Below are 144,179 nucleotides of genomic sequence, written 5' to 3'. Positions count from 1 at the left end.
ATCCTACTTATTGCCCGAAGAGAAAGTTTTAAAAGTCATAATAAGAGGCTTATACCCATCACCACAGATCCCCAAACCATCACTCAAGAATTACTTGACAAAGGATTCAAGGTTAACTTTATTACATTATTAAGAAACAGAAGAGAAAATAAGCCAATGCCGCTATTCTTAGTACGCATACCAAAATCAAAAGAAAATGAGGAAGTATTCAAAATCAAACGCATAGGTTATATGAACGTATCAATAGAATCATTACGCAAGAAACCCGACCCTCCACAATCTGCTCTGCACCAGAGACTGGATATGCGTCCGTTGTGAAGGCGATGATAAACCTATAGAATGCACCTATAGCCGCCACCAGCCAACCATATGTTATCACTGCAAAGGTTCTCACCCAGCCAAATTCTCAAATTATCCGGCCAGACCAAAAAACAAATAAGTTTAATTCCAACCCAGCCCTCCACCAGCAATCCCTGGACTAACAGAAGACAAGACTTTCCTCCGCTGACATCAAACAGCAACGAAAATCTCGCTCAAACCTCCATTCAAAAAGAAAAATCCAACAGAAGAAACTACCAACACCGCAGAATCCTCCCTGTCAGACATCTTCGACTTCTCTTCGCTAAAGACAGTCTGGACAATAGTGATGCGAGGACTCGAAAACATTAAAACCAAGAAATCACCTCTTAACAAAATAATCGCAGTAGTCGAAATCATTGAAAAAATAGGAAATCATCTTTAATTCCAATAAATTCAAGAACAAGTGCAGCATAAAAATCCTTGGAACGCAAACGGTCTTTACCATAAAAAAGATGAATTGTCCAACCTCTATTGAAATTGAACCTGATGTAATACTCATACAAGAGACTCACCTTAGACCAGCATTCAAAGTACTATATGCTAATTATAACACCTACCGTACGGATCGGGAGACGGGAAGAGGCGGCGGCATTATCACATTTGTTAAAAGGAGCATAAAATACTCTCAAATTCCAAATCTTAACACCACTTTCGAGAGTAACAGTATAGAAATTGCAACAGAACAGAAAAAATTCAAAATTTCTAATATATACATCCCACCAAATAATAATCCCAGCGCACAAGAATTGATTCACCTCCTAATACTTCTACCATTGTCGGAGGGAACTTTAACGCCAAACACCCCTGCTGGAACCGAAGACCTGCAAACAAGAAAGGAAATGACATATTTAAACTCATTCAATCAAACAATTATAACATTCATGCCCCAGACGAGCCCACACATTACAGTACAATAGCGCCACCCCAATTGACTTCATCTCAAATAACATTACTAACAGATGCAATATCTCTGTAATTCCACCCCTCTCTTCCGAACACAACCCCATTAATAAATACCTCCCCTAACTTGATAGAAATATAGGAGTTACAAATTGGATCAAATACTCCGAAATTCAGAATAACTCCATACAAGGAAACCCATGCATCAACAACAGAGAAGATTTAGAAAAGAAGTCTCAAAATTTACCAACTGCATCAATTCTGCTTTAAAGAAACCCACCAATACTTTTCATGTGAACAAGCCTTTCCTCCCCCCTACCTACCGATATAAGAAATAGTATTAAAGAGAAAAACCGAATCCATAAAAGATGGCAAACCACCAGGGATCCACAACTCAAACGCGAACTTAACTCTATGCAAAAAGAAATCAACAGAAGAATCAAGAACTTCAAAAACCAAAAATGGACGAATTTCCTAAATAACATGGCTGTAGAGGACAATTCCCTATTTGACATTTCCCGCAAATTCAAGAAACATTATAAACCTATCCCACCTATCCATGGACCTAGTGGAATTTCATATACAAGAAGAAGAGAAAGCTAAATCTTTTGCGGACTATATGGAAGATACATTCACTCTTAATCCCACTCCGTACGACAAACGGTCAACGGGTCAGCCTGGTGGTCAATAACTTCCTTAATACCCCTGCTCCGTACAATTTCACTTTCCTGATAGCCCCAACAATCGTAGCCAATACCATCAGCTTCTTACAGACGAAGAAAGCCCCAGGGCACGACGGCATCTCGACCAAAGCATTGAAACATCTTCCGATGAACGCTCTTACCTGCCTAACTAAGAATTTATCGGTTCAACAAAGGATAGATTTTGTAAAATCTAATCGTTACTGTTTTAATTGTTTATCTAATATGCACTTGCTCAAAAAATGCAAGAGTTTAAATACATGTCAACATTGCTTTAAGAAGCATCACAGTATTTTGCACATTGTATATAATTCAAAGAATAAAACTCAGTTAAACAGTATATCTCCGCCTACGCAATCTATCCCTAAAAGAGATGAATTAACGAGTCCTAAGGACGTTTCAGCCACAGTTTGTGCCTCTCATTAAGATTCGAATGCAAAAGGTAATCAAACCAGTCACATTTTATTGTGTACTGCTTTAATAAAAGTTCAAAATTCTGAACAACAGTTTGTGAAGTGTAGATGTTTATGTGACACTGGATCTCAGAGATCATTTATTTCAAGGGATTGTGTGAAGAAATTAGGATTACGAGTGAAAGATAATTCCATTTCTGTATCATGTCTAGGAGAATTTAATACTATAAGTAACGGGGAAGTCGATTTAGTATTCACTTCTCATTTTAAAAGTGATATTCGTGTATCAACATCAGCATTTGTACTGGACAAGGTGACAGATAACATTCCCTATGTATCTTTGCCATCAATCATCTTCGATAACTTCAGTGATTTACAGTTAGCTGATCCATTATTTTACAAGTCACAACCAGTTGACATTTTATTTGGAGTAAATGTATTTCTGCATTTAATGACGGGAGAAATTGTCAAACGTGGTCCTGATCTACCATTTGCTCTAAATTCGAGGTTGGTATGGATAATTTCGGGTACTACAAATTTTGAATCTACAAATTTTGAGCCAGTATATGTAAAACATTTGAATACAAACACAGATGAGTTAGTAAATTCTTTCTGGGAGTTAGAAAAGTTTCCAAATGTACAACCTTTAACAAAAGAAGAAAAACTATGTGAAGAACATTTTAAAAACTCGCATTTTAGAGACACATCAGGTCGTTATTCAGTTGCATTACCATTCAAACATAATAGAGATATTCTAGGTGACTCCCGTGAAATGGCGTACAGAAGATTTCAATACTTGGAGAAGAGACTGTTATCTATGAAAGAAATTTACAACCAGTATATTCAGTTTATGAAAGAGTACTTTTCACTAGAACACGTAGAATTAGTGCCAGACACAGATTATGAATTAGAGAAAAAACACTATTATATCCCACATCACTTCGTGTTGAAGGACTCTAGCTTAACAACAAAATTGAGAGTTGTTTTCGATGCGAGCGCTAAAACAACCACACGTGATTCTTTAAATGATACACTAATGATAGGCCCAAAAATACAAGATGACTTAATTTGTATTTTACTAAGATTTAGACTTCATAACATTGCAATAACCGCTGATATTAAAATGATGTACAGACAGATAAAGGTTCATGAAAAAGATAGAGATTTTCAGAGAATATTATGGAGAGATAGCCCGTATAAGCAAATACAAGTTTGTCGTTTGAAAACAGTTACATATGGAACTGCAGCTGCTCCATATCTTGCAACCAAAGTTTTGAGTCAGTTAGCGATTGATGAAGGATTGAACTTTTCAAAGGCAAAGAATATAGTTTTAAGAGATTTTTATGTTGATGATATGTTAACTGGTGTAAAAGATAGTTCGGAAGGTATTGCATTGATAGACGAATTGCAACATCTGCTAAAACGTGGTGGCTTTGAGCTTCACAATGGTCGACAAGTGAACCGTCGTTGTTAAAAACCTCTGGCTTAACAAACACAGATAGTGACAATATTCATCGTGTAATAGAAGACAAACCATTAAAAGTTATAGGATTGGAATGGCATCCGGACAATGATGAATTCAAATGTAATGTCGGTGTAATAGAGTATCAAAGTGTTTCGACTAAAAGAATTATTTTGTCATTCGTAGTAAAACTATTCGATCCATTGGGGTGGATAGCTCCGTTTGTAATTCTCGCTAAAATGATCCTTGAGCAATTGTGGAAATTACAGTTATCATGGGATGATCCTGTAACAGAAGAGATTGATCGAAATTGGAGAAATCTATGTAGAGAAGTTAAACTTTTGAATTCTATAAATATACCTAGGAAAATTCTACTACCTGATTATTTTCGATGTGAACTTCACGGATTTTGTGATGCGTCTGAAAGAGGTTATGCAGCAGTTATTTATATCAAAACTTGCAATAACTCTGACATTAATGTTAAACTCGTAACAGCTAAAACTCGTGTAGCACCATTAAAATCTATTACGATTCCAAGACGAATTATGTGCAGCAGTGTTATTGGCACGCTTGATTCAGTCTGTAAAAGCTGCATTAGTTATAAATTTTGATTTAGTGCAAGCTTGGAGTGATTCACAAATCGTGTTGTCATGGCTAAGGTCAGATCCTAAAAAATGGCAAGTATTCGTATCCAATAGAGTTTCTGAAATACAATCCATCTTACCACCTGAGAACTGGAGTCATGTTGATGGAAAGGAAAATCCAGCTGATTGTGCTTCACGTGGATTATTTCCTGCAGAACTATTATCTCATCAATTGTGGTGGAATGGTCCTTCTTGGTTAAAGTGCAGTGAGATTGCCTTGTCTAAAAATATTCTTATAGATGAAGAGGCATTACCAGATGCACGTAAAACAGTCTCATTTGTAGTTTCTGAACCTGTACAGGAACTTGCTATTATATCAAATATCTCTTCATTTCCAAAGTTACAACGCATATTTGCTTGGATATTAAGATTCATATCGAATTCTAAAGTAGCATATCTAGAAAGAAATACGTCTTTTTTATCTAGTAATGAAATTCGAGCTGCAACTTTCTGTATTGTCTGAAAAATACAGCGATTTCACTTTTTTAAAGAAATTCAATGTTTGGAGTTGGGAAAGGACTTACCTACAAACAGCAACCTCCTTAGCTTGTGTCCAATTTTAGATGACAACAAAGTGTTACGTGTAGGAGGAAGACTGAAAAATGCGCAACTGTCAGAAAATGAAAAACATCCAATCTTATTACCTTCAAAACACAATCTGACAGAAATCATAATTAGACACTTTCATGTCAAATATCTGCATGCAGCACCGGAACTTCTTCTATCTTTAATTAGACAGCAATTTTGGATCATAGCTGCTAGATCTGCTATCCGAAAAGTAGTAAAATCTTGTATCACGTGTTGCAAACTTAGAGCTAAAACTGCAAGTCAAATAATGGCTGATCGACCGGAACTAGAGTAACACAATCGCGACCATTTCATCGAACTGGAATAGATTTTTCTGGACCGTTCATGATTAAACATCGTGCAGGACGTGGACAAAAATCATTTAAATATTACGTATGCTTATTTGTGTGTTTTGTAATCAAGGCAGTACATCTTGAAGTGGTAGAAGATTTGTCAACAAAGGCATTTTTAAGTGCATTGAAACGATTTATTGCAAGAAGAGGGAAACCATTTGAGATTTATAGTGACTGCGGTACTAACTTTAAAGGTGCAGACAAAGAAATCAGAAAATGTTTTTTGCAATGTAAGCAAAATCAAGAAATTCACAAATTTTTGTCTTTAGAGGAAATAAAATGGATATTCAACCCGCCATCATCTCCCCATTTTGGTGGACTATGGGAATCGGCAGTAAAGTCAATGAAATTACATCTAAAAAGGACTGTTGGTGATACTGCGTTGACCTATCCGGAATTTCAGACCTTGATAGCGCAGGTTGAGGCTTGTCTCAACTCTAGGCCATTGTGTCCAACTTCGGCTGATCCAAATGATTTAACTGCATTAACACCTGGTCATTTCCTAATAGTAACGTCTTTAACTGCCATACCTGAACCAGACCTAAATTATAGTTCCTTCAATCACACTGATAGATGGCATGTGAGACAGTTTATTTTTCAGCACTTCTGGAAAAGATGGAGTCGAGAATACCTATCTCAGCTTCAACAAAGACCTAAATGGCAAAAATGTCAAAACAATTTAGAGGTCAATGACTTAGTCCTCATCAAAGAAGACAATCTTCCGCCTCTTAAATGGAGGTTAGGGAGAATAATTGCTGTTCATCCGGGCTCAGATCAAAGAGTCAGAGTTGCTAGTATTAAAACTGGTCATGGTGTCATTAAACGACCAGTCGTGAAATTGTGTCCTCTTCCTATTCAGACTAAAAAACTATGAACTGCTTCGCATATAATATTTTGTATTATTTTCTTATGTTTATCTTTATTACAGACTAAGAAGTTTCAAAATGCTCCAACTGTTGAAATCCCCTGTAATTTCAACGAGGGCCAGGATGTTTGTGTGAGTATCGTTTGCTTCATTTCATTGTTGCAAACAGCGTAAATTCCTTTTGTTTTTCTTCTTTTAGTTTTGAACTTTATGTGTGGCAACAAGATATTTGATTGATAGAATTGTGTTTGTGACAGCCATGTAGAATGGCTCGCTTATTTTGTATCAATCATTTCGCATCGCTGACAAGTGTAATAAAATAAAAGTGTAGGAATTACAGTCCATTTGTTGATTGATTATTGTTTGTGAAACATATTAAGTTTAAGAACATTTATTGTTATGCGATATGCTTCACCTTTCAATGAAGCCTTCAAATTCTGCAATTTTTGAGCATTAGATAAATTTGTATTATTTCTTACACAAGCACTGAAATGCTTCAGAGGAAGAGATTTGCCCTCCTCATAAAAAACATCATTTTTTACCATGTGCTGCATGTCTTGGAATTCTGCAAGAATCATGCGATAACATGGTAGCAAAGATTGAAGAAGCTACTGCTAAAAGTGGACATGAATTTGATGATTTTGTGCTTCAGCTATCCTTCCCAGTAGTTTTAGATTTAAGAGATCGTCTTTTTCTGAAATTTCTGATAATTTCTGAAAACATTTACATGATTACTTTAATTAACTAAAAATATTGCTAGCATACTTTAACACACTTTGATACGGAATAATCTTTTGAACATTTTCTAGCCTAGTTCACAGGCATCTTGGCTATTGTTTCAAAATATTCTAAGATCTATAAATCGACATCAATCATTTTTAAAATGTAACTTTTAATATGTACAATATTTACAGATCATAGATCAAAACATGGTGGTTCAGTTGACAAATAAATCTATATGCTTTCATAATCGAAAATCGAAATCAAATAGGAACCGAAGTGTTCCTAATCAAATAGCGTGCGAAACATCAGACATCCATCTATCGAACTGCCGGTGGAGAGTCTCTGGAAATTCAGAAGGCACATCGCGTCGCGTTAACACGCAACGCTAGCGCCATCTATCTATTAATCAAAATAATTTCCACACACTCCCCACCTGAACTCTGTCAAGAGTTCACATCAATCTAACCACAATCAAATTTATATCAATAAGTATTTTAACATATTATTATAAAACAATTGTTAAGTATATTAAATGAATAGAAAATATATTCAAATTATAATCACTATACTAAATTCTAAAAAAGGTATGTTATCATCAAATATAATTTGACACTCAGTAAATTTAAACGATTCTTAATCTAATCATATGAAACTAAATTATCAAAATAAACAATTGCATAAAACATATTCAATCATATTCATATTATTAAACAATAAAAAATGTTTTTAAAGTTCCAAAGGATATAATAATTGAACTGGTCGTTTTATTATTGTTCCATCAGCAGTTTTTAGTTCACAAGAACGAAATTTGTTATCACGACCATGAAAAACGTTTATCACTCTACCACAATTCCACAAAAGTTTGCACTTATTGTTGCCTTCAATTAAAAGAAGATCATCAAATTTTAGATCATCATAAACGTTAGGAGTTTTTAATTGATGAGCTGTCCGAAGATCCATTAAATATTGTTTTTTCCATTTAATCCACAATTGCCTAGCCAATAAATCTTGATAAATCTTTCTTTTGGTCAGAGAGGACTTGGTAGAGCCATCTTTAACAATGGAATTAAAGTTGACAGGTAATGTAGAATCTTTGTTTCCAAAAATCAAAAAATTGACTGGCTTTAGTGGCAACGGTTCCTTGTGGTCATTGTACACATATGTCAAAGGACGAGAATTCAAAACAGCTTCCACTTGTGCTAAAACTGTTGACAATTCTTCAAACGTTAGTAAAGCTTTACAGAGAATTTTTCGTAAGCACTTTTTCACTGATTTTACTAATCTCTCGTAGAAGCCTCCCCACCAAGCCCCTCGTTCTATTATAAACTTCCAATTGATTCTTTCATTCGACAGAAAATCTTGCAATTTCTCATTCGACAATAGTTTAGAGAAATGTTCGAGTTCTTTTTTTCCCTTTTTAAAAGTTTTCGCGTTGTCCGAATAAATTACTCGACAATTGCCTCTCCTAGATGTGAATCTTTTGAATGCCATCAAGAAAGAATCTGTAGAGAGATTCGGTACAAGTTCCAGATGTATGGCTCTAGTGATAGCGCATGTAAATAATGTTACATAGGCTTTTTGACTTCCTTCGATGTTTTTTACGTAAATCGGTCCAGCAAAATCGATACCAGACACGTAACGTAGAATGGTGGTGTCTCATTGATTCTATCTTCTGGAAGTTGAGAAGTGGTCTGGTCAGCAGACTTCAATGAATATCTTTTACAAATAAGACACTTGTTTATTATTTTCTTGACAAGCTGACGCCCTTTTGGGATCCAAAAGCGACTTCGAATTTCAGCTAAGGTCGTTACTACTCCTCCATGCATCATTTTAACATGTGCACTTTCTACTATCAAATGCGTTAGCCAGGAGTCTCTTGAAAGAATTGCCGGATGTTTTTCATCATGTGACAAACTAGAATGTTCTAATCTTCCACCTGCTCTCAGTATCCCGTTCTGGTCTAAAAATGGGTTAAAAAGATATAAAGATGATTTCTTCTCTACTTTATTCGCTTTCTTCAGAGACTCAATTTCTTTGGTATAAAAACGTTCTTGTTCAGATCGAATCCAATAATTTTCGGCATCTTCTATTTCTTCAGTCGTTAATGGACCTGTCAAATGGTTAGTTTTTCTAATTTTACCAATGAATCGTTTCATCCAACCAGTTATTCTCAACAATTTTCTTAAATTACTATATTTTGAGATGTCTATAAGCCTTTCTTCAACTGACGTGCACACAAATTCATAAATATCATTAATATTCTTGCGGTATTCTAATTCTTCTTCAGTGACAGGTTTCTCTTCATTCTGTCGAGGCAACAACTCAGACGACATTCTAAACCATTCTGGTCCTTGAAACCAGATAGGATTGTTTTTCAAATCTGGAAGTTTAGCTCCTCTCGAAGCCAAATCAGCGGGATTACATTTACCGGGGTAATAATGCCAATTTTCTGGGGATGTCAAATTTTGTATTTCCTGAATACGATTTTTAACGAAAAGCTTAAATTTCTTTGCGCAGTCCTTTATCCAGAAAAGTGTGATTTTCGAATCAGTCCAGAAAAAACAAGAAAGTTGTAACTTCAAAACTTTAGTGATGCTAGTGCCTAATTTGGCTGACAAAAGAGCTCCCATTATTCCAACCTAGGTAAGGTGAGCGGTTTTAAAGGCGCTACTCTAGTCTTTGAAGCAACAAAAACCGTAAATACTTGTTCATTGCTAGAAATTATACGTAGATAAGCTACTGTACCATATGCCTTTTTGCTAGCGTCAGAAAAACAGTGCAGTTCAATCCTTTCCACATCACTATTACCGATTGCAGAAAAATAATATCGTGAAATACCGATTTCGTCTAAACTGGAAACTTCTTTGCACCATGTTTTCCAAACAGAACATAAATTTTCTGGTAGTTCATCATCCCAATCTAAAGCAAGTGTCCAAATTTGCTGCAAAAAGATTTTGACTCTAAGTACAAACGGTGATAATAGACCTATAGGATCAAAAATTCGTCCTATTGCTTGTAGGACAAAACGTTTAGTATTAACTTGTTTTGATAGAAATGTTATCAAATTTTTTACATCAAAGCAAATTATGTCACTTTGGTTATCCCAAGCGACTCCTAACACTTTCAATGGAGGATTTCTAGCTCCCGAAACATGAGGAGATTCCTCGGACTCAATACCTTCTTTAATCCATAATTCGCGCAGTTCTTGAGAATTGGTGTGCCCTTTACGTAGAATCATACTAGCATCTCTAAAAATGCTGACGCATTCTAAACTGGTATTGAAAGCAAGTTCAACGTTTTGGTGTCCTCCAATGATGTCATCTACATAAATGTGATCATTTAGAAATTCGCAAGTGGCAGGGTAGGTTTTCTCATATTGTTTCAAATGGTGCTTAATGGTTGCAGCCAGTAAAAATGGACTGCTATTTACGCCAGATATCACATGTGTGAACCGATAAGTTATAAAATTTTGTGGATCATCGAATGGGTTTTTAGTAAACAGAAAACGCGTTACATCTCTGTCCTTCTCATCTACTTCTATCTGAAGAAAAGCCTGCTTTATGTCACTTGTAAATGCTACAAGATGAAGCCTGAAGGCCAACAGAAGTTCAAGAATGTCAGGATACAAATTTGGACCAATATGCAAGCAGTCATTTAACGAGATTTCACCAGGTCCATGTGAAGACGCGTCGAATACGATACGTAGTTTACTAGTAGTTCGATCACTACGAACGATTTCTCTGTGAGGCAAATAAAACGTGATTTGAGATTCATTATCAACAGTGTCTGGAACTGGTTCAATGATGTTTTATTCTAAATAATCTTGTAGAACTGTTTGATACGAATAAAAGAGTTCAGGGTTATTCTGAAATCGCTTTACAAATTTCTCAAATCGTTTCAGCGCAATCGCTTTATTTGTCATGTAACTCATATTTTCTATCAGACTTCCATGGCAGCCTAACCTTGTAACGAGAATTTCTGTATAAGATTTCCGATTCGAATTTTTCCATTATGGTATTGTCTAATGCGTCGGATAATTCATTTTCAGGTTTAAATCCTAAACTTTCAAGCTCCCAAAATTTCTTTATCTGATCAGGTATTATATCTTCCTCAACTATGATATTAAAGACTGTGGAATTATACGTTGTACCTTTGGTGTAACCTAGCAGAGACCAACCGAATAACGTTTCAGCAGCTACTAAATGTTTGTATAAACGCTTAAGTTTCCCAGTCACTATATCATAATAATGATCAGCTCCTATCAAAAGAGTAATTTTTTCTTTGCAATCCCAAGAATCTGCGAGTTGTAAACCTTCTAACTGTTTGCCTAAAATGTGTCTATCAAGATTAGGAGGTGGTAAATCAGAACTTGAAATTTGTTCAGTCACGAGAGCTTCAATTTCGATTTTCAAATTCGGTGTTTCCTTGTTCTGTAATTTTATCTTAACAACGTCAAATGTTTTTCTAATGGGTGTTTTATTTCCAAACGTAAATACCGAAAGAGTCTCTGTTCGAATAACAGCAAGCTTCAATTTATCCGCGATTTCTTTGCTCAGGAAGGAACGCATACTACCTGAATCCAGTAGAGCTCGAATTAAAACCGACTGCGTATTCGTTCGAAGTGTTACGCAACACGTTTGAAGCGAAATATTTTTAATTTTGCTGCGTGAGAATGCTGAAAGAACATGTGAATCTTCTATACTTTTATTTTTTTCATTTCGTTCTTTCTCAGCACGAAAGCATATTGAACGGTTATGTCGACCTTTGCACTTGGAGCAGACGAGATCGCTTCGACACTGATTTATGCGGTGGTTTGATTTCAGGCAAAGGTAACATTGGGCATGTTTACGTAATAAATTTCTCTTCTCATCAACTGTCAGTGATTCACAGTCTTCAGTAACATGTTTGTATGTATTACAAAACAGACAGCAATTAGTAGTTTTGTTTTCTTTAATCGGCGCCAGCAGCTGCTGAGTGGAATGGACGATACTCCCCTTCCCTCCTTTCTCTTTATAAACACAGGAAGTGCTTTCTGATTTATGAGTGGAGAGCAAAAGATGGCTTCTCTCGCGACTTTCCAATTCTAAACGAATAAACTGCAATAATTCGTCAACATTAAAAAAGGATGACGAATCGGTTTTACGATTGAATTCTAAGGTTATATCAGACGGCAGAGTTTTCATTATGGCTGGAATCAACATATAACTATATTTATCCGGTGTGACTTCTAATGATTTCAAGCTGCGTATTTGAGTTTCTATCGTGTCACAAAGTTTGCGAAGTTTTACAGTGTCACTGGATTTGGTTACTGGGGTAAGATTCAGGAGATTTTGCATATGTGCGTTTATAATTATATATTTTCTGCCAAACCTGTTTTTAAGTATTTCGACAACTTCATCGTAATTTGGTTCCGAAATGCAAAAACCTTCTATCGCGTTTGCAGCGTTGCTGCATAAGTACGATTTTAAATAATTAAATTTTTCGATCTTTGTTAATGATTCATTATCATGGATTGCTACATTGAAAGAGTTCCAAAAACTTGTCACCTGGGTGTAATCTCCATAGAATTTAGCGATGGTTAATTTTGGCAGACGCGTACATTTATTGCTTTCGATTTTAGAATTAGTTTCGTTAAGAGAGTTTTTATTATCCGAATTTGTTACTTTATTCAATTCTTTCAATTTTTTATTTGCTCTGAATTGCCATAACTGAATTTTCTCTTCGTATTCGATACAAGATAGAACTTCTGTTTCAAACTCTTCTGCCTCTGATTTCAAGTCACACTCTATCTGAGCATCTAACTCACTCAGAGCTTTTGATTTCGTGATTAATTGATCTAAATTTTCCTCTAATGTACTTGTATCAATTTCTTCTTTATTCAACTCCGATTCGATTTTTTTTTTTTTAGAATCTTGGACACGGTGGTCCTGATAACTTTGCGTTTCGATTTTAATTTAGCAACAGATTCTTCCGACATTTTTACTCTACAAATTAGAAAATTTAGTCTTACCTTTTGCTGACTTCGCACACTTTCAACGTGCTAAATCCAATTCTTGACGGCCTAATGCACCAGCTGTTTCAAAATATTCTAAGATCTATAAATCGACATCAATCATTTTTAAAATGTAACTTTTAATATGTACAACATTTACAGATCATAGATCAAAACATGGTGGTTCAGTTGACAAATAAATCTATATGCTTTCAAAATCGAAAATCGAAATCAAATAGGAACCGAAGTGTTCCTAATCAAATAGCGTGCGAAACATCAGACATCCATCTATCGAACTGCCGGTGGAGAGTCTCTGGAAATTCAGAAGGCACGTCGCGTCGCGTTAACACGCAAGGCTAGCGCCATCTATAAGTTTATGTATATCTTTTTGTTTGAATTCTTCTCTTTGCTGCACGAAGAATAATTTATCTAGTGGCGTAATTAACTTACGTCTTAAAAATAATTCTGCTGGAGTTTTTCCCGTAGTATCATGATTTGCTGTTCTTAAAGCATAAGCTAACTCATTTATGTAGCCGTCCCAGCGCTTGTGATGTGTGCTAACATAGCTTCGAATTATTTTTACAATATTTTTATTAACTCTTTCTGCGATGTTTGCCTGTGGTCTATAGGAACCATTTTGATATGGCGTATGCCAAGTGCAGTGCAAATGTTTTCAAATATTTGGCTAACGAATTGTTTACCGTTATCGCTAATGACTTTTATCGGTGCACCGTATTTTAAAATCTATCTGTGTAAGAATGCATCTGCGACTGTTTTGGCTGACGCGCGTTTAAGTGGAACAATTTCTGTCCATTTTGAAAAATGATCTACAATTACTAAAAGAAAACGATTTTTATTTAACTCACTCTGGGGGAAGGGACCAAGCAGATCTATGCTTAAAATTTCATTCGGAAATGTAGCGCGAATGCTATTTAAGTACCCGGCCGGGCTGTAATTAATATCATTTATTAATTGACATTGATTGCTGGACCTGGCATACGCAGTTACTATTTTGTATAATTGCGGGAAATATACCGCCTCGCGTACCCTTTTTATAGTCTTTCTGACCCCTAAATGACCCGCTGTTTTCGCGTCGTGTAATTCCTTCAAAATGCTTAATCGAAGCGAGGCTGGGATGACTGGTCTATATTCGAAATTTTCGTTTGTAGCTTTCGTATAAAACAATAAATTATCTATTATTTCATAGTTTTCTGCTCTACTTCTTATTGCATCGATATCTGTGTGTTCAAAGCTTTCGGGGTCTTTCAAATACGCATAGATACTTCCAAATTCAGGATCAGCTTTCAATTCAGCAATAATTGTTTCTCTAGAATCTAAAATTTTTGAAGTCAACACAGCGCATTTGAGTTCATTGCCTTCATCGTCCAGTTTTATTCGAGATAGTGTGTCAGCAACATTGTTTTCCTTACCCGGTTTATATTTTATTGTGATATTATATTCTTGGAGTTTTAAAGCCCATCTTATTAACCTGGGCGTTAGGTTTTTCCCCGAGTAAAGTCTACCAACAGCCGCATGATCCGAAAAGACTGTTGCTGGCGCTTTGCCGAAATAAACTCGAAATTTGTGTACAGCCATTAATACGGCTAATGTTTCTCTCTCTGTAGCTGTATAATTCCTTTGCGTAGAATTTAAAGTTTTACTAAAAAATGCCAAAGGATGGCCATTCTGCATGAGAACCGCACCTACGGCATAGTCCGACGCATCTGCTGCAATTTCCAGGTTTTCGTCCCCTTCCGGGAATTTCAAAACAGGGGCATTGACGAGTGCTTCTTTTAACCTTTCAAATGCTGTATTTGCTTCTGCTGTCCACGTAAACTTACTTTTTTTTCTTTTAATTACTAGCAACGGTTCAACAATGTTCGCGAAATCTTTTATAAACGACCGATAATAAGAACATAACCCAAGGAAAGAAGAAAGTTTCTTGATGGTATTGGGAGGTGGGAAATTCTTGATGGCTTTCAAATGCTGTATTTGCTTTCGATACCCTTTTGCGAAATTTTATAACCCAGATATTTAAGTTCTTTAGTCGCGAACTTGCATTTTGATGCGTTAATTGTAAGACCGGCCTCTTTTAATAATTTAAAAACCTCTTCCAAATCTTTAATATGTTGTTCCAACGTACTACTCGTTATAATTATATCATCTAGATAGATCAAAGTCGATTTTCCTAGGACAGGCTTTAGAACAATGTCCATAGCTCTCTGGAATGTTGACGGGGCCCCACACTACCCAAAGCGCATGCGTAACAATGCATAAGTGCCCGATTTTGTGATAAACGCGGTTTTATGTATATCTTCAGGTCTCATAGCTATTTGATAGTAGCCAGACGTTAAGTCCAACGTAGTCATGTATCTCGTAGACTTAATCTTTCTAATAATTTCCTCTATTACCGGCAAAGGGTAAACTGGGAACTTAGTAATACTATTAAGCTTTCTGTAATCGATAGCAAACCTCCAAGCCCTTTTATCCGAAGGAGGGAAATCATTCTTTTTACTACATAGTACAACTGGACTCGCGTACTCACTATTTATGGGCGTTATTATCTGGTTGTGCAGCATTTCCTGAATGTGTTCTTCGATAATTTGCTCTTTCTGTTTATCATACCGGTAGGGTTTAGTCCTACAGGGTTTATCGGCAGTTAGTTGTATATCATGCGTTACAATTTGACAATTACCAGGCCGTTCTGAAAACAAGTTTGAAAAAGTACTCACCACTTGCTGGATGGCTTGGCTTTCATGGTCATTCAAATGGCTAAGGTCTACCTGCGGTTGTTTCACTGGCTCCACCACCCTCCGATCCATTTCCAGCATGATCGAATTCTCCTGAAAATTTAGTTTGGCTTTCGCGGCCTTTAAAAACTCCATGCCTAAGATGACTGGACTCTGCAAATTTTTCACCACAAAAATTAGTACTTTGAGGCTCTCATCTTTTACCTGCATTTTTAATGATAATTTCCCGATACATTGACGGATTTTTCCTTGCGTCACTATAATTTCTGTGTTTTTATTTTTAAATAATCGTAATTTATTAATATTCTTCTTGAAAAATGTATCACTCATAAAATTACCTTCTGCCCCTGTATCAATGAGGGCTTCTACTGGTACAGCCAGGACTTGTATAATCGGTAATTGTGAATTCTTTACCACGACCGTATTTAGGTATCTTCTTGAGGGTTTTTTCGAAACTTCCGGGGTCTGGACCCTCGCTTTTACAGGCCCCTCTACTCGTTTAAACTTTCCTTTCAACTTCAGTCTTCTGGGTACGCGGACGGTTGTTTTCAAATTTCCTTTTTGGGCCTTGACGTTCGAGCTTCGATGAGTTGGCTTGATAGCTCTTTCCCCCATAAGAGCGATTTGTGTTTCCGGTCTGTTGATTTGAGGATTGCCTTCGGTGACTTTGAGAATACGATGCCTCTCTAGATTTTCCCGCTATTCTGCGGTTTTGGAACTTGACCGCCAACTCGAAGAGTTCCTGCAAGGTGCTTGGATTTCGGATTTCGAAGTAATCTTGGACAGCAGGTAGCAATCTTGGTAAGATTATTTCAATTATCTCCGTGTCAGGTTTCTTTCCATACAGCATATCTGTCAGTTTAACTTTTCGCAGAATAAAGTCCGTCAACTCTTCCATATTACGTTGATAAAAACTATACAGCTCGGCTTCTAGCTTTGCTCGGTCTTTCACTATGGGGAAGGCCTTTAATAATGATATTTTGAAATTTTCAAAGGTATATGTTTGGCCTCCGAATTCTCCTAATAAAAATTTCCCTATACTCTTCCACCATAGTGAGGCCTGTCCTCTTGGTGCAGACGTGGCAATGGCAACTTTTTGTCTTTCAGGCACAGGGTATAACTGGAAGTGATTTTCGAGGCCTTCTAAAAATATCGCCACCGAGTTTTTTTCCATCGAAATTGACGTTTGGCTTGAAAGATGCTCTCATCGTTTGGACCAGGTATCCAAATCCTTCTAACTGGTTCGCCATTTCTTGCTGTTGGAGTTGTACAGGAGCTTCCATCCAGTTATCGGCAATCTAAGTTCGTAAGATGTTCGGGCGCCAATATAGTGTTGCGAGGCCCCAACTTGTCAGCAGTAGTAGTAGTAGTGACTACTATGAACTGTAAATTACACAAACTCGTAAGAAGAGTTTAAATCCCTTTTTTATTCCACTTTAGAAATACAGCCGCGTTCACTTGACGCTCACAAACTACGCCGACCCGGCGGTTTAACAAAATAGAAAAGTACAACTAAAAATAAATGACAGGATGAATAAATAACGAAATCACTACCCACGAGGCTCTATAATCGTAACTAATTTAACCGCGTTTTAAGATACAGCTGAGATTCAGCAAACTTACTGATTAAGAAGTTGAAAGATTCAACGAACTGGCGAAATAGGCACACAGGCCGAAACGCGCGGTTCTTAAATTTCTACCTAGCAACCTTCACGCTCGCGATTCAAGAAGCACACTTACAATCTCGTTTTCCTTCTATTTAAACTCAACTTAATTCTGCTAAAATTTGAATACTCTGCGCGTTCTACTAAAATTTACATACTCTGGCATTGGCAATTCTAGGGGAAAGTAAAGGCTTGACAGGAAAGATAGTTTAAACTTAAAATAACTATTAGTTAAAATAAATATAAACCTTACAAATGGAAATGAGAATATTGCTTTTTCCATTCTCACTTTGGATATTTTAAATTGCACTAATGTATATAGCATTGAATTAGGTCTATTTTAAGATAAATTTGCGGAACATAATTTCTTATAAGTTTCCAAACATCTTCTTTTCAGAGGTGGACTTTCTTACAAGATTCAGATAATGAAGATATTGTAATATTTTGTTATTTAACAAATAAATATATATTTATTATTCAAGTGGCAATTCCATATTTGTATGATGTAACCATTGCTCAGCAACGTAAGAAATTGTTTAAAATGAGAATTCTGAAGTTTTACCAGCTAGTAGTTGTCTGAAAATTTTGCCACTCTAGAATTTTATTCAAATTATCTATCTCCCTAAACTAAAAATAGAATTTATGTTTTATTGAGAAGACCATCTGTTATTTTGTCAATTACTGCAAAATATTTAGTTATCATCAGCCTAAATCAGAAAAAGAGTGTGACTCTACAGAAGACATTCCTTGTGATCAAACTGACTATTTTGTAGGAAAAGATAAAACAACAAAATGGAAGAAAGAACACTTTCGAATTCAGACATTCCCACAATATCATACAAAAATTGCCTGCCAATACACATGTATCTAAAGATGTGGCTTCACCCATCAATGGATGGAAGCTAATATTGATGACACAATGATTCAAATGATTGTGAGATGCTCTAATATTTATGCAAAAAGTATTTCGGAAAAATTTAAAAGAGACACAAAAGCTATGGAAAAAGGAGTTTCTTGCTTTTTTAGGACTCGTACATAGGTGGATTGCACAAATCCTCCCGTGTAAATGCTAGAGAATTATAGACGACTGATGGAACAAGATTGGATATTTTTCATAAAACAAATGAACTAAATATTTTCTTTTCATTCTTCGTGCCTTACGATTCGAATGTCGGAACACGAGATGACAGAAGAAAGAGTGATAAATTAGCTCCAATAAGAGATTTGTTTGAAAATTTTGTCGAGAATTGTCAGAAATTATATCATGTAGGAGAATACATGACGAAAAGCTAGAAACTTTTCGAGGATGATGCTCCTTTTGGCAGTATATGCCTAAGAAAACTGCAAGATATGGCATAAAGATATTTACTGTGGTTGATTTTAGAACCTTCTATACTTTGAGTATGGGAAAAATATGCAAGGATAAGATTATCCAACCTGAATTTGTGTCTAATAAGAATAGAGAGCAGCATTCAACTCTCTTGGGGTTTCAAAAGGATATAATGCTACTTTCTTATATGGCTGAAAAGAACAAATGTGTTAAACTTTTGTCAACTATGCACAATGATGACCATATTGTTACGATTTTTTCTTTCTGATTCTGACACCAGTTGTGTAATATCTTGTTATTTAATAAATAAATATAATTATTGTTGAAGTGGCAACTCCATATTTGTATTAAACCGTTACTCAGCAACGTGAGATATTGTTTTAAAAAGATTAGAATTCTGAAGATTTTTACAGCTAGGAGTAGTATGAAATTTTGCCACTTAAGAATTGTATAAAATTTGTCTATCACCGTGACTAGAAATAAAATTTATGTTCTAGTAAGAAGATTGTCTGTTTTGTAAATTACTGCAGAATACATTACAGTTGTTACGTTATTATTTTCCTTCACGTTCTTGCGGGGTTCGGTGGATTGGGAGTGAATAACGACGACCGGTAAAAATTCGTTCTTGCGGGGAAGCTATCTTACCGCGCCTGTACATTTCGTAACACTATTGATAAAAGCACGGGAGATTTGAAGAAATCTGAAGTAATTACGTTGTATAACATGACAAAAGGGGCAGTTGATATAGTCGACGAAATGGGTGGCACTTATTCTGTGACCAGAATATCAAACTGATGGGCATATTATTTTCGCTATTAAATATTGCCGGCATAAAATCAAGGATCTTACTTTTATCTACTAAAACTCCACAAGAGAAGTTCAGGAATAGGAGGTACTTCTGATTTGGCCTTTGCGCTTTTAGATCCTCATTTGAAATCATAACAGAAACAGTAGGAATACAACGGAAGATTCTCAAACAAAGAAAAGAAAATTATGTTACCGGAGATGTTACATGTGTTCAAGAAAAAAAGACAGAAAATCAAAAACCGTATGTGTGAAGTGTAAAAAAAAAAAAAAATATGTCAAGAATACTGTGAAATAGAAGCTTAATGTATAAAGTACAAAATATCTCATTCTTCTTGAGCCTAATTGATTTAAAAAATTAATTATATAACTCATTATCCATGTAATAACTCTGCATAATTTGGATTATAATTGCATTCAAAAATTAAAAAAAAAACACAAATTTCTCTTAGAAATCAATGATTTTTAGTCATCTGAAGAAAATGTAAGTTCTTTTATTTGTTATTAATTTTCAAATTAATATTATTTCAAAGTTATTTTATATAATAAATATTGCAATTAATACAGAATGCATTAATTTACTGAATTGCAATAATATGTTTCATTTGTATGTCATTTAATTGCGACGCGCGTTCTCATGTTAAATAATACATCGTGCCATCCTCCCGGGTTAACTATACACCGCTAAATGTCATTATCAACCTATTTATTTTACTTCTATATGCTAAATATCTTATAACTTGACTTCTACACCGCTAAAATCATAGCTTCCATATGATAAATATCTTGCAACTTAACTATACCAAAGGATGTCTAACAATACATATTATTCTTTGACTGCACACCGCTAAAATCATGGCCGATTAGCCGTTGGTGAGCTTGGCGAATAAATACGCATCGGCACCAACGGATCCTTTGCGGAAGAAAACCCGCTCTTCGAATCAGTGAGATAGAATCCACAAAGAAAGTTTACGGAACAAAGAAGTTTGCGGACAACAGTGCAGATAAAAAGGAACGACAGTCTCCTGAATAACAGCTCATCTTCAGCAGCATAAATAGAGCGATCATCTTGTGTTCGAGAAAAATTAGTGCAGAAGTGTGCGGACAAGCCTTGTCCGAAGATCATCAGATCATTGTGAATGTGTAGTGTAGTGAAAAAGTGATACGTGTGTGATCATCGTTGTGCCTGAGAAATCAGTGCAGTGTATGGTGTTCAGTGCTGTGAAAGTTGTAGTGTGTTGTGATATAAGTGCTCGGATCTTAAGCGTCCATAAAAATCTTAAGTTGTGAGAAATCTTAAGTTGTGAGAAATCTTAAGCTGTGACAGCATTCTTTTTTTCCAAGCATCAACCATTCGAGTCTACATTCCAGACGGCTAAGTACCTTGGATTTTTTATTGAGGCAGTAAAGTAATTTAATTTATTTCTGTAATTTAGTATATAAGTTCACATAACTGCTTTAAGCCAACTTTGTTCCTGTAAAGCTTTAAAGAAATAGGCTGTTTGAGTTTTATGTTACAATAAGAAATATAAATTTTAGAATTTAAATCTGTGTTAATAGATTTTTTGATATCAGAAAAATTAATGTGTTGTGCTCAAATTAAGCTTATATAATTGACTGAGTAAAGGAGAAAAATTACTGTAACTTTGAAGCTTCTAAAGATAGGTGTTATTCTGACATTCATTTCTAAGACGTCTTGAATATTATAAATATTAGAATTTTCAGTTAAGGTGTGTCAAACATTATTGGTGTAAGAACTGAGAAAATTTTTTCGATTGAATGAGTAAAAGGGAATGCTAGAAACTCCCAGTAATTTTCATTTTAACGGTTGTCATATTAATGTTTAGTTATGAGCATGTAGATATATGATTTTTATAATTAACCTTTGAATTCCTATTTTAATATACCTCAAATTTGGATGAAAGTATATTGTATTATCATAAGCAATTGAGTTTAACGCAACTGATTTTAAAACTTTTAAGAGGGTAATATTATCTGTAGTTTCATAAGTCCTGAAGTAGACAATTTTTTATTTTTTTTGAACGCATAATGTGCATAGTATGGTGTAAAATGTTTTGCATTTTTGTTTAAGATCTGTAAAATATGTTGTGAAAAAATTAAGGTTTCAATTTTACTCTCTCTTTGTGAAAATGATAATTGTTTAAATCAATTATATATATATGTGTGTGTGTGTGTAGTGTGAGGGAGCTAAATTTGTTAGGTTGTTAGCATATTTTTTTATATCATGGCATTCTTAGCAAAATTTAAGAAAGAGGATTTTAAATCCTTGGCTGAAGAGTTAGGGGAAAAAGTTAGCCCTGAACTTAGGATATTGGATTTAAGACAGCTGATTATGGGAAATGAATCCTATGAGGAGGAACTATTGAAAGGTCTGTTAGAAAATATCACTTCAGAGAGGTAGGAAAGAATTAGGAGAGAAGAGGAAGAAAGGCAGGAAAGAATTACGAGAGAAGAAGAAGAAAGGAAGGAAAGAATTAGGAGAGAAGAAGAAGAGAGGCAAGATAGAATTAGGAGAGAAGAAGAAGAAAGGAAGGAAAGAATTAGGAGAGAAGAGAGGCAAGATAGAATTAGGAGAGAAGAAATGGAATTTCAATTATCGAAGTTAAGATTACTAGCCGCTAACGGAAATGACTCTGTAAATGGCGGGAATGAAGAAAAAGGACTTCAGAAAAGCCGTTACGGTCTAAAACAAAATGATTCCAAAATTTGATCCTGGAGAGAACGCCATTAGTTTTTATCTAGTCATGTTTGAGCGCCAAGCAAAGCGTGCGAATCTTCACCAATTAGAATGGGTTTCGGTTTTATTGACCATTTTGTCAACTCACATAGTTCAGCTGATTATGCGAGAACCAGAGCAGCAGGCTTATGACTACGATTACGTAAAGAGGATATTGCTTAAAAGGTTTAAGCTTAGTCCAGAAAAATTTCGTATCAAATTTACGGAATCCCATAAAAACACTCGAACCACTTGGAGAGATTTTGCCTTTGAATTAAGGAATTATTTTGAAGAATGGATTGTAGGTTTGGAAGTTACCGATTTTGAACTTTCAAAGGATCTCATGACAACGGACCAAATGAAGCGCCGTGTAAATGTCGAAGTGCGGCAGCATTTTATTGACGAATGGTCGAAGATAACGACTCCAGATAAATTAACAGAAATACTAGAAGGATATGAAAACGTACGTGAAACCCGGAAGAAGATATCTCCTATTCATAGTTCTGAGTCACAACGGGGAAATAAAAATCATTTAAATTCAAGAGATCCGCAGAAGTATCACCAGTCTGGAGGGGAAGATAGATATGCCTCTGACAGAAAGGAACATCTCCGGAATCAGAATGAGCGTCAATTTGATATGCGAAGACCACTTAAGTGTTATTCCTGTGGTTCAACCGAACACTTAAGGCCTCAATGTCCGGAAGTTAAAAAGGATCTCAAAATTCTGTTTATTGTAAATAGAGTTCAGGAGATTGAAGAAGATTGTTTAGACCCGTATCTAACGATGGCTAAAGTGAACGGTTTTGATCTTACAGTTTTGAGAGATACCGGGTCATGCATTGATGTAATTTGCAAGAAATATCTCACTCCTTCGATGCTGACGGGCGAGACTGTTTGGGTAAAACACCCGTTTGAAAAAGGCCCCAATTTGTTTACCCTTAGCAAACGTTACAATAGAAGGAACTTTTGGCCAAGTAACAACAAAAGCTGCGGTCATTCGAAATGAATTGGACACCGGCCATTATTTGTTAAGAAACAAAACTGCCGAAAAATTAGCAGTAGATCAACACGATAAACATTCCTTTCAAGTAAACGCGGTGGAGACTCGAGCTCCGAGTCCATCAAGAAATGAAAAGTTGTCCACTGGAGTCTGAACGCGGCGAACTCGTACCCTCAGGCGAAACTTCGTCCCCAACAAAAGGGATGAAGGAGGCTAATTTCGCCCTGCCTGAAACCGAGGTGAACGACTTGACACTACTTACTATAGACAAGACGTGGTTGGCTGATCTACAAAAGAAAAGTGACGTTGTAAAACCATCTTTTGACTTAGTCGGGTTAGACGATCACAGTAACCCTTTGGGAAATGTGAACGAGTTAAGAAGTTCCTTTTCGGTTCGGCACGAACAAAAAACTGTAGATAAGCTAAATGACGTTTCGTACTAACCAGACTCGGAAGGTTTGCAAATGCCTAAAAATTCCGTAGAATTGCCCAAGACACTAAGTAGTGTAAATTTACCAAGGAAAGTAGAATCCCCAGTTCATCATTTATCTATACTGGTGCCAGGTACTGAAGGGTCAAAGGGGATTAAATATAGCTATTTCATGAATGCTGTAAATCCAACTTGTAATGAGGTAGTTTTTTCTGATCTTAAAGCCAAATTAAATGTACATGTTTATTTTGAGGTCAAATATAGTAGTTCTCATCCAGGTGTTGGGTTACCATTGAGAGATTATCATAAACAGAAAATAAAAAATCTGCAAGGTTTCCCTTTTCAGCCTGGCTAACCGGGCTTAAATTCTCATAATATAACCTTTAGTACGGCGCGATCCAAAACACTATTTCCCCCTCCTTTACTGTTCCCTAATGAGAAAAGTGGTCATTTGTCCCCTCCATAGATGCAGTAAAATTTACATGTTTGTCACAGGCTGGACAATAGTCTGGAATAGGTTACAATATTTGCGACTTTTTCGAGGTTTATTTTGATTTAAACTAAACTGCATTTATTTATTAAGAGCAAAATGTATACAATGTTTATATAAAATTTACTAATTCTGATCAATCTCGGTAATAATTTGTGAATTTTATGTGAATTCTTTATTTTCACTAGAAATTAGGAAAAGAGAACAGAACATGAAAAAATATCACAAATATGAACTAGCTTTGTATGCCTGCAGGTCGGAATGCAATATTTGATAATTTATTTTCATTAATAGAATAACAGTAATGAATAATTTAATGAAATAATAATGAATTCATTAATAACATTCATTACTGTTAGATGTTTAGAATATGATTCATTACTATTAGATTTTGAGATGAACTTATACCAATAATAATGCTTTAAAACTTTTTTTTTCATAATTATTGTGATATAAAAAAGAAAATCAGATATATCAGTTGCGTTTGATTAAATAATTTTAACAAATATTACTTCGGACTATCGGCCAAAGGAGGTATATCTGTAGAGAGAATTTTCTTTATAAAACTGGATTTTGTTTACGTTAGCAGTTAAAAAATTCTCCGAATACCCACATATGCAATCCATTTTATAGCTGCAATGTGAAGTGAAGTCTGATGAGATAATTTCTTAAAAATTTGCATTTTCGTGGTATCCGTAGAAAAAGAGAGAGAAAGCACTTTTAGGCTTCTTTTTAATATTTGTTGAGTAGAATTTTAATATAGGATTTAAAATTTTAGAAAATATAAATTTATCAAAAATATTTTTCAGAACAGTTTTAAATGTCTATAAAGAATTCTACGTCAATTTTCCTACTTTCTTCTGACTGCTATCCCTAAACTGGGGTAGGTCATGAAGTTACTACAGTCAAAAGTCGTTAATCCGGACTCGGCGATTCCAGATTATCGAACATCAGTTTAAATCTGGTAAGATGGCATGCAAAAATTATAAAATTAAAAATATGAAACCGTAATTTATGAAATTAAGAACAATTATGATCTAAAGGGTATCAAAATTTACAAAAAAAAAAAAAAAAAGCTTAATATTTATTTGTTTACTTTATTAAACATTTCTTTCAATGCAAGTTGTTTAAGTTGCTTCGTTTTATGTAATAATACTTTCTCTTTAATTCTATAAACAGACATAATTTCTTCTTCAGTTACAAAGTCCTATAATTGCTGTGTCGAGAATACTGACTAATTTTTTCGTTTTCAATAACCTATGTATCACTTTCTTCACTATCGGAAGCGAATTATAATGACGAGGAATTTTATTTTAATCATATCAAAGACGGAGTACGTCGAGATGAAATACTACATTTAGTAAGGAATTATAAGCCAAATAAAATAAAAACATCTGCCCTGAAGATAAGGATAGTGCTGACAGATCAACTTCCAATTCATTGTGCGCCGCCCTCCCCCTCCGCCGCAGAGCAGCGTGAAATTGATAAACAGATTTCGAAATGGTTAAATAAACAAAGGATTATGTCTTTATTCATTTTTTGCAGCAATTCCACTTTTTGTTTAATGGACTTCGAAACATACTTTCGCTTTGTAGATCCTTTACATATTAGTAAATATATATCAGAAATTCTATTTGACATAATCGAAAGTTCAAGCTTACTTTTATAAAAATTGCTCTAACAGTCTGCAAAAAATAACAAGCCGGATCCAATTCGAAGATTAAGGAACAACGCAATCTGCAACATTAACTGAATTAGATAATTTTAGCTTAGCTTATACTGTCCGGTATACATTAAACGCGCATGTGTGAACGTATTATGTGCTTGCGCATATTCGCAGCCGTAAAAGTCTTATGCGCATGCGTCAATGCGACGCATGCGCAGAACGTTCGTAGCTTTGAGGTCCGGATTATGGGTGTCCGAATTACCGACTTTTGACTGTAGAATTATTTTCAAATGTAAGAATTAAAATTTTTCTTCAAAAATAAGCATACAGTTTACTTTCCTACAAGTTATTTTGATATATTTTTACTCATTATACATCTAGAGCAGTATTTCCCAAAATGTGGTATGCGTACCCTCATACGGGAAGAGTTTGGTGGGGGTATGCCAAGGTTCTTTAATATTAACGGTACGCTTTGCACTGGAATTTTTTGGGGATATGCACTGCACCATGCTTAGCTGTGCCTTATTCTACGTTCTCATGAGTCACGTCAAGACAGTCTTGTGAGGCAGTGAGATGGTCTGTTGTGACAGTGAGAATATGCCACACTTCGCTACAGAGACAACTTTCTTTGTTAAATAGTTAGTGGCTTCTCCAGGTGCCCATGTATTTTTAGCTTTTGTGCGATTTTTTTATAAGAAACGTATGTTATATGTTTTAGTAAGTCCCATTGATTTTGATTATTATAATGAAATATCATTTTTATTCCTAACATAGGTTATGGATCGCTGGTTGAAATCTGGAACTATTACACTGAAAGAAAGTAATGGTTATAGTAGCAATTAACAAACAGGAAATAAAGGAAGTTAACGATAAATCAACTTTCAAGTCTGAAGAAACCTGTTAAGAAAAAAGAAAATTCGTACATACGACAAAGAATATCTTAAATTTGGATTCTCATGAACTGGAGATGAAAATGAGCCTATTGCACTTTGAGTCATTTGTTTTCAAACTCTAACGAACAAAAGCATGGAACCATCCAGCTTAAAACACCATTGAGACAAACCATAATCAGTACAAAGATTAAACCCATAGATTTTTTTTTAAAATAAACTTAAGGATTTAGTCTCGAAAAGTAATGTGGGGTTTGACAGAAGATGACAATAAAAAAATACTAGAAACTTCGTATCGCGTGTCGCTTTTAATTGCGAAATGTACTGAAGCGAAAACCATTGGGAAAATTTTAATAAGCCCGCAGCTAAGTTAATGGCAGAAGTACTGATATGAAATAAAGTGAAACAAACTTTAGACCACATTTCTCTCTCAAATAATACAGTTCACAGACGAATCACTGATATGTCTAATAATGTGAAACATGTTATTTACCTGATATTTCTCAACGTCGTTATTATGCAAGTTGATCAGTCCACTGATATTGCAAATTTTGCAAATCTTATGACGGTTCTCAGATACGAAAAAAAAATCAAGAAATTCATGACTTTTTATTTTGGCAGCCTTTATTAGGTCACATAACAGGAGAAGATATCTTTAATGTTATGAATAAATTTATGCAACAGAATAAAATTGATTGGAATAGATGTGTTGGAATAAGCACAGATGGAGCAAAAATTATGGTCGGAATTAATAAAAGACTCATTGCAAGAATTCAAAATGTTGCCCCAATTCCACACATTGTTGCATACAGAGAGAGGCTTTGGCAACATGTAAGATGCTTGTTGATTGATCTACAGAAAGCTCTGGATGAAAGTGTGAAAATCGTTAACTACATTAAAAACCATCCTTTGAATGCACAACTTTTTTTTTTTTGGCAAATTTGTGAAGAAATCGGAAGTAGTCACACCCAGCTTCTTTTTCATACCGATGTTCATTGGTTATCTTGAGGAAAAATTCCAAATCGATTGTTTGAACTTAGATATGAATTTCAATGTTTTCTTAATGACAGATTTGAGTTGAGAAATTGAACTGAACTTATCATTACAACATGACAGGAAATGGCTTTGTAAACTAACATACTTAGCAGATATATTCTGTTTTAAATTGCCTTAACTTATCGTTACAAGGCAAAGAAATTTCATTGTTTCACGTTCAAGATAAAGTGAACGCTGCCATCGCAAAACTAAATTTATAGCAACAGAGAGCTGGTAATGGAGAAGTAGACTGGTTTCCCTATGTTCATGAGTTTATAACAAATTCAACTACTAAAATTGATACTGGTATTCTGAAACACAGCATTTGGTGTGTTTGCAAGAGGGCTTGAAAATCTATTTCCTTGATTTAAACAAAAGTATTGAATGGATAAGATATCTGTTTAACACTAACACAACATCCATGCCAGAAGATTTGTCGCATGCGGAAGACTAATTGTTGTAATTGGCTTCAGACAGATTCTTGAAAAATAAACATAAGGAGTGTACTTTAACATAATTCTAGTTACAAATGCAACACGTGTATCTGGTTTTAACAGAAGTTCTGAAAAACATCTTGAATTTTCCAGCTTCATATTTATGTGAAGTTGCATTTTCAGCATTTGTAGTCATTAAGCCAGAAAAAAGGAACATACTATTGGACATAGAACCGCATCTCAGATTAAAATTAATAACCCGGGAACCAAATTATGATGATTTGTCACCTCAGCCTTCTCATTAATTCAGATAAATGTTATTTATAATATAACTTTTGAATAATAATATTTCTCTTTTCTTATTATTTTATGTATGTCACACAGACGAGGGGTACTGAGAGTTTATGTCAAAAGTTTGGGAAACACTGATCTAGAGGAGCAGCAAATTCAGAGACTACATCACGTGGCAATATCAAAGACTGTTTCTTGGCAGCAAAAGCTTTATCTACATCACTGAGTTTTCATTTTCGAAACTTGGATGTCAAGGGCCACGACTAAGGGTCAATGAGCATTTTACTTTAAACTTAAACAAAACATGAATATTGCCAATTCATATTTAAATGCGTCAAGTTAGCAAACTGAAAAGTAAATCTTCAAGACACCCCTACGAAAAATGGGTCATGGCTTGTTTCTATGGCAGCTTTTCTTATGATAGACAGACTGTAATTCTAACTTCTGTTCATTAATATCATTATAAAAAAATTTTGGTCAGCACGATGGCCCTTAATGAAAATTCAGGATATGCCCGAATACTGCAAATTTTACTTACAATAATATGCTAATTGAATAGCTTGAAGATACTTTATTAAAGATGTATAGTATTTTTTCAGCTTGCTGATTTTGAGTTTGGCAAAATAGAAAATAATGCCGCTCGAGTGAAATATTTGCTGCAAGCTTGATGAGCAAGAGGTCAAGCACAAATTTAATACGACTTCCAGTATTCGAAGTCTTACTGAGCTTGACATTGGAAAATTATAATAAAACTTTCTTTTTTAAAATTAATTTATTCATACAATTAATTACAACAATAATCAGAAATATATTTTTTTGTTTTCTGGTCAACTCCAGCACACATCTATCCTTTGCATTTTAGGCATCACATTATATTCTCTTTGCGGTCTTCCTCAGAAATATTACAAGGAGACTGACACAATGTCAAACAATATGCATGGTTACAGGGTAACTTGTTCTACCAGAAAAAGGTACAGTTAACGTGACATGTCTATTTAAAAGGTACAACTTACACGTTAACCTATATGACTACAATTGTGAACATGTCTGGTAAGGGGTGGGTATGCATATGTCTGTGCTTGTATGAGCACACTTGGTACTGATGGTTGCAATAAAAGAGGGAGGTACTATAGGAGTCCCATATACAAATTTACAATGATCTACAATCAATCATTTTTTAGATATGTAAATACGAATAGACATAAAAAAATACCTTTTGAATCCATTTTACAGTGCGTTTATTCTATCCATGCGTACAGACGTCACTCAATAAATTGTCTGAATGAATTCAGGAACGGTCAAAACGAATATTTCCGTTGAAATACAACACTCGGAAATTTTTCGCAATTGCAATATGTCCTTTAATTCATACACGGAAGTGAAAAAATAAAATAACTTTTTGTTGCAAATAAACATCATACATAGCTATGATTTCACCACTTTTGATTACTAAAGGATATTTATACTCTCTTTGTGCATCTTAATGTTTTCCATAGATTAATAACTGGCAAATGTCTAATTTCTCATAGTAAAAAGAAAATTAAAACTATAAATTTGAAATAATGCACAATATTTCAAATAGAAAATACAATATCAAGTGGAAATACAAAATATCAAAAACTACGTATTAAAATAATAATACAAAAGCTATTTATGGGATGCTAGTTTGTGATTTTCGAGAGTTCAATCCCAAAGATTCATAGGAGATTTTCGTGAAGATAGTGAAACACGATTCTCCAAGAATAACTGAAACTTCAAAATACCCTCCTCTTTTCGTTAAGAGATTTTTCTGTTTTCACCACTTAACAGTAATCAGAAATAGAGAACAAGTGACTGAGAGAGAAATACGGCACAACTCCACTGATCCAAGCCCAAAAACAAGTTTTCAGAATAATGATCCTACAAAGAAAGTCAGCTTACTCGAATAATAACTACTCCGCAGCCAAGTCACCAAATTGAGCTTGCATCAAATATTTCACTTTAGCCAATCTGATTTAAAGTTTAAAAGTCTAAATCTCCACTAAGTCCGGTTGCTGGAAGTACACATCCAGACAACCCTCAGACTTTGCTGACTACCGCACTCTTTTGTATCCAAAATTTTTCTACATACCTATTTGAAAAATTTTCTTCTTTACTTTCATTCTGGATTCATGCTTCTTACATCTTAAGCCATATTTAAAAATTGAGAATTACCATATTTGCCAACCTCTAAAGATAAAAATTCAGAAGATTTCTCCCCCAAATTCAGAACATGAAGAATTAATATCATGCTTTGATATTTAAAAAATAACAATTTATACAAATAGAAAAAAGAAAATTGTACTTACATTAGTAAATCTCAATTAAGTAGTAACTAAAAAATTTATTAGGAAACATAAAACAAGAACTTAATGTTACACAAAAAAATTATTGTAATGAATTTAGAGTGCATTTTTTGGCTTTAGCCAAAAATTCTTTGGAAAATTTCTTGTCATAACAATTAGTTTCCTCATAACATTTAGCAATTAAAACGTTTTCTAGAGTTTTTGGTGAAATTGAAGAACGAAACATAAGTTTTGTTTTTCTTCACAACACTGAAGACTCTCTCGCACTCAGCATTACTGTGTGGAATTACGAGAATAGCACATAAAACTCTTGCTAGTCTATCATATTTTGGTGTTCCATCAGCTCTTTTTATTCTTTTTAAGGTACCAACAAGGACATCAAGTCTATCTTCTCCAGAACTGGCAAAGTCTTCAAATTGTGCACCAGAAAATTGGTTCTGTAGTTCATCTAAAGCATCATTATGGCATTCATTTTCTTTAATTGTTAACAAAAATGGAAATTAATTTATTTAAAAGACGAATCTTTTCAAAAGATGAATTTTCAATTTGTTTCAAATTTGCCACTTCAGCATTTAAAAGATGTTAAGTTGTTTCAACTCATTAATTACCAAGGAGGCAATATTTTCCCCCGTAGCGTCTCCATTTAACAATGGAAGATGCAAAAGATGAGTTTTCATTTCATTAGAAACATCACAGAAATATGTGACAACGATGGGGTAAAGCTTCCAATCGCTGTCGTTGCTGCCATCGATTGATACCGAAAATGCTGAATTCTTTGAATGAATGGAGTGCAGCTATCGTTTTACTTTGTGCATCGCAAGCAATTTCGTTCACAATAGAAGATGTTTTCGTGCGAGCACAAGCATATTTCTGAGCAATCTTGGAGTCGGGAAACATCCGTCTGAAAAGTTGACCGGCGTGATCGGCAGCGCTTAGCGGCACATTGTGTTCGATGAGGAATGCAGTAAACAAACACTCTGCCAAAATGACATCGGCATCCGAATTCGTAGCCGAATTTGAAAAAAAATCATCCACTTTCTTTGACGTTTTCGAAGCCGAAGCATTAACTTCATGCTTTTTAGACTTAACATGCTTCACAATGTTGCTTCTTCCACCGTGACTTATTATGAAGTCACACACGCACACGTTGCAAAATGCATAGTTATTTTCCTTTGAAGGATTCTTTAATTGTTGGAAATTCGGCTTTGTAGGCAGGCCAAAAATATTGAGAATACGTCAACGACGCATCAAGAAAATTCGTAGCACGTGGGAAAAAAAAAAAACAGAATGCGACAATCAACGTTAAAAAAAATAATCTGGCGCCCACAAAGAAAAGAGTGGGAGAAACAAGTTCAGCGCATTGGATTGGCTGGTTAAGCGGCGAGTTCGGAGAAACAGCAGGTTACTGGATTCGAAGTAGCCGGTAGTTGGCAGTAAAACACGATGCAATTGGCGAAAAATTCTAAAACTTTGACAAAATCACTAAAAACACTTGAAAAAGGAAAAAAATCGTAAAAAATGGATTACGATCGTAAAATCGTAAAAACAAACGCATTTTCGTAAAAATTACGAAAAATTCGTAAAAGTTGGCAGGTATGGAATTACACAAAAACTTGCCAGGGAAGGGAATGACTTCTATCCACATAAAACTGTATACAAATGTACTATCATTAGTAACACCAACAGCATGAGAATGAGAGAGCCCTTTGGGAGTAGCACACCTCTTTCCATTTTGGGATATAACTAGATTCAGACATGTGTTTTACTTTGCCAAGACAGCTAAAAAAATTGAAGTAGTCTCTTACAAACTAGGAATTTTATGTGAAAAATCATTCCGAAATCTAAAACATGTTAAAACCATTAGCAAAACTACTGAGTAAGTAGTAAAGAACCGAATTTTGCTTGTAAAGCTCCAAAATGTTTTTAATTAGTTAATTTCCCACGAGTGTTTTGTCAACAGTGGTGAAAAAAACTTTGATTCTTCTCATGTGTAAATCATTAAAGCTCTTCTAACTTAACTAGTAACAATATGAAACATTACAATGAGTACTTTATTAATTGGAATTTTGCTGCATGACGATCACATCAAAATTTCAACATAAGCTCTATTTATAGTACCATCTCTTTTTGAGAAATTTATAACTGGATGTATACATTAATATCAATAAATGAGTTTGAACAGACTTTTTCGGAAGCCCTTTTTTATTACACATAGTAAACAAAATAAATTTTCCTTCTTTCCAAATCTTGTGATGAAATTTTCTAATTACTGAAAATTGATATTCAATCTACTTATAGTAGTCTGAACTTTTAAAAGAAAAAAAATCGTGTGATCTTTTCTACGTATGAAGAGAACAGTGCCGTTATAGTCAAATGTGTTTGTTTCGAAGATTCGAGCCAAAGAAGAAACTAGGAATTTTCAGTAGTTTTACTACTTACCCATTGACTGTCATGTTATTAGTGGTCTCTAAATTAAATGGTTAGGTTAGGTTATTTAATTATGACAAAGCCTCGGGGGCTATCTGTCTAAGGGGGAAGATGCCTTCGTGGAGGACTTTCTAAGGGAAACTGGCTCTTATACATGTTACACATGGGGAAACAATGAAAACACCCATGCAGCCAGCCCATTCGCGGGATTCGAACCTCGGACCAAGCTACCAGCGTTCAGCGACTTTACCGCTTGGTCGCTGGTGGGCCTCTAAATTAAATGAATCGAATAATAATACACAAAAACATTTAATCTGCTGTATGCTTAGTAAGAAAAAAATTAGACAAGCTAGAAAAAAGTTAAGTATTAAATGAAATTAAAGAGAAAAGAAAATGAACTTCTACAGAAATGGTCATATTTGTTTTTCGTAAATTTCTGACAGATTCTAAAAATCGTTATGCTAAATAAATCATTATGCATTAGCATAATTTCTTTTGGCATGTTTACCTGTTGTTTTGTCTTTCAGCAACTTAGCTATTTATTTATTTGCTAACATTAATAAGAATTTTAGTTTGGTGCAGATTCCATATGAAAATACAGTTTCATATAAAATATTTGTTTTCTTATATATAATATTTATGTATTTGTCATCAATATATACCCAGATGAAAGAAAATCTTGTAAAAATTAATCCCAAAATCAAAGCTTGATCAAGACCATCTAAAGCCCTAAGCTCAAGCCAGCATAATACTTGCAACAACATAAATTGTTGTGTGCATTCAACCTTGCTAAATTACTAAACAGCACATTGGACTCTCCCTCCCCTTTACATTTTCCCCTAGCATTGGAAATGATTAGGGAAGGGCTCAAGAATTCTACTTATGCTACTGATAACATATTATTTACATTACTTTAAGTGGCTAAGTTCTTGCTTTTCTGACATGATTATAACTTTTTTCATTTTATTTATATTATCATTGCTAGTAAAATTACTGCAGCTTTCAGTGCACTGTTTAATGCAAGGTTTCATCTGAATTCATTAAATTTTTTAAGCTTTTAGTATATACATACATATACATACAAAAATTTACTGCAATTATGCAAATAAAGATAATTAACCTTTATAGAAAATGAAAGCACTTTGCACCAACATAACGGTGCTACATATGAATTAAAAAAGTTCAAAAATAGTTTTTTTCCATTTCAGTGGAAGAAACCAATTTCTTATGTCCCCTCCCCCAACTGTAGGAGAAACCCGACGACCCTGACATTATTATTATATTATCTAGATTTTCATCATTTACAATTTAAAATTGTGAATGAAAATTTAAAAACTATTCCCTTTTAAAATGACTACATGTAGTTTCAAATATTACTGTTTTAATGTGAAGGTTGCCCACAGCAAAGACCCATATTCAACCATCAGGTTCACAGTTGCCTGAAGTCTGCCTTAAGGTGATTAATAAATCTTCACCAGAAAAATCCTGTGAAAATTTGAAAGCCATTTTCTATGAAATGTTGCAATTTTTGGGTCACATTTAGAACCATAATAATAATCCACTCTAAAAAACATATATCTATCCTATTTGCTGTTAAAACACAACAATTGCACTAAATAAATTTGGCTGACAACAACGAATTTAAAGTTATTTTACTTAGCTTTAACTTTCAAATAATTATCTGAAATTTTACCACTCGTACAGAAAAGATCATTACACAAAATTGTCAAGGTATGCAAAATGTTTTATTAACAAGCACAAGTACTCTCTATATATGTACAGTCATATATACACAAATACTAAATGTATGGTACAGAAGTCACACACAAGCAATGAAATTTGGGAAAGGCAAGAAACCTCTACGCAAGCTAGCCGAAAAAGCAATTTTTATTATGCTACTAGATGCGATTACAAGGAGAAGAAACATGCCAAGGGTGTAAAAATAATGGTCCCATACTTAAAGGCTGCAAATACTAAGCACACAACTGGCCTATATTGCACAGCTAAAAAGTAAAATATATACATTTTGATAATAAACAACAAATCATATATAAGGATACATAATCAACAAAGGTTTAACAATCAAATGTGAAGAGCTGCATCTTTTTAATTCCAGATTCAATTGGGCAACTACACGTAACATTGCAAAGTTCACTTTTAATATTGCCTCAGAGTGACTTAGCAACACATTGGAGAGCTCTTTGATTCGAAGGCACAATATACACTAAATACAATAAGAGGGGACCTGCCCACTTGATATATATATTATATATAATATATTTACTGAAACAATAAAAAAACAGAATCAAAGAAAAATGGAAGTGGATAATTATCAAAAGACCATTTGGAAGGAGGAAAAAGGAAATGAGAAAACCAAGAGGAGAGGAAAGCAGCTGCAGAATCTCATTTGAAGAATATATGTTTCAGAAACACTGGCTCTGAAAAGCTCAGTTGTGGTTCTGAGTAATTTTATCTAATAGTCTGATATATTAACATCAAAGAAAGTATTGCTTTGAAATCTGAAGACTTAAAATAACACACTCAGATGAATCTTCATTCAAATACTTTTCAGCTCAGGGTTCCAAGAAGATTTAAAGAGAGTTGTAAAGTTCAAAGGATAAGACAGGAACATAACTTTCAAAATTGTGCATCCGTGAAGAACAATGCATATATAATAAGGCACACATTGAAACTTTTATTACACAAGTTCCAAATAAAAGCCACTTTGGCCTTTGGCACTTTGAATTGAAGGAACATCTAAATTCCAGTCACACTGCTCAAAATTAATATTATTAAATTTGAATTTTCTTTAAATGAAGAAATCAATAGTTCCTTCTACATTTAAAATTTGTGCCTTTTTCATTTTGAGAAAGCTTTTCTCATTTAAAGAGCTACCAAAAATGAAAAATATAGACATGATACAACATTATGTCTTCATTTTTACATATTCATCTCAAAAAAGACATAAAAAATTGCTTTATCTCTAAAAAATAAAAATCTATCTACATGTAAAACACAGATACAGATATATAAACAAAACATTAGCAACGTTCGATTCAATGATTTAATGCAAACTAATTTATTAAAAATTCAAACACTTAATTTTTTTAAAGAAAGAATTTGCAATGAATGTTTTAAACCTATCTCATCGGAATTCATGGAAAACTAATTTTAAATTAATGCAAATACAGCATTTTTTCACGATAACAATGAATAAAAAAAAGTTTTACTACTTAAATTGTGAACTGCTATTATTAAAAAAAAAATTACTTTAACACATACAAAAAATTTTGAACAAGTGTTGGAACTAAGATTTTCCGAATGAAATTAGAATCCATGCATAGTATTACCAACTTGGGTGTGTGAAACCATAACCATACTTTAAAAAACATTATGACTGATGGCAGACGTTAGTAAATAACAAATACCTATAAATTTAAATACAGATTAATTTTCCCAACCATTCACAATTTTAGATTTATCAATGTCCACTGGGGCATTAGCATCAGTTGAGGAAGGTTCAGTTTTAGGTACGTTGTCCATATTCTGTCTCTGGGCCATATTTCCACGATAACGTCCACCATTTCCAGGTCTACGCTGTCCTCGCCCTTTGCTTCGATCATTTCTGTTATCTCTAGAATTATTATTGAAGTTTCTATCATTAGGGTATGAAGGACCATCTCGTTCTTGATGAGGATGATTACGATAATCTCCTGACATATCATAATTATTGTACGAGTTGTTCCTATTGTACGTGAAATTCCTATTATAGGGTCGTTGTTGATAACCTCCTCCTCTGTTGCCCCGGAAAAAGCCTTGGCCTCGATTACTAGGATGCCTTGCGTAGGCGTAACGTGTGTTGGAATAGACACGGGTTCGATTCTCACTAGGCTGATTCCTGAATTGAGGTACAGTGCTCTGTTAAAAAAAGCTTAAATAAGAATTCCAGTACAATACAGAATTATTAAATTTCAATGCATTTATTATTTTTTTATTTAATATTATTAATTTACTTTATTTCTATTTTTCTTCACTGTCACTGACATATGCTTTTCATTTAGGAATAAAAATAATTCTTGCAATGTAAGAATAAGATGTCAAATTAAACTTGAAAATGTACAAGTGCATGGAATTCACCTTTTTGAACATAAATTCTTTACATGAAATTTTAATGCTCATTTATTTTGACCAATAACAAACTGGGAAGATTAAGAGAAGCAGTTCTTCTCAGTGCTTTCAAAATTCCAATGTCTTAGTATTCTTATGCTTAACTACCATTTTCCTTACCAGATGGCACTATGGTTATTTTCACTCTCTTCCACCTGATGCTTGCCATATAAAATAGTCATTCTTCTCACCTCTTGAAAAAAGAAAGAAAGAAAGAAAAAAAATTGCTCCTGAAGAAGAGGGACCTAAGTTCAAATGTCTGTAAAAATCTACGACAACCTAAGGGTGCTTTTGTGCCTAATTTTAAATTTTATATAGAAGAGCTTATCTTCCAGTCAAATAGAATATTAAATACTACTACTTAAATTACATTCGATATCAAGTAATTTCTTGTTCATAAGGAAGAACTATTACTTATGTTAATAAAAGTTACCCAAATTCTCTTCACAATATGCAAATTAATATTAATACATACTTGCATATCTACAGCTATTCTACTTATGGAATTTACTTGGACACAGAATAAAATGTATACCGTTACTTGACAAATGGATAGAGTTTCACATTTTATACTTGTATTAGTATAACAAATTATAAAATGTAAAGATTAAATTTGTCTAAAATCTGAGTCCCTAATCAATCTTTATCATGAAGTAATATAGTGAAATTCATCATAATTCAACTATTAATCAGTTACATTATAACTAATTAAATTGTTTTGTAATTCCATCTAATTACAGACAGCCTATTTAAGCTTGAAATTTCCATGAAGCATAAACCTTGAAGGTCATGCAAATGATTAGCATATAATTTGTCCAGTACAGTTCTTAAAAAATTAATAAAAAGTAAAGCCATTTAAATAACTTTGTTAATTTGACAAAGGGAAAATTGTGCAGATTTATCTTTTGGAAAATCTATGAAAGGGAATGAATGTACCATTTGGTACCTGGCAAAAGAGAGAACAAGCATTACATACATAACTCCACAATGACCATATCTGAATTGTGCATTGTCACAACAGTCTGTCACTTGGAGTAATAGTAATGCATACAAGCAGAGTTATATCTTCGAATTTTCGAAATCTATTGTTTCCTTACGTCCAAGATCTGTATGTGTTTAAATTTTAACAGGAGAATGTCATATAGCATGCACCACTGCTTCTTTGGCCTGTTTATTCTACCAACAGGTCGGCCATCGAATGCATGGTTGATAACTGTTACCCAAATTAGATTACCAGTAGATAGATGAAAAGAATTTTGGCAACATGTATATGCTTTGGAGTATGTCTGCCCATGCTGTTAAGCATGGGCAGACATACTCCAAAGCATATATCCATGTTCTTTCAATGACAAGGTAAGTCACATTTGGTGGCTACATAAAAGACTGCTTTCTTCTTCCATTTGACCGTTATACCTTACATTATTTGTTTGCTAAATATTGTATTGATATATATATATTTTATTGTGTTGTATTTTCAATGGATAGTAGTGTAATTATATTGTTATTGTATTAACTGTAATTATATTAAAATTATAATTTTATCAGTACAACTAACTTATTATGTCTTTAGAAATATAAAATCTGCATGATCAATCAGATATGATCAATGCTTTCGAAATTCACAAAGAAGAAGAGAAATAACCTAAAATCAGTTTTTGGCAAGTGTTGTTGCTGTAAGGAACATTAAACTTTATTCTATCTTCCATGTTCCTTGAATTCTAAGAATATTTGCCAGTCAGCAAAACAGCAGATTTTTATTGTTCAAATTTAAGCAATCCAAATCTTTTATTAATTAATGTGAATAATTACTTTGTTGTTAAAACTATAGTTATATGCAGCCACAACTGCAGTTATAATGTAACAGCAATTACATTTACTTAACAATTACAGTATGACTACTCACAGCGGCATAAGTGAAAGGGGTGACATTTATCATGCAAAACATTTTAGAGGGACTAGTTACATGGATCACTAGAGCGGAGAGAAGAATTATAATTCATTGGATTGTAGCAGAGTTCACAACAATTGTCTGCTTATGAGGATCAAAGCTTTCATAAATGATTACACTCCACAAAAGGCTAATACACTAGGAACTAGTTTATATTCATATTACAAGAGGGACACTGGCTCATGTTCACATCAATGATGCGTGAACATGACATAAACTTTGTTACATATAGAGTAAACTATAGAAAACTAAAGCAGTCAATCCCTACTCAGTCATTGCTGTGGTTAAGAAACACAAGATTCTGAAATTGACATGAAAAAGTTAAATTGGAGAGAATATTAAAGAAATGATATTTTAACAATATTATATTCTAGCTCTGCCTTCTTTAGTCCACTGACACTTCTAAATGAAAAATGTATGTCAATTAAATTATGATCACGACATAAAAAAGGAAGAATTCCTTACACAGAGAGGCATACTTGAGCATTTTATTTCCGTTATTGCTTTATTTAATTAATCTATTTAATTATCTTGCTACAATTTTTTCAGTTTATGCCGAGAATAATTCACATAGCGAACTTCTTAATATATAGCAACAAATTTTCCTTTCCCTTCCATTATGCCGGAACAGAAAAAAAAGGCACCTTGTTCCTACCTTTTTACATTGTGCATAAGCGGAAAAAAGTCACATCGTTACTACTTTCAAATAATTTTACTAAAGTGTTTAAAACACATTTGATGTTTTACCGCTTTCAACAAATGTGGCAAATTGCAAAATGCACCGATGTATAAATTTACATATATCTTCAGAAATTTTGAATAAAAAACTGTAATTTTTTACACATATGCTTAGAAATACATCTACTTTAAGATGATGGTAAAAATTTTATACATTATATTTAAAAAAAAAAAAAAAAAAAAATTTAAATTTGTAAAAATCATTTAAAAATACAAATTAAAAAAATAAATCATAAAAAATGGGTGAATTTTACTTGGAATGAACCTAAATTTCAAAATGGGAGAGGAAGAATTAAATAAGTTTAATAAATATATACTAAATTCAATAACATTGAGGAGCTAAAATTTTGAGAGCTAATTTTTAAAAAACTACCGGTGCAATTTTTACGAAACTTGGTAGTTTGGCGTAATTTGAGTCTATAAGGTATTTCTCCCACTTCTCTAGCATGCCTTCGTGGTGTAGTGGTCAGCACACTGAGCCGGTATTTCAGAGGTCCGTGGTTTGATTCCAGGAGAAGGCGGTTGCATATTTTTCACCTTTCCCGCTTCCAATTAACCTAATGACTCTACAAGTGGCACCTGAACTAAAAGGGTTGTGGAGAATGATTCTCTGCATCCAGGATTTCGTGACTAGGTCCCCTAAAACCCTAGTCACCCTTTAAAAAAAAGGTTTCAGAGACCACACACACACACACACACACACACACACACACAAAAAAAAAAAAAAAAAAAACACTCTCATATTGAGGGGATTATAAATGAATGCTCCACTTTGATTTTTTACCAAGAGACCAAACGGTTAGCTCAAACATCTATGTTCACCAACTAACCAAACCGAGCAATGCATTTCAAGAAAAGCGGTCAGAATTGGCAAATCATAATGGTGTTGTTTTATAACATTATAATGCAAAGCCTCATGCATTTTTGTTCACTTGTTAAAAAATATTGGAGCTAAGTTGGACATGACGTTACACAGGTTTCCATTTATTTTGTTCTATGCAGCTCCTTAAATGGCAAAATTTTCAATGTGCTGATGATGTAAAATCTCATTTCATTCAGTTTTTTGCTTACAAAAATCGGAAGTTTTATACAGGTGGAATTAGGACACTGCCTGAAAGATGGCAAAAAATCGACAAAAATGGACAATACCTAATTTCATAAAATGTTTTTTCAAATAAAAATTTTGGATTTTTCCTTTTTATTTAAACTTTGGAATCACTTAGTTCACATTCCAATTAAAAATTATGGTGTTATATGCAATATATTATTAACTATGTAAATTAATTTAAATTGAAATTACTAATGCATTATGGCGGCAATGAGCAAAACAAATTAATAATCCAATTACAATGAAACAATTACATAATCTACTGCAATTTTAATATGTTGAACTATGCATAACAGTTATGTTGCTAACATTGAAGAATCCAATGTACATAAATGAAGTATCATTAAAAATTTCAAATTGCATTTTTTGATTGCTCTCTGCAATATCACAATATATAAAATATTTATTCATTGTTTTAAGAGGGGATAATTTTATCAATACAATATAAATATAATACAATGAGGCAGTGATTTATTAAAAGAACTTACTTTTTCTGCTGTGGGAGTTTCATCTTCAACAGTGTCAGATATATTGGCAACATCTAATTAGAAAGAGAATTACTCATTAATAATTAAAAAATATGGAACTCTTATTTATTTGCACATTGTCTAAAATATAAAAATTAAAAAACAGATCTCTGATATTCAAAGATTTGAAAATATGGAAGAGTGCTATAAAATGATTAGAATGGTGGAATCAATTTCCCACTGTGCTGAGTTCAGAACAGAGCCAATAATTTTATCATCGGTCATCTGATCGCCAGTGTTGGCTCATCTGGACACATCATCCATTCAATGATTTCTTCTTCTTTCAAAGCCTCTGCTTTTCTACTTTGTCGAATACAGAAGCAGTTTCATCGTACTTTCATCGTTCTCAGTTTCACTTAACAGAGAAGATGGCCATATATTACACAAGCCATTTATTAGTGTTGTTTGGGAAACAGAATTCCATGATTCGACTAACAAATGGATGTAGTCTGATTTTTTTTTTTTTTTAATATATATATATATAATTACAAACTGAAATAGAAAACTGAATTTCTTTTGAAAGAATTTTTTTTAGAATTTCACAGAACTCCGATTTATAGTGGCAATTAATAATGCGTATTATGCCTTGGTCTACCGATTTGGTAAGTATTTCTCCTTTCTTTGGTATTTCGTTCTTCACGTTGCGATTTCCTGAGCCTATAAAATGCCTCTTCCCCCCACAAAAAGTGATTTGAGCTCCTGATTGCTGGAACACAGGGGGGAATTACTTAAAGGTGCTGTTTTTATCCAAGTTGACATACTTCTGTGCAAGCTATGCAATATCACATATATCAGGGTTGCCATTCTAACAGGAGAATGAAATTCCATATTTTACCAGGTGTGTTTTAAGAAAATTCCAGTCTATCCATGTAGTGCACGTTGGCAGGGCTAAGAGGTAAATTAATTATGGTACCACTTAAAAATGCAAAAATTTGCAAATTAAACATGACTTATCCTTTCTAAAAGACAATCCAATTGGAGCTGCGAAAATTAGCTCTACGCCAGCTGCCCCAACGACGTTGATGCAATAGATAATTTCGTCAAGAAAGTAATTGCTTCCAATGTTGGTGTAAAAATTGCCTTTTTGGGGGATTGCCATATGAAATTTCCTGACTTTTTCAGATTTTGACTAAAGTATTTAAATTCTCTGACTTTTTTAGTCAATTTTCGAATTCCCTGACTTTTCCCAGGTTTTCAGGTAGCATGGCAACCTTGATATATGTATATTTTACAGCAGATTACATTTACATTTCTTTTAACATATTAAAAATGTAGCCATTTTGCATTGCAAACAAGAATGGAAGTCAGAATAAATTAGCGATCTTTCAGTAATTTCTTTCATGAATTTGTTGATTTATTACATGTGAATCAAGACTGAATTTACAGATTGTCTTGGCAGATATTAAATGTACTTACCATTTTTGTCAACTAGTGAACTGATTTCTTCATTTACAATAGACGAAGAAGGACTAGGTTCAGGATTATTGTGAGATGCATCACTATTGCCAAGAGCAGAATGCGAACGCTGACTATAGACATTCTTTACAGGATGAACTATGATTAAATAAAGGGGAAGGATTTAAAAAACAACTGACACTTAATAAATACTTTTTAGCCTTATACAATAACATTTCTCTTTGCAAATATCTTATGAGCAAGAATACAATCATATGAAAGAGAAACACAATACAAAAATGATTTTCTAGAAAATTCAGGAATATGATTTTTTGCATATTCAAATGCCTCTTACAATGATTAACAGTAATTCAATTTACTCGTCATCTAAAAAATTCAATTGTTTTATTTTTGGATAAATATTTAAGAAATTTGAAAACAGAAGACACAATATAATTAAAATGTAGCATAAATAATATAACATAATCCAAGAAACAAAATATGACACTCAATCTAGTCAGTCTCTATAATGTTAGTAAAAATTTTCAGTTCTTCAAATTAATAGTAACTACTTCATCACAATTTACTGTTATACCTTTAGTGAAATATCAATTTTTAGCTTAAGCAATCAACAAAAATTTTGAAAATCTGTATCAAATGTAGACTCAGCCAACTATAAAATTATTGATGAGACGAGTGCACTCAGAGAATAATCAAATCACGATGAAGCTACCTATTCTTCTTCTATAAACTTTATCCCTTATGATGCATGATGTGTTACACCATGCAAATTCACAATGAGTAGCATACTACCTATTGCAAGGGAGAAACGTATCAATGACTTTTACCTTGTTCCAAACCATACACAATATTATTTGACATCAGTACTTTGAACTGTAGTAACCTCAAATTGCATTTCAGTTACCGCAATGGAAAACTAGCTATTAATACTCACTGCTAGTTATTTATCTTTTTTTATAAGTCCAGATACTGTTTAGTTAAGAAGAAAACTCATCAGAGGCAGAGGTCTTGATGCCACTTGGTCAGAGGTCTTGCACTAATGCCACTAGGCACAAATTCTGCTGTTTGGCAGATCTCAAATCTTAAAATTCACCTCCATCTATACATAAACGGAGCACAATTCATTTTAAATTTTTAGCATTAGTCACTAAATATCAGTTTTTAGTCACTATGACACACATCACTTCCATATTCCTCTTTATGTCAGATCGTCGCTGGTTGCTCTGTTCTGGTAACTTATAGCACTTCCTTACTTTGCACTCCTAGGAATTGTTAGATCAAAATTTCTGCCCGCTATATATATATATATATATATACACACACACACACACACAGTAAGACCCCGCTTAACGCTCTTTTATTTGAATTGTGGGATTCCCCGAAATTGCATGCAGCGATATACGAACGTAATTTTATCATTTCAAACATTTGTTGACATTATTGTAAGTATAAATTTATATAACGATTGATATAGTGACAAATATTATGATTTTTAAGTTTTATCATGGGTGATAGTAAAAAACACAAAAATAAAGCAACAAGAAAAAGCATTTCACTAGAAACTAAAATGCAAGTGATTAGAAGATTAGATACTGGTGAACGTCAATCTCAAATTGGTGCTGCATTGAATTCGGAAACTTCAACAATAAGGACTATTCTTAAGCAAGAAGAATTTTTAATTACATTCAGGTTGAGGCAAGTGAAACTTTCGTTGCAAGTGGAGGATGGTTTAATAGATTTAAACATCGAAATAATCTTCATAACATATGGATTACAGGAGAAACAGTAAGTGGTATACAGAAGCAGCGGCTGAATTTTCAGCCACATTGAAAACAATAATTGAATGAGGAAACTATCCTCCAGAATTGGTTTTTAATGTTGATGAAACAGGCCTATTTTGGAAAAGAATACCAAAACAAACATTTCTATCCCATGAAGAAAAACATGCATCAGGATTTAAAGCTGCTAAAGATCGCTTTACACTTCTACTGGATAGTAATGCAAGCGGAGATTTCAAATTACAACCACTACTTGTGTACCATTCCAAAAACCCAAGAGCGATGAAAGGAATATCCAAATCAACTTTACCTGTAATTTGGGAGTCTAATAAAAAATCATGGATAACTATGAAAAATTTCCAGAATTGGTTCACTGAATATTTTTGCTCGTCTGTTAAACACTATTGTGAAATTAAAAAACTTGAATCAAGAGCACTACTTTTAATCGATAAGGCTCCAAGCCATCCAACGAATTTATCTGACTTAATAACATGCATTCCAGTCGAAGTGGTTTTCTTGCTACTTAACACAATTGCCTTAACCAATGGATCAAGGCGTTATATCAAACTTTAAGGCTTATTACTTGCGACAAACACGGAGAAAAGAAACAATCAATAAGAGTTTTGGGAAAACTAACAATCATTAATGCTGTACAAAACATAAACCTTTCTTGGAATGAGGTAACAGAAAAATGTTTGAAAGGAGTGTGGAAGAACATTTGGTCAGATCTAAGCAAGGGCGATGACACTGGAGACTCTGTCGGTACGAATGAAATAGTGCAAGTAGCGAAACAAACCGGTTTAGATAAGCAAGTCTTTCTAATGATGAGCTCAAGGTATTAGTGGACCAAGAAGAACACAAAAATGTAGAAAGTAGTGATTCTGAAAAAGAGCAAAAAGAACTTTCAGCAGAGTTTCTAAAAAGCAGTTTGGCCACTATAATAGAAATTATGGACCAATTTATTGAAAATGACGCAAATTTTGACAGGAGTTCAAAGGCAAGATGGAGTGTTACGGATGCCTTATCCACTTACCAACAACTTCTTACAGAGAGCAAAAGGAAAACGCAAGTTATTAGATACCTTCTTGCTAGAAAGGCACAAAATTGGAAATACAGAACAGACTGAATGATCTGAAATGTAAACATACTGATTACGAATGTTATTTATTTTTATATGTATATTTGTTTATTATGTTTCTATATTTGTAAGAAATAAATTTTTGTTTAAAACATTTAATAAATTTAATGGTAAAATACCTGACCAATTTTCTATCCATCTTCCCCTAACCCCATTACTTACATGATGAGATAACCTCATTTAACGCTGTTTTATATTACACTCTGCTTTGATGGAATGCATACCCCACATTAAGCAGGGTCTTACTGTACTTGTAATGTCTTTGAGGCATATGGACCTTAAAATCCATCACGTGAAAAGTCTTCTTGAGAGGTTTGTTATAAGAAAAGAAGGTTACAAGATGTTTACACCTTGAAAAAATTGTGATGCAATAACGAAGCTCTCCTCTCTGTAATGCTATAGCACGAATTGCAGCAAACGTTATTTATATAAACTTATATTGTTCTATAATAGATATGTAAGATTAAATTCTACTTGTTTTTTAAATAATCTTACAAGACTGATGGATAACTTTATCATCATGTCTTAATCTTGGAAACTAAAACACTCAACTGTTAACAACACACATGTAAACACAATCAAATATGTGTTATTTTAACTTGAAGTTTATAAATAAAGGAAAAAACAAACTAAAATCCTGCTACTTGCAGCCTCACTAATACAGTAGTAGTTCAATATTTAAAAACAGAATCAACATGTGCAAGGCTGAAGTTACTAGAGTTCTCTTTTAATTTATGACTCTGTCACTATTTAAAATCACTTTATTTTTTGGTAGAGTAGATGAAACAGTAGAAGTACTAGACAGATTCATTTTAAGAAATACCATGTTAATTCATATAAATCTTATAAATGAGACAAGCTGATGACACGAAAATTTCTATGTGTAATATCTAGTTGCACTAAATTCTAACAGGTTTAAAAGGTGAGAAGAAAAATTGTTGCATAGTTTTTATCAGACCTTATATATTTTTTAAATGCAAATTTAGTACCTTTTATATGTAAATGATTTAAAATTTCTATGAAAACATTATGCATATATTACATATATTCAGGAGATTTGCAGGAGATTTTTGATAGATTTGCAGCAAAAAAGAAGGAGCAGACAGACTACAGTCGAGCTAAGGCAAAGCATAGAAAGCAAGTGCATAATGTTCAGGACGAAATCTTAAGTCAAACTGAGTTAGTTTTGGTTCTCAAAGCATTTTGATTGGATGGTTAATATTGCTGTAAAATTATTTTACATCACTAGAATTACGTAAAAGTCATATGACAGATTTTTCTCAAAATGACGCCTCCAAATAGGTGTTGCTATTTTTAGAATAGAGAAGGGAAATTAATTTATGCTGATAATTTAATCTTTTACATATTCTTTATTTTTCTTACATATTCCCCCCTTCAAGAAGAAAAAGGTGTAGTGACAGAGAAGCCTTTTTAAAGAAAAGCATTAAAGCACTAGCAAATAAAAATAATAATAAAAAACATAAATCATAAAATCGTTATCCTGTAAAAGTATAATTTATAAACATCAATTTTCTAAAATAAATTTTAAATTTTAGAGTCCTATTGAATTTTTCAACATTTCAGTACAAAAGTCTTTTTGTTTGAGAGTTCACATAATCATAATTCTTCAGGGAATGTTCTTGTTATCACAGAGTATCACAAAATAAAACTTTTACATAATCATTACTTAAATGTAACACACATAAATGTTTATGATACTAATTTCCATACTGATAAATTATATTTTAACACCATAAATGTAATAGGAATAACAGTTTCAGAAATTATGGTTTCACCGTTATTATCTTTCATTTACAATGCCCGATTTTACCAAACTGGAAGGCCTCGCAATACTTCTAAACAAACATCCATCAATACGGCTGTCCTCTTGAGCTAACCAGTGTGTTCTCTGCACTGGTGGCTCAGGATGTCTAGGCAGTTACTTGAAAAGGCCTCCATTCCTTACTCCTTACATAAGGTAACTGGCCTTTGAGAACTGCACTAATACATTCCACAATAAAATATATATATATATATATATATATATATATATAATATTAAAAAAATTACACGCTCATAAAATGAGAGCCTCCAACATAATCTTACATGAAGAGAGTAAAAGGAACAACTGTACGAAGGTAATTACAGGCCTTTGATTAGGAACCAGTACTCAACTTACTCTATACGTAACACACAATCACCCATAAATTTTAACATGCACTTACCATAATTTCATATTACTTATCTATACTAATTTCACTTATTTTTTACATCTACTTCTTTTTAGAATAATTATAAAATTCGTATTCAAAATTTTAAACAAAATTTCAAAAATATAAAAACTTATCTTAATAGCCTTCCCTAAAAATAATTAAACATCTAAGAATTCTTTACTTACTTTACTAAATTATTAGAATTCAAATTTCTAATATCATTAAATTGTATTTTTTCATATCATAGTATTACATTTTTAATGTTCAATTTATTAAGAAAAAATATCAGTACTGATAATTTAATCATTTACATATTCTTTATTTTTCTTCCATATACATATATTTTAGGATAATAAAATATAGAAAATAGCATTCCCTCTAACATGAATTAAATTATTATTTTTAAATGCTCTCCAAGAAAGCCTCCTTTCATTTAAGAAGTTTAATATTTGATCAGTTTTGCAAAATAATTTAAAGATATATTTTCTTGCATTTGATGCAGTATTACATAAACAAGGCTCAAAAAGTCAAATTATAAATATATTAAATAGAAAAAAAAAAAAAAAAAAAAAAGTACTTACCTTCACCAAAGTTTTCTATACTCTGAAAATTAGAAAATAGATATTTTAATACCAGTACTCAATAACTAGAGATATATTCATCTATAGTAAAAGTTAATGCAAGTTAGAGATGAACAGCTTCAGAGCACTAGCTACAATCAAATATAGAGTAAGCTTAAAAAGTAAAGTTACTTTCAAAAGCAAAAGCTGATGTAGTTGTTTTTATCTTTTAAAGAAACAAAAAACCCCTTGCATTTCATGAAAAGAATAAAATAAACCTGAATAATTTCTGAATGTCATCTGTAACACAACAGTTTTAATGCACTAAATATTTTGATTTTAACTGAATGACAGATTTCTGCTTCCTTGCCTCTAAACACTTAAGAATTTAAAAAAAAAAAAAAAAAAAAATTCATTTCTGAACTATAGTTAATTTTATCAGTTTCAAAGAATTAAATTAAATCAAATACCAATTTACATAGTTTTGATATTACGTGAGAAATGCTCATTAATAAATAATGAAAAATTTTAGAAAATAGATTACTTTTTTCTTTCAAACAACTCCTTAAAAAAGTAAATAAAGAGAGAGAGAGAGAGAGGAAGATTAGATTTTACCAATTATACTTCTTGCAAGATTAGCTGCAAAAAATCAACTTTCCCTCACTGTAATATTATCTGGCATAGTGTCAATTAAATCAGCTCATGAAGCTGTTCTACATTAGCATTCATTTACAAGGTTCGTACACATTTCTGCACACAGAAATTAAGTACTTTTAATGAAAAAAAATTCAGGACTTATCAGCAAATAAAAGCTGAATATAATTCAGTTAAAGTCAATCAACTTATGCCTGAAATTCACTTTTGTAATAACACTCTAAGAATAAAATAGAGCCATTAGTAGGATACATTCTTATTAAAAATAATTTAATAAAACATAACTACAGAACAAATTTGAAAATAAAATCAAATTTATCAAGTAGCATTAAATATTTTACACGTATAACAGTTGGACATATTTGAAAGAAGATTAGAGAAATTTTATTTATTTCACTAAGTTAGCTTTATGCTGATTTTTTCTTTTATATCTCATTTTGCCACATACTTAGTCTAGAGGTTTAGTTTAAAAATGAAAAATAAAATCATAATCAGCATGATTCGTAACAGAAGACTGGTTTGCCTAGAGAGAGAGACCTGTTGATCAGAACAAACCTAAAAGCCTGATGTATGCATGGTTGGCAAGTTTTTAAAGTTAGTTGTGCTCCACCTGTCTGACGCAGTTTCGTAGCTTCGTGTAGTTTCTGGGATTGTAATCCAGTTAATATATTTTGAGGTTCCAATAAGCCACTAATGCACTGAAGGTGATAAGTTGTTTTGTATTATTTTAAGTCTCACCAGATGGAAAGAATAAGTTTTAATTAATTAATTACTTTTTAAAATTTTTGTGCTGATATTCTGACTGTAAGGATTAATGAAAGGCAATAACTTGCTTTAATATGCAGAGATAACTTTTAAAGATGACCAGTTAGTTGCAAATAATTAAATTAGGTAGTTATACCCTTAGTTGTTATAGATTTACATGATTACTATTAAATTTTGTTTATTTTTTAAAACATTTGTTCAAAAAGTACTATTAAATCACAATCTAACAACATTTCACAGATTAAAATGTATATAATTTATGACATTGATTCTTAAACGATATTAGGATAATTACACATTTTAAAAGCTACAAAAAACATTTATGTTTTGTAACAACAACACAACAAAATATTTATGAGTCTTTTTAATTTGAAGCCTTCCCAGACATTCTGGCTTAATTTATATTAATTTTCTTTTCTTTAAACATCTTTTCTAACAATTAGAAGCCTGTTTCAATTTACACAAACCAATGTACCCGCTATTTCTGCATGCTTCATCTCCAAACTTACCAATCTCTTAACAGTGTACCTGATGAGCTTTTACTTAATCCGGTAAAAGTTAAATAATCCAAAACCTCTGTTAGACATGAAGCAAATTATCGCCATGTGTGAAAGTAACTACAAAGTCACATAAGGTTTAAATAAACCTCTTATTTAAAAAGAATTTAGAACATGCAGACACGTTCTTATGTTATCAAAAATCAACTACAGCTTGTGGTGATGCAATTAATTAGGAACAGTCAAGTTCAAACTAAAACTCTGAAAGTAACTATAAAGTCACATACAGGTTTAAATAAACCTCTCACTTAAAAAGAACTTAGAACACACAAGCATGTTCTTAATGTTGACAAAATCAACGACAGTTTGTGGTGATGCAATTAAACAAGGAACAGTCTAGTTCAAACTAAAACTGTGGACTAGTAGTCAAAGGCTACACAATTTAATTTGAACCTAAGCTGGCTAAGTAACTCTATCGTCATAACAAATTCATATGTTAGCAGCGACAACACCAAAGATGAATAATTACAAATTATAAGAGCTAGCAGGAACTAGGGCAACAGCTAAGTGGAGGGCAAAAACAATCTGTCTTACAATCCAAAGACAAAAGACATCTGCTTAAAAACTATCCGATTTGCATTTAGGACAGTACTAGGCAGCATAATTTGGGAAGGTTCTAGGTGGCAGAATTTAGGATCCACAGAGATTATTGCATCAGGTGGGAAAATGCCTAGCGCCAGTCCAATGTAGGATCCATTGAGACATATAAGGTGAATCCTTTAAATTGTGAGTTTCCAATTTCTTTATTAGTAGAAAAATTCTTTTTTATAAATACCTGTCCACATGAAAAGATTAGAAACATTTTTGATATTTTCCATACCAGTGAAAAGTTGAGAAAATAAAAGGGAGATAAACATATTAAGAAAAAGACTTCTAGTATCAGAAACACAAAGGGGAAGTTACAGTAAAGGCTAAAATTATAAACAACTGGTTAATTTTCATAATAATAACTGTACATCTCTTTGAAGAATAAATTTCTTCCTCTTTATGTATTCACTTTCTTTCTTCAATACGTTTCCTCTACTCTTTAATAAATTTTTTGGAATTAATTAAAGATTTCTGTTATTCTAAAAAACTAAACACATTTAGAATGTAAAGAAAAAGCTGAACATTTAGAATACATATGAAATAATATACACTAAGGGCCGATTTCAGAGCCAATGAGGCAGAATTTTTAGAATTTAGTGACACACCGAGCAACAAAAATCTAGAAATTTCAAAACTTTTAAAATTTAGGACAGGCACAGGGAGCAGAATTTAGGACAGCACTAGGCAGCATAATTTGAGAAGGTGCTAGGCGGCAGAATTTAGGATTCACAGAGATTATTGCATCAGGTGGGGAAAATGCCTAGCGCCAGCCCAATGTAGGATCCATTGAGACATATACAGTGAATCTTTCAAATTGTCAATTTTCAATTTCTTTATGTGGAGAAAAATTCTTTTTTTATAAATGCCTGTCCATGCGAAAAGAACATTTTTGATATTTTCCATACTTATGTCCAGTGAAATGTTGAGAAAATAAAAGGAAGATAAACATGTTAAGAAAAAGACTTCTAGTATCAGAAGTACAACATTAAAACATTATGTTTTCATTGGTCTTCCGAAATGTAAGAAATTTATCACAAACTTTTGGTAAAATATATCCATTATGCGTTAATACAATGAAGACATTTTTCAGGAGCCTTCTAGAATTGTGGGTCTGCAAGTCTTGCCTTCACAGCCTTCTAAACTTTCCATGTTGCAATGCTTATAATCCTAAAGAAAAATTAGCCCTACCAATTTTCTAATAGAAAAAAGGCCAGAAATATTAGGGGTAGTGGGAAAAATGTATAAAATTAATTTTATAAGGAAAACTGATGCATATTCTGACAACTCTGAATATTTTGAGACATTTACATGGAAAAAATTCTTACCGTGAAAAAATTAAAAGGAAGAAATTCTCAATTAATTACATAGTTATTTTGCTTTTGCTATGAATTGTTTTGTAAACTGTTAGCATTTATTACCTTATTTATTTTTCAGATTAAAAATACTGTATAACAAGTCGCCAAAATGAAAGTAATGTCACTTCATAATATCGCAGCAAAAAACATAAAAGTGTTTTATTTTAATGATATTTCTTAAATACACCATATGTTCACAAATACCACACGTCACCAAATAAGACATGCACCTGATTTTTTCAATGCACCTAAAAAGAAAAAAAGGCCGCGAATATGGCACATATATTTTCATCAAGCCCACTAAAAGCTTAATTTACAGAAAAAATCGTTTTTCTGGACTACGAGCATAAAGAAACAAAGAAGTGCGATACCGATCGATGGTTATCGGAAAGAAATCTGAGCTACCACCTGCAGCTCTTGCCCAAGTCAAGTAACATTTTAATGGGCAGTAATAAATCGGTTAGCAGAATTTAATTCTATGGCAGAAAGAAAAAATTGCTAATCTAAGTATGTTATATAAAATTTTATTCATTAAACAATAGCTTCAGTTGATTAATCTCACAAAGGCAGATAACTTACCACACCATGGTACTTTGGATTTATTATTTCAGAGGGTACAGTAACATCATATAACGTTATATTTGAGGATAACGTAGCTTCAAAAAGAAATTTATGCTGATCATATGACCTATATTGCTTTGTTTCGCATAAGCAAGCCACGCGCCTCGATTTTTCCAATTAAAATTATCAAAAAAAAAAAAAAAAAACGTACATGTGGTATTCATGAACATACGGTATTACCATTAATTTACTTAAATTTGTCAATGTTATAATTTTAAAAAAAATCTTTAAAAAATTCCTGGATCTCCGAATTAAAAATTTTCTATAGAAACTGATCTTAAAATCGCCAATTTTAGAGCCGTTTAATAAATAATAATAATAATTCACATCCCCAAAAGCGGAAAGTTGTCCAAGAGATCTTCATCAGAGAAAAATTCAAATTTTGAAATGCTTATGTTTGACTCCTTGCTCAGAAACTCCAGTATCCCACCCTCTATATTAGAAATAGGAACAAATTATAACCCATGAACCCATTCAAAAGATAATCATATTTGTCAGTGAATCGTCAAAAATATTCCTCCAAAATGATAATTCACACTCAAAATAGCAGTTGTAAAAAAAAAAGACAAATTTCAGAGGATTAAAATTAAGGACCAAAAATCAATTCTGAAAAACCTAAGGACTTTTAAAAACCATACGAACCCTTATTTAGCTAATAAAATTTTATTCGGTTTTTCATATCAAATTCAACTTTTCGGAGCTATAAAATGCATTTGCATTATACGTATTTTAACATTAAATGAGAAATAATGAATGACAATATTAAAAAACCTTCTTGATTAAATACAGTATAAACAATCTATCTGAAAAGATTTTAAAAAGTACAGATATATTAACTTTTCATATTCTGAACCACAATTTAAAATGGATTTATACACTGATTTATACACTGCTCTCTGAACCACAATTTAAAATGGATTTATACACTGCTCTCTGTAGATGAAAATAAGCTTACGAATAACCTCTACACACCTGTAACTTTTAAACATACTGCATTTTTTCAGAACAAAATTTCCTATTTTTTTTAGCAACGTACTGACAAGCAAAACCAATAAGTCAAATTAAACAGCATTAGTTCTTCCTGAACCAATTTTTGCAACCAAAGAATTTTTGAACCAAAAGAGCAAATTACTCTTTTTTTCCACTTGGCATTTTCTGACATTTAGCAGAATTTATGTGAATGTATGATTTTTATACATTTTCAACTATGTATTTCCATCCACAAAACACATCCTTAACTACAATACACATTTTTGTAATAGAGTTTATTCAAATCAATTAAATTACAATGTAATGGAAATATCAATTTCCCATTATTGTAATACCATAGAAAAATAGTTCCAAATCTTCTTTATTAAAAATTTTAAAATGATAGGTGCATAATTTTTCTCATTAGACCACAAAACAAAGATATAAAAACTTCATTTTATATTATTCATTTTATTTATTCATTTTATCTTCATAATTCTTAACTTATTATTGCCATTAACTTTTTTTAATAACATTATCATCTATTAATTAATAGCTAAGTTGCCAACTTTGAAGTATGAAAATCCAGAAGATTTTCACACTTCATAGCAAGGAACCACCAAAACCAGGTATTTCCGGGAGAATTTTGTGCTGCATGGAGGCACCATTTAAAAAACTCAAAACTAATTTAAATTCAGATGGTCTTGAGTTTATATCCTGGCAAAGTGTAGAGCATATTTTTTACATGGCCTGCTTCTACGAAAAATTACTCTACAGTGAAGCGAACGATAATGCGGTAGATAATTCAACAATGCGAAGATTTGGTGATCAAGTCCAAAGCTCTTGTGCATTTGCAGTGTAATTTAGGTACACGTCCAGTTAGCAATTGGAAAGTCATTAGTTCAAATCTTTGAAGACATTGCAAATTTCTCATTTCCTGAACAGGCCTAATGAGACTTAACCTTTCCTAAACAGGCCTTATGACTTGACACAATTGATTAAAATAAAATACAAATATTTACTGATTAAAACATTTGGCTGATGAATCTCCATACATATATATTTTTCTAAACGCCTACATAGATTAAGATAATTCAGATCAAATAAAATTTAATAAGAAAAACTAAGCTGAAGATCATTAAAGACAGCAGAACAAAATTTGTACAATTTAAGCTTCCATAATGAAACTTAAAACATGAAAATGTTATTTGCACAATTTCATTTTATTGCTGAAAAACACTTTGGTTAGTAAAGATGAAAAAATAAAAATTATAAATTTAATTATTAAATAATAAATTTAACATAAAATTCAACGAAGAAAACAGCTCTTTCAGCATCTTCTGACATGTTACAAAATTTTATAAAGAAAACTGCAATTCTTACACATTTGACTTCTCATCTGATATAAAGCTTGTAAATATATACATACAGTACAAAGTCCGTAATATGGTCGTCCATTATCTGGAATGGTCTATAATCCGGACCTCAAAGCCACAAACTTTTTTTTTTTCTTTTGTAAGCTTTACACATGCACATTTAATGAGTAATGGATAGTAAAATTATCTTTACTGAGACTAAGGCATTTCAGTTAATGTTGCAGATTGCGCTGTCCCTTAATCTTCTAATTGGATCCGGCTTATTATTTTTTGCAGACTGTTAGAGCAATTTTATAAAAATTAAGCTTGAACTTTCGATTAAGTCAATTTACAATTCCAATCCGCCGAAGAGTTTCCAATTCTTGAGCTGTCAAAGGATCTATAAAAAGAAAGCATCTTTCGATGCCCATCAAACAAAAAGTGGAATTGCTGCAAAAAAAGGATAATGGCATATCTGTCTCAAAATTATGCGAGGAATATAACATTAGAAAGTCAACTGTATTTGACACAAGCAAAAAGAAAAAGGAACAATGCCCCAATTAAAGGACGGCAAAATCTGTAGTATGGTTCTAGATTCAGAAAATACTGCTTCCAATAGTGACGAAAGTGCCAGAGAGGTTATTGAAAAAAAAAAAAAAAAATCGATTGACAAGTTAGTCGGTATTCTCGACACATCAATTACAGGACTTGAACAGTGGAACTTTGTAACTGAACAAGAAATTATGTCTGCTTATAGAATTAAAGAGAAAGTATTAGCACAAAAAACGAAGAAACTTAAACAACTTACATTGAAAAAAATGTTTAATAAAGTAAACAAATAAATATTAAGCTTTTTTTTTTTTCTGTAAATTTTGATACCCTTTAGATCATAATTGCTCTTTGTTTCATAAATTACGGTTTCATATTTTTAATAGTATAATTTCTTCATGCCATCTTACCACATTAAAATTGATTATCTATAATACAGAATTGCCGAAGTCCCAACGAATACAAATTACGGACTTTGTACTACTTGTATAAAAGGTTAAAATACAGTCTAATGGAAAAGCTGTGTTGAAACTTGTCACGACTTCTTGGCAACCCATCTCTGTTGTGTTGCTGCTCATAAGACTGCCCACTTTGGGCATAACTGAAGAGATGGACAGGACCCACATCGGAAGGTATAATGTTCTGCATAGAGTCTCTGAGGTATTGGAGTGCTAGAGGCCAAGTGATGAAATATTGATTTTTTACATTATTCATAGAGCTTTTTCTGTTCATACCTTGTCTTATTTTCTGCCGACTTGGGGGGGGGGAGACACTCTACAGTGGATGGATTATAGTTAATGGATTTTTTCAATAAGTCTGTCATTACATTTAGAAGAATCTTCAAAATTTTACTAGTTGAAATCACAAATATGTTAATGGTAATTTATCAGACAGTTACAAAAGTATTATAACTATTAGCCGATAAATTTTCATCAAAAATATCTCAAAATTATAATTTTTTTGGTTGCTAAGAAAAAAATTATTATTCATGACATGCATCTTGGCACATACCCTATTCCTTGTATGACATAACTTTCTCCTTTTATGAATTTTTAATGATTCTATTCATTATAGAAAAAATTACTTATCTACATTTACAACAATGAAAAACTTCTTTAACATTTTAAAAGACCTTACTAAAGTGCATACCTTACTAAAGTGGAAATAATTTTTTTAATTGTAGTATCAAATTATGAAGTTTTTATAAAGACGCAAACAATTTGTAGCACACGAGGCCTATCTGTCTAAGGGAAGAGATGTCATCAATTTTAAGGGAACTGACTATGACTATATTATGCAAGGGGGAAACAGACATGTAGCCAGCCTGTTTGCCTGCAAATGAACATAGGTCGAATTACAAGTATTCAGAATCTTTACTGCTCAGAGGCCTATGTTAGTCATAAACTGCAGCAATTTGATTTCCTTCTAATATTGTAAACACACATTTTTAAAGCAAAATAAAACATAACAATTATTTACAAAAGCCAGCAACTGGCATCAGTTTCACCACTAAGCAAGACTATAAGAAAAACATTCCCTCACATCTGATGGTAGTATCTGTCATGTAACTATTGTAGTATATTAAAGGACTACATGTTCATATATTTCTAAATTATATACTTTTCCAAATCTAAAATTTTATTTGGTATGAATACAATAAAGAATTACATATTTCAGTGGACTTCCATGAAGACCAACATCTCAATATGAAGCATAACTGCACATAAATTGCAATATTTCATTATCATTTAATTAGTAAGTCCCACAGGTAATGAGATACATTCTGGTGACATCAAAGGTCACGTTATGTAAGAACTGCTAATGTAAACAAACAAGCTGGTGTTGTAGATGTGTTGAAAATTCAGAAACTTTCTTTATTTTTAATTATTTATGAAATTAGCATTTCATCTTAAATTATTATTTCATCCATTTGGTTAGTATAATATTGGTAACACTTATATGTTGTTATCTTCATGATTCTCTTTTGTTAGCTGCTTTACCATGTTTTGATTGTTAATATTTATTTATGAATTCTTTCCTTGATCTGATAATTAATTCATTTATCATTTTCCATTATAGTTTTAATTTTTAGTTTGATTTCTAAATTTCTGTTTACATTTCCAGTTTCTGAGTGTTGACAACGTCTACCTCATGTTGTGCACATGGTTGCTCAAATAACAATATGAAGGAACAATGTAAAGAAAATAAGATTTCCTTTCATCTGTTTCCTAAGGATGAAAATTTGCACAACTGAGTTTGTTGCAATTCTAGCTGCTAAATGAATAATTTTTTGGTCATAGATGTTTTTTATTTTATAGTAGAAAGCGATAAAAAATTCTACATTTATGCGTATTGATTAAAACTTGATTATAACAGCCACATTATTAAAACACAATGTGATGAAATTAATAAAAATTTAGTGATATAACATGTTCTATGACACTGTAATTAATAAGAGAAAACTGGCTTCATTCTGCCAAATTTATTTTCTGCCTTAACACAGCTTGCTATAAGTACCTTACTATCTGGCATTACATGCATGGCAAAACAAATGTTATTCACATGTTTTTCCTTGAACAAGAGAAGACCCTTTTTATTAACATCAAGAAAAGAGTACTTTTTAATTTTTTGCAATAGCTGTAAATTTCTAAATTAGAAAAATTTATTAATTTTAGTGTTATATCTGCTATAGACTCCATTGTAAACTGCGCACGTGCGGAGATTATTGTTCTTAAATCACGTGACCACTTTTTCCCCCTCTTCTTCTCTTGCGGAATGTATCTCATTATGGTGATTTTCTATTTTGGTGAATAACATTATACTTTTGCTATCAAAAACTTTTCAAGTATCTAATCCAAAGAACAACAATAAAATAATTCACAAGCAGATACTGAAATCACTACATACCTCTGTAATGTTATCTAAACACCACTGGAACCATATTGTTTTTCCCAACTCTTCATCATATTTCCTTTCAGTCACAAATTGCTAAAAAATAATTTTAGCATAAAGTTAAAAATATTCTCCATGCAAGCATTCTCTTGGAATAAACTTTATACAAATGTTTTGCTAATTCAAAAATGATATATTACTTTGATATCAGATCTTAATTCTGCCCACTGAGCCTCAGTTAGAGATGGTGTGCGGTCAACTCTTCTTTTCAAATCAAGAGCAAGTTCTTGTCTGCTTTTTATAAGATTTACTGGTGAAGTGAGAAAACAATAATGACTGATACTGAATAAAAATTAAATATTTGAATAACGAGAAATAAATGAGTGAAAAAAAAACTTACGAGCTTCTTCTTTAGTTTTCTCTAATTCAAGTTCTACTAATTCTTGCCTTTTATCTAACCTATTATAAATGTATGAAAAATACTTTTACTCATGAAAAAAACTACGCAAAAATAATTTACATATTAACTTATTATTATATTTTCCTGTAATGAAATGACGACAGAACAAAGAAATATTTAATGTGTAAAAATTTTTCATGTCTTACAGTTTTTTAATGTCATTAAAAGCATTCTTTAGCTTCTTTTCAGATTCTTCCAAGCCTTTGTCCAATTGTGCATGTATTCTCTGAAGTGAAATGGTTTGCCTATTTAGATCTTTCTTACACTTTTCATAACCTTTAAAAAGAGAAATAAGTTGAATCAAAGTGCAGATTTAAGACAACACTGACCTTTATTAGTTAGACAACAAGTTCTTTTGGTCTTCTCGGTTACTTATGATGTTCTCTTTTTACTTTTCGTAGTTAAACATGAAATAAATTATAATAAAAACATTTATATTTCTAATGAACCTCTCTTTTTGTCTATTGCTGGTGAAGAAAAAGCTGTAGTACTGCCCTCGGAATCCAAACATCTTAGACTCTAACCACTTGGGTTATGAATATACAGTACATGTGATTAAACATTCACTTCCCCAGCACTTGAGGCATGCATGAACTTTTCCACAAGTTGTACTGAAAGTATCTTGTGTGATTTTTGCCACAATTTTCTGCTTTTATGCTATTGGGTTGGAGGGAAAGTTCTGTCGTATTTTAAAGAAAATATTTGAATTCATTTATAAAAATATGTGTTTAATATTAATCAGTTATATATGCTCCGTTATTTGTTACAAGCTGTTGCCATCTTCCAGGTAACCTGTAAATTCCTGTTTTGTAGAAGTTCTCATCCATGGAGTTAAAATAGTCAGCAACTGCCTTAGAAACACTTTCAAAAGACTTGAATTTTTTTTCCCGTTAGATAATTTTACAGAGATCTGAACAGGTAATAATCAGAGGGTGCAATGTCAGGTGAATACGGGGGGTGACTAAGGATTTCCCATCCTAACGCATTCAGTTTTTGTAGTGTCACCACTGCAGTATGCGGGCGAGCATTATCGTGATGGAACACTATTTCTTTTCTGGACGCTAATGCTGGCCTTTTTTCTTTGATAGCTGCATTCAATTTATCCAGCTGATTGCAGTACAGATCCGCGTTGATGTTTTTTCCCTGTTTCAGCAACTCTTAATACACTGGACCTTTCCTGTCCCACCACAAACAAAGCAGTACTTTTCGTTGATGGATACTTGGTTTTGGAACTGTTGCTGATGATGTTCCTGGTTTGCAGTAAGATTTTTTTCTTTTAATATTCTCGTAAAGAATCCACATTTCATTTCCAGTAACCAGCCTGTCCAAAAACGGCTCCACATTGTGTATAATCAGATGTGATGAGCAAATTCTTACACGATCAAATTCTTTTCCGTTAATTCATGTGGAACCCAAACACTTTGCTTTAACACAAAACCCAACAGATTTAATGTGATCTCCAACAGTTTTATGATAAACGCCAAACTCTTCTGCAATTTCTCGACTTGTTAAATGTGGATTATTTTCCAACATGGATCGCAAAACATCATTATCGATCTTGGATGGTCGTCCAGATCGAACACTTTCTTTGAGGCTCAGGTCCCCGGAACGAAATTTGCTAAACCATCTTTGACAAGTACGAACATTTACAATATCTTTTCCAAATACCGCACATAAATTTTTACATGCAACAGATGCGTTGCTTCCTTTTTGGAATTCATATAAAATGCAGTGTTGTAAATGCACTTTATCTACCGACATGTTTTTCCCTTTAAATATTACAAGTAAATGATGAAGGGTAAAAAAGGGCACCTTTTATATTATACAGCAGCTAAAAAAACAAAAAAAAAATCCGATTGACTCACTAGCCAGATGTTTTTTTTTTTTTTTATTTACAAGAAAAATCACCTGCCTATTTAAAATACAACAGAACTTTCCCTCCAACCCGACAGAACTTTCCCTCCAACCCGACAGAACTTTCCCTCCAACCCGATAGTTTTCTGCCTTTTTTTAAAAAAAATATATAATAAAACTTAGTGTATTTGCCTTGGACCTCAAAAGTATATAGAGGAAAAGGAAAGTACGCAGAAAGCTTTTAGAGCTGCAATTGAAGAAAGATCTTTTTGCTAAGTATGAAGGCAGTATGAGTTTAGCATTATGTTCGTGACCCTATCAGGAATGCGATATATAGTGCTTTCTTGTTCTTAAGAAAAGCACTTATTAGAAACTCTTTTTATCAAATAATAATTTGATATTACATATTTTGCTTTTGCTGATTTTTTTAAGCACTAATTTTACAATGGAGAGTTTGAGTGCTTTGCTGTGGTCAGGGAATTCCTCTCAGAAGGTCTAAAGTTTACCTATTATATCTAATTTGGTAGTCTCATGATACTAGGTTAGCTATGTCCATTGGACACTGTGCAATATGGCACAAGAATCCTCTACATTTCCAACTGATATGGATTCAAAAGACTACTTAAAGGAGGCACAAGGCTTCCTTACTAACTTAGAGACAGTGTTAGTGAATAGAAGTTCAAGTATTTCAAAAATACAGCATTAGACATCAGTTTCATGCGAGTTCAATTGGATTGATTGATCAATGTCTTGAAATGGCAAGACTTGAGGGTAAACTTTAAGTAACAGAGCAAAAAGATTGCTATACTGATAAAGTAAAAAAAAAAAAAAAAAAAAACTCAAGAGCAATTTCTTGCCTGGGAAAAGAAACATCCCCAACAACATTTAACTCACATACTCAAATTAGGAACTCAAGTAAGGAAGGCGACAAATCTGAAAATAAGATTGGTATCAGGAGACTCAAGAATGTATTAAAAGGTGGTCTGCTAACTGAAACAACAAGAGAAGCTGATTTAACCATCCATCAGTATGAAATTGCTCAGATACAAGAAATAAATTAATCAGTTAAAATAGGATCCTTTAAAGCATTCACCAATCATAATATATATTACTTCTTGTGAAATTACTATTTAACTGCCCAAAATGAAGGCACAACAGACGACAATATATTTGCTACACTTCCGATAAAACAAAAAAAGACTTAAATCACCAAGTCGTCACTTCAGACTCGTTCAAAATGAAAAATATAAAATGAAAATGAAATGAAATGAAAAATATAATGAAATATATATGATGAATATAAAAATGTGGAGTGAAATGATATATGAAAATATAAAAATGTGCCTAAACTGCGAATGATTCAGCTTAAAAGAAAGCATTACACCTATACAATGTAAAAGATGTTGTAAATATGGGCATAATATAAAAATGTGCCTAAACTGGAAATGATTCAGCTTAAAAGAAAGCACACACCCATACAATGTAAAAGATGTTGTAAATATGGGCATATTTCAGCAAACAGTCAGGCCTGTGAAAATTGTGGTGAGGTAAACCATAATCACACATAACAGCGAAATGTCAGAATTAAAATGAATAAACTGTACTGAATGCAATGTTAATAATGAACTACTATTGCCTGAAGATCATTACTTTTAAAGTGGGGGGTACCCCCTCCCCAGGGATGTAAGATGACATCTAAAGGGGAATGTAGGCACGATCGGGCCCTCCGCACCAACTGCGTCAACCTGCCGCACTGTGCTCATGTTTTAGCTGGGCAAAAGAACATGTACGAAAGTTCTGCCAAAGCAGGAGTGGCTGCATCAGACCACAAAATGAAAAATATTTCCTATGTTTAATTTACAGAGGTATCCATCTAGCCATACTTTTTCTGCACATGCGAACAGCTGTCAAAGCAGATCCATCCTTATACCTTTTTGTGCATGCGCAAAGTAATAGTCGAGCCGATGTCGAAGGTCACGTTTGTCAAGAGTTCAAAGTTCTGTGATACTGCTTTGTGCGTATTCTAGATGCGCAAGTTATGTGTACTTTAAAATACAAAAATAAACTGTCGACTTGTTAAATTATTTTCCCCTTGCTACGAGTTTGCAAAAAAAAAAAAAAAAAAAAAAACGCAAATACAATAATGATTATATTAAATATGGTTTTGTTGCAATACAAAGGGAAAAAATGGTGTCGGCCAGTAATGCTAGGAGACCTTTTTGTCTGATGTGGCATTTTTCGAGAAACATAGTGCCAAAGGAGCAGAGTGGAAGAGATATTAAATATGTACTGGGGGGAAATTTAAGATCATACTATAAAAAATACACATAAAGAGACTTGACAAAAAATAAAGAGAATTGTCAAAAGCTAAACATAATTCTTGGATATTTCGTTTAAGTAGGATCTGCCGAAGTTCTCCCTTGGCAATGTAATTTTTGTGGCACTCACTACAATATCCAAAATGACTTTACAATAGACAAAGTCATCCACCACAATTAAAGAAGGTCAAGAGCTAGATGACTTGTATACTGATAATACTGAGGATACAATTCAAGCTATAATGGAATATAATTATACAATGGATAACATATTAGAAGACTTTGAAGATCATAAACAGATGTGCATGTCCACGTTAAAAACATCAGATGACATTTCTTTCTCCATTCCCAAGGCTTGAAAATGCTATCAAATTTCTAAACAATGGAAAGGCTCTGGGCTTAAATAATTTACATTAGAAGCCTTTAACACAAATCCTACTATGGTGACAAAGTTTTTCAACAAACTTTTATAATGAGAGAGTTTAAAATTGCAAAATTAGTACTAACTAACATAGAGGGCAAGAGTGGAAACCGACGGAATGCATATAGCCCAATTTGCTTGCTATTGGGCTGGAATAAAGTCTACGATAAACTTATTACAACAGGACTAAGCTATTATCTGTATGATGCCAATTTTATAAGTAATCTACAATACAGCTTTATTCTTGGAAAAATCACAATAGATGCTATATATGAAATTATACAAATTGAGGAGAATAATAGAAGAAATAAAGTATACTTATCCTTAATATCTTTAGACTTTAAAAGTGGGTTCAACAGTATCTGGTAGCTCTCTCTGCTACCAGATACTGTTGAACCCACTTTTATAGTACAACTAAAGAAATCATATTACTTAGGAAAAATAAACTACTGGCCACCCAAAATATAACACCACGAAGGAAGCATCCAAACAGTATGAAACTTGCATCATGTGTATACCGCAAAGGAATATACAAATGATTACTATTTCAGTGCATACTCACATCATGGCCGACTGCAGAACTCCTTACAATGCACAAATAAAGGGAGGAATGACTGCCATTTTGATTAACGTGAATAATGCCCTTTGAATAATGTGAACATTTTGAATAACACTCTTGTGAGACTTTTTGTCTGTAAGCTTCAGTATGCCTCATAGAAAAACACGATCATCATTCCACCATGTTCCCAAGTTCAACCGAAGCAAATAATTGCAAATCCTCCTTCCGGGAAAAACCTATAATCATGTTGAATGCAGCCAAGCAATAGCCATGCAAAAAATAGAACAGGTGGATGCAGGAAGGAACGATTTACAGACAGGAGCTAATGCCATTGCCTTATCGCACCACTCCATAGAAAGGTAGGCTTATCACATGCATGGCATTGATGGAGTGCATTCCCACATCCAATAATATCACATGACAACAATGGATGCAGCCAGTAACACAACAATCAGTATCTGCAACAATTCAAACTCATTTATAGTACAATACACTCTCTGTTAGGCATCCATTGCTTCACTTACCTTTAACTTTTAACTACAGGTTTTTGCATTTGCAATGCTGCACTGAACGGTGGATGGCACTGCATTTCAGACAAATCACACTTCTGCCTGCAGTACCACAATTGTTGAAATAGAGTTTGGAGATACTGCGGAGAGAGGCTGCTTGCATCGTCATACAGGTCCTGTATCCAGTGTTATGGTTTAGAATGGTATTGGATTTCACTCTTGCACTAATTATCAGCACACTTACCAGCCAATGTCATATTTCTGAGGTTTTGCAGCCTATTCTCTTTCCTTACCTTAAGGGCTTGCCTGCAGCCACATTTCAGCGGGACAATGCACGACCATACATTGCACGCAATGTTCAAGCTTTCAATCACAGAACACAGTTCTTATGAGGGAAATGCTTCAAATCACGTGCCAGGCAATAGGGAACCACTGCACTTTATGACAGATCTTTTGTTGCCACATATAATGAAATAATGGATTGTCTGGTATATTTTGATATTAAAAATTGGGGGAAATAATAAAAATGCAGCTGTCCCATAGAACAGGACATTGGCTGCTGATGTACTTTAATAAACTTTGTCTTGTCCATTCACATCATACCAGCCAATCAGATTTGGCTGTATATCTCATATGCTCATCACAAAGCTGTCCCAGTCATATCATCTCTGATAATCTCCTGGCAGTAACTCCATTACTGTTGCACTGTACAGATATGCTCACAATTCATGCAAAATTTGCCATAAGTGACGATATGTACGGTTGCATGTTACACTGATATCTCTTATACCACACACTGTGAGTCAGATAGTACATGCCAAGACTTGCAAACGGCTACACTTGTACACTGACAAATGTATCTGCCTGAATGAAGATGTCTTGCAATGTTCCATTTCTCTAAACAGGCACATGATATTGATGACATCAGGGCAAAAGAATGAGGACGATAACAGAAACATGATGTCTATCGACCATGCCCAACAACAACACTCCCTGCAAAAGAGAAGTATCTCACAGCATTTGTTGGAATAACAAGCCAAGTTTAGATTCGAAGATTCAATCCTAGCACAATGTAAAAAAGCTTTTCTGATTGAAAATTTATATAACCCACATAGCATAGCATTCAACATTGTTTTGTAACAGATTTTATACTGTGCAATTTCATTACTGATAAGGTATGATACAGAGCATTGCAGAGCTTTTATTCAAGTAAATGGCATATGTAAGGCTTCATTTTGTATTAAATTGGCGAAGTTCTACACATTTGCTATTGACTTTTTTTGCTATCTCTCCCTTTGGTGATAACTTCAGCACATTGTGCTATAAAATATATTTTTACCAAGTGATGGTGCAACCTCAGATGTAAAGAGCTGCAGAGGTTGCTCATCAATTCTACTTGGCTAATACAGCAATATACCACACTATGTACAGGGATGTAAGCCATGATTACGAACACAGATATCTGGAAAACTGACTTGTTTGGAATTAGTTCCAGATTTGAGATATCTCTGAATGATCAAAGAAAACAATGATATTTTTGATTATCAGTTAGTCCTACTTCAATGTATCCAATAACAAACCAGCATTCACTTCTTTCAAATGCAGAACACGAATATCATCAAACACTGGCCTATGAAAGTAATAAACACTTAGTATTAGCATTTAAATGAAATTTCTCATATTCTTCAGAATACTGGCATCTTCAATGACTGCAAAGTTAGCATATGTTTGCTCCACCAGCTGTGATTGGTTGTAACATATATATTTGCATACTGCAATCTGCCTCTGCAGGTGCTTAACTTTTGGCAGCCACAGTACTTCCACTTTCATTTTTTTTTGGGGGGGGGACTTGCCATTAACTCTTTTCAGATCATGCATTTGGCTCCCATGCAGTTTGAGGCCAGAATAGTTTATTTTTTTAATTTATTTTTATTTTTCTGTAAGATTAAATAACGAAAAAATCTTCAAATTTTATATTAACACTTAAGTATAATTTCTCAAATATTTATATAAAATAAGTGGTGTTAATTTCACAAAGAAATTAAAAGTATATACTTACCTCATTTCTTAGGATATAATTTAAATTTTTCAATTTTGAAAAATATTTAACAGCACATTCATCTTATTTCATGTACAAAACTGAGCACATCAATTTCAAAATAGATAAAATTATCAGACTTGAAAAACAGTAGCTGTTATTTCAACAATAATTAACACAAGGCATCTGCTTCAAAGATTTAAAAAAAAAAAAAAACCACTAAACTTTCATTTTTTTTTTTTTTTTTTTTTTTTTTAAATTTTACTGAACTTCACAAGATACATTTCTTTTATAGAAAAAAATTCAGAAAACAAAATAGCACATAACATTCTGAAATTTTTAAAGTCTTCTGAACAGCAAATTCTACACAGAAACCACATAGACAACTAGGCATAAAACTGAAGACAAATTTATCATAATGCAAATAAAGATAAGAGCACAGAACAAAAATATAAAGCAATAAATAAAACAGATTTTATACTACCCCAAAGGGGCTGTTTTTAGCATTTTATGTACTATCTTTATTTATTAAGTATCATGTTCTTCACACTTTTTTTTTTTTTTTTAAATTAAAAGAAACACAACAAGTTCCCCATGTACCACATAGTATGGGGCTTACAGAAGTAAGTAAGAAACACAATACATACTTCTGTATTCCCATGTGATACTATGTTCCCCATGTTCTTCACACTTAAACCCAAAATTCAATTCAAAAGCAGTATCACAAAATATTTAAAAATAGCATATCTTTAGAATTTCCAATGAACAGTCTTGCGCATTGAAAATATTTTTTTTTTTCCCCCTCATACAACGTAGTCATTGCTAACTTTTAAATCTTTGAATTTACTAATCAAAAATTCATTACAAATTTTACAAAACATGAAAAAGTTTTTAAAAAAAATCAAAATTTAAAATTTGGGCTTTTCAGGTAGCCATGTTCGGGTGGAGGATTACATTATTCAAAATTTGATACTGTCGTTCTTTCTTATTGCGAGAAACATATCTACATTCATGCAGATCCTTCATTATTTAATTTCTTTAAATATAATACAGGGTGATAATATTTGGTGGCAACAATTTTTAAAAAAATACGCTAAGGAACTGATGCAAAATGCCATTTAGACTAATAGCCCTTCTGATACAATGCTTCTTTGGGCTAATAACAAAATAATTACAAGCATTGATTTATTTACCTCGTTTTGTTGGTGCAGCAGCTGCAAGTGGATTATGTTGACTAGATGCATCTTCAGACGTTGAAGATGTTTTAGTTCGACGAAAACTCCCAGTTCTAGAAAAAAATATCCATAACATTTTTACAAAAGATGCAACATAACATGAAAAAAGTGTTAAAGACACAACTGATTATTTTCACAATGCTTATTTTATGAATTACATAATCTTCATATTTAAAAAATTAAAGTAAACTAATTACAATAAAAATTAATACACTTACCATGTAGTAATATATAAAAGAAAATTAAACCTATAAAAAGTTTTAACAGCTCTTCCATAAGCCAAATATATTTTTTTTTAAGGTACAATAAATGCTTTCGTTCATTATAAACCACATGAAAACATGAAAACAATAGCTCAGAATACACGAAGAAGATATAAAATATATCTTTTTTCCAAGAAATACATAATTAATTCTTTTAAATAGCATAAACAAGCAAATTTGAGTTATTCAGTTTTAGTAGAATTACACTTAAATCTGTAATCACTTAATAAAACCCACATATTTTTTAACAGAATAGTAAAGAGAAAAGAATAAAAACAACCAGAAACAAAAAATTTCTTGTGTTATAATATGTCAAAGGAAATTCACAGACAGTTAATGTTGCTTAAAAGGTTAAACACAACACGGATGAAATGTTATCTTTCGAAACTGAATCCAAAATTTATACAGCACATATAGTCATCAAAGAAAAGAAACATTCAAATACTGCTTGTTAACTGAACCATACATTTTCCGGATATTTAAAAAAATAATAATAAAAATATTCATTCCTGATCAGTTTTAATGCATTAAGTTAAAGGTTATTACCAGCTTAAACATTACCATAAATAAGCAAAGCACACAATTTTGATTGAAAGTTTTTTTAAATAGAAAAGGTGCTTTTCATTCAGTGAAAGCCACTTGGAATCAAATATACACATCAGTGATTCATACACCTTATTTGATTCCTGGAGTTCAACAAGCAGGATTAATCAAAGCTGGTCATGAGCTTCCTGACACTAACAAGTTGCTTCCTCAATGCTGATGAAAACTTGAAGTACTCTTTCATTTATTGCACAATTATATATACTCACTTGTTTATCATCACTTTGTTATCATATAATTCCCCATCCTTTCTTTTAAACAATTTTATGCATGTGAATTGTAATAAATCACAATAATATGCATGTGAATTGCAATAAATCACAATAATATGCATGCGACATTAGATTATTTTTGATTATTGCACTGTATACAAAGACTATCTCCCAAAAAAGAGGGATGCATTCCTGAAGGATGTTTAAAGAAAGGTCCTGAAAATTGTTCCAGAGGAAGAGAATTGACTGAACATGAGCCTTGCAGGGGAAAGCCTGCAATGGTAAGAACTGATGAAAATGTTCTCATTATCCGGGATGTTATACATTCTGATCGTCACTTGACATCCAAATCATCAGAATTGAATTGATGAAAATCATCAGAATTAATTTGAATCTCCCACCATTCATAGAATTTAATGGGAATGAGGAAAAAAATGGGAATTAGGAAAGTCTGACCTCGAGGCCAAATGGTAAATCAACACTTTCACCCAGAATATTTTCACAAAATTTTTAAGTTTAATGCAAGTAAGACCAAGAATCAAGACTGATTGAGAGTTAGATTATGACAATGAACCTTGTCATGCTGTATTTTCAATTAATTACTAATTAATATTAAATGTTATTAATTATTTAAATTAATTAACAGGGCAATAAAAATACACATCACTCTGTCTCTTCAGCCCTTTGTTCCTCCAACTTGAGTCTACTAGACGTTTTCCTATTACCAAGATTAGAAACTCATCTTAAAGGGAGTTGGTCATTTTGGAACACTAAAAACCATTCAAACAGCTGTAATCAACCATCAAAATGCAATTTCAGTATCTGAGTTCCAACACTGCTACGAAGAGTGGATAAATCATATCCAATGTCGTGTGGCTTCCCAAGGTGTTACTTTGAAGGAGACAATGCGAGATTGCACTTTAATTTATATATAAAATTTAAAATAATCACCCTATACTTATGTACTTAATTATTTAAGTTTAATGATATTTGTATTTTTTTTAATTAGTTATGATGGTTGTGAACAGTTAAATGGAACAAATATCAAGAACTAGCAAATGGAAAAAATGGTTAAATCTTAAATTCCTAAATTTAATCTTCTCAAAAAAGGCATCTGCATTGAAGAAACCTGTGCTGTGCAGTGGAAAGAAATATAATAGCTACAGAAGATTCCAATGAAGGCAGTGAGAATGATAGCAGAAAATTTCACTCAAGTGATAAATCTGATTTGCATGCTTCTGAAGAACCCAGTTGTTCACTTCCACGCCTATCGAATTAATTTTCACCTTTTCGTTGCCCTGCGTTGGCAACACGCTTTTGAGATGTGTCGTTCGTAGAATTCGGTCGCTAAAAGCGTAGCTGGCCTGTAACGGTTGTAATTCTTATTTTAAAGCTTATCTGTACTCCTGAATTATTACTAAATGTTTACGTGTGAATGTTATATTATTAAATGTATTCAGTTTGATTTAAATAGACCAAGAGTCGTTGAATTTATTAAGTATATTTAAAGTCGAAACTGCGTCATCCATGTCGGCGCCATTCTAATACGAGGAACGTAAACACCAGTTATTTAGAAAATATTTCATAAAAGATTAAAGCATGTGATATACACACTCTATTCCAGCAGTATATTAACTCAACATTTTTTTTTAAAGGAGAAAATGGTACTTTCCTATCAACATTTGATAGAATTGCCATGTTTCTGGCATATTTAAGTATACACACAACAGCTAACTCGCACATGTGAGTGAGAAGTGGATTTATACACTTTAACTGTCATTTCGCTAAACAATATCCATTGACTGTGAAAAAGTAAATATCCATCACATAGACTTCTGTATTTTTTCTAATATAATACCTTATTTCTCATCGGTTACTTCTTTTTTATTATTATTTACGCGGAGGTAGATTCACTGATACCTGCTGATTCAGAGAATACCCAGCGAGGTGACATCATTCATAGTTTAGCACAGCGCGGAGCAGCAGAGACAGTGCCCAGATAGCTTCAAGACGAGGAAAGAAACGGAGGTGAGCAGACGGCTTGTGGATACTCGAGAACTTGGTGGAAAACCAAAAACCATGGCTGTAGAGTCGGTAGGGAAAATAACTGACTCCGACAATTTTAAAGATTCAGACTCCTTCACACATACACATGGATTACAGCTTATTTTTTTAATATAAAACAAGTAACAGATGCTACAGAAAAAAATTGATGGCATAACAAATTATTTATATTAATTAGCATTTATTATGAAATGGAAAACCTGGCATTAGTTATTTCTAAGAAACTAAGCACAGTTTCAACAAGATCTTCTTTGTTGGAGGGTCATAGATATGATTTGACAAACTTCAGAGCTGAGAAGAGTCTTTCTACACTAACTTGAATAAGAGGAAGAGCTCTTACTGTTAGGGCTACTTCTTTTAACTTTTCAGGATAGAATTTTATAAATTCTAAAAGAGGCGTCTTGCAAGTGCAATCATATTTCTCTATTTCTTCAAAGGCTGTGAAGAAATCTTGTTTGTATTTTTTCATTTTTATATCTAAAGGCTCTTGATTCTTTATTTTCATTCGCTTTGCCTTAGCCTTTTCAATATTATCCAAAAATATTTCTCAAAATCTAATTCATCACTGGAAGATGATGATAGAGACTCAATTGCAATGTTTGCAGTTTGACTGTCCTGATTCAAATTCCTTAATTGTTCTGAGAATAATTTCATTCTTAATGAAAGTTCATAGATGACATTCTTTGCATTTTTAATTTGTTTGTCATCCTAGAAAATTCGGGGTTTCGAATCTACATATATTGAACCCAGCAAAATCTCATTGTCTAGCAAACTAGTTTCTCTTTCCTTCACCGAGTTCTTCTGCAATAAACCCTCCATTTCAGAAAGAACAAACATTGCATTCTTTAATTCTCACATCCTGTCAATTCTTTAGATTGCAGCTTTTTTTGTGTCTATATACAGTGTAGAAAGAAGTTTCCAATTCTGCAAGATCATTTCACGGTCTTTCTGTTAGTGAAACCTTAGGGTTATTTACATCTTCTTAAAAAAGCTCTTAATTCTAGCAACCTCTCTATCATTAAATATGTATTTCCTTATCGCGTTGCTTGATCAATAATTGCTCCTTTTCCTGTTCGCTTCCTAAGAATGGCATCAATTTTGGGAGTTCTTCTTCTGTTGCTGCTTACCTAAATTTACCAGTGAAATTTGTAACTAAATTAATCAGTTTAATGGCTAATGGCAAATATCACATCTCCTATATTTATTAATATGTCAATAAAACAGAAAACTTTATTAATGTATACAGTCCATAAATAAAAATAATAACTCAGCTTGTCACTAATTTTTTTTCAATTAATTTTAATTTCATTTCAAATTCTAACTGTCCAACAAACACTGGAGTCGGAGTCAACCTGTTTTTAGCAACTCCAGTTCCGACTCCTTTTACTCCAAAATCTGCCCGACTCCGATTCAGACTCCACAGCCATGTGGAAAACAGACGGTTTTCTTCGAGAATCAAGTTTTCTGTAGCCAAGCTGAAATGCTTATATCGAGCTAGCCATATGAGGGCAGATGTGCATTATGAATGTTAATATCAGAAACTGATATTGTGTGAGAAATGTCCATCATTACATGAATCCTGTTTGGACTGACCTTAGTTCTGATGTTATCGACTGTAAAATTCTCTTTCACCAGAGCTGTGGAGTCGGTAGGGAAAATGACCGACTCTGACTCCAGGAATTTTAAAGATTTCGACTCCCTCATGTGTGTGTATATATATATATATATATATATAAACATATACACATGGGTTACAGCTTATTTTTTTAATATAAATCAAGTAACAGATGCTACAGAAAAAGAAAAAAAAAACTGATGGCATAGCAAATTATTTATATTAATTAGCATTTATTATAAAATGGAAAAACTGGCATTAGTTATTTCTAAGAAACTAAGTACAGCTTCGACAAGATCTTCTTTGTTGGAGGAGACCATAGATATGATTTGACAAACTTCAGAGCTGAGAAGAGTCTTTCCATACTAACTTGACTAGGAGGAACTATCTCGAACTCCCTTCTTAATTCATCTTTTCATTCATTTAATTTCAGCTAGTATAAGAAAGTGGTTTAGTTATGTTTAACTAGTACTCTACTATGTTCTTATTGAGGGTAATCTTACATTTATGACAGGAACAATACTTACAAACCATAAAAACAGACAAACAAATGTTTTTTGTTAATTCAATAATTTTTGTTAATTAAGTTCTAATCAGAAAGTACTAAGAAAACTGCAATATTCGCTATTTTGGAAAAAGTTGTATCAGTAAATATTAAGTAGACAGTATCTGAAAGCATATCTTAATAAACAGAGATTTTTGATTAACACTATGTGAAAGGAAGATCTATGACGTAAATTTAGTAAACTTGTTTTTCTGCTTATTCTCTCAGCCAAAGTGAGTGAGTGAGTCAGTAATTATGGCGCAAAAACCAGAGATGATTATGACGCGCCAAACACAAGATGGGATGATTACAATTGATGACATTAAAATTCAATAAATAAAAACAAGTAGATAAATGTACCAAATCCAGAGGATGAAGTCATACAAACACAAGTTAAAAGCACACATCAAAATTCAAGACACAGTCCTCAAAACAAATTATATTAGGTAACAAAAGCCAGTCTCTCCCAAATAACAAAACAAACCACAATTGGCCTCTCTTCCGATCAAACGGTCGAGAGGCAAGTCACAGCAATTAAAACACCCCTGACGAAGACTGCCAAAACAGGGACACTCAATCAAAACATGACGGACAGACAGACAAACTTTACAACCCGAACAAACAGGCCCATTCTCAGCCTTCAAAAGGCAGTTACGTGCCACTCCAGCGCGACCAACTCTGAGGCGAGTCAAAAGAACCTCCTCCTTACGATTCCCGGCCGATTCCCAATGCTCAACTCCAGGCCCCACATGTCTTAACTTGTTTTGAAGCCGAATATCCCAAACTTGCTGTTATTTCCTCCGGACCCTTCCCCCGACGACACAGCAGATATCTCTAAAAGGGACAAGGCGACTAGACAGCTCAACAGCAGATCCGGCTGCAATATCTGCAAGTTCATCCCCCTTTATTCCAGCATGTCCAGGAACCCAGCAGTACAGGACTTCATATTCTCGAATCTCTCAGCCAAAGATCTGCATTTTGAAGGCCCTTTAGATTAATTTTTGCATCATCTCAATTCAACCAAACTGGATTACTGACCAGCGACATGCTGGCTAACAAACCATAAGAATTCTAAATCTTATCTTGTGAGATTTGGAATTCATTTATTAGATGATTTAGAATTCATAGAAGAGAATCCCTTCGAGACCTCATTTTCAATAAATCTTTTTGACACCTCATTTTCAATAAATGAGAAACTGAGGTAGAATTGATGAATATTTACTAGTGCAAATAGAGAAAAAATTTAAGTATTGCAAGAACACTGTTCAGAAAACAATGAATATTATTAAGCAGTTATTGTAAGGTTATCTCATCTTTATATGATTTATATTTTTTTCAGAAGGGGGAGTTAACAATAAGCACTTCTTAAACACATTTGATTTATTACAAAAACATGCAACTTTACTGAGTTAAATTTGATAGTGCCTCATAGAGATAAAATAACTGAAATCTGCTATCAAGCTCAAATTATCTAACCTAAACTCTAAATTTTAAAGCAAAAGTGATTAATAAACTTACATTACTCATTTTTAAATACAATTTATACACTGAACAAATTAAGAAATATGCAACCAAGAATTAACTGTAATATTACAAGCATTCTTAATTATAAATATTATTTCCAAAATATTAAAAATACCAAAGAATGCATGAAAAATTCAATAACTCTTTATAGAATTAAATAATAAAATATAAGGAACAAACATCATAAATTCAAAAGTTCACACTACATATTTACAGAAAGCATTTACACTATCTACAGGGTGGCTCAAAAATACTTTCAAGATTTTTTATTTCTATAATTCTTTCTGGAATAAATATTAATCGAGTTTCTCTTTTTCATGTTAAAATAAATGCTTGGGAGTTTCAATATGGAGCAATACATATCTACAGAAAGGATAAATAACATAACTTTTTATTTGGGAGGCAGCATTATTTCTACTCGCAGAAACTTACAACATTTTAATGTGAATAATGCTCCTTCTAACCATATAATATTGCAACTTGTAGTCAAATTTGAGGAGACAGGAACAGTAGGAGACACAGGGAGGGCAGGAAGACTGCAAACAGCAAGATCCATTGAAAATATTCCAGCGTGTGCAGGAAAGCATTCATGAAGCACCAACAACTTCACCACAAAGACGCTCTTTGAAGACAGGGATCAAACAACGATCACTGCAGCATATTTTTAAACAAGATCTTCACCATGCATCTATATAGAACACAGCTGGTGCAACAATTGAGTCCACAAGACATCATGCATATGTAGAATACAGCCAAGCCATATTAGATCTTGCAGACATGGAGGAAGGTTTTGTTAACAAATTGTAAATGTCAGACAAGGCTCATTTTCCCATATATGACTTTACGAAATTTGCAGTATTGGGGTACATAGAATCCACAATTAATTCACCAAAGGCCATTCCATAGCCACAGTATAGTGTGAAATTTCAGCCCAAAGAATGACACCTTATTTTTTACAAGATGAATTTGGTCACATACTATCAGTAAATGGAATGTTGGAGAACTTTTTTTAATATGACAGGAAGAAAATCAGCAGTACTGGTTTCAACAAGATGATGTCACTGTGATACTGCCAAAGCCACAACTGCTCTTTTGAGGGCACATTTCCTGAATCTATTATTCCTGAATTTGCACTTATGCCTTTTTTGCACGATGCACCACACACAATTTAATGCATAAAATTTTTATATTTTAACATTTTATATATCTTTACACCTTTATAAACATAATTTCTTAAATATTAGTCTCTGTAAATTTTCTGTGTATGATATTTCATGTAATGATTCCCAAAATGTACGCCTGGTTTATTGGGGGCAAGTATTAAAATAATATGCCTTTTTCCGGGATCAGTTCTCTGAGAACAGATTTTCCACATAAAAGTGATAAGTAAAGATACAATTTCAGATAAGAAAATCTTACCTCCATTTTAGGGGGCATCATTTTACACTTCATAAGATTATACACAAAGAATGTAAGAACTCTCTTCAAAGAAACTAAACGTAAACAATCATTGCTGCCTATCAAGTTTCCGCATCAAACTAAGTGGTGAGCGAGAGTCACCTCTCGAGGTGCGGCATGAAATCACATGGTGAGCGAGAGTCCCATCTCGAGTGCAAAGGGTTAATTTTGAAAAATGCACTTGAAATCCCCAATATTTCTAGATTATTTTCTTTGGGTTATCTGAAAGAAGGGGTTTATGTAAAGAAGCCACTATACTTGAAACAACTTAAGAGGAAATACTACGCGAGAGATATGGAAGATATCAAAACTTTATGAATCAAATTTTTCCTTCTCAACAACCTCTCTGTCATTTTCTTCACTATCGCTAGTGATATTTTCTGGATCTAGAACCACACTACAGATTTCACTGTTCGATAATTGATTGATGACTGGGGCATTGTCATCGCAATTAAAAGTGTTTATTACCACTTCTCCACATTTCATTACGAAATCCATTATTGCAAACCAAAACCACTCTGAGCCTTTGATCCACTCAAATTCATGGCTATCATTTTCCTCATGAAATATGGTAGCTGGCCTTAAATTATGCCAAGCATTTTTTAAAGCATCTGGAAACACATCCTCCTATGATCTTGTGATGCTCCATACTGCAGATTTTATGCTAAAATATTTGAAAAATTCTTGAATAGTCTCGTGATTATTCAAGATATTTAACATGGATTTAAAAATGCTACTTTATATTTGTATTTCAGCGTTCACATTATTCAGACATCCATAGACTGAATGATCCATGTACAATTTGGGGAAAAGAATAATATGGATACATTATCTTTCACTAAACTTTAAGTGAACTATGAGGCAAACAGTTGTCTACAATCAGGACAATTTTTGCAACATCAAGTAAACCAAAGCCAACTTATACTTACATAAGTTGGCCTTGGGTAAACCAACCGAATTCAAATGTTGCCGGGTCTCGGATATGAAATGATTTTCAAACCAATCATTCATTAACACTTGTGTCATTAATGTTCTTTTATTTGCACAATATATAATGAAGAGAGTATTTACTCCTTTAAATGCTCGAGGTTGAGAGATTTTTCCGATTACGAAAGGTTTACACTTGTGCGTTCCTACAGCATTTGCGCATGCTAACACTGTTAGTCTCGCTTTGGACTATTTGACACTAGTTACAGCCTTTCCTGTAGAGGCTGTCAAGTGATGGTGCAGATGCTTTGCAGATTTTTCAATCACATTCACTTGAACATACAACTGGATTAATATTAACTGTTGTACATGAAAAAATAAGATATCATCTCAGATAAGTTAAGTCCTGATCAATGCTTTGGAGCTCAATTTATTAATATAAGACCCTGCCTTATTTTCAGGTTTGCTCAAGTAAGTGCCTTTTTATTATTAACCTGCATTGCTTTGCTACACTCTTGAAAGGAAAACAGAAGGGCAGCATATTTAATTGGGCCCATGAATACACAAAACAGAAATTTAGCCACACTTGGAATTTACTTGTTACTGGGGAGTTTGGATGAAGCAAGAGTCAAAAAGTTAATAAATAACAACAGAATATCAAAATTTTGAATGCCAATTTGGCTATCAGGGATTTCCAATCTGCTTTTATTTATAAATTATTTACACAGATTACGGTTCCAACTTAAGATAGTTCTATGCATTATGTAGAATTAATTTTGGTAAAATGTGGCAAATCTTAGCTCCTTGGAACAATATTAAATAAATTATCTTTTGAAATGTGACTCAACCTTTAAAACAAATTCCTACTTCTTGTATCAACTTGCACTTTTAAATGCTATACTTCCACTACATATTTACTTTAATGAAGTGAACTAGAATATTCTTTGCTTTCCAGCAACATTCAACAAATCTAAAAATTCTAGAGATTTGTGAAGAAAATGTATATGAGACATGACAAGTTATTACAAGAATTGGAATATGCTTAGAGAATGCCCCACAACAGAAACTAATACAGTACAAAGTCTTTAATCCGAACTCGTCGGGACTTCGGTGGTTCCGGATTAGGGGTTTTTCCGGATTATAGATCTTCAATTTAAATCTGGTAAGATGGCATGCAGAAATTATAAAATTAAAAACATGAAGCCATAATTTATGAAATAAAGAGCAATTATGATTTACAGGGCATCAAAATTTGCAAAAAAAGCTTAGTATTTATTTGTTTACTTTATTAAACATTTCTTTCAATGTAAGTTGTTTAAGTTGCTTCGTTTTTGTGCTAATACTTTCTCTTTAACTCTATAAACAGACATAATTTCTTGTTCAGTTCCACTGTTCAAGTCCTGTAATTGCTGTGTTGAGAATACCGTCTAACTTGTCAATCGAAATTTTTTAGTTTTCAATAACCTCTCTGTCACTTTCTTCACTATCGGAAGCGGTACATCGAAACATGCTTTTGCTTTGTAGATTCTTTGGCAGCTTCAGAATCGGAAACTCTTTTTGACACAATTGAAATTTCAAGCTTACTTTCATAAAATTGCTCTAATAGTGTGCAAAAAATAATAAGCCGGATCCAATTAGAAGATTAAGGAACAACGCAATCTGCAACATTGAAATACATAATTATATATTTTTAGCCTAGCTTATACTGTCCGTTATACATTAAACGTGCATGCATAAAGGTATTATGCGTTTATGCATGAGCAGAAAGTTTGCAGCTTTGAGGTCCAGATTATAGACCATTCCTGATTATGGACGTCCGGATTAAAGACTTTGTACTGTAGTTGATAAAGGCTCAAGTACGCAACATTTTCGATAAACTGAAATATCAGCAATCAAACTTCATAGCATGAATCCTATTATTTACAAATCTTAATATCATTTTACAACTCTGACATTAAAAATAATATTTCATACTGAAAAACAATCTTGCTAGTAATTATATAATGCTAATCAAATGTAAAGCTTCAAAACAAAAATACATAACAGGAAATTTATGCCATTATTTAAAATATGTACTTGTTTCAACATGAAATAAAATTAATTTCTGAAATCACTTTTTTATACAGAAGTAAATATAAATGAAGAATTGCATAAAATAATTACCTCTGCCTTGGTATGTGTTTAATATGGCTTTCACTATTTGTCCTATGCTTCTCTTTTTTAATTCCTACCTCTTCTTGTTTCTCAGAACAATCCGATACAGGAGACTCACAAACATTTTCTGCACTTTTAGGGCACTTACTGACTATTTCATTGGTTGAACAAGACATTTCAGATGCAGTTGCTTCATAAGCTACATCAGTAAATTTTACATCTTGTTTATTTGTTACAAATCCTTTGATCTGACTATTATTTAAGGCATCTACTTCAATGCTACTTAACCTTTCACTGCTTAATGGAGAAGATAAACTTCTGTCATCTGTTATTCCTATGTTGCCTACATACAAAGAAAAAAGAAATGACTTCCTATGGAAAATGATCATAGGATATCAACAATGCACCTATCTAGTTTAATAAAATAGTAAAATATATAAACATATGCAATTTGGCTTTAAAAAATCTAAATGTAAACATGTAGTTTGGCGCAAAGTTTTAGTCATAGCAAAATTCATCCAAAATATTTTCAAATGCTTATGGCCATTTGAAGACCTATATAGTATAATCTTCCCTGCATTATGAATTAGAGGTGGATCAGACTCTTTGGCTTACCAAATGGGTTAAAGTTATCAGATTTTATTCTGTTTAATTTTACCACATATGTGAAGTACAATGCTTTCCAAACGTTACACAGAACACAGTAAATTTGAAACACATTATACTTTGATTGACTGAAAATTTCATCTTAAAGATGCAATTTCGTTACACATTTATAACTAAAAAATATATTAAACATACCTTTAATTACATATACAGCATGTCCGATTAAGACTACCTAATCTCTGCACAACTAAATTCCTCACTTGGAATATATGAAAAATGCCCACAGAACTGCACCCATACAACCCATAGTTTTCAAGATCAATGCAAAAGAAAAGGATGATGTCATATCCAGTGCAAGGGGAAAAAAAAAAAATTATCAGAAACATGAACGTCAATACTTGCATGTGTTTACACAGGAATATGTTCAAAAAGTTCACCACGCAAATTGAGGCATGCCCACAACATAGAGTGACATGAAGTCATCATACTTAAACCGTATCTTGTTGCTACCAGTAATCTTCACACGGTGATAATGTACTCCACTTATGAATACTGCATACTTTTCTTAGTTCAATGTAATGGTAATGCCCTACATTCTGCAAGGAAGTATGCCCCTCAATATCCATCACGTCATCCTCTCAATGCCAAAGTCATCCAGAGTATGAATGACAGACTGAGAAATACTGAAAGCATCTACCCGAGATGCAATCAACAACACTACTTATGCACCTGAATATGAGAAGTAGTACTGTGCACAGGCTATTATGCTCAGAAGGGCTATACTCATTTCAGTATACCTGCTCTATATCCAGATGACTTTCAAGGATGCACTGATATTTGTGAATGGCTATTGTAACAGGATGTCGATAAAGCACATATCTCGTGGACGGATAAAGCATGCTTCACACATGATGAGGTCTTCAACAGTCACAACGCCAACGTGTGATCAGAGTTCAATCCTTCTGCAATTCATCCACAGACATATCAGGTCTGCTGGTATTCTAGGCACAATTGATACACAGCTGCTGCCTGAATGGCTTATGAGACATTCATACTTGGTATTGCTCCATGAAGTATTTGGCTGGATATGGAATATTCAGGCTGCTGGGCTAGATAGAGTGGATTCAGTTTTACCGCTACCATAATTGCCATTTGTATTTCTTCTTACTGAACAATTTGAAGGGATTAACACTATTGAGATTTAGTTAAAATCTTTAATCCGGACTCGTCTGGACTTTGGCGATTCCGGATTAAGGATTTTTCTGGATTATAGATCATGAATTTAAATCTGGTAAGATGGCATGCAGAAATTATAAATTAAAAATATGAAACCGTAATTTATGAAATAGAGCAATTATGATCTAAAGGGTATCAAAATTTACAAATAATAAAAAAAGCTCAATATTTATTTGTTTACTTTATTAAACATTTCTTTCAATGTAAGTTGTTTAAGTTGCTTCGTTTTATGTGATAATACTTTCTCTTTAATTCTGTAAATAGACATAATTTCTTGTTCAGTTACAAAGTTCCGCTGTTCAAGTCCTGTAATTGATGTGCCGAGAATACCAACTAACTTGTCAACCGAAATTTTTCGTTTTCACTAACCTCTCTGTCACTTTCTTCATGCCTTTATCCATTTTTTGCAGCAATTCCACTTTTTGTTTGATGGACATCGAAACATGCTTTCGCTTTGTAGATCCTTTGGCAGCTCCAGAATCAGAAACTCTTTTTGACATAATCAAAAGTCCAAGCTTACTTTTTATAAAATTGCTTTAACAGTCTGCAAAAAATAATAAGCCAGATCCAATTACAAAATTAAGGAACAACACAATCTGTAACATTAACTGAAATAGATAATTAGATAATTTTAGCCTAGCTTATTACCTTCCGTTATACATTAAACGTGCATGCGTAAAGGTATTATGTGCATGGGTAAAGGTATTATGTGCATGGGTAAAGGTATTATGTGCATGCATAAATGCATATGCTAAAAGTTTGCAGCTTTGAGGCTCGGATTATAGATCATTTCGTATTTAAGACTTTGTACTATAACCATAAAAAGTCTTCATGCTGTGTGTACTTTGATGAACACCTCACTGCTGCAACATGTTCAGCCAGCCATTCCATGGTGTTTGCATGCATGCCTTGATATGTCCTGTCGACATTTCAAACTCTTCCCTATTTAACATAAGCAAATACTGATGTTAGTGTTTTCAATAAAATCCACCCCCCAAACTGATATGCCATTATACTTTTCTTTCATATTTATTTTAAAAATTACAGGTACAGATCTTTGAGTATTTTTTATGTTGCAAGCTAAGAATTTGGCTGTGCAAAGTTAGGATACTTTGTATATCATATTTTATATATTCAGAGGAAGGTTTGGCAAACAAATGAAACTTGCTTTTAAAAGGCACCATCTCTATTTTTCACACAATGGTATTTCAGGCTTTCAGTTAAGTAGTCAAGCACACCAAATGGCAATAATTATCATTCTTCTAACAGGACAGTTTTCAATTCTTTATAAACAGCTGGACAGATTACATGGGCAAAGATCATTCAAAGGCCTTTTAAAGATGTTTGATGATGTTATAATCAGGTTAATATGATGACAACTACATGCTAACTTTGCCTTCACTTTTAAGGTACTTTTCACTTAGCAATAGCAGACATTGACTTTCCAATTACTGTAGCAGATAACTCTCTTAGAAAAGATGTGGTTACACATAAATTGTGTTCAAATAATAAAACCATATACTTAACTTCAGGCTATGTGATAACTAAGGAATAACACACCAAACAATTGACTCGCTCATTTGAAAGCGATGTATTTAAAAGCCGCTCCTACATTTTCTCAAAGCTGAGAAGCTATAGAATGCTCAACATCAAAGAAAACAGTGACATTTTTAATAGACTGCCCACTTTCAGCATGCCAGCATAGATAAAAATCATTATTTTCTTTGAGTCAAAACTGATCTTATCAAAAAATAATCAGAATCATCATTCAAAAATATTCTATCAGCAGTTACTTCATCTACTCAGAGGCTTCAGAATGGTGTTATCTTCAATAGCCTAGTTTGTGGACAGTAAACTATAACTGGTCACACCTCACATTTACATATACCTTTCTATAATCACAGTATAATCATAATTATACATTTCACTCACTAAAACTGAAGCATGCATTTCTGAAGCTCAGAATGTGCACTGCATGCTTTAACTTCTGAAAAGTAATACAGTACAAAGTAATAGAGTATGATCTATGATCCGGACCTCAAGGCCACAAATTATTTTTTTTTTTTTTTTTTTTTTTTTTTTTTTTAAGTTACGCATGCGCGTTTAATGTATAACGGACGGTATAAGCTAGACTAAAATTATCTTTACTGATTCTAAAGCATTTCAGTTATTTCTGCAGACTGCGCTGTTCTTTAATCTTCTAACTGGATCCAGCTTATTATTTTTTGCAGACTGTTGGGGCAATCTTATAAAAATTAAGCTTGAACTTTCGATTATGTCAAAAAGAGTTTCCAATTCTGGAGGTGCCAAAGGATCACAAAGTGAAAGCATGTTTTGATGTACTGCTTTGGATAGTGAAGAAAATGACAGAGAGGTTATTGAAAACGAAAAAATTTCGACTGACAAGTAAGTCGATATTCTCGACACAGCAATTACAGGATTTGAACAGTGGAACTTTGTAACTGAACAAGAAATTATGTCTGTTTATAGAAGAGATAATTAAAGAAAAAGTATTAGCAAAAAAAAAAAAAAGAAGAAGAAGAAGAAGAAGCAACTTAAACAACTTACATTGAAAGAAATGTTTAATAAAGTAAACAAATAAATATTTATTTTTATTTTTATTTTTCAAATTTTGACAACCTTTCGATCATAATTGCTCTTTATTTCATAAATTACGGTTTAATATTTTTAATTGTATAATTTCTGCATGCCATCTTACCAGATCTAAATTGATGATCTATAATCCAGAAAAATCCTTAATCTGGAATCGCAGAAGTCCCGATGAGTCCGAATTACGGACTTTGTACTGTATAAAGAATAATACTGAAGACATACTAGAGACATTGGATTTTTGCTGCTGTGTATTCCATCTCAACAGGATTTAAAAAAAATCTAATGTGGACGACACGACTTCCTTGTACGGCCTATTAAATTATACATGATTTTTGCTGCATTCCATTTAAACCTATTTCCTTGAATTTAATAAGAGATATATTTCTCATTCAATTAATTCAGTTCTCACCTCGCTGCAAGGCTAAAATACATAAAAACTCATTAAAAATTTAAAACTATAGAAAAACATAACACCAAATACAATCTAAACCGTTAAAAAAAAATGTTTGTTTTTACAATTAAAATTAATTTTTGTGCAAAAACAAGCAATTCTGCCAACGGCCAAGAAGGCAGATTTTTCGGTGCACAAAACTGAAAGTTTACTTTTGGTCCCACTCAGCAAAGAGACACCGAAGGTGCAGAAACTGACTTAACACATTGACTGCCAATCAAGTGCCAGCGCATGACGTTTTGTTACCAGCAAAGAGCCAATCACGTGCCAGCGCGTGATGCGGGGTGATGTCTCAGCAGACAGTCACGCGCTGGCTCGGGAAATTTCTATACTTGCTATTCATTCTCCAGTTCATTTGGCATTGCATGCAGGGCATTTCTTATGGTATTGGAGTGAAAATTAGAAACTACGTATAAATAATTGCGGTTTCGAAATTTTTGTTTTATTTTTTATTAAAAAAATAATCTTTTAGTATGAGTTATAGAGATGATAGTGAAGGGTCTTAGCACCCGAAAAAAAAGTTCAATATAAAAAGGCTCTTAAGGATGATGAAATAGCAAATTTGTTGGCTGAGCTATCAGATGAGTACACGAGCGATTTTAGCTATGAGAGTGACGATGAATTTGTTCCTCCGACTGACACCCATGATATTTCGGATTCTGATGATGATGAAGAACGAATCATGCAAGAGGCTGCATGTCAGCAGGATGATTCAACTATGACGGAAAACGATGAATCAATGTTATTGTGGCATGGACGGCTTATATTCAGACAGTGTATACCAAATAAACGTCACAAATTGGTATCAAGTTGTACATGATCACAACCCCTGATGGCATGGTTTTGAAATTTATGATATATAAAGGCATGTTGGATGATTCTGGCGAAAAAGAACACATACTTGCCAACCTATGACACTCAAAAATCAGGAGATTTTTCACAATGTTAAAAAGACTTTTTAAAAGACAAAAATATAGTTTTTAATAGTGAATTAACTTTAAATAGTTACTAAGACTTAAATATAAGCAACACAAAAATACCTTAGACATAAAAAACATTTTTATTACTTGCATCGTTAAAAAAAAAAGACACTTTAATCAGTTTTCATACAAATGTTATGAACAGTAGTGAACAGTAGCAGATTTTGCTTTCGTTAAGAAAGACACTTCATAACTTTGTTCATAGCAATTGCCATGTAGGCCTGTGTTGGATACATTTAATTTGTGATTTCAAACATGTCATTATAGAATTTAATTTATTAAAATCGGTAATTTCAGAAGGCAAGTTTATCAAAATCAGTAATTTCAAAGGCATTCCAATTAAAACAATACTAATCATCAAAGTATTGGTTTGATTATTTATGGTAAACAAACACATTAAAAGGAAACAAGCATTATTCAATGACTGAAATAACTGAGGCCTTATCAGTAGTAGCGTAGGGAACTACATTGTCATACTTGCCAACCTATGACACTCAAAAATCAGAAGATTTTTTTAAGAAATCAGGAGATTTTTCAGAATGTTAAAAATACTTTTTAAATCATAAAAATATAGTTTTTAATGATGAATTAACTTTAAATAGTTACTAAGTCTTAAATGCAAGCAAAACAAAAATACCTTAGACATAAAAAACATTTTTATTACTTGCATCGAAAAAAAAAAAAAAAAAAAGACACTTTAATCAGTTTTCATACAAATGTTATGGACAGTGGCAGATTTTGCTTTCGTTAAGAAAGAAACTTAATAATTTTGTTCATAGCAATTGCCACGTAGGCCTGCTTTCGCTAATAAAAGTTTTTCTAATGTGTCATCACTAATATTAGATCTAAATTTAGTCCTCGTTTTCGCAACAACACTGAAAATCCTCTCACACTCCGCATTACTATGGGGAACTGTCAAGATGGCCAACATAACTCTAGAGAGTTCACTATATTTTAAAATTCCATCAGCACCTTTCAATTTTCCAATTAAACTCCACTGGGTATCAATCCTAGCTGATTTTATAACTTCATCCAAGTTTTCTAATTGTAAACTGCAAAATAGCGACTGCAGTATACCAGTAGCAACATCAATATCGTCATCTTTCATGACTAAACGAAGTAACACAGGAAATCTGTTCAAAAAGTACCTTATATCAGAAAAAGATGCATTTGCTAGAGCAGAAACATCAGCAACTTTAGCATGCAAAATCAGTTCATCGTTGACTGGGAATTTATGTAGTATGTAATCACATACTCGACAGAAGTAACTTCTAACATGAAGATAAAACTTATTTTTGTCTTCTTCTGAAAGTTCTTCCACTACTTTTGTAGTTGCAGCTCCTATTACCAAATCTTCATCTTTCTTCTAATTTTCTGTTTCACCATAAATCACATCATATATAGAATTACAAGACAAAACACAGACTGGTTTTACAAACTTTGATAAAATGTCTTTAAACAGATCATAAATCATTGATTCCAAAACATGAATTAATGGAATTCTGCTTTGTAGAATTGCGTTAAGAACATCGAATGATGGCAAAATGAATTGTAAAAAAAATCAAAAAGCTTTGTTAAGGTCCGAAGAAAAAAACATAAATATTCGTTCTTCACAAGATAAACTTACAGTAATTGGAAAATGTTTCGTGTGTTGAGCAATTTTTTTATTTTGAGAGAAATTTGTATCAGCTTTACGCTTATATTTTGCAGTATTATTTTGAGAACTACCAGTTGAATTGCTGAACGATGCAGAAATTACTTTATTTTTCTCAAACCTATTTTTAACAATGGAAGTAGTAACTACATCTCCATTTACTTTAGGTACTTTATAACTTTCAATAGAGCCTTTTATCTTAACTCTCGAAGCATTTACTTCTTCTTTAAAAAATGCAAGAAGTGGGTTCCATTGATCGAGGATTCTAGATAAGCATTTCTTTAAAGACAGCCAGCGTGTACGCACGTTTCAAAATTTTTCTTATTTCAGTATTATGCAGCTGTTGGAACTGTTTCAATTTTTCGTTTCTTTTAGAACTTCTTTCAAGATAATAATAAATATCAACAATGTGTTCATCCACATTTAATGGTAAAGAAGCTGCCCCTTTTTCAGCTGCTAAATTTAAGAGGTGACAGGTGCACCTCATTATCTGCAAATCTGAATTTGCCTTTCTTAAGATGCCTGCAACACCAGTCTTCAAGCCTACCATTACTGGTGCATTATCGGCACCAAGTGCTAAGCAATTATCCAGAGGGACTGCATTTTCTTTTAAAGTTTTAATAATTAGCTGTGCTATATTAAAGCCTGTCGAATGTCCTTCTAAAGTGGGGACAGAAAGTAAACTGCACTCAATTTCTGAAGACTCTGGATTAAAAAAAGAAACAACAACTGGATACAGTTTTGAATCGGTATTACTGCTTCCATCCATAGAGAGGCAGAACGGAGCTGTTTTAATGCAATCAATAACTGAAGATTTATTTTTCAAACCCATTTCTTTAACAATTGCACCTGTTTTGGTCCTTGCACTTGAGTATTTCTTAGCGATCGGGAAACATTTTTCTAAATAAAGCTGCACATGTTTGAGAACATCTGCCCTTGCACCATGCGAAATCGAAAAATCGCAACGACAGATGGTACACATCGCAAATTTATTACATTTCCTTGAGGAAATAATGGAAGGAAAGTCAATTGTGTATGATTTTTGAAACGTGCATGAGTATTTCACCTTTCTCGCAGACATAACAAAAGATGATAATTTCTAAAACTATTTCCCGAAGGCACGTGTACTCACACAACTCAGGACAAGATGAACGAAATAACGAAAGAACATCCAAATAATGGCCAACGGCCTTGAGCTTGCTTTGTGCTCATTGACTAATATATGCCAGATGACATGCAGTGGAGCTCGATGCCCATTGGAGAACAACATTTCTGGATACGTATGCTGTCACTCACAAAGGAGAAATTCTCATCTGATTCGCAAGGTTTTATTTTATATATAATCTAGAGAAAATTCAGTTGCTTTCAGACGCCCAAAATCACTTTTTTTTTTTTTTTTTTTTTTTTTTATAACGAAGTATTAAGCCAAGTTCCATAAAAATCGTGAGAAATATTAAGAATAAAAAAAAGTCGGGAGAAATATATTGTAAATCGGGTTGGCGGGAGAGCGCTCGAAAATCGGGAGAGTTGGCAACTCTGAGAACATGAAAAAAAAGTCGTTATGAATTTACTCGAGGAAATGCTGGATTTAGCACATGGCATATTTATGGACAATTATTATAACAGCTGCACTGGGACAATCAAAAAGAACAGAAAGACATTTCTGAAAGAGGTAAATGAAAAAAACTGAAGAAAGGGCAAACTGTAGCAAAGTATGCTAATGGTGTGATGATTGCAAAGTGGCAGGATAAGAGAGATGTCACTTATATTTCCAATGAATATAAAAATGATATGGCGGAAATAACAAACAAGAGAGGTGAAATTAAATTGAAACCTCTACCTGTAATTCAATATAATAAATTTATGGCTGGTATTGATAAGCAAGATCAGATGCTTGCTTATTATCCTTGTAAGAGAAAAACAATTAGGTGGCTCACGGAAATATTTGTGCATATTTTGCAAATAATGATGAACAATTCCCACTTTATCTATAATAAGCATTACAATGAAAATACATCACTGGACTACTGTTTATCCGTAATACGAAGTTCACTGAAACAGCCATCTGTTGTTCGTGCTCCTGTATGTGATCAGTCTGAATCTGTGCTGAGTACACGGTAAGAAAAAAAAAAAGAGGGGAAAATTCTAAGAAAGCAATGCAAAAGTTGCTATTCCCAAGGGAAACGTAAAGATACAATATATGTTTGCAAATTTTGTGAAGGATCTCCCGGGTAGTGCTTAGATTGTTCAAAGATAATACACAAACAACATTCTAGATGTTATCTGTATAATGTCTTCGTAATTTTCTTGTTATAAATGCCTTTGTAATATGTATAATTGTCTGTAATACATATTGATATAAAAATAATGCGTACTGTCACTTATTTTTCTTATTTACATTTATTTTTTACATTCCACACGTCAGCGCGTAATGTGGCATTTGGAGAAAATTTTGACATGTAGTGCTAATCACGCACTGGCGCGTAATTAAAAAATTCTTTAATAAAAGCCTTAAATAATACTTAGGTATCACATAATTATCTTTTATTAATATTTTTAAATCATATTTCGTATAATAAGTATGTTGGCATCTGGATACAATTTACTTCCATATGGGTGGCAATAACTATCAATCTAACTCTAGTGACTGGCAGTCAATGTGTTAATTCACTATTCTCTCACGTTTCAAACATAAACATATATGGCTGCTCTATTAGGCTTAGCCACACTTAAACAACTTTTAAATTGCTGATAATTGTACAACTATTGCATGCAAATAAACTAAAGGTATAAAAGCCTTAACTGGAACATACAGAAAACATAATTCAATCACTTGTCATTTTTTGCTTTAGCGAAAAGTCACAATTTACCAACATATAAGACTAAAAAAATGAGCTCATCCAGCTAAGTAGACGGATATATATATATATTTGATGTAGCCAATTGCAACCAGTAGGTACATAAATACATGTTTAGCAATGGTATATACAAAATTTCAATGTTCTGAGTCTACTCATTTTTTAGTTGTGCGAGATACATACGTAGGTATGTACTGATGTCATGAAAAAAATCTCTTCTGAATCCATTTTAAATGCATTTTATAATATGTTTTGCGAAAAAGAGTCCTTTATTCTGTCCTTGCATACAGATGTCACGGAACAATATCATTAAATTTCATTCGATAGCCGTCGAAATGGATATTTTAGTTGAAATTCGTGATATTAATTCTTTCTTTACTTCATACAAGGAAGTAAAAATGAAGAGAAACTAATGACTTCACTTTGTACAAAGTGCTATTAATGTATATACAAAATTTATTACATATTTAATATTAAAAATATAATTAAATATGAATTTTTTAGAAACCTAGCGAGAATGCTTCTCATTTACATAATTCTGACTTCATGAACTATATATTTGAGTATTACTAACATATTAGAACACTAAGGGAGATTCAATGTGAATTCACAATAAATGTTTAATATACTATACTGCCAAAACTTTTTGTATGGACTAATTCTTTCGAAAAATACTACAGAAATTATAACAAAAGTATATAAAACTATTCAAACCGCAATTTTCTCAACTCACCATTTTCTGTTCTTTGAGATTCTTTCTCAATATCAGCATCAACATTACTACTGCTGTGCAGACTAGAACTATCATCTGCATCAAATGATGCTGTTGCGGGGATACCCATTTCTTTCTTGCCCTTTTTCTTTTTCTTCTTATTCTTGTTATTCTAAAACATTGGAAAAAGGAATTTTATTTTTTTTTTTTTTTTTTTTTTTTTTTTTTTTTTTTTTTTTTTTTTTTTAATTATACAACTTTTATGAAACTAATTTAGATAAACAATTAAATTTTATCTTCAGTTACTCTTATGGTTAAGTTTTAAAATAAAAGTTTAATAGCTAAAAAAGACAGCAGGAGGTTTCTGACATATATCAGAACATATTTTCTTAAAAGGGCATATTCAATATAAAAGAACTGATTACTCAAAACTGAACATTTTCTTTTCGGGCTCATGAGAAAAACTGCAATTCTTTAGACTTTCAGTGAAACAAAGAAACAGAACTTCAACTAACTCTTTAATTTCAGATAAAAGAAATGACTCAAGCATGATATTCCCTTTGACTTATTACAAGCAGCTATAACAAGATCTAAACTGCTGACGATTAAAGTTGCAACACCAGGCAGGAATAACCTGATGAACGTCAAAATTACATGAAAGGAAGAAGTTAAGATATGCAAATGATTAGTATTTCAGTGCATTTAGACAATGCAGGAGGGAGAAACGATATCTGAAGCACTGCAAAAAAGAAAAGTTGTGTAGTGGATTTATCATTCGGAAAGTGCTTTGTAAGGTCGATGTTTGCCCAGAAAATCGTGTTATCTCTAGAATAATGAGAAGAAAGGCTTACCAGTAAGTGTCGGAATGCAATAGAGTCAGGATCATTGCCTATCGAGAGTGTGGTTTATCGTTGCATGATATCGCCCATCTCACTAGTCGACATCCAACCACTCTCATACGAATATGGAATTAATGGGTTGCTGAGGGTCATACTGAACGGCATGCAGAATCTCAACAACCACCCATGACTAACGCCCGAGAGGAGAGATATATTGTGAGGTCAGCCCTATTAAACCGTACAACCACATAATGGACATTAGTCAGAAAATAGGCATGTTTGCAACATGCCCAGTATCCGCTCGTACGATGCGTCGACGTTTGCAGCAGCGTGAATTATCAGCACGGCAACCATTACTTCACCATCCCTTGACAATGCAGCATAAAGAGAGACTGCAACTCTGGTGCACCGAATGGCAAAGCTGGATACAGAAGTGGCACAATTTTACCTTTTTAGACGAGTCCCGGTTCATCATGCAGTATTCCGATGGTCATATACGTATCTGGAGGCTCTGAGGAGACCCCACATCACCTGCTTGCATTCAATTTTGGTATAGGGGCCTGCCTGTGGTGTAATGGTTTGAGCAGCCATTGGGTGCAAGACATGCACATCTCTAGTTCGGATAGACAGTAATTTGAATGCAGATCGGTACATTTTGAAATCTTATGTCCAGTGGTTGTGCCCTATCTTCGTGGCTTGCCAAACGCCATCTTCCAACAAGATAATGCAAAACAACATGCTGCACGTTCTGTTCTGACCTTCCTCGATACACAGGGTATTCGACTGCTGCCCTGGCCTGCACGGTCGCCAGATCTGCCACCCATTGAAAACATCAGGTCATGGGTTGCTGAAAGACTGGACCACCATCCCTTTTCAGCTAATACGGTTGATGAAGTGTAGCACAGACTTAAAGTAGCATGGAATGAGTTACCCATTTCTGTCATCCAAGCAAAGTTTGACACCATGGCTAACCGGGTAAGGGCTGTTTTCACTGCCATGGGTGGCAGCTGTTTCTACTAATTTCGCCTCCCGGTAAACCCCCAAACTGCTTACAAATTTAATCATTTTGTCTTCATGCCATACTGTTTACATGCAATAAATATCTTTTTTGTATTTGCTTTCCTTCATGGTGTTGCAATTTTAATGGCCAGCAGTGTAGTTGAAAACAAAACAAATTATCTTTTTATATTAAAAAAATAAGCTGTAACCCATGTCTATATGTTTACATATATACGAGAGAGTCGGAATTGAAGTGGAAGTCAGAGTCGGGACCTTTAAAATTCCAGAAGTCGGTCATTTTCCCTACAGACTCTACAGCTCTGCACAAAAGCTGGTGGAGAATTCACTAAAGTTGCACCAATCATTTTTACATAATCTCGAAGGAACTGCATCCTCTTTACTTAATAAACAATATAATTTATTATTCTACTAACCCAAATGATACTATCATGATCCCAAATGTCCTTAAAAAACTACAAAGCAGCCTGAAATATGGCCACTTCGGAATAATGAAGACACTGCATAGACTTTGAGAGCACTTCAACAGCAGTATGGCAGAGTTGACATACATAAGTGGTGTAAATCATGTGATGCTTGTGCGGGTCAGAAAGGCCTGAACTGCAATGTTACAATGTAGGAGCGGCTTTTGAATGCATTGCCTTTGACATCCTGAGGCCTCTGCCACAAACAGTTGATTGCAATAAATACATCACTGATTACCTCACAAAGTAGCCTGAAGCATACCATATCCCTAATTAAACGGCTGTCACGGTAGCAAAGGTAATGATTCAGCACAGATTTCTAGATTTGGAGTGCTTCTTCAATTACATTCTGATTAAGGACAAAACTTTATCTCGGCTGTAATTAAAGATCTTTGCAGACTACTTGGCATAGACAAAATCAAATGGCACAATTACATCTACAGTCAGATGGCGTTCAAGAAAGTTTTAATCAAAACATCCTTAGCAACCTTGCAGATGGTTTCCAGATATCAACAGGACTAGGACCAGAAGTTACCTCTGTACTTACTGGCCTATCACAGTGCTGTCTGCGAGACTATCGCCTATTCTCCATCCCAAATGCTCTTAAGTCATAATAGTCGCCTAACTTGTGATCTCGTATTTGGTGAACCTCTGGATGCACCTTCACTGCCTGAGGAGTACATTCAAGGTTTCTACGCATGGTTTGAAGAGATGCACAATTTTGCTCAACAGTGAGTCAACTTGGTGGCGGAAAACAAGAAGACCCAATAAAACACAAAAGCTACTGGACATCGATTAAATGAGAATGACAAGGTGTGGTTATGGAATCCAATTTAACAGTAAGTACTTTCTATTCAACTACAATCATTCTGGGAAGGTCTTTACACAGTCCTAAATATGTTGGACGACGACATAATTCGGATCCATAAGTCATCAAATTCTAAACCTACACTCATTAAAATTATGACAGCTTAGCCCCTTACTAGGCTGCCTAATGTAACAGTATGTTAAGACCATAGTTCTATTCATATATAAATTTGTAAATTTATGCATTTATTTCTTGATTTAATATTTGATTTGTTTATGTTATTTACTGAAATTGTTTTAGTATCACATTGATTTTCCTTAGTTGTAGTATGGCTTTCTGTCCAGGGATTGCATTGCCCATGCCGTGCAGTCCTTGGGAATGAGGCAATGTTATGAATTTTGTATATATGTAGAAAATTTTAGTAAAATTACATGTGAAATTGTATCTTTTGTATAGCATAACGTAAAAAAGCTAAAGAGACAAGGCTCTGGTGAAAAAATAAGATTACAGGGACTGGTCTATGTAACATTGAAGAAAATGGCTATCTTGTTAAATTGGCAAGATATTGCCAAGTTGATGATTCATTGATTTTAGCAACTAATTTGGCGACATTTTGACCTGTCCCTACATAACTAATTATTCCCTAACTGCAATCATATCCAGCCCCATACGTAACGTACATGCATATATAACGTTTGAACATATGTACCTTCCAGTAATTTTAAAAAATGGAAGATACTAGAGATTTTTCGGCAACTGAGGAGAAACTATCTAAGACTGCAGACAGGAAAACAGCTCGCAGGTCTTAATTCACACAGGCATGAAAGTGCAAGTTGGCAAAAAAAGCTGAACAACGCAAGACACAAAATTACACAAAAACTAAATGTGCACGCATGACCTTAAAGGGAAAAAAAAAAAAAAAACATTTTAATAAAATATCAACCTTTTAATATAAAAAGTATTAAACATATACATATAATTAAACTAAAATAATACTTGTACTTACTATTTTGCTATTAATTTTATCTTCCACTTGTAAAAAAAAAAAAAATTCAGTAAATCACCAAGAGATTGTAATGAATTAACCTTCTTTAAGATGCTCTTTATGTAACTTAACAGTTGATATATGAATACTGTACACAATATTACAACACACTAATATACATATTTATGTTATATATTACTGCCCATTTCCAGGCAATGACAAGTTTTAGAGATAAAATATATATATACTGTATTTGACGGCATATAAGACGCACTTTTTTTCCTAAATTTGGTCTCAAAAAAGTTACCTGTGTCTTATACGTGAAGGACACAGGTTAACTTTCAATACTGAATGCTATTTTTAGCCCGGATAAAGGTCTAGACACACATAACTTTTCCTACATCTACATGTGTGTGGCCTTCTAAGTAAGGGTGTGTCTTATATGCCAGTGCGTCTTATATGCCGTCAAATACGGTATATATAACTGTTACTATAGCTTTCAATTATCTTCACTTTTAGTTCAATAAACAGTACTTTATATAACACCAGAAAAAGTAGTCATATGAGATAATATAGTTACAAAATAACATAACATATAGTTAAAGGAGGAATTTGAAAAATAACTATTTTGTCCATCTCACTCAATCCTGATTAAAAATTTTTAGGGAAAAAGCTTCTTATTTTTTGCTACCTTAGCAGCCAACTTTTTTAATTTCCATTTGCGAGCTAGTTTTAATTTCTTTTCAGAAGCTTTTATACAATTCACTGATACTTTATTTTCGGCAATGTTTAATTGCCTTTTTTTTTTTTTTTTTTTTTTTAAAGATTCTCGCTCCTCCTTTATTATCCCTAGCTCTTCTTTGTACAGTTTATGAGCATTACTTAAATTTTTACATAGAGTTTTGTGTACTGGAGAATGCAAGTGGTTATCTGTATGTCCGACAGATGGTGCCAGCACTGATCGCTGAAATTATTGAAGTCAACTCTCGTTTGACGGTTGCTTTCTCTTCTTAGATTTGATATTCGTATGCATCTAGTTCCGCCTTTCCACATAAGCCCCACCTACTTTGCCTTGATGTAAAACAACGTATTTCGCGATTTCTGGCATGATGTAAAGTTTTTTTTACAAAGAAAAGAGGGAGAGAGCGTTTCCTCCGTTTACCCCCCCCCCCCCCCCGATTTGCCAGTCGCGCTTTCTCAACGGTTCTACATCGATCTCAGAAACAGCCCGGGTGACGTTCAAAAAAGCGGAATTCTGCAAAACCACGGAAAACTTTCATGTCTGTTCACAGCTTACTTCAGAGTATTGACAGATCATACGAGCTTTGCTCTTTGAATACACTTTGTATTGCGCTGTGTTTAATGTTATTAGTTTAAGACGGTAATTACTGGCTGTACTTTGTTATACCGAGAAGAGCTGTACAAGTCTTTTTGTGGTCCAGAGCTGCAGTGTTTCTCTAGGAAAAATCAATTTTATCAAGCTACCATTAGTTCTGTATGGATTCAATCCATTATGAACCCATATGCATTCAACAATATAATGACTGCTAATATATGTAAAATAATAATATAAATAAAAAACTTCAGAACTCCTGACATGATCGAAGAAAACAAGCCAGCAAATAAAAAGATTCCTTAAATTCAACTTAAATGTAGTTCTGATATTTGTATATGACCTGCAGTGCAATAAGATCTTCTACAGCATCACCGCAAGAACCAAGTCCACATATTAAAACAAAATACGCGATTTCTAAAATTCCCATGAGCAGTCAAAATCTGAGTTAATGTATAATCTGGTTTGAATTTGCTTATACTCAAAACACTGCAAAACCATTGAGAAAACCTCTTTACCCACTGGATCTTTCAGAAGGAAAGGTCAAGCAACTAGCCTCCAATAAAAGACTTAGCGACAGACATCATTAAATTAACATCAGGATAAGCTGCTTGTTTAGCCAACTGGTCCAACCTTTCATTGCAGAGAATATTGCTGTAGCCTCAAACATAAGTAAAACGAATGTCTGCAATTTGTTCAAGCGCACATCATATAGAATGAATTTCCCCAAAAGTTTTTGTTTATAGTATATCACACAAAAAAAAAAAAACAAAAAAAAAAGTGAACCTATATAAAGATATTTAAACATACCATTCTTATGATGAGTTTTGTATACCTTAGTGACAAGATTTAAGCTCAAAAGTTCGGCCTGGATAACAGAACATTCATCTGATATTCTATGTTGGATTTCTTTGCCATCTGCTTATATGTCGCCCAAATGGTACAGTGGTTAGGGGAGCCTACTACGATACCAAACGGCCTGGGTTTGAATCCCGAGTAAGACATGGATGTTTGTAAATATATAGTGTCAAGGTGGCGAGCCGAAAGTCCTCTTGTGCGGATGGGTGGGTGATGAGAGGGGTGGGAGACAAGTACTCTCCCTCAAAACTGAGGGTGGAAAATAAAAGTCCAATCTCTCTTTGGAGTAGGCTCTGGCAACCAATGCTCTGTGTAATGCGGACACAACATCATCTGTATAAATTACAAATGCAAGGCCAACCTTTCCTTTAAATAGTTCTATATTTTTGAAAAACATTACCATGGATAACAACTGTTACAGGTTTTCTGAAGGGTGAGGCTAATTTGAAAAAGAAAGCATCCAATTCAAAGCATTAGAAGGTTTGACACCTGAAACTCTACCTCAAACATCAAGATCATTAAATCAATAGGTAGAAGACCAGAAATGATGAATGCTGCTTCATAACTAACAGTCCTAAATGTAATCCTGAATAATGTGAAGGAAAAATCTCCTTCAAACTCTTCTAAAAAGTTTACAGTTTATTTTCTTCCTTAAAGAATTTCTTTAAGGAATTTTTTTTTTTTTTTTTCCACTTCTTATGCTCTAGAGGCATAAGAAATGACTGATACAATGCCTTGGTTATAAATTAAGTTTTATTAAGTTTGAAAGCACGAGTTTTAATAACGCAAGTGTTCTTTGAAATTGCATAAATCAGAACTTTTTCACTTTTACTGGATATATAAGAAATATGTTGTTCCCACTGTAGTTTATTGTCCACTATAATTCCCAAATACTTGATACACTGCATTTCTTCATAGACTTACTTCTATATTTAAAACAATATTTTGAGAAGACATCAATTTTTTAGGTATCATGATAATTTTCAACTCTGAAAAATTAAACTTAAGATTTGACCATTCATAAATACAGAAATACAGTTTAAGAAATTCTGAGAATGAACACTGGCATCATTTATGTTCTTACACTGCATAACAAATAAATCATCTGCAAAAGCAACTTGGTGACTATTCTGGAATCGTATAAATCTCTAATTACAAAGCAAATAATTCATAACATGATTCCAATCAAAAGGAGTAGATACAGAGCCCTGACAACATCCATTCTCCAAATCAAATTTTTTCATGGCATTATCTAAAGCAAGTTCAGAGCGAAACAAGAAATTTTTCATTAAATAAAAAATATTTTTAGGGATGTAAAGAAACCAATGTAAACGAAGAATGACAGCCACCATGGCATTATCAAAGGTACCTCTTATACCCAAGAAAATAAGAAAGCTTACATAATTCTTACTCTTTCCCTAGACAACAAGAAGGCAGAATTGAAGCAAATCATTTTCAGCAGATCTGCACAGAGCAAATCCACCCTGATACTCACTCAAAAGGCCAGAGCGACCAAAATGATAATTTAGTCCATTTATACATAGCTTCTCTAGATACTTGCTCAAACATGGAAGTAAACTAATGCAACAAATGTTATCAGTATGCATCTTCAGTGTCTCAGCACTTTTAGGAATGAATAAGAGTAACCTTCCCACATTTCCAGCTTCATAGGAAAATGGCAAAACTAAAACACACGTTAAACAATATATGCAAGATAGAGTGGGCAACCAATATGAAAATTTTTAATTATTTCTTTATTTATCCTATCAGACATCAGTGACTTATTCAAACATATGATGTCAATCATACAGCAATGGGTTAGTTAATTATGGCAAAGCACACGAGGGCTATCTGCCTAAAGGGAGGGATGCATTCGTGGAGGACTTTCTAAGGGAAACTGGCTCGTATACACGCTACACATGGGGAAAACCTGAAAACACCCATGCAGCCAGCCCGTTTGCGGGATTCGAACCACGAACCGAACCACCAGTGTACAGAGTCTTTACTACTCGGCTGCTGGTGGGCTCCTACAGCCAATGTCTGTAGTACAGAAAGAGATATGATCAGCATCATACGCCACACTGGCTTCCCAATGCGAAGACCAATGAATATAAGTATCCCGTATTAGAGAATCACAAGGGACTGACACCTCTATAATAGAATGAACAATATCTTTAAAAGAACAAGTAAAGCAACCAAGAAATATTTTGAGTTTTTAGCAAAATTAGTATGAACTCCAAAAGTATAATCTTGTTCCAAATATTTGTTACAGATACACTGGTAAGAAAATCTTTTCATGATTTTAATTTGCTTGCTTCCAAGTTTATAACTGTACTGTAGCCTAATCTGAAGATAACTTATATATATATATATATATATATATAAATTTCTCTTAAAAGAGAATTTTTTGTCTTCTGTTACTATCCTGTAGCAGCATTTAATTACTTTCACATGCAAGAAGGTATTTCATCCAAACACCAAGGAACTTTATAAAAGCCACATCTTTTCAAGTGAATAGACTTCTACGGCAAAAACAATCAAATCTTGGAACTCTTGAACACATAACTCTAATATCACACTGAGTACAATTTTCAATTCAGTTTAAAATATTCGTGCTTGCATTAACACAAAGACTATCAAAATACATATTTCCAATTTGCTCTTTTCATATTGAAGAAATTAATTTTTGCAGAAGAAGAATAGTTACCACTGGGAATTTTCACTTTAAAGAAAGCATTCTATGATCAAATAAAGAACCATAATCGAATATATACCATTTCCCAGCACGCTGCAGAAGTTCCTGCCCAACAACAGTCACATCAGTACAACTGTTTCCTCAAGTCGTGTATAAGGTAGGCCCATTCTCTTCACTAGTCAAAAAAAGCTGCTATGTACTGAAGAATTTGCTCAATTTAATATTCATGGAGTCAATCAAAGAACTAAACCAAACACCAGATTTACTGTTAGCATCCATACACCAAATAAAATTTCAGATTTATTAAAAAAATATAATCTATTTTGTAGACATTAGCACTAATATTAACAGAAGGCTGAAAAACAGTAAGATTCAGATGCTTACTGTTTAGCGTTAATTCAGATGCTTTAAAGGAAATGTCAACAATGCCAGCATTATAATCCGAAATCTGAAAACATGATAATCACACTTGTTCATTAATTGATGTTTTGAACTTCACATTTGATGTCAAAAAAAAAAGTCTAAGAATTTAAAAAAATCAAGAAGCTTGCCATCAATATTATTTCTTTCAAGATCCAAAACAAGCTGCTGAGTAGCCCTTTTTGACTTATGCATGTTAAGTTGAACAAAACTAAGACAGTCCTTAAGCAGCCATAAGCTGAAGGGTTAATAAAATTTTTTAAGATCTGATTACATACATTAAATGATGATGAGTAAGATTTCAATGATTTAATTAGTATTCATACAAAATGATATAATTTTCTCCACTTTTCCCAAAATATTAGCAAGCTGCCAATTCTGAACTGTTATTAGGATATGTTACTTTTGCAATATTAAAAATGAAAGACACAAAAATAAGAAATATATAAAAATATTTCCAAATAAAAAACATTTCTATAAGTCAGGAATAATATGCCTGTAGAAGGCACATGTGAAATGAATTCTACAATATAACTGAAACAAACAATCTAGTTGAAAAGCAAACATTATAGAAAATAGAACAAAAAACAGTGGCACATGCTAATGCATTAAATGCACAAGTAAAGCATTGATACAAAAATATGTATGTACCATATGGGGAAAGAATTGATACTAATTTGCAATGCATGGCACTAACGTTTCCCATATACATATTATTTCTATACTAAATTTAAACAAATTTAAATTTAATTTTTAACAAATACGTATAAAAGTAAAAAAGAATGATGTACTCTTGTAAATATAAGTTCTTCGAGCTACGAGGGTAAGTTGAAAAATAAGTTTTCCCTGTCGACTGCGGTCAGAGTTGTGTATGAAAGTCAAAAAATAGAATGAGACATTAAAGATATGACATACCTTTATTTTTCTACATAGGTACCAAGTACATTGAGACATTTGTCATATCGCTTGATAAGCTTCAAAAAGCCCTCCAAGAAAATATCAGGGCTTTGCATATGGAAGAAGCATTGAACGGCTTGTTTCACTTCAGTATTGCTTCCAAAGCGCCTTACCCCGAGATTTTTCTTCAAAGCCGGAAACAGATGGAAGTCGCTTAGTGCGAGATCAGGACTGTATGGCGGATGGTGTAGGCACTCCCAACCAAGAGTTGCAATATGGTTTTGCGTTGCCGTCGCCGAATGTGGTCTGGCATTGTCATCCAACAGCAGAACGTCAGATGTGAGAAGGCCAGGCCGCTTTTTCCGAATCACCTCTTTCAATTTCGACAGGGTGTCACAGTAGCGCGTAGCATTGATGGTTCCAACCTCCAAAAAGTCCAGCAACAAACAAAGCGTCCCAGAAAACTGTAAGGAGCACTTTACCTGCAGAGGGAGTTGTCTTGAACTTCTTTCGGACAGGCGATGACGGATGTTTCCAATCCATAGATGCGGCCTTCAATTCTGGCGTGAAATGATAGACCCACGTTTCATTCCCCGTCACAATCCGAAACAGAAAGTCATTGCCATCTTCATGGTAATGCACGAGATGTTCCAGGCTGACCTCCATGTGTTGTTCCTTGTGTGTCGAGATCGATTGTCGGGGCACCCATCGTGCTGACACTTTTTGACCATCGTGCTTTTTGACTTTCATACACAACTCTGACCACAGTCGACAGAGGAAACTTATTTTTCAACTTACCCTCGTAATAAGAAGCTTATGACTGCAAAAATTCTCAATATTTTGAACACCATTTTAGCATTCTATCACAGAAGGAAATGGAAAGGATAAGCTATAATCCTCCAGGCAATTTACAAGTTTATGAACTAAAAGAATAAAACAACACAGCTGCCTTAATCAAAAGGCTTTATTAAATTATTTTTATTGTGAAGCACTTCAAAGCTACCTGTAACCTTACAGAATACTTTTCAAGAGATCTTAATTATTGGCCATTGTTAAGTCCACAAAAGAATATTATATTTTTAAAATAAAGCATAATATTAATATTTTAGTTAAAAAGCTAAACCCAACTTACAACTTTAACACATAACACAGAATATGCATTTCTTACGATGGTAACTAGTAATCTGTACTAACAGAGAAAAAACTACCCTAAACTCTACTGCACACATTCCCTCTTCGCATAAAAAGAAGCGAACAATCATATTTTATGTAAGAGACGTTTTGTACCAAAAAAAGATTAATTATTCTAGAAAGTGTATACTAAGAAATATTAGAGATAATATCGTTATTACTTTTAGCTTCAGAATTAAAAACAAAATTACCTTGCTTTTTAAGCTTCCAGAATCAGCTAACGAATTACTCAGTGCTTCTTTTCCCCCATCTGCAAAGAATTATTTAGAATAAAATATACTTAAAAATCAAACCTTATACAATGGAAAACAAAACAATCAAAAATATATGACGAGAGACAAATTTATTTTTAATTATTGCCAGAAAGAATTCAACTGCTAATAATTTAATACATAAACACAAATTTAATAAAGAAAAGAATCTAACTACCTCTGGTAATGGCATCAATTGCTTTGCTTTCATCATCATCATAATATTGTAAAATTTTTGCTATGTGGTCTTTTGTAGCATTCGGAAACATGTCATGAATTTTAGTAATCTAGAAAATATTTTAAAATTAATTTTTTTAAATTACAGTTTTTATTTCTGTAATAGAACTTAAATCTACATAAAAGCTTTTCCATATATATATATATATATATATAACAGATTTTAAAATAAGATGGGAAGCCACTAAAATTAAAATCATTAATTGACTTAAAGATTGCTTATTAGTTGCTGCAGTGCAGAATATCCAAAAAATAAATATAAATACAAAATATTTAACATAAAATATAAGCAATTAGCTATACATCTTTTTATACAAAAAGCATGACTATGTATTTGTTAGGATTATTCAATTATGGCAAAGCCCATGAGGTCTATCTGCCTAAAGGGAGAGATGCCTTCATGGAGGACTTTCTGAGGGAAACTGGCTCATATACACGTTACACATGGGGGAAAACCACGAAAACGCCCATGCAGCCAGCCCGTTCACGGGATTCAAACCTCGGACCAAACTACCAGTGTTCAGCGTCTTTACCGCTCGGCCGCTGGTGGGCCCTATGTATTTATGTTAACCCATTGAGCAATTCATCAAAACACTATATGGACAAACTTCTAATGAACTGCTAATCGAGTTCCAATCAGTTAAAAAACAGAAATAGGAATGAAAGGATGAAACCTGTTATACGTACAAAAATTAAATATTATGCTCTGTCATTTCTCTCAGAAGTTTTTCACATCAACAGATCTCTTTAAAAGCATTTCTATTAAATGCATGTAAAGAGATCTGATGAAATCTAAGTTTTCTTTAAAAAAAAAGATTCACACTGCTATTAAATTTCTTCAGATTAAAGGTACAAACAAAAAGCTGAAACGTATCATTTGTATATTATTTATTAAAACACAGCATGAATTATAGGTTATGTATAACTGGCATCAGCATGAAAGGATGAATTAATAACCATCAAGAAAATGGCTTGGAAAGAAAGTCAGTGGCGACTGATGATTTTCCTAAATTTCTGTAGTGGATAGCTCAATGCCCAGATGGAAAGTTTCTATGATAATGGTTTACAACAGCTAATAATGAACTATGACCAATTTTCAAGATAAGAAATTATTTGGAAAACCCCTCTCATATCTACAATAAACTGACTCTCTTTCATCCAATCTTGGTTCAATTTATCTCCAGTTTAACAGGCCATATTTTAGCCAAGATCTTTTTTACTGCAATTTTCCATAGCCACTGTCAGAAAAGTACACTGCATTGTACCCAGAGACAACGTGTAACTTCATGCGAGTTAAATAAGAATATTACAACTTCTAGTTTTGACTAACTAAAGTGTATATTATTAAACTTATATGCCACTTCAAACTGGTTGTGGATTCTTAACCGACAATGATTTAGCCGCCACGAATGCTTAGCTGATAGAACACTTAGCCAACAGGACACTTAAAAGATAGACCTTTAAGTGATGGTAATTCACCTGATTTTTCTTAATCAACAGTATGTTTAGCTTACAATGCATACATGGAGATTAAAAAAAAAAAAAAATCTGATGTGTACACCACGACTTCCTTGTATGGAATATTAAATTATACACATTTTTTCTTGCATTTCATTTAAACTTATTGGATTGAATTAAATCTACTTCACCGACAACGCATAAACCACAATAGAATAAATGCATTCATTAAAATTCACTCTGTTTACCATAGCGACACTCTGGCGCTAGGTTCATTTAAAAGTATTATATTTCGTTCATATTATAACTCAGAATGCACAAAATTAATATCATTTAAAGAATTATCTAATCATTGCCACATGTTCTATTCAAATAATATAATAAATCTAGAACGATGTATAAAAGAAATTAAGCAAACAAAACAAAAAAGAAACAGTTTTTCAAAGACGATTGAGTATTTCTCATTCAATTAATTCAGTTCTCACTTCGCGACAAGGCAGAAATACTTAAAAACTCAAAATATCTGTATTAAAAATTACGAAGTAAATTTTAAACACTTATTTCCTTGAAAAAATTCCAGAAAGGATTAAGCATGATTTAATTCGCAATAATAAATGAAAGCGTTATCTTTCTTGTTGCGCATCTAAGTTTCTCTAGATTGGCAACAAATCCACTATCCTGCTGTTTCAAATGTAAACAAGCAATGGCTGCCATCAAAAAAATTATTAGGCTTAGCGGCACTTAAACAATTTTAAAATTGTTGATAATTCTAAAAATATTGCATACAGACTTACTAAAGGCATAAAAACCTTAACCATAATTCAATCATTTTTAAAGCAAAAAATGTAGAATTTACAAACATATAAGAGTAAAGAAACTGAGATCACTGAGCCGGGTAACAGAGTCGATATTTATATACGTTTGGTGCGGCCAATTGCAACCAAAATATGAGGTGCACATCTACATGTTATAGCAGTCCTATATACAGAATTTCAACGTTCTGAGGCTACTCGTTTTTGAGTTGTGCGCGATACGTACATATGTTTGTACAGACGCCACAAAAAAATTCTCTTCAGAATTCATTTTAAAGCAGTTTTATAACTTTTTTTTTGGAGAAAATGAGTATTTTATTCTGCCCTTATGTACAGAAATCACGCAAAAACATTGTTAAATTGCGTTTGAAAGCGATCAAAATGGATATTTTCGTTGAAATATGCTGCCTGATACTTTTCGTGATTATAATACTTCCTTTTAACTTCGTACAAGGAAGTAAAAAAGTCACAATACTTTAGTAAAATTTGTTCATATTCATCCACCAAAAGGCTGTTACCAGGACACACAACAATAAGGTTTATGAACAAGTACTGCATTTTTGTTTTTATTTAATGCTAAAGAGTCTACAGATTTTAAAACTGGACCCCAAAACAAACTTATTTTGGCAAAGATTTTAAAATCTATTTTCAGAGCAATCAGACACAGGAGCAATACTATTTTATATGGAAAGAAATAACAGGAGCAAAAGAAAAATATGTGTACATCTGTCAAGGAAAAGAGTAACGAAAAGAGAGGGAAAAAAAGCAAGATCTTAAGAGATTTGAAAGCACTGAAAAATTAATATCATTAACTAACAAAGAAAAGAATTTCATTAATGTGGAAGGGTTTAAATAAATCTAATTTACTAACCGAAGAAGCTCTATGTACAATTTTTGTACATTGAAAGTCAAAATTATGATTATGTGCCCTAGTGATAAGCTACCAAAATTTTTTCTTTTTTTCAAACATACAATTCAAGTTTCCTGAGAAGAGCTTTCAACTCTCTTTCAGTCTGGGTCATATACCAAATCACATTGACATGAGGAACAGCATTAAACTAAAATTCACAAGATATATGACAAACCATATTAAGCTAAAATTCCACAAGTGTTAAAATCAGAGAAGGGATCTTTAAAAACTGAATGACGAACTTTGCTGACAGCTCCAAAAATAACCTGAAAAATCGAGCAGGGAGAATATAAGCAATTTCATATCTGATATAGAGATGAAATATTATGACAAGATTGTTAGGACCATTTTTAATGGCTGAAGATCTTTTCTGACAAAAAAAAGAAATATTTTTGAAAGGCTTCATGACTGATCATGGCAGAAAATCTTGAACTGAAGAAAACTGAATTAATGGAGAATCTGAGTAATTTCATAACTGAAAGAAATATTATGACAACAAGATTCTTAGGATTATTTTTAACAGTTGAAGGCCTTTATGATAGCAAAAGGACAATTTTTGAAAGGCTTAACACTACCTATGGCAGAAAACCTTCCCTCAATGGAAACTGATTTCAGCAAATTTTGGGAACACAATACATGCAATAGGAAAAAGGGACATACTTTTAAGCTGGCAGAGTGATTGACTTTGCACGAAGAAGCTAACAAACAGAAAAAGATTTACAGTAAGCAATTTCGGTTCTAGACCAAAAATTATGATCTATATATGAAAAATTAGAAGACAAATTGGCAGTTTCCACTACTTGAAAACAAACCCACCAAGTAAATGTTTATTAGGTTGAAACATGCCCCTTAGATGACGAAATATAATGTTCCTTAAGCACTGTAGAAATAGTTTTTAAGAAATAACCTATCAAATTTTTTACTGAAATATTAAGTCAGAGCTACCCATGATGAATTAAATGAAATACAAGGCATGTGCTACCAATAAAAAAGTATAATTCGACATGTATAGAAAATACTGCGAAACGAAATGTTTGACACTGAAGAATTTGAAATTACATTAATGGGTATTTTACAAAAAAAAAAGTGGTGGTCTTTTGTTGGCATATCCATTACATTTTGCTGCTAAAACAGAGCAATTTGTTAATGTTGCAGAAATATGCAAATTTGGTGACTGACAATGCAGTACACAATAGACACTTATTGGAATTCCGGTCTGGAGTGTTGCTTAAACAGAATGTTGTTTCTGCAAGTGATTAGTATTCAGCAGTTATGGCTCAAAGGCATTAAGTGAAGGTGAAAAGTAGCGAATTATTGGTAGATAAATAAATAACTGCACAAAGATTTGAATGTCCCTGAAAGTATATCAAGAGTATGGATCTGCTTTTTAAGCACTGGATCAATTGATAGACAGCCTGATCAAGGGCGACCAAGAGCAAACTATAAGAGATTTGATTTTAAGTCTTCAGGCTACCACAGGAACTTGAATTAGCCATTCCACTGCTGAACAAAGGCGTAATGAGGTTGGACTGCAAGTGAGAAAATCAACAGTTTGTGTTCCACTCATTCTAGCTTCTAGAGGGGCCCACTTAACCCTTAAGGGCACCGGTAAATTTTTTAACTTCCTAAAAAATGCTAATTTTTCTACACCAAAAGCTGTAATAGTAAAATCGTAAGTTTCTAGTATTTCCTTTTGATTTTAAATGGCAGCACTACCCTATGAATGCTCAATATTTTTCAGTTAGAAAATTAATATACCTCATTCCAAGGTATGAAGATTCATAAATTCTATTGTAGGAGAAAAAAAAATTCAAAATCTGCAAATATATGGCATACAGATGCTGAATCTTGTATATTTACTGCATTTCAGTCAGAAGTGATAATTAAAAGATTGTTTATACTATTTTAAGACCGGTACATAATATATATACATATAGACACCCATACTGAGGGTACCATGCCAATAGATGGCAGCACCAGGCTTCTTCTCTACTCTGTGAGATGACAGGAAGTTCTTTAAATCATAATAGTTTATGATGTAATAATTTGTTTATGATTAATTTATAAGTTGTTTAGGATTCAATATTAAGTTCATGTCATCAAATTAATCCTGCTGTTAGAAATGTGTGTGTGTATTTAATTATGGCAAAGCACACTAATGCTATCTGCCTAAGGGGAGGGATGCCTTTCGTGGAGGACTTTCTAAGGGAAACTGGCTCGTATACACGTTACACATGGGGAAAACCACAAAAACACCCATGCAGCCAGCCCGTTCGCGGGATTCGAACCTCAGACCGAACTACCAGCGTTCCGCGACTTTACCGCTCGGCCGCTGTTAGAAATGAGCAGAGATATTATTACTTTTCCATTAAGCTTTATTCCCTTATAATTTTACTTAATATTCATTTACATTCATCCACTACGAAAGTTATGTATGTGCAGATAAAACAACATTACACGCTGCAAAAAGGCCGCTGGGTAGAATTTTTCGCGGATAGGAGAGGACAGCAAAAGGGTTAACAACAAAATAACAAAAATTTATCATGATATTGATTAAAATATGCACCAAAAAGTTCAGAATGCAACTCAAATTGATGCTGAACAACATAAACATATTAAAATAACTTTTCCAAATAAAGTACAATTGTCGGAATTTATTCTATATCCAACTAAAAATCTTACAGCTGCTTCTCCTTAAAGAAGTAATTCTTTGTTTTAAAGAATATCAGATGCTAGTAAACAATAAATAAGTAAAAGACTTGGCTTACTTTAAATAGAAAAGGATAAGGTACAAAATTCTATGCAAATATTTCAAGAAATATTCATAATAAAACTGAAAGATAATTTGATTTCACCTACAATTACATAAGCAGGTAAATATACTTAAAATTTCAGAACTGCTATTGACATTTTTATTAATAACCTGAAAGCAAGTGTATCAGATAGCAGAGATTGCTTGGTAAATTCATAAAATAAATACAGAAGTCTTTTTTTTTTTCAGGGGGTCGGTGGATCACATGGACAAAGGTCCTGTTCATAGACAGATACAACTGCTAAAACACATTTCTTACAATATAAATTCAAATAGATAACTTAAAGAACTGGGGGGGGTTAAGATATTGGTGAGAAAAAATGTATCTTATCACATTTATTGCATCTGTGTACTTCTGAAAGTAATCAATAAAATTTCTTTTGATGTCTGCTGGAATGTTTCATGCCTAATAGACTAGCAGTTTCTTAGAGAAATATAAAACTTATCATTGTTCAAGTCATTAGCAAAAAAACAATTTCTATATATTGGTATACTCCTGTCAAAATGAATTATTTATTATAACAAATTTAGCTTACAGAGTTGAAAAGTTTGAAAAATTCCTGCAATATACACTATAGCTTCAACCTACCATTATGCTATTCCTCTAAGAATAGATAAAATAAGATTTGAGAAATGAACAATTTGGAGGTTATCCAAAAACTATTTGAACACAAAATACTTCAGTCTTAAAGGAATGCTACTATTCCGCTGCTTAAATGATTGAATTTATAATCATAGATAATAGATATCACATATTTAAATTAAAATTATATTTCAACCTGTGCTTTAATAGTTTTTTGTTATTCTACAAATTGAATAATTATAAACACTAAAACATTCTTCTTTTATACAATTAAGCTTTCTAATGTGTACTACTCAGAAATTTACACTGGAGTACTAACTATAAATGAATATTTATAAAATTTGGGAAATAAAATAAAAGATACAAAAATATTTAGAAAATGATTCTACCTTCAACACTTGACTTCATCTTTTTAGTTTTCAAAAGAAGTTTATACAACATAGTTTATACAATATTAAACTAAATTCTACAAAATTAGGCAAGTCAAAAATTTTAAGCCAAACAAGAAAAATTTTCAAGAAAATGAAATCCTATGAGATCATGCCTACCTCAAAAATGAGTTTAAAAAGCAATTAGATCAGGTGTTTTCAAACTTTTCAAATTTTGTACCACAAATGTAAGAATCAAAAATATATGTACCAACATATGCCAAAAAAAGCACCATTTTATATTTATTTTGAACACTAATTTAAATCCTTTGGATAAGAACTGTACCACCTAAAATAATGTTGTGTACCATCAGTGATACATGTGTCATAGTTTGAAAAACAGTGAACTAGAATAATAGTTTACCCAAATAAAGAGAAAGCATTAACAAAATTCTAGAGCATTTCTTAATGCTATTTAAAATAGCCTACCTTAGGTTAACATGTAAATTATACGTTATTTATTAATAATTATCTTAAAATGTAACAAATGTAGTAACTATAATAAATCACAAACATCATTAATACCAAAAAATACAGTCAATCATAAAATTAACTATGTATAATATTAGAAAAAATATTTATATATGCTAAATTTTTAATTAATTAATATTAAAAATTTTTCTGAATATGCATATCTTAAATAACCTAGCTCCTGTATATTTTTACGATACAAAATATACACCTCTCCATTTATTACATTGGATACTGCTGTTTATATGAATTATTTTAAAAAACACTTAAATGAGATTTAAAAAACAATGAAATAAATTGAAATATTTTTTATTTCTAACAAAATATTTCTTACCTTTTGCTTATTAGACTCACTAGCCATTTTTTGTTCTGAAGGCAAACTTATAGAAGAATCTCTAGTAACACCCTCTAAAGAAATAAGTTTGAATTTTTCATAAAAATTTAATTTATAATTGTAATAACAATAAATTCATACTAAAAATACTGTGACAAATATTTATACAAAATTTTTACACAGTTAATTTTACATTTTCAATAACTACAAAAATATCCAAGACTAAAATAAAATATTAAAAGGTTAGTACAGAGTTTCAAATTACAGTCCTGAAAATCTAGGAAGCAGAAACAAGTATTGAAAATTATTGCCAATGTAATGCCACTAGAACCAGGCTTTGTTTGACATTAGAGTCTGCATTACTCCAGCTGCACCTTAAGTATACACAGCAGGCTCTTATGGAGGAATAAACACTGCACTACTGATTTAGAACCAGATTCTTCTACATTCTATGGTAGGAAATTATGAAAAAAATCATAACATTAATTTTCCTTTTAAGAGCACTGCTAAATTTTAATTTACTATCACATATTTCATAACATATTCAAATTTCTTTTTGACATCAAAATAAATTGATTTACCTCAGAGAATTTTTAAACACATTTTTGAAATACATGATATAATACTTTATTTTTTAACTGAATCACATTTTGCATCATATTAACATTTCACACAAATAATTATATCAAGCATAGCTTTTAAAGATGTATTTTTTAAAAAAGTACAATAAAAAAATTATTTTTTTAGTTTAAATAATGATATAGAAATTATACTGTAATAATATTTCCTGTAATCAGATAACATATGTTTTATAATGAAACTAAAATTATTACAATGCCAGACCTTTTCAATATGCTTTTAAGTGAAGTAAAAAAATTGACAATGAAAGAGACCTCCCAAATAATAATAACAATCACATCGATCAAGTTATCCTGTGTTAAAACAGAAAACAATTACAAAGGAAATTACACAACATCAGAAAACCTCATTTCTTACGCAAAACAAGAGTAAGCTATATACAATAGTACAAATTTGAAGTAAAAGCTTATAACAAATATTCAGGAGAAAATCCTTTTAAGTTATATTATATATATTAAACCTTTCACACAGAAAAATTAATTATATATCAAATTTTTATTGCACTCCTTCCTTGATATTCAGAATTCCTTAATAGAGTGAATTTTACATACTAAGAATACTTCAAGAAGAAATTACAAATCATATTTAAACTTGTGTCACGGTAATAAACAACGTTTATTTTATTACACTTGCTTCAATGTAATAGTAAGCTGTCTGCAGATACATGCACACCAACTCGTTATTCTAGAATTTATAATTACTTACTTAGCTATTATGGGTAGATAATTATCACTCAATTCACAAACAAAAAATATTTTACACAATATTTAACTTTTAAATTTTAATACATATAAGAATTTTTTCGCTTATATTTCAGGTAACGGAGTAAGTTCTCATAGTTTACTCAAAAGTTAAACTATGTTATTTAATAAAGGTTGATACATATATGAGCATCAGTTTTTCTGCTATGTAAAAATAGAATAAATTTGATACCACAGTTTATAAATATGAGCCTATTCATTTCACTGGATAATGGCAAAGACTGCATAAGATAAAATATTTCCAATTTATGGATTTATTAAACCTCAAATTGGACACTTATGTGAAAACAACTCTCAACTTGTTCTTTCGTTAATCATAACCTGACACTAGGGTTGTCGACTCTGTCGAGATGCAATAAAGAATAGTGCAAAAATATTTAATTCCTTTTTTATTATTACTGCAAATTACTGGAATATAATTTAAAAAATTAATGTTTATATGGGAGCACAATTACTTAAAACTTCAAAAACAATTGAGAAAAGGTTTTAATTTTTACTTTTTAATAATTTATGTAATATATTGCTGATTAAACACAAAAGATGTATTATTGGAATAATCATTAGAATTTCAAAAAAAAATGTTCGATTTAAAAAATTGTGAAACTTTTTCTCGTTTTTAGAGGACTTAAGAAATTAAACATTACTTTTTTTGGGGGGGGGGCATATTCTGAGCCATTTTATTTCAAATTAAAAAAATATATACACAATTAATTTTTTATAAATTCAACTGAATACAATAAATGCCTGCTTAACGCAGAAGTTACACTCCATCAAAGTACAGCATTATACGAAATAGCATTAAACGAGATCAACTCATCATGTAAAATAATGGGGGTCAAGAGAAAACGGGTATTCAAGTATTTTATTATTTAAATTCATTAAATATGCTTTTTATAACAATACAAAATAAAAACTTCTTCTTACAAATATTGAAACATAACAAATAAATTTACAGAAATAAATAAAATTTTGTGTCACCATTTATATTTTAGATAGTTCAGATTTTTCTGCATTTCCAATTTTCTGTTTTTTTATCAAGAAGGTATCTAATGACATTTGCATTTTTCTTTTGCGCTCCATAAATTATCGATAAGAGGACAAGGCTTCCATGACACCCCATCTTGCCTTTGAACTCCTATAAAAATCTTCATCCTTTTCAATAATAAATAAGTCCATAATTTTTGTTCTGGAAGCTAAACTGGTTTTTAGAAATAGCGTTGAAAGTTCTTTTTTGCTCTTCTTCAGAATCACTATTTTTAATATTATGTTCTTCTTGGTCAGCTAATTCCATCAGCTCATCATTAGAAACACTTTCTGTTGCTTCTTGCAAAATTTCTTCGAAATCTTCTACATTTACTTCATCTAACCCTGTCTGTTTTACAAATTCCACTACTTAGTTCATATCAACAACAGAATTGATAGCGTCATCATCCTTGTTTAAATCTGGCCAAATGTTTTTCCACACTTCTTTCCAATATATTCTCATTATCTCATTCCAAAAAAGATTTAGCATCCATGATGATAATAAGCTTTAAAATTTGATACAACATCCATCAGCTGGATTAAATGCAAGTTGTGTTAGGTGGCAAGAAAACCACTTCGACTGACTGGAACGCATGTTATCAAGTCAGATAAATTCATTGTGTGGCTTGGAGCATTAACCATTAAAAATAGCACTTTTGGTTCACGTTTTTTGATTTTGCAATAGCATTTAAAACATGGGCAAAAATGTTCAGTGAACCAATTATGGAAAACTTTCATAGCTATCCACGATTTTTTTTTTTTTTTTTTTTTTTTTTTTTTTTCAGACTCCTGACAAGAAGTGGCTTTAATTTGAAGTCACCATTGACATTAGCAACCAGAAGTGTTAAGCGATCTTTCACAGGAGAAAATCCTGGTGCATGTTTTTCTTCATGGGATAAAATGGTATGTATGTTTTGGCATTCTTTTCCAAAATAGGTCTGCTTCATTAACATTAAAAATTAAGTCTGGAGAATACTTTCCTTGTTAAATTATTGTTCTTAATGTTGCTGGGAATTTAGCCACTGCTTTTATATCTTCACTTGCTGCTTCTTCTGTAATCTGTATGTTCTGAAGATTATTTCAATGTTTAAATCTATTAAACCATCCTCAACTTGCAACGAAAGTTTCAGTTATGCCACCTGTTTCAATCTGAATGCGATTAAAAATTCTTTCTTTTCCCATAATAATAGCTTAATGGCATATTGCACTCAATTTTGTCGTCAATCCATATAGAAAGTTATTTTTCCATCTCCTCTATTGTATTATTTCTAGAACGAGCTATTCTAGTTGCAAAGGTTTTTTTTGTAAATGTAGTTTGCTGATGACACTATTTTTTATTTATTCTTGAGAATTGTCCTTACTGTTGAAGTTGACAAGTTCAATGCAACACTAATTTGACATTGATGTTCACCACCATTTAATATAGCACTTGCATTTTAATTTCCAGAAAAATGCTTCTTCTTGTCTCTTTATTTTTCATGTTTCTCATTATCACCCATATTAAAAACTAAAAATTATAATATTATCACTATATCAATCATTACATTACATATATTTATACTTACAATAACAGCAACAAATGTTAAGTAATAAAAATATGTTTGTGTAATGCTACGGGGAAGAAGTAATGCAGATAAATTACTTTTGATTTCAGGGAAGCCCAATTTGCTCTGTGCAACTTTCTGCGAGTCCCACTACCCGAATAATAATGCATTAAATCAAAACACTACTAAATGGACCAGCGTTAAGAGGGGTCTAAATGTGCTTACTTTGTTCATTTCTCCATTAGTTGTTACACTAAAAATCTTTCACAGTATGCTGATGTAGCTGGAATTTAAAAAACACCTATAAAACTGTTTTTTAAATAGTCATACATTCTTAATCAGCACTTTTTAAAACCCTATGCCATTTGCTACTCAATGTTTCAAATCTAGTAAAATGTTTAAAAAAAAAAAAAAAGATTACTGTTACTTCATCAAAATGATCATTCATATTTAAACTCAACTTTTTTTCAACTTCAATTTGCAATAATCTCAACAAACTGATATGTTGGAAGTGAATTACTCAAGAGACTAAAAATTCACAATCTGCCAAATCTAGAATTTTTATCAAAGTATTCTCTTAAGTAACTGCTAAAAGAGAAGAAATAATTCATAGTTATTGTAATCTTTTGAGATTCAACATGATCTAAATTTTTCAAACACTGATGAACTTGAAAGACAAAAAAAAATTCCTTATATTGAGATCTCTTAAGTTGGTCAAAATACTGAAAACATCTGCACCAGAAGTTTCATTTTCAGCTAAGCTGAATATTAGCATTAAATGTTGTGAGAACAGCAACCATATTCAATAACTAGTATAATTCCTACAGAATCATTATCAGTTAAAAGCAGTTTGAATAATGATTACAATAATCATTTGTTTGCTTAAGAAATAAGAACTTAGGGCTTTCTAAACTATTTATATCCTTTCAATGCATGATATCAAAGAAAGCTAGCTACCTAGGCACATGCCTGAAAATTTGATAGAATTCTGATTCTACTAATAAATAAAATGCTTTAAATGCTTCACATCTCTTTGCCGACATTGCAAAATTGGCATAGATTTTTAGGACAATATTTTCCATGTCAAAATTCAAGTTTCCTACAGTACATTTTGCTACAATGTGTGCAATGTGAACACTGTAATTAGCTTTGACAACTCATTCATTTAATATTAGGATGTTAGTATATAAAAAATACTTTATTCCAAAACTAGTTTGTATTATCTGCATAGAACATTTCATCTCCATTTTCATATGGATTCTCAAAAAAATCGATTATAAAATTTTCAGAAATATCAGATTAAAATTATGAACACACATGGGAATATTTCCACATCTTTTTTTCTTTTTTTTTTTTTTTTTTCTTTTTTTTTATTTTATTTGAAGCATAAATTTGAAGACAAAAATATAAAATTGGATCATAATTTTTCAATTTATTCAAAACTACTCTGAAAATCTGTAACCATTGCTTCAGATTTTGCCCTACTCCAAAATGTTGGGTTTTATTAAGAAAAGTTTCTCGCTACCGCAAACAGTTTGCATTGGCATGTTTAATCATGTTTTATCAAACAATTTTTGGCATTTGGGGGGAAAAAAAAAAAAAAGAGAGAGACTTGTTTTAGAACACTGTTGTGAAATTTGTAAAAAAAAAATATTATTAAGTACAAGGTGTCTGAAATGGAACTATCACACTACCAAATTAAAAATAGAACCATTATTTCCTTTCAGTTCTGTTGCAAAAAATGATCTACAGAATGTCACCAAATTATGTATACAGCTGTAGGTACTAATGTTGCATCATGTGACACTGGGAAGTGTGGTACACTGTAAGTTCAAAAACAAGGACTATGATATTCAAGAAGCAGAGTGCTCTGGCCAGCCTACTGGTGCTGATGAGGGCCACCTGTGAGAACTTGTGGAAGATCAGTAAGCAACCACTCGAAAGCTTATTAAAGAAAGTGTTAGCTATGTTAGGCTGCTATAACCATAGACCTGTTATATACTAGACGGAGCATCGCCATTCAAAACCGGGTGAAAACGTGGCACAAGAATGAGCTGCAGGAGTTTGGGCATGAAATGGAACAGAATCCAGACTTTGGGGTACTATCGCCATGGCTGGCGATTTTTTTCTCTCTTTTCTCTCAGTTCGAAATGCGAACTTGGAAAGACGTCATTTCGTAGAAGCTGCCGTTGAATTTGCAGAAGAGGTTAGATCGATAAACACTAGCAAAAATTAATAATTTCCCTAAAATTGGACACTTTATTTTAAAATTTAACTTTATTTTAAATTTTAATTTTTAAAATTTAAATAATTTTCATGCTGTAGAATAATATTTTGCAATATGTCCATCGGCGTCTACCAAATTTAAAATAAAATTAAAAAAACTGGAGAGAACAAACTAAATAATAAACTAATAACTAAATAATAAACTAAATAATAAATAATAAACTAATAGCAAACTAAAAAATAAATAAATAAAAAAGAAGGCTTTTTAGTACTCAGGACAGAATAAAAATAAAAAAAATAGATAACATAAGAAGAATGAGTGAAAACAGAAAATAGTACAAAAAGGAAATTTAATATTAATACGAAAAGGAAATTTAATGTTAATACGAAAAGGAAATTTAGTGTTAATACGGTGTATTACAGAGAACTACAGAGTAGGCAAATCAAAGTGAGAAAGATATTAAATAAAATGAACTAAAAATGAATGTCAATATAGCAGATATAAGTTAAAAGGAAGAGAGAGAGTGGTAAATAATTAAATTATGAAACAAAAAGGTGGTAAATTAAGACTTCCTTTTACTAGCAAATATATATATATATATACATATATATAATGTGCATAATATATATATATATATATTATGCACATAATATATATATATATATTATGCACGCAGCCACCAAATTTCTGGCCCAAAAACTTTGAAAAACTGCCAAAACATAACAGATTTGGGTGGTGATTACTACCTGCACTAAAGGTACTGTTTTCATGTTTTCCCCCTAACTTTATTAAGAACCCTTTCCGGCAGAAAACTTTTGTTACAGCCGATATTCTGGCAGCTACTTTGGACTGCAATCAAGTGAGTTAGAGGAATAACTGTATTTAACTACAAGGTATATTTGTAATATTTCCAAAGTAACTACTATATCTTCTTTGTCAGAATTTGATTTTACGATAAACTTATCACATAAAGAACTGAATGATAATGCACTGTGTTTATGACAATTTGAATGCTTATGCTATCTTATATTAAAACACTCATACATTCAATTTAAAAACATTTTGAAAAATAGTATGCTTTTTTTCCTGTGGATTAACAGTTGTTGTTAGCCATTAATTTTTCCCACAATTTTTGTTATTCAAACATAATTCACTTGATCTTTTTACTTATCTGTTCTGTAATTTACTTACGGGGTTAACAGAACTTAATAAAATGAGATGTGATACAGAAATTATGTGTATAATTATTTAATGAAAAAGTGCCAAATTAAAAGAGAAAATATTATACATAACCTGGCATAGTTTAGAATAAACCAAACAAATGCAAAAAAGCAGAGACAGGAAAGATGAAGTGACTGTTAAGTGATGATTTTGGATTTGGACACAAAGGTTATTTGTTAGACTGCCTTTGTTGGCATTTTCTACCTTAACTAAATTATGCCTCAAATGGGATGGGCTGAGCCCTACGCTGTGGGATCCAAAAAAGGATAGGAACTGACAGTTGGTAAAAGAAAGGAAGGCACCTTGTCTATGTGAATATAAAACATCTACAGTCCGAAAAGTCAGTTTCGAAAGTGTGAAAGAATTCAAATTTCATAACACGGTACAGTACATATGCAGAACATGCTGCTAGTTAAACACTAAATTACTAAATATAATTGAATTACTAACTATATCACTTGATTGAATAGATGAAATTTGATGAGAATATTTACATACGAATTTGTGCTCAGGGTCGAAACAAATAATTTATGACCCTTACCCACAAGTTGGATCATATAGGCCCCTAACAATGTCAACTTTAAAAATCATTTTCTATAATACGTTCAGACTGTTACACAATTTATTACCACTTATTCCATTTTGAAGTTAAGGCTCTTACATAATATATTTTGTATATTAATAATTTTCAACAATACATAGTTTTCTATAGCTAAATAGAATACAAGCATAAGTAAAAGAAACTCTAATGTGACACTTCCTCTTAATTGAACTTCTCTTCTAATTTTTACATTTGGAATCACTATATAGGAAAAACTTCCTAAAGTTATACCCAATTTATTTGCTTTTTTAAATATACACTGATTATCATTAATTAAGAAAAAATCACAAAAATTATTACTCAAAAAGTTATACGTAGAATTTAATGAAACTGACCCACAGTACACCACATATAGTAAGGTATAAAATAACATGGAAAGAAATCAAACGATTATGGTGTTATAGCATATAAAATACACAAATCAGACATGTAAGTTTGATATAAGAAAATTACCTTCAACATGGAATATGATCTCCCTTAGAAGCAATATACCATATACAGCGATGTGCGATGCTGTCAATTATACAGCCTATCAGTTCTGTAGGAACTGAGAGCCATTGCTCTTGCAAAGTCATGGCAAGGTCTGAAGAGGAGGACTGACAGCAGCTATATGTCTTCTTAAAACATCCCAAACGTGCTTGACAGGATTCAGCTCCGGTGATCATGGTGGCTACTCCATGTGCTAAATCGTTTGCTGTGGAAGATTATCATCTATGATGCTAGTTTATACAGGGCTTGCCTGTGTGGCCTAGCATTACTGTCCTGTAGCAGGAAATTATCACCTCTAGTTATGGCATAAGGGTACACATAAGCAAGAAGGATGTCATCTTTATAGGCCTGAGCATTCATGGTTCCATGTGGAAATATATGAAAGTCTGAGCACCCACCAAAGAAGTACCCCAACCACAGACACTGCCTTCTCTGTATGCATCTTTTTCACAGATGTCTGATGGATGATAATGAGTTCAAGATTCTCTTCAAATCAAATAATGCCTACTATAATGCCTGACGTGCCCACCTCAAACATTCCCTTCTGTGATATGATATGAGTGGCACGCAAAAGCTGGGTCACCTTGCTCCTTTGTTCGCATAAGAACAAATATAGGCCATCAATGCTCGTCACAGTGGTTGGCCATCCTTGGCTGAACCTCCTGGATGCCAAATTTGTGGTTAGAAATTGTTGCCAAAGTCTATGAACCAAAGAAGAGCTCATATTTAGCCACTTCTGTCTTGCCTCTAGTCTCCCAATTGCTCTCCATCATAGATCTTTGGGCAAATGGTGCTTGGAGATTATTGTTACAAATTGGTTATCCCAGATTTCATATCTCGGTATCACAGAGAAAATGGTAGGCTTGCTCTGAAACATGGAATTTTATGCTTCTCGCAGGTGACTTGTTTAAATTCCAGTGCCATTAATTTGCACTGCAGTTTTATACGGATTGGCTTATTTTGGAACACTTTACTACTATTTTTGCAATTTTCTCTTCATTTTTGGAAACCAGTGTTATTTATTATTTATTTACCATATTCTCCCTTTTTCACTAATTTTATTGTCCGAAAATCAAGAGGCAAACGTTGCGTGGATAATTTTAATTTCAGAGTGACACATTTTTAGTAAAACTTTAACAAATGAAGAGTATTCATGGTACCATTCATTCAGAATACCCTTCAATAACATTTAGTGTTGCAGTTATACAGTTTCAATGTAATACCTAAGTGCATGCCTTACAGCTGAATTGCTGAATTATTTAATTAACTTCATCAGTACAAATATGAACATTGCACCATATCATAAGATATAAAGAAAAACCATGATTTCTTTTAACAAACTAGATGCCTTACTGAAACAGAAGGAGCTCCTTTTAAATATAAAAAAAAAGGAAAAAAAGGAAAAAAAATAAATAAATACAGCCAAAAGTCTTTAATCCGGACTCGTTGGGACTTCGATGATTCCGGATTATAGATCACCAGTTTAAATCTGGTAAGATAGCATGCAGAAATTATAAAATTAAAAATATGAAACTGTAATTTATGAAATAAAGAACAATTATTATTTAAAGGGTATCAAAATTTACACAAAAAAAAAAAAAAAAAAAAAAAAAAAAGCTTAATATTTATTTGTTGACTTTATTAAACATTTCTTTCAATGTAAGTTGTTTAAGTTGTTTCATTTTATGTGATAATACGTTCACTTTAATTCTATAAACAGACATAATTTCTTGTTCATTTACAAAGTTCTGCTGTTCAAATCCTATAATTGCTGTGTCGAGAATACCGACTAATTTGTCAATCAAAATTTTTTCGTTTCCAATAACCTCTGTGTCACTTTCTTCACTATCGGAAGCGAATTATAATGACGAGGAATTTGATTTAAATCATATCAAAGATGGAGCACATCCAGATGAAATACTACACTTAGTAAGGTATTATAAGCTAAATAAAATAACATCTGCCCTGAAGATAAGGATAGTGCTTGACAGATCAACTTCCAGTACACTGCGATTAGATTCATGCCATTTTAGTTGATTATTACATTAGAAAGATTAACTTCTAGGTTAAATAATTTATGCTATATATATATATATATATATATATATAGGATGGATTATCGTTTACCATAAACAGTTCTGTTTTCATGCATGCTCATAACATTTGGCAATAAATCACTTTTGTAAGCGCAAGTTGCATCTACACCATTTTCTCTCATCAAGGTCGCTACAGGAGACATATACCAAAAATTTAATATGATCTTGCAAATTTCAATCACCGTAATTTTCAGAAGAAAAGCAGCATCAGTGTTAACGGCGCACTCAGAAAAAAATGGCAAAAAAAATTAAAATTACATTAAAATTAAATAATGATTGTGCTGCCATGGATCAAGAAAGAGCCACATCTGCTCAAGACATTTGTTGCAAACCAGATTTCAAAGATACAAGATCTGACTGAAATTGCACAGTAGCATCATATCGCTTCCGAAGAAAAACCCGTTAGATCTCATATCTAGAGGTATGGCTGCAACCAAGTCAACTGTGGTGGAATGGGCTTGACTTCTTAATGAACGATGAGTACCCTATCAGAGTTATACCTAAAGCAATTACTGAAAAGGACAGTAATGAATTTTAAAACTCTGCTGATTCTAAACTATCAACATGTTTAAATCTAAATGTGAATAATTTTGTTAATGATTTACAGAACTGCAGTAATAACTATTTAAAATTAATTTGTATTATAAGTTTTTGTTTTAGGTTTTATAAGAACTGTAAACAAGAACAAAAGAAGGTAGGTAATTTACATGTGGAAGAATTGAGAGCAGCTGAAGAAGCTTTACTAAAATTAGCGCAGGATGAGTATTTTATAAATTAGGTAAATGGTCTTAAAATCAGGTTTTGTTCCAAGAGATAGTTCTATTAAAAATCTTAACCCTTTCATTTACAGAATGAACTGTTGAGAGTTGGAGGTAGATTAAGAAATAGCAATTTAACTTACGAGAAAAAATTTTCTATTATTCTGCCTTCTAAATACAAATTTACAGAATTAATAGTTAATTTACTATCATTGAAAATATTTGCATATGGGTCATCAATCTTTGTTACATAAGACAAAAATTTTGGATTGTAAATGGTAGAAATGTTTGTAGAAAAATTGTAAAAAATTGTATAACATGTTTTAAAGCTAATCCCATTGTAGCTCAGCAAAGCATGGGTGATTTTTACCCAAGGAAAGAATTACAGCTAATCTTACATTTAATTGTTCTGGAGTTGACCTCTGTGGCCCATTCTTAATTAAGTACAAAAACCAGAGAAAAGGTATATATCAGAAAGTTTATGTGTGTATATTCATTTGAATGGTTACTAAGACCATTCATTTAGAACTGATAACAGATTTAACATCTGAAGCATTAATAGCTACCTTGGAACGTTTCTTTGCACAAAGAGGTAAAAGTTCAACACTATTTAGTGATAACGCGACTATATTTGTAGGTGCAAATGCAGAATTAAAAGGTTAAATAAACTAGTGAATGAACAAGATGAGCTTTTAGCTGGTTATTTAAGCTCTGAGAATATCGAATGGAAATTTCTCCCTCCCAGAGCACGCAATTTGGAGGCCTCTGCGAGGCTGGAGTTAAATCTTTTAAATGCCACTTCAAATGTGTGTAGGTAATGAAAAATTGAACTTTGCACAGTTTTTAACATTTATGATTCAGATTGAAGAAATTTTAAATTCTCGACCATTAACACTTCGGACGTTGAAGATTTAGAAGTTCTGACACCTGGGCATTTTTTAATTGGTAGAGCAATTAATTTGATTCCTGAGTCAGTTATCCTGGAAGTTAACATTAACAGGTTAAAATTGTGGCAACAGATCACAAAATTAGTACAAATTATCTGGAAAAAATGGAATTCCGATTATTTATGTCATTTACAAAATCGATCTAAATGGCAAAGCTCTAAAAACAATACACCAGTTGGAGACATGGTCCTAATTAAAGATAATTAGCCTTGTTGTAATTGGGCGGTTGGTCGTATAATAGAAGTATTTTAAGGTAAAGATGGAAAGGTTTGCGTGTGCAGTGTAAAAACAAACTTTCAACTTTGTCAAACTTTGTCTTTGTCATTATTGTGTAGTATTGAATGTGCTTCACATAAAATGTCTTTATGTAACTGAAATGTTATATTGCATTGTTTTGAGTTATATACGCCAAAGTATATGGTAAATGTCTTAATTCTAATAATGATTTTATGTAATAGTACTTATTTAAAATTGTTTATAATATACTTGTTTAAAATTTTTTATACTATATCTTAATTACAATAGTTGAATGCTACGCATTGCCACGCGGGGTGGCATGTTTGCGCCTGCGCACCTGTAATGTAATCAGCGCATGCACATCTGTAATGTTATGATCAGACGAGTTTCAGAATTGCCATCAATGTGTGTATGAGGGCTGGTCACAGCCATGAGTTAATAATGAATGGTTGTAACTTAATTATGAGAATTAATAAAGTAACAAACCAGCGTACTTATTATAGTGTGTGTCATTTGGGATGAGACCCAAATAGTTCTGTTTGCAGAAGAGTTGAAAGCTAACGGCGTTTCATCCATATTTATCATCTGTGATGGAAGAACTTTTTTTTTTTGTCAATAATATCTGTCATATATTTTAAAAAGATGCCTTTTTTCCTACCAGTCCATTGGTAATTGTTGCCCGACTGTTCTAGTATGCACAGAAATATTTTTTCTTTTCATAAATCTGCTACACCAGCAAGGACCTCCTTTGAAATCATTTATGTTCATTTGTTTCGCCATATGGGGAAGGATTGATGATAAGCATAACTGGAACTCATGAAGTTAAACTAGGATTTTTTTTTTTTTTCATTAGAATGACAAGAAAAGTAAAAAGAATAATCGTCAAAACATAGTCGGACACATCTGTCCTCACTATCCTTCATGTCTCATCTGGTCTGACCACACCCTAATCTAGATGGCACTCTTACATAATCTTAGTTACAGTTACAATTTCCACATAATTCGGCCATCCGACCTAGTCATCTGCTCTCAGATGACAACAGCAAAGAGTGAAATTTAACATATAAAATAAAAAGAAAAATACTAATACTGTTAAACTATATTGTTCTGAGATCCTGTCTAGGGTGAATAAAGCACGTAGGTTCGCTCAAGGGAAAGAATGTAAATAAAGTTCGCAGAAAGCAACTGAGTGGTCTTTCGTGTGGGAACAGCACCAATCTATATACAATGACAAGGTCATCCAAATTATGTACAATAACAAGGTCATTCAATTTATGCACAATAGCATTATAGGAAATATTTTTTTAGTGCACCTAAGCACACAAATGCCGCACCCACTGAAAATTTAAGTTTTAAACACGTAAACGCTGAGGTGTTCTTCTGGAAATTACGGTATTTAATGTGAAACATTAATTTCAGGGTCTCTGTAAATTGTGATCTCCCAATATAATATTCATATTTTTGCTTCCTAATGAAAAATTCCAAACTTGATTCATTCAGTTCATTTAAATTTTACTTAAAAATATTTCGGAAAATGAATCTAATGTTTTCAATGCTATTTCATATTTTACTTGGGTTCATGCCATCATAGTTTATTATTACATCAGAAAGACTAATTTCTAGTATTTCCCTTATCAGTAAAAAATACTTTCTGGGGAGTTTCTGAATGAATTTTGGCTAAATAACATTGCAATTTTTTTAAACAAATTGTCCTCTAACATTTTAGAAGAGCATGTACTTTAATCCCAATGACCCACTTGGAAACACTTTTACCTCCAACTCTCTTGATCTTAAAATATTAAATAAAAATTATACATATATATTTGTAATTAAAATAAAAAAGGGTTAAAATTTTAGTTAAAATGCCCTTATCTGAAACATGTTATTTTTTAATGACCTTTTAGCTATTTGATGTTAAACAAGTATTCTGAAAACTCATACTGAAAGATATCCCAATACTATCACTACTATCTTACCAGAAGTATTTACTGCTATGTTTCATCGAAATTCAAAACAACCTGTTCCACTGATCATTTGCAAGGGTAAATTGCAATGAAAAGACATCTGTATTTTGAAATCCAAATGATCATGCAATTTTATATCAACCAGTGCATTTCTTTCTTTTTTTCAAGAAAGTTGTAAAATTTTAAAATTAAACAAAATTTAACCTTAAAATAGCGCTGTTATATCAAACATTTTAAATAAAGATAAAGCAAGCAAACAGCATATAAAGTTTCCTGCCATGGACTAACTAAAATGCCAAAGAGCAAAGCGATTGCCAAATCTTTCTAAATAACGAAGTGGTAGGAACTCCATTTACAGCAGGAATGTCAGTGAAAAAGGAGCTGGATGATTAGTTGTGCCAAAATACTAGATGTCAGATAAATGAATGTTTCCAGTCCAAAATGAACCTAAAAGGGTTTTTTTTTTTTTTTTTTTTTTTTTTTTTTTTTTCCCTGTGTCCCCGTTGGCCTTTAAGGAAATTATGTTCAATTTTCTTGTTTCATCAATAAATAGCACCAGTAGCTTAACTCTTGTCTAGCTTTCTTATCTTATTTTTTCACTCTATCTTATTTCGTTGCACTTTAGCAGCTAAAGATGATGGTTCGGTAAAACCATTAACACTAGTCCTGTGAAAATTTGCAAATATGATGTTAATTTTTGTTTTTTCACCTTTAAATTGGTGTATGTTTGGCATGTTATTTTGGCCTAAATCTAGGGGTTATCAAATAACATAAAAGAGAAAGTAAAAGACTTTTAACAACTATGAAATATAAACATAAATTCCAACTAATTCAGTCAGAATAAGCTTCTGAACGTAGGAATTACAGAATGGGAGAAATTACAGTATTCTTCTGTTATCGGGATCAAATTTAGAAATGTATGTACGGACAGATAGATGTATTCATGTATATACGTGTGTAGTGTACATACATACATTTCAGAATCGGGTTCTGATAACAGAAGAATACTAAATTTACTCTATGTCAGTCATTATGAAATGACTGTGTGCAAGCTGAGACACACACTGAAAACAAGTCGATCCCAGTGTTGCGACAATGTTCCTGTAATGTCAGGCTACAAATCATGAGTGCAATGAAGACTTACAAAACTCGAAAGCTGTATTTGTTAACTCTGATAACCATACACTTAATTTAATCGGGGTTTATGCTGCTAGTCATGAGGTAGCAGCTGTGATGCCTTTTAGTAGTGTACAAGCTACTTATGATTATTTTTTAAGGTCAACTCTATGATGGAAAAGATTGAAAACTGATCTAGGTATATCAGTGAAGTGAGAATTAGAAGCTCATTAGAGTCTCAGAGTAAAATCTGATCAACCAGTACATAGTCACCTTAAAAAATTTAGTAAAACTATTTGAAAATAGTGCAGCGGATAATGATGATAACACAGACACAATAAGTGATGCAATTCAATTGTTGCACTGGATCTTAACTTTTTTTTTTTTTTAAATTCCAGAACAGTGTACTTGCCAAGATTGATCATATTAAAAAAAAAAAACTTCAAGACCACACTATGAATTTCCACAATGCTGCTCAAGATATTCAGAAATGTACGTATGAGTGCATGTATGTATGAATATAGTGTTCATGTATGCATATATAGGTATATACATATACAGTCAAAAGTCTTTAATCCGGACTCGTCGGGACTTTGGCGATTCCGGATTATCGATTTTTCCGGATTATAGATCATCAGTTTAAATCTGGTAAGATGGCATGCAGAAATTATAAAATTAAAAATATAAAACCGTAATTTATAAAATAATGAGCAATTATGATCTAAAGGGTATCAAAATTTACAAAAAAAGAAGCTTAATATTTATTTGTTTACTTTATTAAACATTTCTTTCAACACGCGCATGCATAAAGCATACATTACGCATAGACGAAATTAGAAAATTGCAACCAGAAAACTATTTGATTTGTATTCGTGATATTTATAATGACGAGGAATTTGATTTAAATCATATCAAAGACGGAGTACATCGAGATAAAATACTACATTTAGTAAGGAATTATAAGCCGAATAAAAGTAAAACATCTGCTCTGAAGATAACGATAGTGCTGACAGATCAACTTACAGTTCATTGCGTGCCGCCACGTCTTATGATAAAGACTTGGATGGCTTGGAGATGTATACTGAAATAATGGACTGCCAAATGCTACCCAAGATGAATTAGCTTGAAGCTGATGATGAAGCTGATATTAATCTTTTGATGCCAGAGGATCTCCTTCGCTTCGTTGTACAGTATGAAGGAAGATGTGTTTCCAAATCTGAGAGTAGGTCATCAGGTTTTACAGACTGTTGGAACCTCCATCAAAAGTTGTAAAAGATCTTTCAGTAATTAAACATATTGTCTAACCACACTAGTGAGAGCAGTTTGGCTGAGAGACAAGACGGGTCAGTTTAATTGAAGGGGTGTGGGTATTTTTCCCTCTCAGAGGTCACAGTGGTTCTAACAGCTTTAATATCATTATTAATCTCTGGTGCATTTGAAACAGATGAGTAATAAACAATGTAGAGGTTACTGGCAATATTAAAACACAAGTTCGAGAGTCGCATGCATTTTCTCACACTAAGCATGTAATTATTTTTTTAAAATAAGTTTTTATACCTTTTCTCTTCTTGTTTGTATGTCGCCATTTTTCTAAGTGTAAAATAAAAGTTACTGCTGTGTTCCATCATTGGAGTTTACTTCAAATTGTTTAAGAAGTATCACAGGGTGTGGGTGTAAAGCACGTATTTTTCCTCTCGGAGGTCGGGGGTCATTTAGTGCTTTTTCTTACAATCGTTGAGCATCGCTGTTACAGACCTTCTTTTACTTTCAAATCTTCATTTTTATGATGAGTTCTAGTATTCCAGAAAGCTCTAGAAATAAACCTTTCTGCAGCGATTTTAAGAAATTAGTGTATAACGTGATTAGAGTTTGTGATGAAGAATCACAATTAGGAAGACTGACCATCCCAGTTATGCAGTCAAAAATGTAAAGGGGGAGGGAAGGTATGGCATGTCTAATTAAAACTAAAATAATTTTTATGCAAGATCTTCTCAGTATTTTTTTTTACTTTATTTATAGATCATTTGATTATATTAATAAATATAATTTATTAAGGAATATTTAACAGATAAAAGTTTTTCATTCAATGTTTGAAAATATTAAAAATTAACTAAGATGCATTATCTAAATTATTATTAATTTAATTGTTATCTATTAAATTATTATTAAATTAACACAATCTAAAAATGTTTATAAACTGATGATGAATTGTATTAAAACAAATAGTTTACTATTGCAGTTCTTTTGATGGTTTTTCTTTGAAATGTCACAATCTGATGTTTCTATATATTTTAATTCTATAATTTTAAAATTTCACAGTACATCAGCTTAAAATGTATAAAACGCAGACAAAAATTTTCTGTTGCGCAGCACTCGAAAGATAAAGTGTGAAATGGAAGAACCATTTAAATCTAAACGAGCTACTGCACTCACTCCTACATCACTGATAGATATGCCCACTACCGCCCCAGACTAGATGTTTACATAAATCTGGAACATGTGTGGTCAGACAGTACCTTGTCTAACCTGAGATTATCCATGACAAAAAAAAAAAGGTTGTCAGCCTTGGCTTTAGTTAGTGTGGAGCAGGAGCTTATCCACAGTATATAATATTTTGATGAACTAATCAATAAATTTGCAGCAGCAAAGGCTAGAAAAATTACTCTTGGAAGTTAATAATTATATTAAAAGCAATATATATCAAACTATTTTTTTACTTTAAACTAACTTCATTTTCAGGTTTTCATATCCAATGTAATGTTTAAGTTTTTGCAATATTATATGTGAATAATATTTTAGAGTAATCATATTTCTGAGCTGTTATTGTCTTATAGATTTTACTTCTTTCTATCTTTGTAAATTTAGCGAAAACTTGGAAATATACACTTAACCCTTTCCGGCACGCTACCTTTTAAAGTTGGAGTTTTGATTGAAAAAAAAAAGGCAGGCAGTCTAATTAGGCCTAGAGGAGTATACAAGTAAAATTTTGTGATTATCTTTTAAATTCTCTGGGTGTGCCCCAAAGTGAGCAAACTGAGATTGAATAGAGCTTCGAAAAGAGTGCTGAAACGAGCATTGTTGTCAATGAATTGTCCGATGAGATGCGGATTCTTTGGAGAAACAAAAAATACAGACTCTCAGTTGTCCTAGATTATCGGTGAGCCCAGTCTGGGCACACCAAGGGTTTGCCGTTTAATTTTAGGCAAGATTTCAATGTAAAAATTTAAAACTAATATACAATAAAGAGATTAGCATACAGTCAAAAAAAGAAAAATAACACAGAAATTTCTTTTCAAACAATTCCTTTATACCCTTTAAAAAATCTCGAAGATTTCTTTGAAAAATGAGGGTTTTAAAAAATTAAACATGGCTAAAATATATGGATTGGTTTGTGTTGAACTGCCATCTACTATAAATAAAGAAGGTTCAGAGTAACCTATACATCTTTTTTCACTCAATTTTTCTGTGCATACAGAGGGAAATTTTTAGGTGTGTCCAGACCAGACACACTGTGCCGCAAAGGCTTAAAAGAGCTAAAAAAATTACAGTCAAAAGTCGTTAATTCGGACACCCATAATCCGGAATGATCTATAATCCGGACCTCAAAGCTAAAATCTTTCAGCGCATGCGCCGCATTGACGCATGCGCATAGGCGTTTTACTCGTGCACCCAAGACATTTACGACTGCGCATATGCATCTGCGCAAGTGCAGAATACGTTTTCGCGTGCGCGTTTAATGTATAACGGACGCTATAAGCTAAAATTACTAATTATCTATTTCAGTTAATGTTGATGATTGCGTTGTTCCTTAATCTTCGAATTGGATCCGGCTTATTATTTTTTGCAGACTGTAAGAGCAATTTTCTAAAAGTAAGCTTGAACTTTTGATTATGTCAAATAGAATTTCCGATGCTGGAGCTCCCAAAGGATCTAGAAAACGAAAGTATGTTTCGATGTCCATCAAACAAAAAACGAATTGCTACAAAAAATGGATAAAGGCATATTCTTTGTTTATCTAACCGTTCTGAAATCTGTTTATCAATTTCACGCTGCTCTGCGCGGGGGGGGGGGGAGACGTCACAGCGCGCAATGAACTGGAAGTTGATTTGTCAACACTATCGTTATTTTCAGAGCAGATGTATTTATTTTATTCGGCTTATAATTCCTTACTAAATGTAGTATTTAATTTCGATGTACTCTCTTTGATATGATTTAAATCAAATTCCTCGTCATTATAAATACCAGGAATACAAATCAAATAGTTTTCTGGTTGCAATTTTCTAATTTCGGCTATGCGTAAGGTATGCTTTACGCATCTGCGCGTTGAAAGAAATGTTTAATAAAGTAAACAAATAAATATTAGGCTTCTTTTTTGGTAAATTTTGATACCCTTTAGATCATAATTGCTCATTATTTTATAAATTACGGTTTCATATTTTTAATTTTATAATTTCTGCATGCCATCTTACCAGATTTAAACTGATGATCTATAATCCGGAAAAATCGATAATCCGGAATCGCCGAAGTCCCGACGAGTCCGGATTAAAGACTTTTGACTGTACCATACTTAACAATTTAGAACTATTCAAATTAAAACTATGAAGTTTTTTTCTTAAAGAATTATTTTAAATACATTTTTAAAAAATGTCTTTACCCCCACATTTTCACAAATAAGATGGGGCATGAAATCTTCACTTGTCCCCAGATGCTTAAAACCCTAGCTATGCCTCTGCTGGTATCACCACTTTTTTAGTTAGTATGTTAAAAATTGCTCTGATAAATAGATATCCATTAAAAAAAACCAATAAACTCTCATACTGGACAACGGGGCAATAAAAAAATAGGACCGATGTAGGACAAAATAGGGCCTTAAAGAAACTAGTCAGCATACAGATTTTTTTTTTTTTTTTTTTAATAGTCCTCCCTATCAATAAGCATGTAGTCAGGCACCTTTCTATAAGCTTCTTGAATTCTATATAGGAATAAGTTTTGTATTACTCCTTCATAGGGCTTAATTTAAAAAATTATGTGTTTGAGCTCTCTGTAAGATTACTGATAAAAGGGGAAAACACACAAAATAATAAAAATGTTAACAAATTAATGATAAAATGCAAATAAAAAAATAAACTCCGCTAAAATATAGTACAAAATATAAAGCAAATAACAGGTTTTTAAGTAAATGATAGCAAGACCTAGTACCACCATAAAAGGAAAGTAAATATTTTAAATAATATTCAGAATCTGATAAGGTATTTTTTATTGTAACTTTTAAACAACAAAACATCCTCAGCCAACAAGATTTAATTCTTGCCCTTCAAGAAAAATATTTGTTATTCAATATAAATTTTCTACGGTAAAAGTATATTCACGGGTACCCCTTGGCAAAAATTGGCAATTTTTGGTAGTACATGGATATCAAGTTTTGCAATTCTTTGACTTTATCCATGTACACATTGACCTGTTTTCACTTAGAAAAACATCAGAGAACTGCACAAACTTGACATTGTACACTCCCGTAACTGTTCATGTACACACCGATATATTTTCACTTAAAAAGTCAAAGGAGCACCAAGTTCTAGGTCAAAGTATATTTACGGAACATTCAACTACTCAGGTTACCATAAACGAAACAACTTGGCAATAAATGAAACAACTTTGCGATAATACAAGGGATACCCTTCAGTCTAACCATATTCTGCTTTCCAAAGGGACCATATTTTAACATTATATTTTTTTCCAGTAATATTCAAGTTTTGCTTTTGTTATGAAATGTGGGAATACATTCAAAAGTTAATATCAACAGCAATTTCACAAAAATGTTAAAAGAAATGCTACCCCAAGGATATCAAAATTTAATATTAATACTGTAACAAAGTATAGTTAATCTCATTTGTGTCTCTTGTAAACTTACAATTTTTCTGAAAACTATGAGGTGTAGATGGTTAACTTTAGGTGAATATAAATACTGACCATACCTTCAGCCATAAATGCACTCTTTCTAAAAATATCACTTTCAAAGCCTTATAAAGAGTACTTCATAAATCCCAAGACATGACAATCACACAGTGACAGAAAAGCCAGTAATCTTCAATAACATTAAATATAATCAAGATGGTCACACATATAACAAATCAACAGGTGGGAAGCTCTAAATGCATTTGTTCTATTGGCATTGTATTTTCTATCTATTTGGATTATATATCTAAAAGTACTTTTTGGTTAATACGGTACCATAGGCATGAGACAGAAATGTTAATGAAAAATCAAACTAGATGGCAATCACAATGATAGATACACTTCATGAAAAAATTACTATTATAATAAATCCAAAATAATGAATATAAAAATTCTTGAAAAATATCAGATGAAATTTACCATATTAATTTCATATTAAAAAGAATGTATAAAGCAACTGATATCATTCAATCTTGCCCAAAATATTTGCATTGTTTCACGCAATCGATGCCATATTAATTCAATTAAATAAGAAATCCAGGCTGCACTGACATTACTTTCAGCATTTAACACTCTCCCCAACACCTTACAACACTTTACATAAGGCATCCAACATGTGAATCGATAAAGTTGCATTTATAATTAACTCACAAGTACTTGTATCCAGTAAGTGCTAATTCATCTACTTTGGTCACCTATGGAAAATTCTGTCAACAATAAAAGTTGGCAAGAATCGTACCAAACATACACCAGTCATTTCAATGGCCAACAATTTCTAACTGCATTCAAAATAGCAACAAATGTATCTTCTTCATGAAGCTGATGACATGAACTCATCCATATATGAATCTATAGAAATGCCCACTTTCTCGTTTTTTGTTACATTTGGCTAAGCCCCAGATCATTCAATGTATCGGTTACGTACTCGTGTATCCAGGTAAACAAAGTTACGTTGTAGTTAACCACATGATGTTCAAATCTTGCAGCTGTTAATTCATTGATTGTATAATCCTTCCAAAAGTCCAAATAAGTTGGCACTTATTTGTTTGGTACTTTTTCCAAGAGTAAGAACTGGACTTTTGTCAATTTTCTTTGAATTTCTATGTGAAAATAGGTCGATGTGTACATGGATAAAGTCAAGGGAGTGCGCAATGCCAGTTTAGTGCAATTCTGGGATTTTTTTAAGTGAAAATAGGTCTATGTGCACATGGATACCAAGTATGTGCAATTCTTAAAAACGTGCCAAGCAGTGTGTGATTCTGCACTTTCCCTGTAAGTTGCACATTCTCCAATATTTTTATTTTATTGTTAGCCAAAGCATAGTTCACTTCCTATCAGAAACTTAACACTAAACATAAAACACTCGTTGTTGTTCTTCCCACGAATTTCCCCAAACATCGGTTCCACCTGCTTAGATTTTCCATTTTTAAAAAATGCATTCAGAGTTTTCCAAAATGTCATGTTTTATTTTATTGTTTGGTTTAAAATGTATTTTATTGAGATTATGTATTTTTTCTTTGATTATATTGTAGAATTTGGTGCTCCTTTGACTTTTTAAGTGAAAATATATCGATGTGTACATGGACAAAGTAAAGGGAGTGCGCAATGCAAGTTTGTGAAATTCTGGTTTTTTTTTTTTTTTTTTTTTTTTTTTTTTTTTTTTTTTAAGTGAAAATAGGTTGACGTGTACATGGATAAATTTAAAGAGTGCGCAATGCCACTTTTGTGCAATTCGTGGATTTTTTTAAAGTGAAAATTGGTCGACGTGTACATGGATAAAGTCAAAGGAATGCGCAATGCCATTTTTGTACAATTTGGGGATTTTTTTTTTATGTGAAAATAAGCCGATGTGTACATGGATACCAAGTTTGTGCAATTGTTTGTCTTGTTATTTTGGTTTTGTGTAGCGGTATTTTGGTTTTGTGTAGCAGCAATTTTTGGCGCAAAAATCGCTGCTTCGCAAGCCAAAATAACGAGTCAAAGAATTGCCCAAAATCAGTATCCATGTACTGCCAAAAATCACCAAGGGGTACCCTAAACTATACTTTTACCGCCATTTCAAATAAACAGGTTACCAATATCTGGTGCTTTGGTGCAGTTACAACCATGCCCTGTTAACTGAAAGGCACCTCTCTGAATAGAGTATTTATCTTTCCCCTACTGCACAAAAGTATGCTACAATAATTTCTACTGGCGATATCCTTTGAAAGCCAAAAGACTCATTAATTGCTTGGAAAGAAAACACTCTCAAAAATAAGCAAGCATATTTTTATGTCTGTATAATGCCAGGTAACTAAACAACTGTATCAGTCATTTGGTTAGTTTAAGTCAAGCACTTTCCTCATATCTACTTATCAAATCTGACCAGTAATGCTTACCATAAGAACTCGGTTGATCTTTACATTAGGGTAACTTGGCGATTTTTTGGCGAAAATTTGGTGACCAACTCTCCTACAGCAACCCTCTATATTTTTTTCCCCGCCGCCATTTTGTCTTCACGAAGTAAAGACATGTTTCTTTTCTTTTTATCTCCTGAACACTTCTTCCAACAATCTACTAGCCGAATTACACTTATGCTAGAAATTTTATCAAACAAAACTGCTTAATCATGACAAATATTCCCTGCAAAATTAGGAAAAACTGCACAATACCATTCTCCTTACGCATTTTTCAAAATAACACATACACATAAACCATGTACACGCCATTGCACAAAAATGGCATTGCACACACTCTTCACTATATCCATGTACGCTGCTTTTTTTCTCATAAATTACAAAAATTTCACGAAAATACATGACAATTTTCTCAATCTTTAAACCCGGTAAAAAGAACATATATGAAATTACCTGATCGCGAAAAAGTATTTACCATTTATTTATTTTATATGTGGAAATGTTCATATTTATTAAACAAATATGAACATTTCCACATATAAAATAAATAAAATATCCAAAAACTTTTACCTCTAAATCATCTATTACATTATACACGTCACCAACGAATTCATACCGCAAGCATTACAAATACTTAGTATCAAATATTTAAATTATTTCCATGCACGTTTATTTCAACTTAAACGTATACCAAATTCCTACAAGCATAAAATTCACAAAATAACTATCATTTCATTAAAATATCACTAAACCATGTACACGTCGACTTATTTTTACTTAAAAAAACATCCCAGAATTGCACAAAAATGGCATTGCGCACACTCTTCACTATATCCATGTACACTGCTTTTTTCTCATAAATTAAAAAAATTTCACGAAAATACATGACAATTTTCTCATTCTTTAAACCCGGTAAAAAGAACATATATGAAATTACATGATCGCGAAAAAGTATTTACCCTTTACAAATATCATCATTTCCACATATAAAATAAATAGAATATCCAAAAACTTTTACCTCTAAATCATCTATTACATTAAGCATTACAAATACTTAATATCAAATATTTAAATTATTTCCATGCACGTTTATTTCAACTTAAACGTATACCAAATTCCTACAAACATAAAATTCACAAAATAACTATCATTTCATTAAAATATAATTAAATTCAAAAACACTACTTAAAATATAAATGAGCACATACATTAAATTAATAAAAATTACCTTACAATCCTAATTACTTTAAACTAAATCAATGCTAATAACAATTTTCCCAATAATACCAAATTCCTTTCCACCTTACATTTACAACAATGCATAAAAATAATATCCTCAAATAATTAAAAATACTAACTTACCTAATCTTCTTCAGAATCTTGATTATGTGGCGGATACACTTTTCTTACTTCTGTTTCAGAATCTTTAAAATCATACTTATCTTTCAAAGCAAGATACCAGGTAAAATAAATAACATAATAAAACATCTTTATTTCTCTCTCGCACAACCTTAAAAAACATTTATTACTATCCTTTTCAATACCACTAAATACCCATTTCGAATTCACTTTAGTTACGGCCATGGGATCCAAAAATTCACAAACACTATTTCACACAACACAGAATAAAGCCAAATACAAAATTGCCAGATTTTTTCCCGATTAAAGAACAGTAATTCGTCCATTAATATCACATAACATATCCCATGATCTCTCATTTCCCTCACACAAAATAATGCGTAATCAGAACTGAATACTACTCACATTCTTAACAAAGTCTAACTAACCTAATCTTCTTCCGAATCTTCCTTACATGGTGGATACACTTTTATTATGGATCCAATAAAATTACTGAACGATTTTTTTTTCGAATTTGATAGAATTTGATAAAAAAAAAATTCTCTTTATCACATCTACAATTCACTTTAGACAACGCCATACAATCCCAAAATTATTCAACCCTACTTCACACAACACACAATGAAGCTTAATACAAAATAATATACACCCACAGATACTTGTCCAAATTCCCCCTTTTCCGATTAAGGAACCGTAATTCGTCCATTAATATCACATGACATATCCCATGATCTCACATTTCCCCCACACAAAATAATGTGTAATCAGAACTGAGTACTGCTCACATTATTACAAAAGTCCCAGGTAGTAACCTTTATCGCCTCCAAAATGTCGCCAAACAACCAGTTACCATATTGTAAAGATCAACCAAGAACTCTTAACTTTTAACTTCAATACATCCAAGTATAACATTACTGTATAAGTAAACTATGCAAATTTAACTTGGACGCACTCCAATAGATAAAAGTATTAAATGCAGGTATGAATTCCCTTCATTTAATATGACAAAATTTCTGTACTTGTCTGTTCTACTTTATTTAAAACTGCTTTTTCCTATAAGCAACTTTCTTTTGTTACTTCTTTTTACTGACAGAGCATTTCCTTAGCATTTTTTAAACATATTTGTAACTGTTTTATACTAATTTTATTTCAAGTGGAGAGTTACATCTTGCACCTAAAATTTGTCAAAGTATATTTTGTCACATTTTTTCAATTTTCTTTAGTTAATGAAAACTATCAAGAATGCATCATTATATATCAGACAGAGTCTTACCTTTTTGCAAGCTTTTTACCATACAAAGCCTGTAATATAACACACTAATTTAATTCACATGCTTTTAATTTTTTAAACTATTCAAATCACTACCTCACATCCAAAAGAAGTAATAAAAACCCAATTCACTAAAATAATTTAAATTTTGAAGGAATATTAATTTATACTACAAATTTTCAAGCACTAAAAGTTTCTAGACACTCTAATATCTGATTTTCGTGTGCCCATAAAGACACGTGAAACGCGACTAGAGAAACGATGTGCACTATACAGTTGTGATAAAGAAATATTAAAGTACTTTTTTTTTTTTTTTTCCATATTATAAACCGTAACAACCACGGAAAAAACCTATTAATTTGGGACATGGTGAATGTTCGTTATGTAACGCTACACAGTATCTGGCCAGTTCGGTACACGAAAATAACTCGTTATAAAATTTAGTTGGACCTTCAAATTGAGACAGTGTGACATTTTGCACTATAACACAGAATAAGAGTTTGCTGAAACTTCAGCAGTTTCAAAATGACAACTACGATCGTTGAATACAGCAAAAAGTGCAGCAAACAAGAAATTGAAGAAAAAAACAATAAAGGCGATTCTCATACCTAAAAAATTAAAACTATATCACAAGTGAATGCTCAGCGATGAGTTCACGATTAAAAAAAAAGGATCACATTAAGCCTAATTATCTAATTTATTATTAATTGAGTTGTATTTGCGTTGAGAATGTCTGCTATACTATTTTACAATTTAACCATCAAGTAATACATACCCTTACTTCCAATCTTCTTTGCCATTCGCTGAAACTTTTAAACTTTCTCTAATTTAAACGTTTACACAACGTTGCTAAAATAGTAATTTACCAGTTAAGATAACGTTGATTCTAACGAAGGTAAAGTACCGGAGATTACAGAACAGTCGCGAAACTGCATCGACGGCTAGATCTGTCAGTTGCCATTAGCTAGTACTAATAACAAAAGAGTTAATGACCCTAAAAATCTATCAGAAATAAATTTAAGCCACGGTTTGGCAATAGAAGAAGATTATTTCAATAAATATAATAATGAATAAAAGATTATTTTTCACATTTTCCTTGCCTAACATACCCTACAACTATATAGGAAATTCTACCAAAAATAGTACGATAGCCTTTCCCCACTGAAAAAAATGAAACTCACAGCAACATCTTTGCTATACTTTAATTTTTGCTTTGACCAAATACTATCACTTTAATCATCTTACTAGAAAAAATGGGTCGCCGCTTTTTCGGATGGCCTAAACTGTCCTTTTACTATCGATAGGCAGCTTTTTGCCACCGATAATGAAATGGCCGTTGTTTATCGATTACGAAGGTTTTAATGTTTGGATTCGTGTATAAACTTTGTCAGAAGGAAAATTAATATCGTGAAACCTTGCAATTTAAAGGAATACTTTGCAGACACGAAGTAGAAACTGTTAAAAAAATTTGCTTATTATTATAGAAAATCATAACCATTCGATGATAAGAGTATGTTACGAAATATGTTATATATCATACGAGTTACGAAAGTAAATGTAAAGATAATGTATGTATGTATGTGAAGTAAATAAAATCCTCTAGAACGCAAACACTTTATTTGGTTATCTAGTTGAAAGTTTGGCCATTTTGTTCTTAAGTATTTATCAACATAAATTTTTATTAATTTTATTGCCTAAGATCTGGTTGATGTTTCCAGATCTGGTCCAAGTTAAAAAAAGAAAAAAATGTTTATAGACGTTCATATTCATTAATTTTGTTGCATAACGTGTAATAGAACTCTGGGTAAAAGCGCAGAATAGGCTGCATCAACAAAGTTCAGTATGAGGAGCTGCGTGACGTCATTAAATGGGTGGGACTAAGCTTATGACGTCACAATGTAGTCTCGCATTTACACTACGTGTACTTTCTATTTTCTCTTAAAAATAACAATAATAAATTGTTTATTATTGTAAATTAATATCAAATTCCTTACTTTTAATTTACATTTATAACATTTAAGTTTAGGCGTTACTGATAATAAGTATAATAAATCGTTTATAAAATTACCATGATACAGTGAGCGAATTCTACCAATTATTAAAACGATAAACAACGTCGCAGTCTCTAATAGTTGTAGAGCTTCAATATTAAATTATTATTTTTTTTATTAATTTTTTTTATTTATACAAATAAACTATTTTTTTTAAATTTAAATTCATATTGTGGAACATTTCAATTTTATCATTTTTACAAATTACCTTCTTGCTACGTAACGACATAATTCCTTACATACCAATAATTAGACAATTTTCATTATTTCTAAAAATTTTAAACTTTACGTTAATAAAAAAAGAATATTTTTTATTGCATATGAACATCATTACACAGCTTTCATATCAGTTTCTAAAATTCCTAAATCACGCTATATTCTGTGCAGGCATGCTAGAATTCTACGCATTAATAAATAAAAAAGTCTAATTTCTCAGAATGAAAGAAAATAATATAATAAAATAAATACTACAAACTTGGAACACTAAGCAATGCTTCACATACGCACACACACACATATTATTTGCAATTACGATACCAAACACTACGTATTAAAATATGAGGTAAACGTTACTTCAAGCGTTAAAGTTTACAGTTTTGCTACTGTTGAGTCGATCGTCGGACTATCCATATATATCGTAAATCGGAAAGCGTTATAAACATATCAAAAAACAAAAAATTAAAAATACAATTTAAATGAAAAATTATGTCTTAAATATAATTCACAATTAAAACAACAATACAAATTTAAAATACACAAACGATATGTTAAACATTGCACATAAATAAAGTCACATTACTCCTCGACATCACGCACAACCTCGTTTTCCCTTTTACACAACGATCAGTATTCGCTCGAAAAACATTAAAGAATTCCACAAACTCGGTGTCCTTGTGCTCATTTATCTATTTTCACTTAAAGAAAAATCAGACAATTGCTCAAACTCGGCATTGCGCACCACATTGGCTTTGCCCATGTGCACATCGATCTATTTTCACTTAAAAAAAATTCCAGAGTTGCACAAACTCGGCATTGCGCACCACATTGGATTTGCCCATGTGCACATCGACCTATTTTCACTTAAAAAAACATCCCAGAATTGCACAAACTCGGCATTGCGCACCACATTGGCTTTTCCCATGTGCACATCGATCTATTTTCACTTAAAGAAACATCCCAGAGTTGCACAAACTCGGCATTGCGCATCACATTTGATTTGCCCATGTGCACATCGACCTATTTTCACTTAAAAAAACATCCCAGAATTGCACAAACTCGGCATCGCGCACAAACTCGGCATTGCGCACCACATTGGCTTTTCCCATGTGCACATCGATCTATTTTCACTTAAAAACATCCCAGAGTTGCACAAACTCGGCATTGCGCACCACATTGGCTTTTCCCATGTGCACATCGATCTATTTTCACTTAAAAAAACATCCCAGAGTTGCACAAACTCGGCATTGCGCACCACATTGGCTTTTCCCATGTGCACATCGATCTATTTTCACTTAAAAAAACATCCCAGAGTTGCACAAACTCGGCATTGCGCACCACATTGGATTTGCCCATGTGCACATCGACCTATTTTCACTTAAAAAAACATCCCAGAATTGCACAAACTCGGCATCGCGCACCACATTGGCTTTACCCATGTGTACATCCATCTATTTTCACTTAAAAAAACATCCCAGAATTGCACAAACTCGGCATCGCGCACAAACTCGGCATTGCGCACCACATTGGCTTTTCCCATGTGCACATCGATCTATTTTCACTTAAAAAAACATCCCAGAGTTGCACAAACTCGGCATTGGGCACCACGTTGGATTTGCCCATGTGCACATCGACCTATTTTCACTTAAAAAAAATCCCAGAATTGCACAAACTCGGCATCACGCACCACATTGGCTTTTCCCATGTGCACATCGATCTATTTTCACTTAACATCCCAGAGTTGCACAAACTCGGCATTGCGCACCACATTGGATTTGCTCATGTGCACATCGACCTATTTTCACTTAAAAAACAGCCCAGAATTGCACAAACTCGGCATCGCGCACAAACTCGGCATTGCGCACCACATTGGCTTTGCCCATGTGCACATCGATCTATTTTCACTTAAAAAACATCCCAGAGTTGCACAAACTCTGCATTGCGCACCACATGGCTTTGCCCATGTGCACATCGATCTATTTTCACTTAAAAAACATCCCAGAATTGCACAAATTTGGCATAGCGCACCACATTGGCTTTGCCCATGTGCTCATCAACCTATTTTCACTTAAAAAAACATCCCAGAATTGCACAAACTCGGCATTGCGCACCACATTTCTGGATCTTTAAAACTCAAGCTATGATTGACTTTCAGGTTCGCATACCCTTCGAACTCGAGACAGTCGTACGCTTTCCAACAATCGGATATAATAATCGATCCTGGTAGAACATTCTCTTTAATGATTTCTAGCAATGTTTCGGCACCTCTCTAAAGACGCATTTATCTGTTCCTCTCTCAACCAAACCAAAAACCCATTTTCCTTCGACTCTTTTACCTCTATGATACTTTTGCTTGCCAAACTTGCTTTCGTCGATTTCGACAATGACACCTTCCCCACCCAACTTAACATTCTCCTTCAAACATAACTCCATGCATACTTCTCTACAAAAACCTTTCCAATCTGTCACCTTATTTTTAGCAATACGTAATTCCGTTCGTATAAAATCATTCCCGCACTTACCCAACCACATATAGGTAACTCGCAAAACATCACACATGCTCAATTTACTCTTCGCAAACCAGGAGTTCTTTCGAATTGATCTTGAAATTCGATGCCTACATTCGCCTCCAGTAACTCTGCACATCCACTCAAAACCGTCTATACGGTTTTTTCGCTCTACTAGTTTCATATTTGTTCCACAAATCGGGCACTTATACGATATTGCAATCAAACCTTTCTCCATACACCACTCAATAACACATTTTTTATCTCTTCGCTCCAACTGCTAAAAGAAATCCAGATTCAAATACTCATCCATTCTGCAGTAAGCACCGAATTAAACACACTCATGAATAATCAAAACATTCTTTAAGCAAAAGAATTCTTTTCTGTATTTTCAGAAGTTACGGTTATAATTTTTAATCCATGCATTCAATATTTTCAATCGTTTGCTAATGATCGTTTTCAATCGTTTGCTATCTTAATAATACATTTGTGAGAGATAATTCGTTGCGCTAAATGCTAACAATACCACACAACACACAAAAGTAGATTTACAATTTAAAAAATCTCGCACAGAACATTATAAACCTACTTTTTCAACTCAGTTAAAATATAATATAAGTTTTCTTTAAATACGAAGCTATAGCATACTTATAACTTGTTTTGAAGAAGAGGCGTAACCAATATTACGTCATAAAAAGGCGTGTCCAAGCATAAGAGAAGTAAACACAGCATCGACTGATGCAGCCTATTCTGCGATTTAGTCGAACTCTGTTTGATTTTTATTTGGTTTCATTGACAGCTATTGCATGCTTTTTTTTTTTTTTTTTTTTTTAAATAGCTGATGCTTTACAAAACCTTCCATACTATATTAAACATTAAACAGGGTATACTATGATAGATTTGAAAATTTTTATTGTTTCTTCAGAAACTCAACAATTGCCTCAATGACTACTGTATTTTCATCCTGTCTTATTGTATAAATGCAGTCTGTTGATTTGAAATATAATAATTTAACAGTCAGTGTGTAAAGAAAATCCATTCTTTAGTTTTATAACGAGCAACGTTTTTCAAAATAATCTTATAATTAAAACAGGTTTTCTGAAGTGTATATATTTCTTTAGTGATGTGTAAGTCACTGCTACTTAGCTTGTATAATATTACATTACTATCTATTTTGACTGGTACCAGTAGGCTAGCAGATAAGATAGCTGAACATTGGATGTTTGATCCAGGTACAAATACTGGTGAATGGGATAGCTGATTTTCCTGTTTTTCCTTATGCATTATGTGAATACAAGTCAATTTCTCATAGAAATACCTTCTCAAAGGCATCCTTTACCTAAGGTACATAGCTCTTACTGTAGTTACCTTGTTTTGTGTAACTTAGCATAGCCGTCAAAACCTTAATAATTTTAATACAAAATAACAAAAAAAAATTTTTTTCTACCGTATTACCATAACAAATTTCACAGGATGCACCAAACTGTGTCAACCATGTGTATGTGCATATAACAATTCTTCGGTTTTTAATAAGCAGCATGACCATTTTTGTATGTTTTTTTTTTTTTTTTTTTTTTTTTTTTGTGTGTGTGTGTGTGTGTGTGCGTATTTATCCAAGTTACAATGATTTTTATAACTCATTTTTATTTTTATAACAAATCATTTATAAGCAAATCATACTTTTTTAAATGTGAAATTAATTTTAAAATATGCACTTGTGGAATTTGTCTGCAATGGATGAAATAGTGGTGTGAATAAAATTCTGAAAAATAAAGCTTTATCAAATTATAAAGTTACAGAAGAATGGAATTTGCTATGTTAGTTGAATTTAAATTACCCAGAATCTTTCTCCCTTCGCTGTTGCTATACCACCAAAAGAAAGCCAATTATGAACAGCGTCCTGCAAACAAAAACTTGCTTGTAACAAGGTTTTTTGATTGATTGGTACAGACTTTAATGGCATATTTGTTACCAAATGAAT

At 32.6% G+C, this 144,179-nt stretch overlaps 1 protein-coding gene across 2 annotated transcripts; it reads right to left on the bottom strand.

The window, feature by feature from the left end:
* Positions 1-34,975: 34,975 nt before the first annotated feature.
* LOC118179994 (uncharacterized) lies at positions 34,976-138,376 on the bottom strand. 2 transcript variants are annotated; one of them, XM_035349149.2, is made up of 15 exons: positions 138,200-138,376; positions 110,822-110,895; positions 102,955-103,063; positions 102,717-102,775; positions 91,040-91,190; positions 79,918-80,251; positions 68,503-68,597; positions 59,757-59,886; positions 59,551-59,609; positions 59,351-59,460; positions 59,166-59,246; positions 48,867-48,888; positions 43,157-43,294; positions 41,702-41,754; positions 34,976-37,170 (listed from the first exon to the last, which is right to left on the bottom strand). In XM_035349149.2, the coding sequence occupies exons 1-15, from the start codon at positions 138,222-138,224 to the stop codon at positions 36,700-36,702; spliced, it is 1,911 nt and encodes a 636-aa protein (XP_035205040.1). In that variant the 5' UTR covers positions 138,225-138,376; the 3' UTR covers positions 34,976-36,699. The 2 variants fall into 2 exon arrangements, with proteins under 2 accessions (XP_035205040.1, XP_035205041.1); XM_035349150.2 differs by lacking the exon at positions 138,200-138,376 and adding an exon at positions 111,072-111,135.
* Between the last annotated feature and the right edge of the window lie 5,803 nt (positions 138,377-144,179).

This window comes from Stegodyphus dumicola, chromosome 5 (genome assembly GCF_044657685.1).
Source record: "Stegodyphus dumicola isolate Sdum_Otavi_A_Nest chromosome 5, ASM4465768v1".
Classification (NCBI taxonomy): Eukaryota; Metazoa; Arthropoda; class Arachnida; order Araneae; family Eresidae; genus Stegodyphus; species Stegodyphus dumicola.
This window is presented reverse-complemented; position numbering and strand designations above follow the sequence as displayed.

Bases quoted from the DNA above. Each gene is read 5' to 3' on its own strand.
- LOC118179994 (XM_035349149.2), bottom strand. From the start codon at position 138,224: ATGGCAAAGAAGATTGGAAGTAAGG. The intron at 102,776-102,954 runs GTAGTTAGATTC...AATTCTTTGCAG, and splicing joins AATTGATGCCATTACCAGAG to ATGGGGGAAAAGAAGCACTG. The intron at 59,887-68,502 runs GTAAATAAATCA...CTCTTTTTAAAG, and splicing joins TGCTGCACCAACAAAACGAG to GTTATGAAAAGTGTAAGAAA.